Source organism: Engystomops pustulosus, chromosome 2, assembly GCF_040894005.1.
Source record: "Engystomops pustulosus chromosome 2, aEngPut4.maternal, whole genome shotgun sequence".
In the NCBI taxonomy this organism is placed as follows: Eukaryota; Metazoa; Chordata; class Amphibia; order Anura; family Leptodactylidae; genus Engystomops; species Engystomops pustulosus.
This window is the reverse complement of record NC_092412.1, coordinates 93,594,683-93,738,861: the sequence shown is the minus strand read 5'-3', so window position 1 is coordinate 93,738,861 and position 144,179 is coordinate 93,594,683. Positions and strand designations below refer to the sequence as shown.

The 144,179-nt window shown below is 40.1% G+C and overlaps 1 long non-coding RNA gene across 1 annotated transcript; it reads right to left on the bottom strand.

Annotated features, from left to right (window-relative positions):
• Nucleotides 1–48,480: 48,480 nt before the first annotated feature.
• Nucleotides 48,481–140,760, bottom strand: LOC140116562 (uncharacterized). The gene is made up of 3 exons (XR_011852819.1): nucleotides 140,519–140,760; nucleotides 136,651–136,689; nucleotides 48,481–48,807 (listed from the first exon to the last, which is right to left on the bottom strand). It is a non-coding gene; the product is annotated as an uncharacterized lncRNA (long non-coding RNA).
• Between the last annotated feature and the right edge of the window lie 3,419 nt (nucleotides 140,761–144,179).

Below are 144,179 nucleotides of genomic sequence, written 5' to 3'. Positions count from 1 at the left end.
CCTAGAAATCCATTTCAAGCTGAGGACAAATGGGGGGCATTTCTCAAACTTTTTTTCTATCCTTTTTTTGCAACTTTTAATGTAATTGCGCAAAAAATTAAACTTTTTAACTCATTTTTCAAAGTTTCCTCATAAAAAACAGATGTGGACGTCTGAAATTTTTTTTGTGCGTTTGCGGTAAAAAGTCACTATTTTTTGCGCACTTAGGGGCAGATTTATAAAGTTGTCTGAAAGTCAGAATATTTCGAGTTGCCCATGGCAACCAATCACAGCTCCCCTTTAAAATATTCATGAGCACTGGTAAAATGAAAGCTGGTAAAATGATTGGTTGCCATGGGCAACTAGAAATATTCTGACTTTCAGCTTGATAAATCTGCCCCATAAACTCCAGTCCAGAGCTGGCATAGGAGAGGGGTTGCTTACATATTTGTAACTTTTGCCAAAAGTCTCAAAAAACCAACAAAACCAATCTTGCCTCATATATCAAACCTTAAAAAAAACCTTTAAAAAACCTAGAGACCAAGAGACAAATCTCCCCCTTGGTGCTATGAAATTGCTTGCTAACCCTAGCAAAATCACTGGTGGATAACTCATAATGATCTACTGTCTCATCTACATGGATCAAAAAAACCAATGAGTTCATAGCATATTAATTATTACTGATGATTTACAGGGAGATTCCTAAGGGTGATGCCAGACATGGCGTTTTTAGTCCGTTTTTAATGCTTGCATTTTTAAAACGCATCAGTTTTTGACCGTTTACCATGAGTTTGGCTGCTTCACAAGTCACTATAGAAACCAGCAGTTTTTTTTTTTACCATGTCCAGATTCACTGTTGAATACCCTAGTCTAAGGGCTCTTTCACATTGGCATTAGTTTTGTCTTTGTTGTGCCTCAGTATTTCTTACGTTGTGTCCCCGTGATGTGTCCTCCGTTTTGTCTTTGTGTACGCAAAAAAAACCTGAAGGTTTAACATAGCTTTGAAAACATCACACCTGGTTTTTCAGCCTCATCAGTGAAAAAAAAGGATGTTTGATCCGTTTGCTTTGCAGATCTATAGATTCCTATTGCCTTCCGTGATTTGTATCAGTGAAAAAAATAGGACATGTTTCGTAATTTTTACCACAGACAACGGATCAGTGAAAGCACAAACCAATGTGAAAACACCCATAGAAATCATGAAAATCACTGAACCACGGACGTAAAAAAATCAATGCCAATGTGAAAGAGCCCTCAGGGTGCGTTCACACGTTGCAGTTAAAACTGCATCGCATTCGGCTTTGAGGTGGTTTTAGGTGCAGTTTTGTCAATTGAACAGGTAAAATACATGAACTAAATGGGTGAATGACATTTGAGGAGCTGGTTTCCCCTTCAATATCAAATTCACCCATTCAGTTCATGTCTTTCTCCTGTTCAATTGACAAAACTGCACCTAAAACCACCTCAAAGCTGATTGCGATGCAGTTTTAACTGCAACATGTGACCGCACCCTCAAAGTCTCCCTGAGAAAAGTTGACAGATGTATACTATATAGGGGATGATTAAATAGATAGCCATAGATAGATAGATAGATAGATAAAAAGGCAGGTGGCTCTTGCTATCATTACATAAAACACCATGATTGCGGTATAAGAACTGTTCAATCATTATGGTAGTAGCTTGTATTATATGAGATTGATTTGGTTGAGGCAGAGCACGCACACACTTTATACATGTCATTAAGAAATTATTAAGTTGTTATCATTGCGTTCATTAAAAAATTAAAGAAGTGGATCTTGAAGGAATGTTAAAAAGTCCTATTGATTGATGGGAGAGAGTTAAGTTATTAATACACATCAAGGCAATCAATGCTATGAAAAAAATCTCATTACATTTGGTAGAATTGCTCAGTCATAAGATTTTCACGAATGAAGTGGAAATATCACAATGTAAGAAAGTGCACCCATTAACAAGGGAAGTGCAAACCAATCATTAAACATTTAAAATGGATAAACATGAGAATTGAGTCTTCTTTAAGTCACAAAAACAAAAAATTAATAGAAATCTAAAAGTGTAAGGGGGAGATTTATCATTGGTTTTGCTGGGCTTTTTTGGCATATGAAAGTCAGAAAAAAGTCGCATAGAGGGTTTCTGTGACTTTTCATTGCTCAAAAGTCACACAGGACTATTCCCACCACTTAACTATACTGGTGTAAACATAGAACTACTGCTAGTGCAACGCCAGATTCATGACTTGGGACTTTTTAATAAAAGAAATGTGATGTCTGGTGCTCCGGGCTGCTAATTATACACACCCCTGCACCTCTCTCTCCCATGCTGAGAGCATGGGGAGGGAGGTGCCGTCACTGAGCGGCGTGAATTCACTCCCCTGTGTGATGTCATGTATACACCTCATGTATTTTTTGCATATGTGCGATCCCAGAGATAGCTAATGTATATAGGCTTTATTGTGTTTTAATAGATTTTAAAGAATTTAACCCCTTAACGACCTGGCCCTTTTTTTGTTCTTCATTTCCATTTTCCAGCCATTTTTACACCTAAAGTGCTCTGTGACAGCTTGTGTTCTGCATAACACTTCACTTCATAGTGATGGTATTTAATATTCCATGCTGTGTACTGGGAAGCGGGAAAAAAAATTTCCAAATGCAGTGAAAATGGTGAAAAAACCCATTTGCGCCGTATTCTTGTGGGTTTGGATTTTATGGCTTTCACTGTGCGCCCCAAATAACATGTCTACTTTATTATTTGGGTTGGTGCTATCATGGGGTTAACAAATTTGTATTGGTTTTACAATGTTTTCATACATTTACAAAAATGAAAACCTCCTGTACAAATTTTTTTTTCTGATTTTGCCATCTTCTGACGCTAATAACAAATTGTAAAATAACATCAGAAAAATGGTTCTAGGTGCTATTCAGCCAAAAGTCTTCTGAAGTGACCTTATCCTAAAACCTTTCACCATGGTTTATTTCCTCAGATAATCACTGCAATGTGACAGTTCTCAACTAATGTCCATATAGCATGAAGGTGATTTTTTTTAATAGAATTCGGGGTATGTTTAACATAAAAGCGTAAATTAAAAAAATATAATAATTTAATAAATTTCCTGAGGGTGCTGTGGGTTTAGTGGTGACAGGTTCCCATTAACAAATCTACAGTACATGCTGCATAAAGAAGCCACCACTTTAGTTATTACTGTAGATCTAGGTGCAGATTTCAACCTTTACAATACGTAGGATTATGTCTTTCTAAGCACATAAGGTATTAGTGTACTACTATGTACCTCTTATGTCAAGAATTTGTAATATGTTGCCTATTTAAAGTACTGTTTGGTGGTTTATGACATGGTCACATGAAATTGAAAATATAGCTACTTTCTACCAAAAACAGCTCCTCTCCTGACCATTGTTAGTGTGTGGTAATGCAACTAAGCTCCATTCCTTTCTATACAGCAAAACTGTAATACCAGCATAAACCAGGGTCCAGTAAGGTGCTGTTTTTGGAAAAAAAACAACATGTTTGTTAGACTTAGATTTAGCAATGTGCAACCTTTTCTTATTCTTACACATTTTCATTCTTTGTTTTTGGAATTGTGTCGAAAAAGGATCCCCTGAACAGGGTCAGGAAATGCAAACTATATTAGTAGGTTAGTATTGATCAGCACCAATATTCGTACGTCTGGTCTGGTGCATAGTGGATGCGTGTTTTTCTCTCTACCTGAAGCCTGATAGTAACAAGGGCAGCATACATGTTATATGAGATGATGGAGATTCCAGCTAACTAAAGGAAACTGTATACACAGGGTCCTCTTGTTAGAAATCTGAGAAATTGAGACTGTCTGATTGTTATCCTGTCTGTGTCTCCCCCACTCCCTCTTCATCTTTCACCAAATGGTCATCATCATCCTCATCTTTCTCTTACTACTCAGAATTAATGTTCAGTTAAAGCAGAAGTCATCATCTGACATATTGAGGAAACGACATGATGTAAAAATAAGTGTTATTCACTCATATGGTAGTTACCACATCCAATGCATATATGACCATATTTGTGTGATGACATAATGCCTCAAGCTACATGTGACAAGACTGGGAACATGACATTTACATCATTGCAATACATTGGGTGAACTGAATGGTGGATTTGTGCATTTTATATGATGGATTAAATTCATTGTAGAGGAAATGTGAGAATAAAGAGTGAAAATGTTGGCATTGTAAAAACTTCCTTCTCACATTGAAGGGGTGGAAAGTCTTTGTGCCACCACACAAAAGGTCAATTTAGGTCAAGTTTAGTATTCACAAGTCATCTTGCGATAACCCTAAATCTTGCAGATTTATTCCCGATATTTTCTTAGCTTTTTTTTTTTTTAGAAAAATATGCAATGGTCTGAGACTTAGTTGCAATAACATAGTCTCAGAAGTCAAATGATTTGGTGATGGGTTAGAAGGAAAAATTGTTTATTAGACGTAAATCTTATTGGTTATATATCGATAGAATAGGCTCAGATTCTCTCGTGCTTTGCATCTTGGGAATAAAGCTAATTCCACCACATAAGTCTATAAAACTATGCAAATCTTCCTATCAAAACTTTATCCATTACGTGTTCATTTTCAATGTTTTTTTTTTTATTGAAAGTATATTTCATACTTTTATCACTAAAAGAATCCATCAATGTAAATGTTAGGTTGAAACCACATTTCAGGATTTTCTATGACATTTATTGTTAATTTAGCACTGACATTTCCATCCACTAAGTGCATATTCGTGATTGCTAAAATAACTCATAACTTCATCTTCATTTTAGTCCAAAAGGTATGGTGTGTAAATTATATGGAAGATGAAGTAGTTTACTAATAATAATAGCAAACATAAATAATACAAAAAATGTCACATTACTGACAAAGCACATTTAGTGACAAAGCACTGATCACACTTAAGTCGACCCCACCTCTGACCTGTTGCTATCAGTAGTATTAATTAAAGAGACTACTTGAACCACTAAATGTCATAGAGTTTTTTAATTACAACTTAATATTTATTCTTCTCACAAGGAGGCCCAAAAAACTTCAAGGTTCAAGGGAAACTCTCAACTCCTAACGTCTAAACATATGGCCTTGTGGGTGAAGTCCCCTGCATTTTAAAAATGCACTTCTCACTGGTATGTGGCATAAATTCAGATAAATCTTTAATTCTATTTATATGCAAGTGAACACTGATGTTCACCATGGGCATAACCCTTAGGTCCGGTACTCCCTCCGTTACCTGGCTTGTGACCAGAGAGCTGATAGGCTCCCTTTAGGTGTTATACCCTCCTTAATGGTTACATTCATGCTGAAAAGGAAACTTAATCTTTCAGAACATTCCAATATCTGAGTCCTCGAGTAAGCTGTGCCTCTTCCAAAGCCTAAGATATATGCATATGCATATTATTTTTACATGTAAGTTATAGCTAACCTCTATTTCACACACTCCTTAACTAGTTCACAGTACTGTCTTCCCCAATGATTAATGATGATTCATTATATAAATTCACTAGAATTAATAGACACGGGATAAAGCATAAAACATAACAATGGGTTGTTGGTTTCTGTATGTCTTACTTTATTCCAGAGAAATCAGTATAGTATTAAAGGGGTTTGCCCATGAAAGAAAATTCTCAAATTTCAATCCCCTAGTGATGTTTACACAATCACTTTACCCCTTACTTTACAATTTTACTCATTTTTATTCCTGTTTTAGCTCGTATCACTTCCTAGGCTGCTCAGTGTAAAATTCCAGAGTGTGGACTCTCTAAGCAGACACATTATTATCCCTGTAGTATAGTGCTAACAAAGTGGATAGATTATTAGGGTACAGGCTTTATATACAATTTCATTTACCTTCTGAGCATTGTACTAGTATTTGACATATTGAAAGAGAGATTAGACAAATCAGAGATGATGAGATCCATGAGATGCAAATAACACACAATTACATTCTCAGCTCTGCTACATATCAGCCACAACAAAATGTCAGATCTGCTGTGCCTCCCTTCCTCTCCCTCAGATAAAGACCTTATCTGTCTGTAGCTTTACTCTCCTCATAATGCTGTTTGCTGTCAGGATGTCTCTGTGTGTGTCTGTGTGGGCTCATCTTGGAATGTAAGGATGGGGGCTGGAGTGCAGAGAGGAGCTCAGTGCAGCATCAGACAGGAGAACAATATGTCTTCCTGATCCTAAAGTCAGAAGATTGATGGTCGAATCCCGGGGCAACCAACATTGTGTACACCAAAGTCAGATTGGAATTATATATGTGAAATGCTGTATTTTGTTCATAACAGTGATTGAGAATGGGTTATTTTGTTATCCTTAACCCTATACAGATGGTCCCCAACTTAAGAACATCTGACTAGTTACAAACGGACCTCTGGATGTTGGTAATTTAATGTACCTTTGCCTTAGGCTACAATAAACAGCTCTAACAGTTATCAAAGGTGTCTGCAATTAAGCTTTATTGTTAGAATAAATCAGAGGAAAGAAAAGTTTCTTTATTAAAGAAGTAGTGAGTGCCAACTTTTCTTTCCTCTGATTTATTCTGTACATGTTGAAGAATTCAGAACTGAGCTTTGTTTCTACAAGTTTGAGCACCACCTTTGTCATTACAAAGCTGCATCATCACTCTCCTAAGAGTAAATATACTCCATTCACCATGCCACTTGCATATAAAGGTCCTCAATAGTGCCCCTCTATACTCTCTCATACTTCTATAAGCATTATTGTTAATCCTGGTTCTTATGACAATCCAACATTTTTAAAAATCCAATTGTCACAGAGGTACAGTTATTAAATATACAGTTCTGACTTGCATACAAATTCAACTTAAGAACAAACCTACAGAACCTATCCTGTACGTAACCCAGGAACTACCAGTAGTATATTTAAGAATGTCTTCATGGGAATACCCCTTTAAAGGAAACTGTCAAGGCAAATTGGGGCACTACATCAGTCAAACATTTTTTCTAGTGTCCCAAACAAAAAAACCCTCAGTCTACAGCTTCTACACCAACACGGTCAGTCAGTGAAGTTGGCGCAGTACACCACAGCTTCACAGTGCTTGTGCCAGGCTGACCTAACACATAAATTAAGCCACAATTCTGGAACAATAAGCATAATATATGTTCACCATGAGGAAAATGCATCTATTTATAAAAAAATATTGTACTTTATGATTAGTTTTATTGTAAATTGGATAGAACAAGTGTACTTCCAATGCTTGCAAAACACATACACAGAACATGGTTGCTATAAGACATTTTTGAGGCACTTATGGTATATTTCTGATAATGTGAAAAAAAAAATCATACAATTCACCCTTTTGTTTAATTTCTAAAAGTTTGTGCGATCCTCTGTGACCTGTTTGCGCACAGCTGTCCAGCACAAGGTGATAAGGAATGTGAGGAATATGATAATGCATCAGCTCTTATTTCAGAAGGCTTTTAGCCTGTGAAATTCTTCAGCATTTCTCTTGTCCTGTGTCAGTAAGTTCTATATCTTGCTGGAATGTTTGGCCATGCATAAAAAAAATAAATAGCCTTTATTTTGAAGACTTAAATGGGCGCATTCTTGACATATCTTCATGCAGTTCTGAATGGAGAGCCATATTTTCTGCTACTGTCGATAGAATTACAGGCTTATAATTTATCCCTTCAGCTAATGCTCACTTAGTGGCTGTATTGTATTATTTGACAATTCTACTATTGAAGTTATTCTGATACATTTTCTTAGTATTTTAACTCAGTTTGGATAATGTGTTGATTTGTAAATTGCTGAAAGATTCTACATTCAAAGGAATCTCACAAGAATAATGTCTATGGGGGTTCAGACAAGTTTCCAATATGTGATGAGTGGTTAAAGGGTTTTTTTGTTTATTACTTATTATTTGGTGACAATTTTTATTTTAAATCAGAGACTTTTAAAGGAAGCAACACTTAACATACATCACTATATTCTGTACGTATGGTGTTGTATAATGTACAGTTGGTATAGTAATACTATATAGCTGACAGTATAGTAATTTTTATATTATTACTATACTTACTTGTATTGTAGTGCAGTCTCAAAATCCCTTTTTTACCAATTTGTCCATTATACAACACCATACTTCCAGAATACAATAATATATCTTGAGGATTGTTTCCTTTAAAAATTTCCGACTCACAATAATCCATGTCCCCCAAGGACAAATGTCCATATAGATTGTACAGGTAAGATACAGGCGGTCCCCTACTTAAGGACACCCGACTTACAGACAACCCATAGTTACAGACGGACCCCTCTTCCCACTGTGACCTCTGGTGAAGCTCTCTGGATGCTTTACTATAGTCCCAGACTGCAATGATCAGCTGTAAGATGTCTGTAATGAAGCTTTATTGATAATTCTTGGTCCAATTACACCAAAAATTTTGAAACTCCAATTGTCACTGGGGCAAAAGAAAAAAAATTGTCTAGAACTTCCATTATAAAATATACAGTTTCGACTTACATACAAATTCAACTTAAGAACAAACCTCCAGACCCTATCTTGTATGTAACCCGGGGACTGCCTGTATAATAGTACAAAGTCTTAAAAAGCTGAGTTTTCACAGTCTCTCTGTCTAAAGTGAAGGGATCATCATGACACAATTACATGTCTCGGTGGGTTTCATTGAAAGAACAAGACAAGTAATTTTAACATTACTATGATGCCTTCTTCAGTTCCGGTGATGTGACAGTGTAATTAAGTCTGGATAGCTGTTCTTTGGTCAATAAAATTATTCTCTTTATTGATGAAGAGAATAATGGATGGCTAACCTCACGGAAATGTCAGAATGCATGCTCTGTCCTTACAATTCACTGTAGACATGTTGTTGTGTTTAGAGGTAGGTCCACCATTAGCACCCAGATATCCCAGGCCTCTAGTAATCAATTGTATGTGCGTCATACCGCTGAATACTGGACACAGGCAGTGTAACATTACTGCCGCTTGCTCCCATTGTATGATGCTGTTAAAGAAGAGTATAATTAAAATTTTGTGCTGTGCTGCATATATACTGGGGTAAGGTGCTAGGTTACCTTTATACTGGGGATATGTTCTGGGCTACCTAAAAAATGGGGGGCATATGCTGGGATATTTATATACTCAGCGCATGTGCTGTGATCCATATATACGGGGATCATGTGGTGATGTGGTGGGCTATATACTCGAGGCAGGTGTTGGTAAATAAACGGGATGGCCCAAAGTTTAAGATTGGATTTTATATTCAGGACTATGATAGAGTTAAAAAATGTATGCATCGTGTAACTGCACGCTTTATCTAACCATGCATGTTTCTATGGAGAATGTCACTTTATCTTCTGATTGTTTCATGCTGCTGACTTACTAAAGGGGTTTTGCCCTACATTTATAATGAGGGATGATGTGCTAACCAAATTTATAATGTTGCAGCTGTTCTAGCTAAATTAATGAGGAGGTGCTGGTGTTAAATTTGAGTTTATAAGAGGGAAACAATTTGGTAGTATATATTATACAGTATATTGAGAGGTCACAGTGTATTATACAGTATGTACACAGGGCACATTGTAGTAATTAGGAGGGGACATTATATTGGCTATGAATTATTATGGACTGCAGGTGGAGATGTTCTCTAGAGGCCAAAGACACCAGGGTAACAAATTTGCAGTGATTCTTTAATGCGTGCGGTCGCACTTCGATGGTGGGTGCTATTCTGGATTAGGGATCCCACCCCAATGGTATTAAAGAGTAAAGTAATCCAAGCACTCCTTAAGGTAATTTTGTATGCCAGAAAGTGATCTTTATTTACAGATTGGTGATCAAATAGTGACGTTTCGGCCTAACATAGGCCTTTGTCAAACACTGTAAGACACAATATGAAAAGGTATATTTACAAAAGAACATGTGAAAAATATAAAGACCATAATGAAACCTGGTACAAATGGAAGTACAGAGATGGGCAATATTGATAATAATCGCAAGCTGGGCTAATAGTAATACAAGATGGGCTAATAGTAATACAAGTCAAACACTATAATGCAAGATGGGCTAATAGTAATGCAAGTCAAACACAATAATGCAAGATGGGCTAATAGTAATACAAGTCAAACACAATAGTGCAAGATGGGCTAATAGTAATGCAAGTCAAACACAATAATGCAAGATGGGCTAATAGTAATACAAGTCAAACACAATAGTGCAAGATGGGCTAATAGTAATGCAAGTCAAACACAATAATGCAAGATGGGCTAATAGTAATACAAGTCAAACACAATAGTGCAAGATGGGCTAATAGTAATGCAAGTCAAACACAATAATGCAAGATGGGCTAATAGTAATACAAGTCAAACACAATAATGCAAGATGGGCTAATAGTAATACAAGTCAAACACAATAATGCAAGATGGGCTAATAGTAATACAAGTCAAACACAATAATGCAAGATGGGCTAATAGTAATACAAGTCAAACACAATAATGCAAGATGGGCTAATAGTAATGCAAGTCAAACACAATAATGCAAGATGGGCTAATAGTAATGCAAGTCAAACACAATAATGCAAGTGCAAAGTTACTAGGATGTATGTCGGAAGTCAAATCACAACTGATGGCTAACACTCGGCGGGCGATGAGCTAAAATGCCTGTAATGTAAAAAAAAAAAAAGGATAGTTACCGATCACAGAGGAGGTTAGTGGAAAAGGCTGGCTGGTACATCAGGCAATAAGTATTGACACTGTGTGTCTGGTAGGAAGTGTGCTGTGTGTCATGGCGGTGCCTGTGTTTAAATGTATCCTGGACCGCCTCCGGATCCTCCCACATCGTGATGTGGCGGTCATGTGACGTGTGATGTCACGATCATGTGACTGCATATGTATTGGGAGGAGATCCTGACGTCATGCAGTGGGCGGAGGGCAACTCCAGTGGGTTTGGCAGGCGGGGTGGACACCGCCCCGTGAGAGATCTGGGCCAATAGCATTGTGCCCCCGTGCTGGCGTGCGTGTAGCTGTTGTCATGGTGACGCATCTGCATCGAGGTAAGCGGTGTGGATGAGTAAAGGTAGTGTATGGGATCTGGTTATAGAGTATGCTTAATCTATGGTTATGTAGCCATAGTGTGTGACTGGAGTGGGGACATGGAGGAAAGATAGGAATATACTAAGGCAGAGAGGAGTATACTGGGAGAAGAGGGAAGGGGGGGGGAAGAGAGAGACACAGGAAGTATCAGGCGGGTGATCTTACCACCAGTGAAATCTGTTGATTTAAGGTCTCTAGGAAAAAAGGGGATAGAAAAACTGTAGTTAAATATTAATAGCAGACAACAAACAAGGTAAATCAACATTATGCTTAGATGAAACTGCAAATCTCGTAATCACGGTTCATTCCTCGTGGTTCTAAACTCTGTAGGGTGTGAATCCAATAGGCTTCACGTTTCTTAAGGAGTTGGATTCGGTTGCCTCCTCTCCTTGGTCTCGGTACGTGTTCCAATACCTGGAGCCGTAACTGGGATACGTTGTGCCGTCTTGAATGGAAGTGAGCTGGTACCGGCAATAGTAGGTTGGCTGTCCTGATTGTTGATTTATGTTGACCTATGCGGTCCCCAACTCTCTGGGTGGTTTCTCCCACGTAGGTTAGTCCGCAAGGGCATTTAATCAGGTATACAACATAGTTTGTGTCGCAAGTAAAGTATCCCTTGATGGGGTATGACTGACCCGTGTGAGGATGGGAAATTGTGCTGCCTTTGAGTACGTTGGTGCACTGAGAGCACGAAAGACATGGGAATGTGCCTTTCTTCGGTGTACGCAAAAATTGTTGGCGGGGGTTACGTGTGTTGGAGCCAATGTCGGCCTTGACAAGAGAATCTCGGAGGTTCTTGGGGCGTTTACGACATGGAAGGGGGGGTTGTTGAAACTCTGGGACATCTGGGAGGGCTCTGGTTAGAATCGACCAATGTCGTCTGAGGATATGGAGTATCTTATTAGAAACTGGATGATAGGTATGTACAAACGGTATTCTGGAATGGGAGGGAGTAGGGGTGTGCGAGGAATTGCGGACTGGTAGGCTGTCTTTGATAACGTGTTCGGGGTACCCCCGTTCTCTAAATCTACCTGCCATTTCGTCAATGCGGGTAGTTTGTGTATTGGGGTCACTGACCAGGCGCCTCACCCGAGTAAACTGAGATCGCGGTATAGCCTGAATTGTGGTCGGAGCGTGGCAGCTGGTGAAGTGTAAGAGGCTGTTACGGTCAGTGTCCTTGCGATAAAGGTCTGTGGAGAGAAGACCGGAGTCGTTGATGGTGACGGTAGTGTCCAGAAAATTAATGGTCTTGGAGTCGTAGTGTAGAGTAAATTGTAACTCAGGATATACCGAGTTCATGTGTTGGTGGAACTCTATGAGTGTCTCTGGTGGGCCATCCCATATACAGAAGATATCATCAATGTATCTTCTGTATGTGGTGGCATGCTGGGTGAATAGGGGGTGGTCGTAGAGGTAATGTTTTTCAAAGTAATCCATGAAGCAATTAGTATATGGGGGTGCTACGTTCGAGCCCATGGCCGTCCCTTGTAGTTGTAGGTAGAATTGGTCCTGGAACATGAAGTGGTTTTTCTCCAGGACTAATGTGAGTAAGTCAATGTACAAGGAAATGTGGGAAGTTTCAAATGCATTTTCTATCAGAAGTTCTCTGACCGCCTGTGTGCCCTTGTCGTGTGGAATGGACGTATAGAGGCTGGTCACGTCCCATGTGACCAGTCTAGCTGTGGGGGGGATGGGGCCAAGTGAATGAATTAGTTGGAGAAATGTGGAGGTGTCTAGGAGAAAGGAACGAGTATTGCGGATGAGGGGAGTAAGTACCTTTTCCAAGAATATAGATAATGGGGATAGGATAGAATCAGTAGAGGCTACAATCGGTCTGCCCGGTGGTTTGTGGAGGCGTTTGTGTATTTTTGGTAGGATATAAAAAACTGGTATAACGGGGTGCGGGTTAGTCAGGAAGCGGGAGGTAGATGTGGAGATCACGCCTAGTTCTGAATATTTATCCAAAGTATTCTGAATTAATGCCCTGATGTGGGGAGTGGGGTCATTGGGTAGTTTTTTATAGATTTGGTCTTCATTTAATTGACGAAGGCATTCCTCCACGTAGTCTTGTTTGTCCATTATAACTAAAGCCCCGCCTTTATCGGCGGGCTTAATTATAATCTCTTTGTTGTCTAGTAATGTGTGGAGAGCCTGTCTCTCAGTGGCAGACATATTACTATGGGTTTTATATTGTCCCTGGTTGAGGTCATGTCGAAAATGTTCAATGTCTCTCGAAACCATGCGGATATAGGTTTCGATGGCAGGGGTGGACTTGGGAGGCATAAATGTGCTCTTATTTCTCAGGCCTAATTGCCTGATGTCAATTGGTTGGTCTGTGTTGTCCATTGCGGGGGGTGGCGGATTAGCCGACTCCTGAAAGTAGCCCTTGAGTCTGATGGAACGGAAGAATCTCTGGAGATCCATGTCCAGTTGAAACGTATCAAATTGATACGTGGGACAGAAGGATAAGCCTTTCTGTAATAGATCTATCTGTGAGGGACTTAGTGACTGGGAGGATATGTTGATGGTAAGGGTTTTGGAGTTGAGGTTCGTCCTACCTGAGAGCGTGTCGTCATCGTGGGTCCTTCTCTGGGTATTCCGCCTGCCACCCCGCCTCGTCTTCTTCCTCTTGGTCGCGAGCGTTGTTCCAAAAAATGGCGTTGATAAGTGGAATTTTCTGGACCAGAGTCCGAAAAGGATGACTCTTTGGACGAGGACCTGTTGTATTGGGATCTTTGTCTGGAAAAGTAATTGTCGTGCCATTTGTAGACTCGTTTCTGTCTGTAGTCCTCGGTGTCACGAAGGAATTTGCGTCTTTTGGTTGCCTCGACAAACTTGCGGTGTTCGTTGAGTTGTTTGGTGAGTTGTTCTTTTTGTTGTGTGAAGTCTTCTGCTGTAAGTGTGTCTGATAGTTGCTGTTCGATAGTAGTGACCTGTTGTTTGATTTCTTCTATTTCTCTGTTGAGATTGGACACAGTCAGTGTCATAAGATCAAATGCACATTTGTTAAGGATAGATTCGAATTGCTTGCAAAATTCGGTGTTGTCACAGAAAATTGTAGGTCGTAGTGGTACCCTTAGGCCCCGTGGTATCCTTTCCACTCTGATGTATTCGGCTAGAGTGGCGCTGTGCAACTTGTAGTTGGTTAGTTTTTTGGAAGCCCGTTCGAGGTCCCGTATTCTGAACTCGGCCGGAGGTGTCTGTAAGAAGTCCCGTGCGATGGTAACCTGTGATAATATTGCTTCTCTTTCTTCCTGGTTAAATGCGAGAAACGAACTGGTCATTTTCTCTTCGAGTGCTGGACCGTAAGGGTCATGTAATTCTTTAATGCGTGCGGTCGCACTTCGATGGTGGGTGCTATTCTGGATTAGGGATCCCACCCCAATGGTATTAAAGAGTAAAGTAATCCAAGCACTCCTTAAGGTAATTTTGTATGCCAGAAAGTGATCTTTATTTACAGATTGGTGATCAAATAGTGACGTTTCGGCCTAACATAGGCCTTTGTCAAACACTGTAAGACACAATATGAAAAGGTATATTTACAAAAGAACATGTGAAAAATATAAAGACCATAATGAAACCTGGTACAAATGGAAGTACAGAGATGGGCAATATTGATAATAATCGCAAGCTGGGCTAATAGTAATACAAGATGGGCTAATAGTAATACAAGTCAAACACTATAATGCATTATTGTGTTTGACTTGCATTACTATTAGCCCATCTTGCACTATTGTGTTTGACTTGTATTACTATTAGCCCATCTTGCATTATTGTGTTTGACTTGCATTACTATTAGCCCATCTTGCATTATAGTGTTTGACTTGTATTACTATTAGCCCATCTTGTATTACTATTAGCCCAGCTTGCGATTATTATCAATATTGCCCATCTCTGTACTTCCATTTGTACCAGGTTTCATTATGGTCTTTATATTTTTCACATGTTCTTTTGTAAATATACCTTTTCATATTGTGTCTTACAGTGTTTGACAAAGGCCTATGTTAGGCCGAAACGTCACTATTTGATCACCAATCTGTAAATAAAGATCACTTTCTGGCATACAAAATTACCTTAAGGAGTGCTTGGATTACTTTACTCTTTAATACCATTGGGGTGGGATCCCTAATCCAGAATAGCACCCACCATCGAAGTGCGACCGCACGCATTAAAGAATTACATGACCCTTACGGTCCAGCACTCGAAGAGAAAATGACCAGTTCGTTTCTCGCATTTAACCAGGAAGAAAGAGAAGCAATATTATCACAGGTTACCATCGCACGGGACTTCTTACAGACACCTCCAGCCGAGTTCAGAATACGGGACCTCGAACGGGCTTCCAAAAAACTAACCAACTACGAGTTGCACAGCGCCACTCTAGCCGAATACATCAGAGTGGAAAGGATACCACGGGGCCTAAGGGTACCACTACGACCTACAATTTTCTGTGACAACACCGAATTTTGCAAGCAATTCGAATCTATCCTTAACAAATGTGCATTTGATCTTATGACACTGACTGTGTCCAATCTCAACAGAGAAATAGAAGAAATCAAACAACAGGTCACTACTATCGAACAGCAACTATCAGACACACTTACAGCAGAAGACTTCACACAACAAAAAGAACAACTCACCAAACAACTCAACGAACACCGCAAGTTTGTCGAGGCAACCAAAAGACGCAAATTCCTTCGTGACACCGAGGACTACAGACAGAAACGAGTCTACAAATGGCACGACAATTACTTTTCCAGACAAAGATCCCAATACAACAGGTCCTCGTCCAAAGAGTCATCCTTTTCGGACTCTGGTCCAGAAAATTCCACTTATCAACGCCATTTTTTGGAACAACGCTCGCGACCAAGAGGAAGAAGACGAGGCGGGGCGGCAGGCGGAATACCCAGAGAAGGACCCACGATGACGACACGCTCTCAGGTAGGACGAACCTCAACTCCAAAACCCTTACCATCAACATATCCTCCCAGTCACTAAGTCCCTCACAGATAGATCTATTACAGAAAGGCTTATCCTTCTGTCCCACGTATCAATTTGATACGTTTCAACTGGACATGGATCTCCAGAGATTCTTCCGTTCCATCAGACTCAAGGGCTACTTTCAGGAGTCGGCTAATCCGCCACCCCCCACAATGGACAACACAGACCAACCAATTGACATCAGGCAATTAGGCCTGAGAAATAAGAGCACATTTATGCCTCCCAAGTCCACCCCTGCCATCGAAACCTATATCCGCATGGTTTCGAGAGACATTGAACATTTTCGACATGACCTCAACCAGGGACAATATAAAACCCATAGTAATATGTCTGCCACTGAGAGACAGGCTCTCCACACATTACTAGACAACAAAGAGATTATAATTAAGCCCGCCGATAAAGGCGGGGCTTTAGTTATAATGGACAAACAAGACTACGTGGAGGAATGCCTTCGTCAATTAAATGAAGACCAAATCTATAAAAAACTACCCAATGACCCCACTCCCCACATCAGGGCATTAATTCAGAATACTTTGGATAAATATTCAGAACTAGGCGTGATCTCCACATCTACCTCCCGCTTCCTGACTAACCCGCACCCCGTTATACCAGTTTTTTATATCCTACCAAAAATACACAAACGCCTCCACAAACCACCGGGCAGACCGATTGTAGCCTCTACTGATTCTATCCTATCCCCATTATCTATATTCTTGGAAAAGGTACTTACTCCCCTCATCCGCAATACTCGTTCCTTTCTCCTAGACACCTCCACATTTCTCCAACTAATTCATTCACTTGGCCCCATCCCCCCCACAGCTAGACTGGTCACATGGGACGTGACCAGCCTCTATACGTCCATTCCACACGACAAGGGCACACAGGCGGTCAGAGAACTTCTGATAGAAAATGCATTTGAAACTTCCCACATTTCCTTGTACATTGACTTACTCACATTAGTCCTGGAGAAAAACCACTTCATGTTCCAGGACCAATTCTACCTACAACTACAAGGGACGGCCATGGGCTCGAACGTAGCACCCCCATATGCTAATTGCTTCATGGATTACTTTGAAAAACATTACCTCTACGACCACCCCCTATTCACCCAGCATGCCACCACATACAGAAGATACATTGATGATATCTTCTGTATATGGGATGGCCCACCAGAGACACTCATAGAGTTCCACCAACACATGAACTCGGTATATCCTGAGTTACAATTTACTCTACACTACGACTCCAAGACCATTAATTTTCTGGACACTACCGTCACCATCAACGACTCCGGTCTTCTCTCCACAGACCTTTATCGCAAGGACACTGACCGTAACAGCCTCTTACACTTCACCAGCTGCCATGCTCCGACCACAATCCAGGCTATACCGCGATTTCAGTTTACTCGGGTGAGGCGCCTGGTCAGTGACCCCAATACACAAACTACCCGCATTGACGAAATGGCAGGTAGATTTAGAGAACGGGGGTACCCCGAACACGTTATCAAAGACAGCCTACCAGTCCGCAATTCCTCGCACACCCCTACTCCCTCCCATTCCAGAATACCGTTTGTACATACCTATCATCCAGTTTCTAATAAGATACTCCATATCCTCAGACGACATTGGTCGATTCTAACCAGAGCCCTCCCAGATGTCCCAGAGTTTCAACAACCCCCCCTTCCTCTCGTCCTACAGGCAGCACTGATGGGTAAGAGTCTGGAGTCCTAATTATGACAGAAGAACACAATAACAATGTTAATTAACAATAAATCAATTAACCGACTGCCCTATAAGTATCCTAGGAGTCAAGGAAGAGGCGTGTTTTTTTCTTCTGTCCTAATTAGGTTTACTGCCAGTATCCTCTTGCTCCCCTGAGGCCTGGGCTGTGGTGCACGTCCAGCAGGGTGGAAGCAAATGTCTTACCAGTGGCAATCCTGGTGAAACTAAATTCTGAGGCTGTCCTTCCCCCCGTGGTGGCGGAAGTCCAGTATTTTCGGAGTTTCTGGATAAACTCCCCTCCTACTGCGTCTCCCATTGGAAGCGGGAACCGCTGTATTCTCAGGTACGGCTTTTGAAAAGGAAGAGAAGTGGAGGTCAGATTTGTGTGGCACTCAATACTTTGGGGTATAGCTGCTGTTTTGCCGCATCTCCCCCTTCCTGAAGCCACCATCTACAATGTACCGTAAGGTGGTTTCTATATTGTTGTGAACAAAGCTCTTGCTAACCTTAGGGCTCAGCGTGTCCCCTGCATCCTTTTCTTATGTTAGAAGGATTTGGTTGTTAGCCCGGGTGTCGCCTCTGACCAGGTGCATTGCATTTCCTGTTGGGAATGTTTTAAGGCTGTACTGTTCAGGTATGCTCTCAGCACCTGCCAGGCAGCAGAGTCAGTCTGAGCTTAAGGTTTGTTCCTTTCATGAGCGCCCTTGTTCCTTCATTTGGCATGTCCTAACACTTGTTGTTTGTGTTACAGATGTCCAGCCTTGGTAAAAGGAAGAGAAAGTCTCATCATAGAGACTGTATTAGCTGTGAGCAGCCTATACCGGATGATTGCCCTGATGATGTTTGTGCCCCTTGTGCAGCTCCTGCTCAGACTTCAGGAGGAGATGTATTTTTTCAGTGGATGAGGGAAAAAATGTCTGCTGTATTTGATGAGATGAGTTCAAAGAAAAAGAAGTCTAAAAGACATCATAAACGTAGAAAACATCATAGGCAATCATCTTCTATATCTTTGCCTTCTAGTAGCTGCTCAGAAGCCCAGATAATTTCTGGGGATAGCCCTGAATCGGAAGGTTCTGGGCCAGATGTATCTGAGGATTTTTTCTGTTTCACAAAGATAAAACCTCTAAATTGATCAAGGCGGTTAAAAGTGTAATGGAGACAGATGAGAGTCATAATGACTCTGTTAACCAAGATGCACTTTTTTATTTTCCCAGAAAAAAAGCCAAAGTATTGCCTAGTCATCCTGATCTTAAAGTCCTCTTTGAACAGGGTTGGTCTAAGCCTGAAAAAAGATTTGATTTGGGGTCTTGTTTTCGAGCAGTATACAAAATCGACCCTAAAGAATCTGAAGAATGGGAATTGCCTCCCATGATTGATATCCCAGTGGCTAAACTATCTAAAAAAATCTATTTTTCCTGCAGATGAATCTTCTTTACTTAAAGACCCTCTTGACAGGAAAGCTGACGCTATGCTCCGCAGAAGCTCTCAGCAGCCATGGCTAAGGCATCTCTTGCTACAGCGCCTGTTGCACGAGCCTTAAGATTATGGCTAAGCCAGATTGGTCGGGACATTTTGGATGGAGTCCCTAGAGAAGAAATTTATGAGAATTTGTCTTCTGTTAAACTTGCAGGCGATTTTCTGTGTGATTTTTCTCTTGACTCTTTAAAACTTGCATCTAAGAACATGCTAACGGCTAACTCTGCACGTCGTGCCCTGTGGATAAAGCCCTGGACAGGGGATGTAGCCTCCAAACATCACTTCTGTTCACTTCCCTTCCACCCATCTTCCTTGTTTGGGAAAGACCTGAAGGAGGTGTTGAAGAATCTTAGTGAAGATAAGGGGAACTCTTTTCCACAAGTAGCCAGTACCTCCAAAAAACCGAGATTTCCACCTAGAAAAGCAAGACCGGAAAGACCTTTTCGTGCATTTCGTAACCGACGTAGAGGAGTTCAGAAGTCTAAAGACAGAACGGTCTTCCACAGTAAAAAAAAACGAGAAGCCCGACTTCTGACGCCATGCCAGGTCTGTCTCCAGTAGGTGCAAAGGTGGCAGACTTCGCTCACTTATGGACAGACATCACATCCGATGCTTGGGTACTGTCCACAGTAAAAAACGGCTACGCTTTGGAATTCGACAAGATTCCGCCAGAAAGATTTTTGAGTACAAAAATCGAGAAATCTCAGATCCTTCCCTTGTTGCACGAATTTATCCAAAAAAGAGCTCTAGAAGAAGTCCCTTTGTCAGAAAGAGGAAAAGGAGTGTACTCCGCCATATTTGCTGTACCAAAGCCAAACAACAGGTGGAGATTAATTATAGACCTCCGCTATCTAAACAGATTCTTGACCAAAATTGCATTCAAGATGGACTCCATAAAATCAGCCACCGCCATTCTACAGCAAAGCAACTACATGGCCAAAATAGACCTGGCCGATGCTTATCTCCACATTCCCATCAGGAGAGGTCACAGAAAATATCTGAGAATAGCAATTGTGACCAATTCAAGAACTCTTCACTACCAGTTCACCTGTCTGCCATTCGGCATTACATCAGCCCCTCGCGTCTTCACCAAGACCACCATAGTTCTGGCGGCTGCACTGAGACTTCGGGGGTACAGATTGTGCCATATTTGGACGACTGGCTGATCATAGCAGAGAATCAATCTCTCTTGAAACTTCATCTTCAGATGACAATCGATCTTCTACAACAACTGGGTTTCCTAATCAATTGGGAAAAATCCCTTCTTATTCCAACAACCAGAATTCAGTTCCTGGGGTTTATTCTCGACTCGTGCAGTATGACTATTCATCTTCCTCAGGAGAGAATCTTGAAAATAAAGCAGTCCGTGCACTACCTTATCAAGACAAGATGCACAACGGTCAGAACAGCCATGAGGGTCCTGGGTCTGATGACTTCAATAATAGAAGCAGTTCCTTGGGAAAAGGCACATTTCAGACAGCTACAACTCAACATTCTGGCTGTTTGGAACAAATCTCCAGCAGGATTCGACAAACCGATTGTACTAACTCCTCAGACCAGAGTCACCCTCGGTTGGTGGTTGAGGAAGAATTTGGCGTCCGGCAGATCTTTACGTTTTGTTCAACCCCAGATCCTGACAACCGATGCCTCATCCTCAGGTTAAGGGGCCCACCTCGGCAATCTCTGGGTTCAGGACAAATGGAATTACACAGACAGAACTCTGTCCTCAAATCAAAGAGAATTGAAAGCCATTTATTTAGCCCTGAAATTCTTTCAGACCCAGCTGAAAAAACAGCATGTGAAGGTACAGACCGACAATCTGTCATGTGTTTATTACATAAAGAAGCAAGGGGGTACCAGGAGCACACCCCTCATCAAACTGTGTCAAAAGATTATCTCCTGGGCCGAGGAAAACCTTCAGAGTCTGTCAGCAGTCCACATTCGAGGGTCTCTGAACACTCAGGCAGACATTTTAAGCTGCTCTCAACTAAGACCAGGGGAATGGTCCCTGAACAGTGTCCACAAATAGACATGATGGCGACCAAACAGAACTCGAAGTTGCCAATGTTTTGCTCTCTTTACAGGTCAGACCAACCCTATGCAGTGGATGCCCTGTCTCTTCCCTGGACCAACCTGTTCATTTACATATTTCCTCCGATAACGCTCATTCAGAGGATACTTTACAAAATCAAAGAAGAGAAACCAAATGCAATTCTGATCCTACCATTTTGGCCACGCAGAGTATGGTTTCCTCTTGTAATGAGGTTGTCCAAGGGCGAATATTGGAAACTTCCTGCAGTTCCACATCTCTTGGAACAGATGGGGTTTTTCCATCCATCACCACAGAAGCTACAGCTTACGGCCTGGAGATTGAGAAGAAGACCCTAACAGGTCTAGGTCTTTCATCCAGAGTTATAAACACATTGTTGTCAGCTAGAAGACCAGCGACCATTAAGTCCTATGGTAGAGTTTGGAAAGTCTTCACATCCTGGTGTTCAGATAATTCTGTATCTGAACCTTCAGTCTCAGATATTCTTACTTTTCTACAGGATGGCCTTGATAAAGGTTTAAAACCTGCTACCTTGAAGCTTCAGTTTGCTGCAATCAATGCTTTAAATAACAATAGATTCTCATCTAATCATTTAGTACGGAGATTCTTCAAGGCTTTAAGGAACATCAAACCTCCTGTTAGACCACCATGTCCACAGTGGGATCTTGCCTTGGTCCTACATCAATTCACAGAACCTCCCTTTGAGCCTATACAGGAAGCTTCTCTCAAATGTTTATCGTGGAAGACCTTCTTTTTAGTTGCCGTTTCCACTGCTAGAAGAATTTCAGAGCTGCAAGCCTTATCCTGCAAAGAGCCATACTTACAGATAAGACCAGACTGCATCATACTAAGAACAGTTCCATCGTTTATTCCTAAAGTGGCCTCAGTTTCTAATTTAAATCAGGAATATTATCTTCCAGCTTTGTGTCCAACTCCTGCTAATGCTCATCAGCAAGTTCTGCATCTTCTGGATGTTAGAAGATCCGTCTTGACTTATCTAGAGAAGACAAAATCTTTTAGAAAATCTGAATCTCTGTTTCTCCAATTTCAAGGTCCAAGAAAAGGGATGAAGGCCTCTGCAGCCTCTCTCTCTCTCGATGGATAAAGCAGAGCATTTCTATGGCTTACAGAGCCTTGGGACAACCTTCACCTTTACAGATTAGGGCTCATTCTACAAGATCTACTGCTACTTCCTGGGCAGAGTATGCAATGCTCTCTATAGATCACATCTGTCAAGCAGCTTCTTGGACTTCTTCTAATACTTTTGCTAAACATTACAGGCTGGATGTCTCCTCAGCTGGCTCAGCCTTTGGCGTATCGGTGCTATCTACAGTGGCTTCGAAAATTTGTCCCCCCCTTTGATTTGCTACCTAAATCCCATCAGTGCTGCCTGTAGGACGAGAGGAAGATCTAAATTTTGCTTACCTGAAAATTTCTTTTCCTCGAAGTCCAAAGGCAGCACTATTATATTCCCTCCCAATAAAATAATTTTTTTGCTGCATAAAACACGCCTCTTCCTTGACTCCTAGGATACTTATAGGGCAGTCGGTTAATTGATTTATTGTTAATTAACATTGTTATTGTGTTCTTCTGTCATAATTAGGACTCCAGACTCTTACCCATCAGTGCTGCCTTTGGACTTCGAGGAAAAGAAATTTTCAGGTAAGCAAAATTTAGATCTTCCATGTCGTAAACGCCCCAAGAACCTCTGAGATTCTCTTGTCAAGGCCGACATTGGCTCCAACACACGTAACCCCCGCCAACAATTTTTGCGTACACCGAAGAAAGGCACATTCCCATGTCTTTCGTGCTCTCAGTGCACCAACGTACTCAAAGGCAGCACAATTTCCCATCCTCACACGGGTCAGTCATACCCCATCAAGGGATACTTTACTTGCGACACAAACTATGTTGTATACCTGATTAAATGCCCTTGCGGACTAACCTACGTGGGAGAAACCACCCAGAGAGTTGGGGACCGCATAGGTCAACATAAATCAACAATCAGGACAGCCAACCTACTATTGCCGGTACCAGCTCACTTCCATTCAAGACGGCACAACGTATCCCAGTTACGGTTCCAGGTATTGGAACACGTACCGAGACCAAGGAGAGGAGGCAACCGAATCCAACTCCTTAAGAAACGTGAAGCCTATTGGATTCACACCCTACAGAGTTTAGAACCACGAGGAATGAACCGTGATTACGAGATTTGCAGTTTCATCTAAGCATAATGTTGATTTACCTTGTTTGTTGTCTGCTATTAATATTTAACTACAGTTTTTCTATCCCCTTTTTTCCTAGAGACCTTAAATCAACAGATTTCACTGGTGGTAAGATCACCCGCCTGATACTTCCTGTGTCTCTCTCTTCCCCCCCCCCTTCCCTCTTCTCCCAGTATACTCCTCTCTGCCTTAGTATATTCCTATCTTTCCTCCATGTCCCCACTCCAGTCACACACTATGGCTACATAACCATAGATTAAGCATACTCTATAACCAGATCCCATACACTACCTTTACTCATCCACACCGCTTACCTCGATGCAGATGCGTCACCATGACAACAGCTACACGCACGCCAGCACGGGGGCACAATGCTATTGGCCCAGATCTCTCACGGGGCGGTGTCCACCCCGCCTGCCAAACCCACTGGAGTTGCCCTCCGCCCACTGCATGACGTCAGGATCTCCTCCCAATACATATGCAGTCACATGATCGTGACATCACACGTCACATGACCGCCACATCACGATGTGGGAGGATCCGGAGGCGGTCCAGGATACATTTAAACACAGGCACCGCCATGACACACAGCACACTTCCTACCAGACACACAGTGTCAATACTTATTGCCTGATGTACCAGCCAGCCTTTTCCACTAACCTCCTCTGTGATCGGTAACTATCCTTTTTTTTTTACATTACAGGCATTTTAGCTCATCGCCCGCCGAGTGTTAGCCATCAGTTGTGATTTGACTTCCGACATACATCCTAGTAACTTTGCACTTGCATTATTGTGTTTGACTTGCATTACTATTAGCCCATCTTGCATTATTGTGTTTGACTTGCATTACTATTAGCCCATCTTGCATTATTGTGTTTGACTTGTATTACTATTAGCCCATCTTGCATTATTGTGTTTGACTTGTATTACTATTAGCCCATCTTGCATTATTGTGTTTGACTTGCATTACTATTAGCCCATCTTGCATTATTGTGTTTGACTTGTATTACTATTAGCCCATCTTGCATTATTGTGTTTGACTTGTATTACTATTAGCCCATCTTGCATTATTGTGTTTGACTTGCATTACTATTAGCCCATCTTGCACTATTGTGTTTGACTTGTATTACTATTAGCCCATCTTGCATTATTGTGTTTGACTTGCATTACTATTAGCCCATCTTGCACTATTGTGTTTGACTTGTATTACTATTAGCCCATCTTGCATTATTGTGTTTGACTTGCATTACTATTAGCCCATCTTGCACTATTGTGTTTGACTTGTATTACTATTAGCCCATCTTGCATTATTGTGTTTGACTTGCATTACTATTAGCCCATCTTGCATTATAGTGTTTGACTTGTATTACTATTAGCCCATCTTGTATTACTATTAGCCCAGCTTGCGATTATTATCAATATTGCCCATCTCTGTACTTCCATTTGTACCAGGTTTCATTATGGTCTTTATATTTTTCACATGTTCTTTTGTAAATATACCTTTTCATATTGTGTCTTACAGTGTTTGACAAAGGCCTATGTTAGGCCGAAACGTCACTATTTGATTAAATTTGCAGTGATGTCATGGCCGGGAGAAGTTGCCATGAGTTCTCTACCTGGTAGATAAGGATTACCAGATATGAAGAGCCTGTAAGGAAGAAGACTGGATTGGACCTGGTCAACATAAACATAGAAGTAGCCAGCTGCATCCTAATTTGAACGGTAAGTGATGTCTGTGTCTCCCTGAAGGCAGTACCGTTGTGGAGGAGATTTAGTGCTGGTATATTTTTATATGTGGTATTTATATTTAATTGGTATATGTTATATATGTATCATATCTATTTTGCTATATTTACTGCTGGTAGGCATAATTGTAGATGATCCCATATCAATTGACCTCTTAGATTTATTTTTTATGATGTTTAATGGGTAATATGGAACCATTTTATTTTTACCCCAGGATTGGTTGTCACTGATTCTGTCATGTTAGATACAAATTTACAGACAAAGGGGTGGGGCTATTGGTGAAATAGTGGCGGGGCACAAATCTACTTATTTGCCTAGGGCACCAAAATGTCTTATCTCAGCCCTGACCAAAATACATCAAAATTATTACCATCTATGTGAAATGCCCCCTAAAACCCTTCTGATGTAACAATGACATCATTCTCTGTCCATAATGATGTAATGATTGGTCAGTGTTTTTTTCTTTATAGAAGTCATTGTGATGTAGGGGAGTAGATAAGCTGTAACATCATCTATTGTCAGTAGTGATGTAATGATGGGTCAGTGGTGTTAACTATATAGAGGTCACCGTGCAGAGGGAGAGGAGATGTGACATCATCTATTGTCAGTAGTGATGTAATGATGGGTCAGTGGTGTTAACTATATAGAGGGCATTGTGCAGGGAGGCGAGGGTGAGAGCTGTGACATAACCTATTTTTATTTAATCCAGTGTATGGATTTTTTAAAATCTTAAAAAATTTTTAAAATGAGAAAACTTATTACCATATTAGTAAACTTAATAAAAGGTATTTTTTGCGTCAACTTACCTTCTAGCGGCAGATTTCTCAATCTATTTATGAAAGAATTCTTTCTTAATTTGTACCAAAAATAATTTGTTTGCGCCACATTTATCAAGGGTCTAAGCCATACAACAAATGGGATGTGGCTTATGAAACGGAGTGTGGGACCACATCAAATGGTCTGTGTGCTAAAAATTATGCTAATGCACAATAATTTTGGCACAGCTTTCTGGCATAATCTATGCTAACTAATAGGAGGTGCAAAGTATGACTCACCAGCCTCCTAATACGCCAGATTTATCATCCAGCATCAGACACAGTGATAAACCTGGTGCAGCATAAAACTGTCTGTATAACTGTTCTTGGTCGAGTCGGACTCTTCTCTGACACTTTTGATAAATCTGCCCATTATGAGTTGGACTGATAGAGGGTTCATTATTTCAGTGGAATAATTTCCCCACTGTATTGTGTAGGGGAGTTCAGAATGGTCAGCAATGGTTGAATTTAATGTTTACCTCTTTAAACATTGAAACATAAATCAATGCATCTTCCAGTTTGGTTCATTGTACTTGGAAAAGATAATAAACTCTAAAAAAGAAAGACTGAAGCCAATGAAAATGTGATGTCATGCCAAGTTTAAGGACATGTCTGAAAAGTATATCAAGGACAATTGTTCGCCGGCAGCCTTATCAGCGCCCATCACATTTTAGCAGAGACCTTTCTCCACAAGTCTTCTTTATTCTGCAGCATGTGCCTTTTGATCATATTGATTTATTCTCTGTTGTGCGTGAGTTCTGTTTATCATCCTTTTGAATATGCTTTACTCTCTCCAAAATGCTGTGGAGCAAATATAGCCCAACCCGCTACCCTCTAGCCAAAATCAATACGGCAAATGGAATGAAGTCGGAATAGAGTGGCTATCATCATAGTAAAATATCCTTGCTGACCATTTTAATGATAATATTGTTAGCAGTGCAGTTCAGTGTCACTTTTATTCATAGCAATACATTTATCAGTGGATGGAATTGCTACTAATTGTGCTCTTAGATGGCTGAGGCAATGACCACCAGTGCACTGAATAGCAAGCAGTAGATTAATCTCTAAGTAAGATCTCAGGTAAATTGGTTTGAGGTGAATTCTTTAACCTTCCTGTCCACATAAGGTTTAATTGGCTAAATATATTTTCTCAGTTGCTACAGGTTAAAGTTAGAATGAGAACTGTCTCTAAATGGTAAGTGAACTTTCATTGTAATTGCTTTCCATACTTAATATTTTATTTGGGAGCAAGGACAGACTATACTGCTGTATTGTGCATCTAAACAATTCAGCAAATGGGAACAGAGATGTGCAGCAACAATATCTCAAGATGGGAAAATAAGATGTCCTTAGATGTCATTGGCTGCCTGGTGGTCCTCCCACTCTCTGAAGCCATGTGACCATCACAACCAATACCTCGTTTTACCCTCACTGTGCCACAATGCCAGCAATATTACAGGTGACTGCTGCCGCCATTCTGGGGGTGCAGAGATCATATTGGCTCATATTTATTAAAGCCCCTGTACCAGATTTTTGTCCGTCTTTGCACTCTCTTTGAAGTGTAAATTGCTTGCACATGTAATTATAATGCTGTTTTTTTAAGGTGGATAACCTATATAATTTACTTTACCAATGTTCCTTTATGTTATCACTCAGAAAGCTCCATCATTGATGTACTTAATAATGTGAAGATATAATCTAAAAGCCTGAACCTTCACGTTACATCTGTAAGGTGTTTTCTCTTATTCCATAGATCCTTTATGAATGCTCATGTGAAATGGAATGCATGGAAAACTAGTCTGTCTTGTAGGTTTGCTATAATTGATTGGCTATATCAATATACATAATTACATACATAGTACGGTTGAAAAAAGACATATGTCCATCAAGTTCATCAAAGGATGGAAAAGGACAGGGTTGAGAGGAAGGGATGTGGTAAGACTATAGTATTACAAAGGCATCACTGTTCCTTCACTGTAATGCAGCACCTAAGCCCTTTTGATGCGTCTTGCATGCCTGCAGTGAGCAGCTTCTGACGCAGGGTATTTTTACTATAAAGAACCTCCGTCGCCTCCATAAATTGAACCCTTTTTTCTAAACAGATATAATTTATGTATAGGCCATTTAGAGAAGTTATTCCTATCCACCTTTAGATTTCTCAATGCTAAATACATTATTTGAAACGTTCTTCTTATATGAGATCCTCCTTGTTACTTATTGGTTTTGTGGCTTTGTAACCTTGAACTTGTAACCTTTACAAATCCAGGGCATTCTTTTTATGAAATGAACCACAAATTTAAAGACAACCTGTCACCAGGAATGTAATTTGCAGCTGGTGACAGGTTCCAATAGCCTGTGCAGAGTTAACCCCTTCCCAACATTTGACGTAATAGTACTGCATGGCGGGAGGTGTGTACCCACATTTTGCAATATTATTACGTCCTGTACAGAGCTGGCACCAGAAGCTGCTGTGCTGGCTGTATATTATAGCCGACACCAGGGATCGCTGCCTCTAATGCTGCGGTCACGCTTGATCACGGGTGAATTAATCCCCCCGCAGTGCTTACCACTGCTCCGATGGCAGCCCCGGGGTCTGCCAGTGCCCCGGGGCTGCGCAATCTTCTTCCCGGAGCAGTATCTGGCTGCATGTGCTGCCTGCTCAGTGTGTTACATAACACAGTGTAATGCATAAGTATTACACTGTGTTATATGTATGGCAGCTTGAACAAGCGATCAGTGCATTGCTTGTTCAAGTCAACCTGTTAGAAAGTAAAAAATAAAAGTTAAAAACACATAATAAAGTGTTTCTGATAAAAAGAATTAATTAAGGTAAAAGTCCCCTAAACACAAACATTCCCTATACACATCTTATAAAGTAATAATAAAATAAAGTACACAAAATCACCAAAACCCCCCACATATTTGGATATTTGGTATTGCGGCGTCCGTAACAATCTGTACAACAGCTCAGAAACATTATTGGACATTTGATCAAAAGAAGGACAACTCAACACGTAAAAAATAAGCCCTAAACCAGCGCTGTCAACCAAAAAATATTAAAGTTATGTCTCAGAAAAGATGGCGATACAAAAACAAATGAGATTTTCTTTATATTAGTTTTTTTCCAGTAAAATTGTAAAAATATATAAAAACTATATAAATGAGGTATCACCTTAATTGTAGTTATCGATAGAATAAAGATAATATAATATTTTAAGTCTACGAAGTACGACCGCCAAAGAATTCAATAAGAAAGGAAACTTGAATATTTTCTTTTCCTCCGTACATTCAAGAGTTAATAAAATCTCACCAATAAGCTACTGACCCACTAAAATGAAGTAAGTGCATCTCATGTTGCAAAAAAATAAGAATTATATGTCCAAATTGCCCCCCAAAAAAAGAATGTATAGCCAATGAAAAGTGACAATGCCCTGGTGTGTGCCCATACAGCAGGTTACCACCACATATGGGGTATTGTTACACTAGGGAGAGATTGGGTATCAAACTTTGTGGAGCGTTTTGGTATTTTATCCACTGAGATTGTGTACATTTTATGAAAAACACATTCATTTAGCCAGAAAAGGGTAATTTCAAAATTGCATCCAAATTTGTTTAAACCCCTGTAAAACAATTAAAGGGTTAACAGACAGAAGTTGTTTTACGTATGTTAAGGGATGTAATTTCTATAATAAGGGTAATTTATGGGGTTTTATTTTTATTTAAAGTGACCTGAAGCCCGAGCAGGCTACTCAAGGTGAAAATTCGCACCTTACGTTCAAAGCCCCATAACCTCCTACAAAAATTAGAGGAATGCGTAAAAAACCATGTCCACATAAATGTCCACATTCGGTAAATGTTAGATATTATGTTTTTTTTTTTTTTGCTGTTATGACTATGTGTGGAAAAAGTAAAACATTTTGAATTTTGAAAATCGCAAATTTTTCCAAATGTTCATCAAATATCTGATTTTCACATAAATAAAGACAAATACCACCAAAATTTTGGAACTAACATGAAGTACAAAGTGTCATGAGAAAACAATTTTAAAATCACTTGGATATGTTAAAGCGTTCTAAAGTTAAAGCCACTTATAGTGACACAGGGCAGATTTGAAAAATTGGGTTGTGTCAGGAAGATGAAACATGTCTTCGGCGTTATGGGGTTAAAAATGCCTTTGTTGGAATTCTAAATCATTTTAGTAGTTTATAAAAGTATATTAGACATTACCTGGCTCCCTACCAGCACTGTCCAGCGAGTCATGGTGCGGACAGTTCCAGCGGCCCGAGTTCCCATCTCCTCAATTCATCCTCCCCTCTGCCTTGCTCATCCCCCTTCATATGCCTTACCCCTGCTCACTACCCCTTGCCTATGTCAGCTGGAGACATGGTCAGAATCAAGGAGGAGGGGACTCAGGTCATTGTACCTGCCTCCTAGACCACCCCATCAAGACTCACTAGATGGTGCTGGGAGGGAGCCAGGTAATGTCTAATATGTTTAGAAAGTACAGAAACAATTTAGAATTACGAAAAGGCATTTTTAAACTCAACATTGTAGAAGATTTTGGAACCTATCACGAGCTAAAATGACATTCCTGGTGACAGATTCACAGTTTTACTCCATCCAGGACATTCCCACAACCTTTATCCACGTGGAAATTGTGCTATTAAGCTAGGAGGTCCTGTATTACTAAGGTGGTCGGTCCTGTTCTGCATTACTGTGGTGGCCCTCTGCTACATTACTAAGGGGGGTCCCATACTACATTACTATGGGTGGATGCTGGACTACATTACATTACTGAGGGGGGAAGTTGTGCTAACTTAAAGAATGAATTATGGATTAATGAGGGTAAAACTATACTTTATGATATTATATCATGCATTGAGGGGTCAAAGTGTATTAAATGTATACAGGGACATTGCTGTCAGTTTAGAGGGGTAAATATTACTATGGAGCACTGTGGGACATAGTTATTATTAAGAGGGCATTATACTGACTATGAATGCTTGGAGATGTCATTTGGAGGCTGAAATCACAAGTTCTGTACGTCACTTGTGAGGAGTCCTCTAGGCAGAAGACTAGGACAGACAAGGCTAGCCCAGAGGGAGTAGAAAACAGCCTCAACCTAATTTGAGCAGAAATCGGTGTTACTGCTGACAGGCCCCAGTTGTAAATTATCCCATTGCAGTTGACCTATTTCTTTTGACATTTATTGGGGGGAGTGCACTATTTTATTTTTTTTCTCAAGATGGACCCCAATTCCCCTTGATTTTACAGTGTGACTGTTGTTGTTGGTGGCATAATTTTGCTTGTCTGCCTAGGTAACCAAGATACCTTATCCCAGCTCGGACACTGAAATTGCCTTTTCCTATGATTTTGACCTAGCTTCATGCGTTTCTCTGATCTCAGTTTTTGAACCTCACCCTAATACCATAATACTAATTAATTATTTAGTTTTTTACACCTCACTTTTTGGTGTTTGTAGAGGGTTTCGTGGCTTGTTATTTGTGGAACTAAGGGACTGAGGCAGCATTTAATATTCAATGTAATGTACTGGGAAACTAGGAAAAAATTCAAATGCAGAACGATTTTCAGTATTTACTTACAGGCTTCATTCATATGGCTTTCACTAGGATAATCTATTTACAATGTAATTTTTGTGGTAGAATTTGTTAGTTTCTAGGAATTTACTAGGTGAAGAACTTTCCTTCTACAAAGAATATTGGGGAGGTAAGTGGACAACTATTATGAACTTAAATAATGAGTGAATCCTATTTCATAAAATTCTAAAAGCTTCAAATTGTATCCTATTCAATATGCAGATCCTTTAATGCACTAGAAATGAAATAAAATGTAATTCTGCTTATGACAGTGTGCCGAGATTTTAACAATTAATCAAACTATCTTTATAATGATTTTATACAAAGAGAAAGTTATTATAAATCAAATTACACTGAGTGACATGCTACATTTGCTACACAGTTGTAAAATAAGAGAAAATCTTGAGCATGTTAAACGAAGTCCCTTCACAGAATATTAATTTGATATCAGTGTTAACAGCAGAATTGCATAGGTCACACTTCATTACTAAAAGACCATAGCAGTCCTTCCTCTCTCACTTTCTCTGTGATGTTATCAAAACCAGCAAGTCAACAGGAACCAGGAGTCTGAATACAAGTAAAAGAACCATGAAAACCTGAACTTAGAGTGAAATATTTCTTTACAGTAACTCAAGATATGTAAAATTCCATATGAGAGGAAACAAAGAACAGGCCCCTGTGAAATAAGTTCTTATGTATGTGTAAGAAATAAAGAAGTGCAATATAATACAGACATGTTGTAACATTGTGGTTTCTAGGCCATCATCTACCCATAAAGTTTGGCAATAGATATGGTGCTGACAATGCTTTTGTGCTTAGTTTCAATTCTGTCATGCACTAGTCTGAACACTGCCTTATTTTACTGCTGCTGTTGATTTCCACCACACAGGTTTATCTCCTGCCGACTTTGTTTTGGGCTGTAGATGGTTAAACAAGCTGGTGGACACACACATTCCTCCCCTGATTTGTCTGGGTGTCAGGGAACAGTCCAATCACCTTTTGGACCAGTACTTATATATTTCATAAGAGGATTGTCTGCACAATCCCAAGTGTTTTCTATAAGTCTTCTGTGGAGCTTTCCAACTGACCTTTCTTCTCACCATTTGTTGATATTGTACTTCATTGTACTCTTGGTTTTGACCCAAATCTGAATGACTAGTGTTCCTTGTTTTGTCTAGTTTTCTTTTTGTCTCAGTTCACTTTGGTGCAGGAAGGGAATGCCAACCAGTTGTCACCTACAGTCTAGAGTAGGCCATGCAAGTAGGAAGGGACTGCTGGGTTGGTCTAGTTAAGGGCTCACTTTCCATGTTTGTTCTTTCCTTTTCCATCTTATTGCTAGTTCCCAAAGAGCAGCATAACATGTATATTTCATTCTATAAAGAAAAAAGAAAAAAAGTTTTTTGTGTGTGTGCTCATCCTTCCAAATGTAAGTCCCATATGATGGTCATGCTGGATACGAGAGACGCTTGGTCTGGGTCCAAGGTGAAAATACTCAAAAAGGAAAAATTAAAAAGTCTGCACTGGCAGCTGCTTAAAAGGTTCTTAGAGCTCTATTAAGTACATATTAAAAAGTGACATCACAAAAAAAGATGCTGGTGGGCAAAAGTGATTAGCAGTCCTTAATCATGCCTGAATATTTCATTCCATGATTTTACTTATGTAAGGATTTTACTATATCATTAATTTTATTCCAAATATGCATGTTTATATTTTTTATGGCTGTTTCTACTACATACTTCTAAACCTTATATTGATAACAATACATTTTTATTTGAATGGGATTATCTAAATGGGAAATCTAAACATTTTTACCTGTTCTATAACATGTCTTCTTGTAGCATCAAACCAAACCTTTGGGGGCTCATGAAAAAGAAGGCCCTTATTTAGATGCACTTGATACCACGAAAAATATTTCAGTATATAAAATAATAGTCTGTGAGAACAAAGATATGAGAAATAATTAAAACATATCAGGTCAGAAAAATTTGATAATCCCCCAAACTCCTGTCTGCTGTCAAAAGTCCAAGGTTGGATGACACCCTGATTCATGTGTCTCTCTTAACTGGGAAGAAATGGTACCAGAATGCATTGTGGGAGAGGGAGTGTGATTCTCAAGACCATATTCAGCTGGAAAACCTGACATGACAGAGAGTCTAATGTGATAAAAAGCCCACCTTGCAAATTACAGGATGTACTATACCGTTAACATCTTTGTGCTAGATACTGTAAAAACCCATGTGTCTTGGGGAATTCATGCCTCAACAGAGTGGTTGGGTAGATAGATATATAGATAGGTACATACTTTATCTACAATACAATATTATATTACCAAGTCATTTGTGATGATAGACTTTCTGTTTCTTATTCATTTGAACATTTTTAGTCACTGTAGCATAGAAGTGAGCTGCAAAACCACAAAGTGGTAATAATCATATTCAGAGAACCAAAAGCTGCATAACTAAATCTTAATATTGCACATTTTAAAATTAATGAACTCTGGAACATATTAGAAGGAGATTAGTATCACTCCATGCTCTTAACCTACAGTCATCATTAAAACCAATTATTTTTTGATACTTGAACAACTCATGGTTTCATTAAGTTGAAACTATACGGCTTATGCAAAATTGTGAAGATTAGCCCTAAAATAGCTTTAATCCTTTTCAGTGGTAAAAGAGGTCTAACCAAGATGCAAACCAGAGCTGGAGAATAAATTGTAGAAGTCAATAATGCTTTTTGTTACCATTGGCTATATAAATAAAGGAATTATTATTATTAATTGGATGCAGTAAGGGATATATTCTGGTATGAGGTTTCTTAATGATATAGATATTTCCCTATACCTGGTAAAATAAGAAGATATATTGTATATTCTTAATAGTTGTGTTATGTTGATGAGAACCTTTTAACATGTTTTTTCCTTTATGCAATTACAACCAAGAGGACTATTGTTAAGTTGTAATATCTAAACACAGAGTAGAAGTGGAGAGAGTGAAATTATAGCTTACCATATATCACACACTATTTCTTACCATATAATCTAACCAGATGTGTAATTATTGTAATGTGTAGATGTGAGATATAAGGTCACAAGAAACACCCATTACTTACTATCATTTCATCACCCGAGATGTCTGAGGAAAACACTATTTATTTATTTTGGCTAGTTGTACTACAAGTCAATAAACTAAAAAATGTATTAACTAAAAATGATCTAATACCTAATGTAACAGTTTCCATCACTGATGTACAATAAACTGTTTTTTAATTCTTACTGTGAGGTTAAATGAAGTTGCAATAATGAAGACAACAATTCATAGAATCACTTAATGCACCTTTAGCAAATGAAATGCTAATACTACTACAACTATACTACTACAAAGAATTATTAAAATATTACTTTGTTAAAGGACCAGATCAATGATTGTAAACCAAACATACAGACATACTGGTGTGCTAGATGTCCTTAAATAATATATTTGACAGAATGTCAGGGACAGAAACATTTGAATTTGGGACTAAAAATAAAAACTAAAGGCGGAATGTATTTAAGGAAGTAATACCATCCCCATCACAGTAATCAATGATGAGGCTTCTATGACTGTGCACTTTAGATCCAAAACCACAGATTTATATCATTGGGTTGTGAGATTTTTTTTCAGTGATGGGACCACTCAAGAAACTTATGACAGTGACCAACTCGCCTATACTCATTGACAGTAGGTGTACACTTGGCCAAGTCTAGTGTGTAAGTAGCCAGCTTCCACAGTTACAATTTTGTGGACATTCACTCTAAACTTGTCTATTATACACATGGCAATACATTCAGATAAAATAGGAAATCTTGCCCCAGGATGTTTTATATAGACCTGTAGCTGCCATCTTGTAAACTAATGGCAAAAAATGGCACCCTGATTGCATTGGAAAGTCCTGTGTAACATCTTCCGTGTCATGTTGTTTTAACTGTTTATATTCATTGTTTTACTAATAATAATGTATCATCTACCATATGGCAGGCCAAAAAAATCCAAGATATTTAGCACATCTCAGGGACTTCAGTGTTACAATGCAAGGACTACTTCTGCTGCCAATGCACTCCTGGGAATAAACTGTTCAGAATGTGAGTAACCCTTTGTTTTCCAGCCACAGTGTAGGAATTCAATGTTAAATCACTCACCCTAAAAAGTCCACTATGATTCTACCACTTGAAAAGCAGTTATAGAACAATAATAACAGTAGACTACAAAGTAATACAAAAAGATCATAGTACCCATTGGAATAACAATAGTGATGCCACAAAAAATATATGGCTCCTTAATGGTGTTCAATTTTCAGAAGCCCTTTAGCCGAAGTGATAAATATTATAACAGCAGGGGTCCGCCCAATGCCACCAACACCAATCACCTGTAAAGGGGCTGCAATGCTCCACTGAGCACTACTTTATTGACCAATTAACTGTCATCCTTTAATCACATGGTCTGTTTGCTGCTCATTTAAGTGAATGCGGCTGAGCTGAGGATTGTACGCTGTGGTTTCTTCATACAGCTAATCCTATCCTAAGTATGGGTGATCATGAAAAAAGCATGGAATACCATTTTAAGTGGAACCCCGCCCATCATGTATTATTTAGCTTGTACGAAGTGTGCTCACCAATTACAGTGGATTTTTCCTGTGGGAATATACATGTGTTACATCTGTGCTTATGTCATCCTCTGTACAGCTGATATGACACTGATATGTCAGTTTGTTCTATTCTCTTAGTCTAAACACTGGTATATTCCTTCTCCTGACAACTTGAATTAAATTGCACCACACTCATCTGTCTCCTGCAAATGCTACTCTGGTTCTTGGATGGCTTGCTGTGATTGACGGAATCCCTCTCCTATATACTGCCGGACTGGGCCTATAGATTCTCATATAAGCTCTTCCTGATCAGTACCCTTTGCCTGCTGTTTTATACTTATTTAGCTTCTGTTCTCACTGCCATTTGTATACTGATATTTCTGACCTTTAGCCCGTATTTTGACTGTTGGTTTGCCTAGTGATTTTGTATCATGTTTGTCCATCTGGATTTGACTTGTGTTTGTTGACCATTCCTCTCTGTTTGTTATATTTTTGTCTCTATATTTTTATTTCGCTGCACGTAGGGATTGTCGTCTAGTTGTCTGCCTACTGCTTAGGGTATGCTGGGCAATAGGCATGGGCAGCTGGGAACAGTGTTTAGTCTCAGGGCCCACTGTTTCTGTCTGTGTCTCCAGTTAATTCCCTGACACTTTCTGAGTGTGCTGAAAATAATGTGAGGCAGTGTTTGTCTGCATGGAAATTTGACATGCATTGCAGATTTCACAATCCATAGAATAGCCATCAATGGGTATCAATGGTAATTTTATTCACTATATACGTGAAATAAATAATAATTCCTATATTTATATAGGACACAGATTATGCATCACTGCACAGATCCTGCCAAATTGGTCCCTGCCCCAATGGGCTCACAAACTAATCAATCCACCAGTATGTTATAGAGTGTGGGAGGAAATCGGAGGACCCGAAGGAAATGCAATGCAAACAATGCAAACAGGGAGAGAACATACAAACTCTTTACAGATGTTGACCCTGGGACTTGAACCCAGGACCCCAACACGGCAAGGCTGTAGTGCTAACCACTAAGCAACCATGCTGCCAAGAGACATCTCTTGCATAAGTTGTGGGCATGTCTACATACTGGTTCATTGGGGGTTTTTAGGCATAATAAGCCAGATAGCCTTATAATCCTTACTTCCTTTTTGGGATGTGCATGTTTAAATGAACATGTAGCTGTGTAATTAATTAGGATTGTATGTCATTCATATCTTTATAAGTGATACAAAGGAAGTAATGTATATTGTTAGAATATCAAGGTTTCATTAGAAACCTACTATAGGTAGATTTAAGAGCCATATGATAACATTCTGTTTTTAAAGAGGACATGCCATGCAAATTAACCCTCCCATAACAAATACTTAATTAAAACTGTGATTAGAAAGCATTGCATTTATCCCTAAATGGTTCCTTTACATGGCTGCAATGTTACAAAAATCAGTTTGTAACTTACATGCAACTCACCTGCTGTAAGTCCATCATCAAGTGAGTCCTGTACATTAGGAGGAAGGGGAGGAGTAGAAGTCATGGAGGCATGCTATGATTTCATGTGATCAGCTATATGCATGATGTGCAGTTTGCTAATGTTAGGATCCTAAATGACCTGTGATGATGTCACCCTGGTCACATGACATCCTGAGAAGAGGCATGGGACATGGAATGGAGTAGATGGGAGGGGCTGACCGAGCAGTTGATTTATGTGGATGTAAGGGGAAAACTTTTTAACTAAAACAAGGGTGTTAGTTAATAGGGCTCTATAGGAACCTAACTGTCACTAGATTTATTTGTGAAAAAGTGGTGACAGGTTTTCTTTAAAGCAATGCAAAGCAAAGCAATGACTAAACATTATTTTGTCCATCTTTGGGCCATCCATCAAATCATACACCAATCTTCACTTTACATTACAAAGCTATGGGTTAAATTGACTGTCATATGAATAATTTATGTTATGCTATTTTCTTCAAAAAGATCTTGGAGACATAGTGAGAGGGGATTAGAACTTTATCCTGATCTTTTGATTGCTTTATAAATTCATGCCAGGATAAGTCCTGTCCTTTCAATTATCAAAACAGGATTTCTACAGGTAGCATAAATAAGAAGATTCCCTTCATAACTTTGGGACATGTACTGCTATAGTTTGTGTTCATGTCTGGGTAATGTCTACCTCAGTCTGACACAGACCACCTTTTTGATTTATAGATCACGATTGTGCGGTGCATCTCCGTGTTAATGCAGCTTTCAATGTCAAAAACTCCTCTGCAGTCTCTAAAGATATGTTAAATGGCATGACTCATGTTCTGTGCATTCGTCTACTCTGTAGAGACTAATAAATAGGGAAAAGCATTTCACAAAATATTGCTTTATGAGCAATTGCCGAGTTATTGTACATTTTACATTAAAGTATTGATTTATAAATTTAATGTTTTTCTTCTTTTATCGTCCATTATAGTCATTTATGAAGCACTTTGTGTCTGTTTGTGTTGCTTCTTTTTACTAATACATTACTCATATACATCATAACAAGGCTGAATTAGTTTACAGTGAGGACACAAGGGGGACACCCATGATATACAACAAAGTCCTGTCCACATGATTTGGTCTTGTGCTCCATTTTTTGAGCCCCTGTTTATGTTAAGCATTTGCTCACTGCCTGATTAATGTCAGGATTGTTATTAACTCTGCAATAACCACAAAATACCATTGGGGAACCTTCAGAGATTGTGCAACTACAGAAGAGATCTCCCCACAGGGCAGACAAAAAGGTACATTATTATTTTTGACTTTTATCCCCACCCCCTACAAAAAATGTTTTGCCCTTAATAAAATATGAAAATATGTTTTTTCCCCTCTTTTTAACTGCTTATAAAAATGAATTGAACAAAGCATTATATATTACCAATATTTAGATGCAAATAATTATATTAATAAGAGATTACAAAACCCCACATTGTTATTTTCACCTATACTAAAAAGAATAACATGGAATATTTGTGGCTCGGTTTGGAACTATTTAAAGGGAACCTACCATCATGAATCTACCTATAAAGGTAGATCGAGTGGTAGGTGGATCAATAGGACATGAGGATAGACCTTTTAAGGGCTAATCCTCATGTCCCCGCACTTTTTGGATAACTTTTATTAGCCAAATATGTAAATTTTGTTAAGCGGCTACTGGGGCGTGGAGAAGCTGGAGCTGAGGCTACAAGGCGTGGCTACTCCATGCTCCAGTGGCCTCTTTGTTTCTCCTACCCCAAATCTTCGGCGCGCAGCTCTTTGTAGCTGTGCGCCCTCATCCGGAGAACCTGCCGTCTGCGCATGCACAGAACAGCAGGCCCACGCCTGTGCAGCTCTGGCTACGAGCTGCGCACCGAAGATTTTGGGTAGGAGGAACAAAGAGGTTACTGGGGCGTGGAGTAGCCACACCGTGTAGCCTCAGCTACGGCTACTCCACGCCCCAGTAGCCGCTTAACAAAATGTACATAAAAAATGTATCCAAGAAGTGCAGGGACGTGAGGATTAGCCCTTAAAAGGTCTATCCTCACGTCCTATTGATCCACCTACCACTCGATCTACCTTTGTAGGTAGATTTGTGGTGGTAGGTTCCCTTTAAGGAGGGAATCCATTCAGCAAGCTTGTTGGCTGAATCAGTAATACCAAAATACATAAAATGTTTCCTGCCCTCACCAAATTGGCCCCATCCTTAGGGTATGGTAGGTGTTTACTTCCATCCACCTAGGTTTTAAGCACTTGCTTAAGTTATTGTGCCTTATACGTAAAGGCTTGAGGATGAACATCATGTGGATTATTGGAAGAAAAGAAACAGCAAGGTAGTCTGAAATAGCCAGCTCAATTCTCTAAAGCTGAAAAAAAATCTGCCTTTAAGTCAGCACCCTTTCAGAGAAAAAAAATCTATTGTTGTCAGTGGCAAGACAACAGGCTTATTTACTAATCAGTTACTGATCAGTTTCTGGCCCAGCTGCGCTGGCTTTCATGCGATATAAATTGGGGGGCGTGCCATTGGACGATCAGACTGATTTGGACTGAGCGGGATTTAGGTTTCAAATTGTGTCATAAGACAATGCACTTATATACACCACTAAAAAGATTGTGAACTCAGTCGGACCTGAGCAGGGAAGCGACACATGCAGGATATTGGGCGCACGATCTAAGTGAATTACGGCAGAGTGCGTGATCTCCTCCAGATGCGTAAGAAAATGTGCCCCAACATCTTCAGCATTTTCTGTGTATTGTGACACTGGGAAGAAAAGATAAGGGGACCAAAACAGTGCCAGAACCGGATAGGTGTTGTTACTGGAGGAACATATTTTTAATTCAAATTTGAACAAATTTGAAGCAAAAATATAAATCCCCTTATAATATAAATGAAATGCATGAGACATCCTAAAACTAATTATTACCCATTCACCCTAATCTCTATAATGAGAGTAGGGCCATTTACAAATCCTTGTAAATATGAAGAACATAGCTGAATACAGATAAGTTATTTCTGCTGTACTATAAGTCTTTCATTTTTACATGACAGCTTTATGTAGTCCCAGTTATTCATTGACCTTACATATCAGCCAGAGACAATAAAGCTGTTTTAAATGACGTGATCTTTGAGTATAGAAGTGATTGCTTCCAGGTTTGAATTCTATAAAATAAAAAAAGAAATCTCTCTATCGCTATTAACTACATTTAGTATGTACAGTTTAAAAAGGCTCCTTGCAGACGAACGTTTGCTCGCCTCGGGCTACACGCGGGTACAGGAGAGAGTAGGGAGGAGTGCCTCTCTCCCCCCTCTCAATTAAAAGCCATGTCCTATATTTTGCGGTACAGCTACCACTAGACCAAGGTGTGGTCTAGTGTGGACAGCATGTGCTCACCATGGGCATAACTTCTGAATGGGCCCCCCTTCCCCAATCAAAAAATATATAAATATTTGTACAGTGACAATCAGACACATTCATACACTCATATAAACACACATTTATATACGTATATGAATACACATACAGAATAAACATACATACAGTATATACTCAATATACATACAGTACCATATACACCCATGCAGCTTACACACATCACATATACACAAATATACATACAATACCATAGAGAAACATACATTTTATACACACATACAGAATATACACAGCAAACACACACATTGAGCATACCCCCCCCCCCGACACTGCACAGCTGCTGTTGGTCATCACACCATGACTGGGGACCATGGACTTCTATCGTAGCCGCAAATTGTGCTACCGTAGCAATGGCTCCCATACTTTCGTCTGCAAAGGGCCTAAATGTCTCTCCATCGAAAGAGGCAGCAAGCAAATTCCATGTAATTTCATATGAATTGGAACAATAAACATAGGGGTGCAGCAAATCTTTGCATAGTGGGTGACTGGGAGATTTATTTCACTATTCTCCAGCACTGTACAGAGAGCATTACCATTTACATTTCATTACTATAGAGAGGAATGTTATAATTATTATCAGTGCTCTTTGAATGTAGAAGCAAATTTTCCTTCTAAATTGGTTTCTTTATTCTGAAACGAAATGGGGGTTCTTGAAGAATATGAAAGGCTGTTTTTAATACAATAACCTGCAGATGATGTGCATACCTATTTTTATGTATTTCTTAATGAGAACCATACTGAATTGATTCTCTTAATGTAATATGCCTGTAATTTGGTGTCAGTTAATTTAGCATAACAATATACTATTAGATCAAATTGAACTAATGAAATAACACACAAGATGATTTCAGTTTTTTACAATAGTATAATGCTGTATTTCCCCAGATCCTCGTTAGCCTGTAAATGATGTCAATCTTCTAACATGTGTTCTAACACCCAATCAGCAGAGCCAACAATGAGTCTATAGTGATTTCCTGCATCAGAGCTGCCTAGGAGAAGTCAGGTGCATGTCTCATTTAGCGCATTATGACAAGACATGCTAAATCTTTATATTTGTTTCTCCATATGTTCCTACAATTAGGCAGCTGCAATAAGAAGCTAATTGCTATCACACAAAACTTTTGTGACAAAGGGATAGTTCGGAGGATACAAGGTAGTTTTGTCGACCTTGACCAAAACCAATAAATATTATTTTTATAACATGATAATAAATATTTGTATGCTTACTATATGAATATTTATGAAATTGTACTACTTCTGTTCCTTTTTTAACCTGAGACAAATGGAATAATTTAATTCCTTAAATTAAGAATTTCATAGTGTACCTGCTGAAGTCAGAGCTTGTGAGCCACACTCAAGACTGCTTTGTTGGGAGCTGATTGAGAGCTGCTTTGTAGTATCTGTTCCCTGGAAAGCATTGGTAGTGCATTCTTAGACTCAGCTGTGGGTTGAATGATGCAGGGTCTAGCCAGTCAGCTGCTAGGTATCAGCCGATATCCAGCCTAAGCTGCTACCCTGAACCCCAGTGTGAACTGTTACCTGTACCTGATTCTGTATTTTGCCTGATCTGGAGTCCTGTTTTCTGCCTTATCTGGAACCCTGTAACCTTGAAGCCTGCCTGAAACCATGAACCCCAACCTGATCTAAAACCCTGCGTCCTACTTGATCCGGAACCCTGAACCTTGTTCATGAACCTTGTATCCTGCATGGACTTGAAATCATGAACTCCAACCTGATCTCCTACCCCAAATCTTGTGTCTTGCCTGTTCTGGAACCCTGAATCTGTACTCTGAAGCTTGTTTCACAGTCTGTACCCTGTTCCCATGCTTGTAGCCAATCATGTGCCTTTTCCCCGATCCTCATATTTCAGCATATTTATCGGAAACTGTTACAGTACTCAATTTTAGGTCAAAATGACAGAGAAATTTTTAGAAGGCTCAAAAACTTACAGTATTATGTTACTCATATATCTTAATAATAGCATAACTAGCATAATCTGCTAAGTGTGTATGTTAGTCCAATACAAATGCCTACTATAACTACTCATCTTACTGTTTGTCAGGACTATTCCTACTAGCACAAAAGAAAAGTGAAGCATACCCGAAACAGGTCATATTCTGAGGGTATCATATGAAGAAACAGCAATTTTCGATGCAAATATACTAGAAACACTAGTAGATTGCATTAGTTTCTGTAAGTACATACTACAGTATATCTGTACATGTTTCAATAAATGCAGTTTTGATATTTTATCACAGAAAAGGATTAAAAGACCATTTGAGGTCTTCCTAACTACATTTGTGAGTTCATTTCAGATGTCAGTAGTACTAAGTACTAAACAAGCCCCAAATTGTTTCAATGTTTGTTCTAACATTTTGGAAAAAAATTCAAATTAGTTTGTTTCACCCCAGGACACAAACCTCAACTCTTTATATGTCATATCATGTAAGAAAAGCAATTTTCGAAATATGTGATAAAATCTTTTCAAAATGAATGTTGTAAAATTAAAGAATGTTTGATCAATACAATATATATTAATGTGAAAATCTTGTGAGAACATCTGGCCCCTGAAAATGAGATCAATCACAATTTCATCATAATAACTTGTATAACGTATACAAATGGCCTGGGGCTTACCTTCAGACCCAGCTGTTTAAGGCAAGTATTCCCCAAGCAATAGCAGTAAATATTGGACAACAATGAAATAATCTTAGAGCAGCTGGAGGGTGACTGAAGGCTCACTTAAAGGATGGTCATAATATACAAAAAATGTACAAACCGTAAAGATTATATTTGGACGTCCCCTTTGGAGGTGACCACATAAAATAAAGAATGGATGAAAATGATAGAAAGTAGTTTATGGATTTGGAAAAGGCGCTGCCAGATTTTTTTTATAATTTGTCTGAAATATTGATAAAAAAACATCAACTGTACCAGTACTTCCATACAAAGGTTACAAACAAAAGTACCACTGTTATATGGAAGTGTTTGCATATGCAAATCTCGGGTTCAGAGTGTAACAAAGTTGTTGAGATTAGTCACGTGGCCAATTATAGCAATGGCTAGTTGCTATGGTCGTTCATTTGCCTGATTGGCATCAATCTGGCAATATGTCCGAGCCAGGTGGTTGCACCCTTACACCGAACATGATTCACCAAACCGAACAGGTCAGCTCATCTCTATCTGTAGGAAATCTACCATCAAAATCAAGCATGACCAACCAGAAACACTTACTCAGGGATCCAGGCTCTGAGACCTTGTTTATATTCCTATATTTGATATCCATGGCCCCCTTCCTTCTAAAATGAACTTTTAATAGTATGCTAATTAGCCAGAAGGGCTCTGGGGGCATTACCAGAGCCCCTATGTGCTGTAATTTCACTAAACAAATTTTTGAATGTGTGTAGCACCTTAAAGGGAACCTGTCACCAGAGCACTGTTTTTAGGTTCTCCCACGTCCCCAGTCAATACCAAGCATATCCAAAAAGCAGTTTTCATCAGATTTCTGACTTGTTTCTTTCCAACAATAACTTTTATAAAACTTTACCTGGCTCCCTGCTTAATTATCCCCTGGGCATGGTCACCCTTGCTCAAAGTAAGTGCCCCCCTCTACAAACAGCTCGTCTTCCTCGATTTTGAATTAAAAAAAACCCTCCCACCACCCTCTGCTACATTGCTTCTTGCCTCCGCCTCCCTGCATTCTCTCATTCAACTTGTTGAGCACAGGGTTGCTGTGGCTGCGCAACTGGCTACAGAGTTTGCGTGCCTGCATCCTCCTCACTGTCTACCAACCCTGTGCTGAAGCTATGCGCAGATAGAGTGTAGACCGCCGGCAGACAGTGGAGAGTGGAGACAGCTCGATCTGTGAGAGTATGCAGGTAGTATATAGCCAGCCTGCCCCCCGGGTAGTATATAGCCAGCCCCCTCGTAGTATGTAGCCAGCCTGTCCCCCTGTAGTATATACCACACCTGCCCCCTGTAGTATATAGCCAACCTGCCCACTCTGTAGTATATAGCCAGCCAGCCCACCCTGTAGTATATAGCCTGCCTGCCCCCTGTAGTATGTAGCCAACCTGCCCACCCTGTAGTATACAGCCAGCCCCTCCTGTAGTATATAGGCAGCCTTCCTCCTGTACTATATAGCCATCCTGTCCCCATGTAGTATATAGCCATCCTGTCCCCATGTAGTATATAGCCAGCCTTCCCCCTGTAGTATATAGCCATCCTTTCCCAGTATATAGCCAGTCTGCCCCCAGTAGTATATAGCCAGCCTGCCCCCCTGTATATAGCCCATCTTTCCCCCAGTAGTATACAGCCTGCTTGCCACTCCCTGTAATATATGGCATGCCCCCCAGTGAATACACCCACACAGCCCCTCCCTGTAGTATATAGCCAGCCTATCCCCTCTGTAGTATATAAGCAGCCAGCCTGCCCCTTCCTGTAGTGTATAGCCAACCTGCCCCTCCCTGTAGTATATGGCCTGCCCCCTATTGTATACAGCCAGCCCCCCTGTAGTATATAGCCTGCCCCCTGTTGTATACAGCCATCCTGCCCTCCCTGTAGTATATAGCCTGCCCCCCATTGTATACAGACAGCCCCTGTAGTGTATAACCTGCCCCCTGTTGTATACACAAAACCTATTGAACCAATTGAACTAAAATTTGCACATTTATAAAGGCAAAATAGTGCTCGAAAATGGCACAGGAGATATGAGGCTAATATGCTCAAAATGACATGCACTACCAATAAAGAAAAAGAGAGTATATAATGCTAAAATATCAAAATTTATTGAGTACACTTAAAAATAGAACATGTCAAAGTCCTTCATGGACGAAACACGTGTCGGGGAGGTGCTGGGCAGTGTCTCACCCCCTGTGCCGTACTACATCTTGCCATCAGGTATACGTTGTCCCTTTACTCTGTACGTGCATTGTGTGTGTTTAATTCATTAATCTGTTTATCAAACAATGTTTGTCTCATTATGTATTGCACTTTTTGGCTATGCACTATGCACTCTATAAACGCCATTTACTTTGTAGCCTCATTTCTGTGCTTGCTGCCCAGCACCTACATGATTCTGCCTTGTAACCACCTCTCTTGTTTACATGTTCTATTTTTAAGTGTACTCAATAAATTTTGAACTTTTAGCAATATATGCTCTCTTTTTCTTTATTGGTAGTCCCCGTTGTATACAGCCAGCCAGTCCCCCTGTAGTATATAGCCTGCCCCCCGTTGTATACAGCCAGCCAGCCCCACTGTAGTATATAGCCATGCACCAAAAAATAATAAAATAAAACACACCTACCTGCACTCCCTTGAACCACATGGTCTATCCCGCGTTGCTGGTGTCCTCTCACTCTAGGACCCAGGTGGCGTCTGAGCAACTACATCAGCGGCAGCCGCGCGATGTGCACAGCAAGAGGGAGCCAGCTGTGCACAGCAACCAAAGATATGTTTATCTTAAAGATACACGTATCGCTGGTTGCTACGGGGGCCAGGACGGTGAGCCACGATAGCAGGATAGGAGGCGAGGGTAGCGCCCTAGGTAAAAGTTGAGAGGTTCCCATACTAACTCCATAGAGTCATGTTGAGTAGCAGCAGGCCACCAGCACTATCATATGGATTGGTGATAATCCATTTCATTTTAGAGATTTCATTTTTCATTTCCCACCTTCAAAAATCCATAACTTTTTTATTTTTCCATGTACAGGGCTTTTTTCATAGTGACAGTATTTAATATTCCATCCCGTGTACTGGGAAGCAGGAAAAAAATTCTGAATGCAGTGAAATTGGTGAAAAAAAGCATTTGTGTGGTCTTCTTGTGGGCTTGTATTTTACAGGTTTCACTATGTCTACTTCTTTCTTTGGGTTGGTGCGATCACAGGGATACCAAATTTATATAGGTTTTTTTTATGTTTTCATACATTTACAAAAATTAAAACCTCCTGTACAAAAAAAATCTTCATTTTGTCGTGTTCATACTTCAGTGTACAGAGCCATTGGTGGTGTCATTGTTTGTGACTTTTGATGATGTTTTAGGGCTACCATTTTAAGGACACTACAGCCTTTTGATTTTTTAATTGAATTTTTATATTTTTTAACATGGCAAAAAAGTGGCCTTTTTTGAATTTGGGCAATATTACGGTGCTAAACACCAGGAAAAAACATTATTTTGATAGATCAGACATTTTGGCATGTGACAAAACATGTTTATGATTTTTACAGTTAATTTATATCCGTTATAGGGAAAGGGGGGTGATTAGAATTTTTGGGGTTTTTAATTTACATTTTCTTGTAACTTTATTTATCATTATTATTTTTTTTCAGACCCCCTAGGGTATTTTAACCCTAGATTGTCTGATTCATCCTACCATATACTGTCATACTACATCATGGTAGTGTATGAGGATTTTACACATCATCTATTACAATGTGCAAATTGCTAATGAGCTAAAATCAGACAACCACAGGTCTTTGTATAATCCAAGGCCATCATAGTAATAAATTGCCGCCCCCCGATGACTTCACAGGGGGCGGCGATTAGATCCAATATGGCGGCGCCCACACGCCACCGGGATTTAAATTTACTGGGTTAATACCTGCAATCGGTGCCAGCACCATCCATGGGTGCTACCGGTGGGTGTTTGCTGCAATATGCAGCAAATACCCACCTTGTATGGAGAGGGCTCAGCCTGTGAGCCCTCTCCATACACCCGGAGCTGACGTGTGACGTACAGATATGTCACAAGTTGCTAAGGGGTTACATAAATAATGACCATGTCTTAGCTGTGGGTTGCTAATCTTTTATCATTATACTCTCTATAGAAAACTTTGTTAAGAGTTGTTTATTGCCTTCCATAACCCAATTGTGTAACCCAACTGTTCTTCCTTAAATGAGATTAATAGTGCCATGACTTGCAGGTTCAGGTTTTTGATATTCTTTGATCCAGATTCTTTAAGCAAACAAATTAGCAGGAGTTATAAACAAGCATAGTTTATTTCTTCTGTACCTAGGGCTGCCAAATAAATTAGACTCCACTTTATGCGCTCTAAGTAGTATATGTCCATGCATATAATTTTATTGTTCTACATCTGTCCATGCTGTGACAGCATCATAGTCAGTGAAATGTCATGATACTGAAGAATACAAGTAATACAGATATTGTATTTGTCAGCGTGAATGTACTTTACAATTGGGCTATTTTTAACCTTTTGGTCAAAACATCAACACATTTTTATATCAACTCTGTAGTGACAAAAACATTTTTCATTTTTTTACTTTATTGTATGTTAAATCTGTTTTGGACATCAGTGTTTTATTTTTGTGATATGACTGTGCTATTTAAATGCTATGATGTTGGCATGGGGAGAAAATGGACGTAGTGCTTGGCATTGCTGTCTTGCAGCACTGGGGTGCTGGGTTTGAAGTTAACTAAGTGCAAAACCTTTATGGAGTTTGTTTGTCCTGTGTTTTCACGGGTTTTCTTCGGGTGCTCTCTCCGATGCTGCAAAAACAAACAGAGAAGGTACACTAAGCATTATGTTGTATCATTAAAGTAAGAGAATTCCATAGAATAATATAATACAGTTTATGTATTGCTTAATATAAATGATAAGTAGAAAGTGAACATTGTATATTGTATGACCATAACCTTGTAATCTTATATCAACAAGTACATACATCTTTACAGTCCTTTACATTAATTTATCATTTTTATATAACTGAAATACTAAAAATATGTTGGACAAGAGCAAAGTGTTTTCTAGCTCAGCATTCTTGATGTATAGTGTACACGCCTCCATAATAATAATAATTATTCAAGTCCTGATCAATATGTCTTATCCCTTCCAGAGAGGGTTCTGTATGTAAACAGGTAACTCTGCATTGGCTATGGTCAGTAGTAGAGAACTAAATATTGCTGGACAATAAAGCAGTCATTTTAATGGTAAAGAAATAAACTTTATTTAAAGGTTTGCCACTAACAACACCAATATTGTACATACCCCAGTAAAGTTTGTCTGTTGTTTGTGGGAGCAGTGAGTCACGTCCCCCATCAGAAACAGATCTGGGTACTTCCTATAACATCCTGTTGCCTGTTACCTGATACACCGCCAGATAAAAGGGGCCATGCACCGCTGTTACTGTATGCATGCACCCTGCCTAAAAACCACTCCGATCTCAGTAGATAAATGCTGGAACTCAGGCAAGATAAACATAATCATGGGAAGATAATGGTATCAAGTTCTACGATTAGAAAATGATAACAGAATAGAAAAAAGTGAAATGTTTTGTTATATGGTTTAATAGGGTCAAAATAAAAATTGTGGACATATCTTACTAAGATCCCCACAGCAACAAGATTCACATAAAGGGACAAATTTACTAAGGGCCGGACGCCAATTTTCTGACGGACTTTGCACATTATTTTTAGTGCAAACTGCTTGTACAGGCATTTAAAAAGTGTCTGCGCCACATTTGTTTGGATGCAACTGTTTTGTGGGGCAGCTGCACTAGGCATAATGTGACAAAAATTAGGGGTGTTCCGATGCTCAGTTGGATAAAAATCTACCATCAAAATGAAGCATAATGAATCAGGGACAATTAATCATAGATCCAGGCACTGTGACTGTGGTAATATCCTTATATTTGATATCCATGGCCTCTTCCCTTTTAAAGTCAACTTTTAAAATTATGCAAATGAGCCTGAATGGCTCTATGGGTCTTACCAGAGCCCCTCAGTATTGCAGATTCACAATCTGTTACAATGAGCAGAACATGTCTCACCCAACCCCTGCTCTCTTCCTCTACCCTTCCTCTACCCTCTTAAGATTAAGAAATCTTAATAAATGTACATTGGTAAATTGTCTAATATTCTGCCCCCACACTTATATACACATTACAAAAACATGAGGTGACAACCCCTGTTCTATATTTGATGTCCTTCACATTAAATCCTATCATTTTCCTCATTTCTTTGTATACATGTATTATCTTTATGCATAAATTGTTATTGTTGAGAATCATGGAGTCATGGAGTCACTTTTGAAAAGCTGATTCCAGCTCTAGAAGTTGAATACATATGTGATATCTCAAAAACAAACCAGCAATACATATTTGTTTTGCATAAAATGGGACCTGCAGCAGTATGCTATTAACCTATTACAGCGATGGCTAACCTATGGCACTGGTGCCAGAGGTGGCACTCAGAGCCCTTTCTGTGGGCACTCAGGCCATCACCAGAGATGACTCCAGGTATCTTCCTGCAGTCCCAGACAGCCCAGGACTTGCTGTGCACAGAGCTATTTTAAAGTGACAGCTCTACCTGGGACTATTTTCTGCTTTATTGGTGTCCTCAGGAGCTGGTATCAATGAAAACCGTGACAGTGAAGGGAGTATAAATCACAAATTAAATTTCTGTCTTGGCACTTTGCGATAAATAAGCGGGTCTTTGTTGTAGTTTGGGCACTCGGTCTCTAAAAGGTTCGCCATCACTGACCTATTATGTGAAATCCCGCTGACAGGTTCCTTTAACTGTGATCCAACCACTTTGTTGCATGTGATGCATCTAATAACTATCAAAGTGATGGGTTTAATCTAGAATGGATACAAATGTCTTACTTGATAATTAATTTACTGTTACCTGTCTTAAAAATGGGGACAACATGAACTGAATACTGACATCTTATGAAGGGCAGCAAATTATATTGTACCACATTAGTAATTCCATGTAATCTTTTCAGTTTGGTAATACAATGTAAGAAGCACAAATCCAACATGTTATATACAATTTGTTCGTGCAGTTCTTACTTCTGTAATCTTAGATGTCATGTCATACAAATTATGTAAAAATGACTTTATTATTTCTAAGTTATGAAGGTAATGGTTAGTGTACAATATATCGTTTATAATGAACCTGTCACAATTACAGTTCGCAGACCTCTAGCCTAGTCACTTCCCAATATAGTATTGTTATTGCTTCCAGCAGGAGACGTTCCCTGTCAGACTAATTGATTAAATTAATGCTGTAGCTAATGAGGGTAGTTAGATGGCACCATACAGGGACAGGTCCTTTAGCAGCATTTTTTCTTATTATGGTAACTACCTCTTAGTTGAAGATACAAATCTATGAAACTGAGGCCCAAGGGGATGTGAAATGCTAATAAAAACAAGTTAATTTATATATGCACACTATATTATTGAAAAACAGCATGATAAAAAAGCAGTGTTACAATGACATCTATGGAGTGTGGAGCATAGCAAATGGGATATTTTGCTTTTTATGCACATTTTCTATTAATCATGTGTACTTATGGGCTACTTCTCTTATACAGCATTTCAGAACTCAATACTATATCCAACTGTACCAACATTTGCAGAAGGAAAGATCTGGTCCGCACATACACACTATATACAATGATCTAGGCAGCATTAACAAAGCAAATTTAAGGTTCCTAGTTATATTTTGATCAAATTGCATGAACCCACTAACTACTTAATGGTGACCTCATTTTAGTGGGTCAATAAAAACAGTTATTATTCACTAATACACATGACATCAGTAGCCATTTACCATCCTAGTAAGAAGGTCACACCTTGAAGTTTCATCGCTCCTATGCTGTACATATGATACACATGTACAGAGTTGAATTGGCCCACCAGTGTGGCAGTGAAAACACCAATGGACTGCCCAGATAGAGTTGAATAACAGGATGGTGCTATTAGCTCTCTACATCATCATTATACCCTTGTAGCTGTGATGGCAGGCGCAGAGTGAAGATGTCATCATCTGTCAGCATCACAGCACAGAGGAAGATAAGAAGAGGAGAGCTGCTGGGGAACAAGAACAGGTGAGTATGTGGTTTTATTTTCTCCTTGGGGACATTGACCAATTTGACAAGCTCTGTGCAGCGCTGCATAATCTGTGTGCACTATATAAATAAAGAATTATTATTATTATTTTAAAATTAATTTGAAATAAGGATAAGAGGTTGAGTGGGGGGGGCACAACATTTTAGGGTATAAGAGGGGCCACAGTTTTGGGGGTTTGAAAGTGGTCCCAAAATATGGGGGGTATAAGAGGGGGCCCACAAAATAGGGGCATATGAGCGGGAGCACACATTATGGCGGGAATATGAGAGGGGGCCCACATTATTTGGGTATGAAAGGGGGGCCCACATTATGAGGGGGCATAAGAGTGGGCCAAAATATGGGAGGGGTTATGAGAGGAGTAAAATATAGGGCATTTGAGAGGGGGCCAAAATATTGAGCGTATGAGAGGGGGCCCACAATTTTGCAAGTAAGAGGGGGGCTACAATATAAGGGAAAGATAAGAGAGGCTACAATATGAGGAGGAGGAAATGAGGGGCCACAATATGAAGAGGAGATAAGAGGGTGATAAGATGCCACAATATTATGGGGAGATGAGAGGTCACAATATGAGTCACAGTATGAGAAGGGACCAACATTTTGGGTTATGAGAGGGGAAAATATGGGGCTCGCAATTTGAGTGGTATGAGAGGGGGCTACAATATGAAGAAGAGATGAGATGGTCCACACTAGGAGGGTGAGATGAGGGGCCACCCTATGAGGGGGAGATGAAAGGCCACAATATGAGAGGGATATGAGAGAAGGCCACAAAATTAGTCACAATATAAGATGGGGCCCATATTATGGGGGGATATAAGAGGGGGCCAAAATATAGGGACAATATGACGGGAAAATATGAGGTATATGAAAGGTGGCCCCCAATTTGGGGGGTATGAGATTGGGTTGAAATATAAGGGACAAATATGAGGGTCCACAATATGAGAAGGAGATGAGAGGATCCACACTATGAGGGGAAGATGAGAGGGGGCCACAATATGAGGGGGAGATGAGAGTGGCCATAATATGAGGAGAAAATGAGATGATACAAAATAAGGGAGGGATGAGAGAGCCACAATGTGAAGGGGAGATGAAAGCAGCCCCAAAATGAGAGGGAGATGAGTGTCCATAATATGAGGCGGTGGGAAGATGAGGGGACACATTATGAGGGGGAAGTGAGAGGTAACAAGATAAGGGAAACGTGAGGTGGTCCACAATTTTTTAAGGGAGATGGCCACAATATGAGGAGGAAATTAGAGGACACAGTATGAGGGGGAGATGAAAGAAGCCACAATATGAGGGGGAGATGAGAGAAGCCACAATATGAGGGGCTACAATATCAGGGGGGGGGGTGAGAGGCCATAATATCAGGGGGGGGGTGAGTGGCCACAATATCAGGAGGAGATGAGGGGCCACAATATGAGGAGGAGGTGAGAGGTCACAATTTGAGGGATAGATGAAAGGTCACAATATGAGAGGGAGATGAGAGGAAGCCATAATATAAGAGACTGATGAGGGGCCACAATAGGAGCTGGCAGAGGCACCCATTGCTTTCAATAGGTCATTCCAATTTCTGGACCTTACACCCATGTTCACAAGATTGAATTACATTTTAGGTGCATCTGGGGAATCAACTCCCTGACGTCTGAATACAGATGTTAGGGGAAGAGATTCTCCAGAAGCACCTAAAATGCATTTTAAAACACAATTCAAGCACATCTTGTGCACATGATCTCAAGCTGCGTTCACATTATAGGTTTGCATTGCATTTTAAAATACATTGCAAACACACTGGCAAAAAGCAACTCAAAATCTGTGTTTTTACTATCATTAATACTGTGTGTTTTTGGGTGCATTTTCTCTGATGCATTTGCTCTCACTTTCAAAACGCAATGAAAGCGCATTCTATATTCGTAGCCTTAGAATATACAGGTAATATTTCCATGCAGCAGTAAATGGGTCCCCAGAATCATTTTTTGACCCTGCACTCGTATGTGTATGTTTGTGTACCAGAGGAAAGTATAGAGTGGAAGATTTTTTGTTTATGTTTTCATTTTCATTTCATTAGTATTAGGCTACATTCACACACATGTTTGGGGGACCTATAGAGCGGCACTGTCCCGCTCCGTAGCCTGGGAAAAGATAGGACATGTCCTATCTTTTCCCGTGATACGGCGCCGTGCGATGTATCTTCCTATGGAGAGGGGAGGGGGTGAGCAGCGCTCATCCCTTTCTCCTCTCCGCAGCACCGATGTATGCCCGCCGTACTACGCTATGGCGGGCATACATCGTGTGAATGTAGCCTTAGGTTAAAATTATTGTTTACTTTGGGGCATGACCTCCACAAATGGGGTGACTTCTCTTGCACAGTGTAACCTCTCTCCTATTCCCCTCAGGGTTTATTCAGACGAATGTAATGGGGAGCGATATCCAGTCACACCATTTGTGGACTGATATCAGTCCCCATTGACACTGTTAGAGATTTTTATCCAGGGCTCCAACAACCCTTCTTCAGTTGTAAGGTGATCTCCAAATTAATTACAGGGGAGGACAAGATGGCTTCCAGTACCTGGATGTAAGAGCATAACAGAAAGACACACACAGATCATAAGCTGCACTCAAATCACACTTTAATCCAAGCTCGCAGTCATGTATATAGAAAACAGAAATGCTTTACAAAGGACCTGTAAAGTTGATAAAACACTGAAATGCTAAAGTTTAGCTTAAATATACTGTAATCACCTCCCCTTAGGCTGTTTTATCCAAAATAGTGTTGCAATGCTTTAGGTTTTGTTTGTTCTAAAAACCTTGTTCTCAAGGTACCGGAATCTCTTTACCACTAAAAGTACTGTGACGGCTCCCCAGTAGTCAAAAGATGACCTTCAGGCAGGACAAGCAGACAGACTTCACAAAATGGTGTCTGAATCATGAGATGGCTGGAGAGAAATATGATATCTCTCACAACGCCTATGGCCCCCACTCTTGGTGTGGTGAACACACATTGGGGCACATTTACTAAGGGTCCCCGACTATTTCCATTTTTCTTTGCGCCCGTGATTGGATTTTGGTGCAATCGCGCTGACTTTCATGCGACACAAATTGGGGGCGTGGCCTTCAGACAACCAGACTGATTCGGACTAAGTGTGGGACTGAAAAATCAAATTGTGCCTCAAGACATGCACTCACATACACCGGGAAGAAGAAGGTGAACACCGGCGGACCTCCGCGGGGAAGTGAGACATGCCGGATATCGGGCGCACAATCTTGGTGAATCACATCGGACTTCATTCTCGTCGGAAACTCCAGAAAGGGGATCGTGAATGGACCTGGTAAGTAAATGTGCCCCATTGTCTCACTGCACAGTGACATGTCCTATATTACGGTGCCGACCCTGCGTTCCTCTATCCAGAGGGGTGAGGTGAGCAGTGCTCATCCCGCCTCACCTCCAGCTCCTACGGCTGGACGGGCGTAGGTTCGTGTGAATGTACCCTTAGTACTATTGTTTGGCTTGTCCACCTGGTAATGCTACCCCACTCTCCTTTCCCTCTTTCATTCCTTTCTTCCCTCTCTCTGCCTCCTCTAGTTGCACTTTTATGACATCCTTTTCTCCTAGTTACACCTTGGCTTTTGTGGCTTGTCAGCTCCATATATTGTTTACTTCAATTATTGCCCTCTCAAAATACTGTACTTTGGGTGCTGTGATGCACCTGGATTGTTATGCATTTGTTCTTGTGTTATTTGTATTTACTTTTCCATTTCATGTGCCTCAATAAATATTATTTTAATGAGTTGGTCCCTCACGCCTCTTGTTCCATATAATGATAATCTTTAATAATAAAATTCTGTGTCACTTTACAGATCATAGGGAAACATATACAAATAAAATAAGACATTACAGTAGAGTAACAACAGTCATATGAAACAATAGGAATGAGGGCCCTGCTCGCTACGGAATATGATGCCGCTATATAAATAAAGATTATTATTATTTGTATAAAAATAACAATTAAGAAAATCTTTTTTTCTGGGGTATTGTGAAAAGGAGCGTACAGCCACTAATAACTCTTCTCTAACATATACTTAGAAGGTTATCTGATTGCAGGATTCATTTATCCTTGGGGATTGCATGTAGTAAGGTTATCTCCCAGGGACACCAAAGAATGTGTGCGAACCTTCCACCTAGGCATTAGCAGTTTGTTTACCTAGGGCATTGTTTACTCTAGATTAACTCTGCCGATCATATACAAAGGAAAGACAACAGACAGTGATAGGCTGATGATAGCTATCAGCTTTACCATATTGTCTGCCTGGAAAAAAATGTGACCTTCTTTTTTTCTCACCAAGAGTCTACACATGTCTTGTGTTTGACCAAATAAAAACACACCATGACCTACAGAAGAAAGGAAAATGGTTTTCAATTAATTATAGACTTATCAAAGGAAACAAGGGATCACATGAAGGATTTTCTTAAAATTAGTATTTAATAATTGAAGAAATTATTATTGTATTTTAATATTTACTGAATGGCACAAAGAAGCTAATAAATGTATCATTCACCATTTTTATGTTTATTATGTGCACTATTTTATAATTTTACTTCACCTTTACTAACTGTTTCTTCTCCTGGTAAAAGATAGTGACACAACGCTATAAGGAATGACTGACCCTATGTTCCATCAATCAGTGGGGACCCTCAAAATCATTCTTATTTCAAGGCAACAGTGTTTATGCTGCTACTGTATACACCTTCATATACATATATCTCTCTCATTTACAGCGTCTTATATCAGTCTTGGTATCTAGAGAGAAAACAAGCTCTCATCTATCTTGTGATGGGATTGCAAGCAGACGTGTCATGCAGAATCTGTCTATTATCAGTGCTGACAGCAGACAGGGAAAAGTGTTAAGAATGCTGAGAGCTCAATGTAGGAGGAGGCTGACATTTTTGCCCACTATGTAAATAAAAGCTAAGCTCCTGTGATTGACCAAAAGTTTTAGCAATCCTTATCATATCAAAGTTCTGCCTTACAGCTGTGCATGGGATACACTGGCAAGTTTGAAACTAGGAATACAAGAAACACAATTACCAAGTAATATTCACATTAAGATAAATCTGTTTTAATCCAAATATCTAGTAAATGCATACCAAATAAATATCTCACAGTGAGATTCCTGTCTATACTTATCAGGCCTGTTGGGGGGGGGGGGGGCAGTATCAAACTAAGGGACAAGTGCAAAATTGCAACAATTATTGGAAGGGCCCAGAAGACAATTGGTTTACTGCTTACCCGTTTTGATGATATCTGGCATGATAGATGTTCCAATATATTTGCCACTATCACAAGTAATAAATCACACCCACTGTTCCCATTCATAGTGAATCAATGAAGCACTTTTAGTGAATGACAACGCCAAATAAACTGCCGTACCCAGAGGTTTCGGAACTCCTTTGTCCCAAAAGCAATTGAAAGGCACAAGAAATCAATTAGCTCCAACAAAACCAGATCTGCCTCCTGCCACCATTAGACCATACTGAGGATGACATCAACCCCTCCCTATCCTTACCCCTGAAACTCTTATTCCCATTGATTATATGCTTGTGTTCTGTCATTTATATGTAGTCCTGGCTCGGACAGTTTGTGTACAACCCAATTTACTGAAAGAGATCCATAAAGTTATATTGTATTATATTGTATTTAAAGGGGTATTCCAGGAATCAGCATAATTCATATACATGTGGGCACTCAAAATATAAGCTAATGTGTAATTAGTTGTAATTTAAAATTTTGCTTCCCTTAGCAGAAAAATGCTGGTGACATAGACTGTAATGAAGAATTAAAATGCTACTGGCCCTTTAATCAGTCCGTAAATTTCCTCCACGCGGTCCGTTGCAGGACAGAAGATGGCTGCTGGTCACATGTCCACATCACATGTCCTGTACCTGCCTAGGCAGGGTCATGTGATCACCACTACATTTGGCTGTAGTCAGTTGGTTGCAGTGCATCCAGTATGGTCAGTGTTGTGGTGATGGCAGTTACACATCATTACTATGGTAACAGAGCAAGAAAGTCTTGTACATCATCACTGGGAGCAGAGCATAAGAGGGAGGAGGAGTTACTGAGAACTAAAGGATCATGGAACTTGTAGTTTCCAGTGGCAGCCATCTTTGTGATAACTCCACCTACTTTAGAGAGGCCATAAATTTTGTAAATCATAAAATCAAATTATTTAAGCTCCGTTTTGTGACTAATGACATTGAGTATTGTTGTATTCATTTATTTATATCATCATGGGTTTTTGTGTCAGACGTTCATATTCCCGGAATACCCCTTTAAGTGCTGGGCAGGGGGTGTGATTGCCCAGGGTTCCAGAGTGGTGGGGTTCCTGCGCTTCCTCTCCTCCTCACTCCTGCAGCGGTCCAGTCAGTGAGAAGAGAAGAGGGCCAGGGCATGACATCACTGTGAGTATATGTGAGAAATATATGTTTGTGAAAATAAATGTTTATAATATTTTTTTAAAGGAAATTTATCATATAAAAACTTTAATTCATCTGCGTCTGTGTGAATGTATCATGCATGTTTTAGCAAGTGTGTGTACTTATGTAGGTCTACATGCATGTGTCCATTCATGCATGTGCCTGAATGAATTTCTATTATGTGCATGCTTCTGCATGTGTGTCTGCATGTATGTTTGCATGTCTTCTGTGCATGATGTCCTGCAGCAGCTGAGGTGTGTATTATGGGGTTCTGCAGCAGATGAGACATTTAGCTGAAATCTTTTTTCATAAAGACAACATGATCTACATGACTTGTTAGGGCATGTGGATACATATGGGTTCTCTATCAGACCTGTATAGTATAGATATCAATATTATATGATAGAATAATGGCATAACATTGCATTACATATATACAATGTTACACAAAGGCACCGCACTAAGCTTTATAACTCATAAACATATGTAGATTCTGTGTTATGCTATGTTCTCCCTGCTATATACAAGGGGCCTTACAGCATAATTTTGTCGTAACAAAACTTTTTATTTAAACATTTATTTGCTGAACCGCAAATTGGAGTTCCAGGTTTCTTTTAGTTCCAGTTAGTTTGGTTTTCCATATTTGATCTGAAAAGGAGAACAAGCCACACAAAATATACCTTCTAGAATGTGTGAGTCATTTTTTGCTTGGGGTAAAAAGACAATAACCATGCAGACACATTACAGCAATTTAGAAAAAGACACTACTATACAATATGACTATTCACATAATGCAAAAAAGGTTTTCCGAAGACATTTTTGCATGGTTCTTAGCTATGGCCCTGTTGCCATAAATTGTGTATGATCATTAAAACATATACAGTGTTCCATTTGTTATGTATTAGGGAGCGTTACGATTCATTATTCATTCTCAACAAGAAGGGAAGTCACAGAACAACTTGCAGGTGATTCTAATTTAGCAAGATAACATAATAGCTGTGTATCCACATTTCTGTTTAACTCCTTAATGGCTAATCCCCCTGTTAAGATCCGGAATATACACATGATTTGTAGGAGGCTGTTCTCCAATAATGATGCAGTAATGTGAAAGTGTAAGGTTATGAGGGAGGTGATCACCTTAATGTGAGCTGTAAAGAATAGACAGACAGCGTTTTGGCAAACTGTATTGATTCACTGTATGTGTCATTTGCTCCCTGAATAGTTTGCATTCCCATGAATTCATCAATTTTTGTCCTGAACTACAACCCAATAGCACAGACTCTAAAGGTATTGTTCACCACATACTTGTATAGTTGATTATATTCCAAGCCTACATTTCCAAACTTTACATGAAACACATTTTACTGTGTGAAAGACTCAAAATAAAAGTATGCACTTAAATCCTTTCACAAATTTCTAGAAGAGAAAAATAAAACAGAAACATCTGGTTAAAAAGTTTGCATTTGTTGAAATATACACTACAGTATATATATATGTGTGTATTTGTCTTGCTTCTGTTTATGTTCAAGTGTAAAACAAAGTATACAGAATGCATTAAATATAAACAATGCATTAAATATATGTATAATGTCTAAGATCTGATAAGTAAATCTTATAAAATCAGTTCAAAGGCTTTAGGCTGGATAAGCGTTTTTTGTATTGTTTTCATTGGCATTGTGCACTTTTTTTTGCAGCCAGATTTACTTTAGTCTGCATACAAAGTATTTTGATATGTTTTTTAAAAAAATATATATTCTTAAACTTTGTAAAGTGCTACAGAATTTGGTGCTGCTACATAGACAAAGATTATTATTATTATAAAGTTAGTGATGTTTACTTTTGTCTGATCAATCATCCTTTTCCATATGCCCTATTTGTATTGCAACATATAAGCTTCATAACAGTGGCTCCCGGCCTGGTCCCTTCTTACCCCCAAGTATTGAACCACTAACAAGCAGGTCATCTCACTTTGGTCACCATAATACATGAAGGGAATTAATTTAAAGGAAATCTACCATCACAATCCAGCGTGATAAACCATTGACACTTTTCCGTAGATCCGGGCACTGTGATTGTGGTAATCTTGTTACATTTGTTATTCATAAACTTTTGTAATTATGCTAATTATCTTCCCTCTGCCTATGTAATCTAGTAGCAGCAGGAAGTGCAGAGGAAAAGGAGACTTTCACCTCCCATTGTAACAGCCCATGAATCTGCAGCACTGATAGGCTCTGGAAACACCCACTAGAGCCCCTCAGGCTCATTAGAATAATTCTATAAGTCTATTTTACAAAAAAAGGAGGTCATGGATACCAGATTTACAAAGATTTCCACAATCACGGTGCCTGGATCTATCAGTATCCCTGGTTTATAATGATAGATTTTGATGGTAGATTTTTCTTAAGTGACAAAATATACCATAACTATACTACCAATATACCTTTACCTATTTTTACAAAGATAGAAAAAGCATAGAAATGGAAAATAGATTCCAATATGTTATAACAACGCCAAGAATCAGGGTAGCTGAAGACCATGGCAGCTCACAGAGAGAAAGTCTTCATAAGGCTGACACCTGCTTTACATGGATTAAAGACCTGGGAGTGATTGTCTGGCCCTCAGGATATCAACCTGGAAATCTTATTGAGGTTGAATGGGAGGGTTAATGGGGTGACAAAGACTGCAGTCAGCTTTAATCATCACCATTGGAACAGATGCCCCATGGTCAGTCACAACTGGAAGCCTAAGGTGGTCACAGTCATATGTCTGCACAATATTCAGCAGGACACAGAACCTGCAGATGATGGACGTGTACAGTCTGGCATTTTGAATTAAGGGGTTAAATTCATGGAAAAATGTAATCTATACGATAGATAAATAGATAACTGCATGAATCAAAATAATCACTGCACGTCTTTGCATTTTATTTACGTGTCTCTCAGTTATAGACGCTATTCATAGAAACGCATCATTTTTATCTCTGGGAAGTGTAATTAGGTTAAAGAGTGACATGAAAAGAAATGTCTTAATTGGAAGTGTTCGTTAAAATGACATCTTCTTCAAGTGGCATCAATGACAAGCGTTATAAAGATACAATTTGTGTAAGATGAGAAGGATCCTTTGTTTATTTAACCCATTCTTTCTAGAAGGAGGACTTAGTAACTTAAGCTTTATCCTTTCTTATAAACACATTTTCTTTGAAAAGAGCTCTCTTTTATTTATGCTGTGGATTGCTGCCTGGGGCGCTTCAGCTTATTCTATTTGCTTGATTTAAATCCCATTTGGTGGAAGTGGTTTCTTAAGTGTTCCTAATCACAGTCACATGCAATGGCCACATCCCCCTTTCATGTCTCACCCTCAGAAAGAAGCCTCCAGCTAGCAGGAAACAGTCTGAGTGTTTCAGTCACGCTGGATAGGGCAAAAGGTGGGACACGCAAGGAACAAAAAAATACAAGTCTTTAAACCATTAACTAATACCACTCTTAGCTGCCAAGCATACCAGTCTACAAAGATATTACAGGAATGCCTCTAGTCTTAATATGGCCATGTATAAACTCATGTCCAATGTAAACCACCAAGCATTAGGGACCGCGCGCCACACAAAGAACGAAGCAAAATCATTGTAATTCATAGCAATTATGAAAATGTAGCACAAAAGCGCAACTATAGAATTGATTTACCACTTGTAGATCTTGGTTTGGAATTTCTTCTATCATAGAATTCAAGCAGGAAGCATAAGTTGCCCATGGAAATATGAAAATTGAGGTTTAGTTGTGACGTTATTGTAATGTGTTTGCTAAAGAATAACTCTTTTGTTGTAGTAATAATTCATAAAGCTGGATGGAAAAAGTTTAAGCAGAGGACTCTTCACATTTAGTTAAATTTTATTTTATCTAGTACCCACCCAATATGATAATTTTATGCCAGCAGTAGCAAGGCCTAATAGGGCCATTGGGCAAGACCACACTGGCAAATGCTCCACTGTTACTCAAGTATGACTGCTGAGTACTGCCCTTCCATGGGCAATAGTCAACTTCCCTGTTTTAATGTTACCTGCTGTGGGGAAATGTCTGCAACTGCTCCTTCACTGTATTTCACATACATTACACTGAGGAGTGACGAAAAGTGTCTATGTAGAGCTAACAGGAAAAGAATGTCAATCACTGTAGTACTTGAGGGCTATATATGGGTGTATGTATTGGATGAACCATACATTCAATACAAATCTGGAATTTTTCAGGCACAGAATTGAATTTGTAAAAATTAATAGCAAAATAGGAACTTTTAATGAAAATTCTGTGTTTCGAGGACTGAAGGGGGTTATATACCAATATTCCAGGACAATTGGAGAAATACTGTTTCAGATCCAGATTTGAATCAAGTCTTATGAAAATTTGGCAAAGCTTCTATTACTTGGATCTTTGATGATTTGCTTATTTCTGATGTGGGGCTATATTAGAGACGCAATGGTGCACTTTCTACCACAGCCCTGCCACTTGGAACGTGCAGACGCCTTGGCTCTGAAACTAAAAGAATTTAACTAATTTTGGAATTTAGACAGTGCTTTCTCTCTAGCAGGCTGCATTTGTTTTAAAATCTCCTTTTTTGGAGGGTTTTGGGAACTGCCAAAATCTTTTGGCATTGAATCACAGTTGGGACTGTTCTTTTGAAATGTACTATATTTATTTACTATAAAATACATTTTTAGCAAGAAAAAATCTTGCTAAAAAGTCCCTGCATCTTATATTCCAAAGGTCAGATGTATCCAGCTCTGCCAGACCCTGTACCACTGTAATAGAGATTGGGTGAAGCGCTAAAAAAGCATTCCATCCGGTCTCCAAGAGAGGAGTGTCTCTGCACCACTCTCTCCCTCTCCTAACTTACTGACAGTAAGCTTACTCATCATGTGTCATCTCAAGTCACATGACCTGGGAAATAGGGCTCTGATGTTATGAGCTGCCTGTGCTCTGCAGCTACAAATTGTAAGTAGCTGGGCAGTTGAAGGAGAAAGGAGGGCAATGTTATAGAGGGGATAAAGAGCAGATAGGGGGCAGTGGAGTTATTAAATATAGGGGCATAAAAGATGATGCTACATGTATGTGTTTTGGGATGTGGGGAGGGGGAGCTTACAGGATGGGGTGCTCAGGGTATGAAGGGGCTGTAGTAATTCTAAGTGGTTGAGAACTAATGGTGTGTGTGTGGAGGGGTAGGTGTAATATAGCTGAGCTGTGTGTGTTTGTGCAGAGATGTAGCAAAGCATGTTACATAGACGTTATAGGAGCTATGTGTGAAATTTAATTTTTCTGATGTTCAAATATGTATCTTACAGTAAGAATCTTATAGTCTGAAAATATGGTCATTTTTTATTCATTGATATTGTATTATTTTAATATATATTTGAGGCAAAACTGTACTGATATATTACCAATATGCTTACATATGACAAAGGGACACTCATTTGGCATACATCTGGCTAATGATAGCCTGTGGGCGCATTAGACTTATATGTCAGGAGAACTGACCCCAAACACAGTGTGACTGTTAAAGCAGGGTTCCGGGGTGTATTTTTGCTCATAAACACCAAGTTGGGAATACTTTACATTAACGTGTTTGTAATGCTATACATGAATGCTAGAAGTGATTAGGTCTATGTTTGGATTCCCCTCCAGGACCAATTACCAGATGTAAATTTATGCATAGACACTGAGAAAAATTATTAGTGTGGATTGATTACTAGAAACCCAGCTCATATGTGAAACATATGTAACAGGACTTTATTTGTAAGCTCCCCATACGTTATTTTCCCATAACTTTTCAATTTACTCAAACACTTCCATACTACTGCAAGACACAGACTGGTTAATAAATATCAGCATCATTTACATTTCACATATCTCACAGGTTAATAGAATACTCCTGGATAGAGACATGGTTACTTTTCATTTTAACAAGGCCTGACTGTTTTTATAGTCCCTGAAACAGCTGTATCTACTGAATCAACATGCTCTGGTGTATTGCTTGGATTCTTTCCAGTTGCATTCTGGGATTTGTGGTCTTCATCTACGAGCTTGTAAAAGTAATTACTCATAAATATTTTTTACATAGCACTGAAAAGGCAGAATATGGCAAATATAATTTACATATCCCATTCTCATCTCCATGTGTGCACCAATATGGACAGGAAATAGTTAAAGGATGGCTAAACAAATTTTTATTTTAGGACATTGTTATACAATTTGGCAACAAATAATTATGGTTTGTAATACAAATGTACTTTCTTATATACATTTCAAATAAAATCCTCACTATGTCCGCAGCTTTCTTCAGTGAATACAAACATTCCTGTTTATACATTGCAAAAAATAATTTGAGAACTGTTGGTTATAATAGAGATACACTGGGGCTTATTTACTAAGGGTCCCGCGGCCGCATTTCCGTCAGGTTTTCCCGGGGTTCCCTGGGTTTTCGGGGATCGCTCTGCTGGGACAGGTATTTAGAAGGCGATTGTGTTGCACACAATCGAATTGTGTCGCAATCACGCCGACTTTCATGTGTCACAAATCGGGGGGTGGGCCGTCGGACAATTCGCCGAATTCAGACAAACCGCGGGATTTAACTTCAAAATTGTGTTGCAAGCCAAGCACTTACGCACAGGGAGGAAGATGGTGAACTCCGGGGGACCTGAGCGGGGGAGCGACACATGCAGGATATCAGGCACACGATCTTAGTAGATCGCGCCAGACTGCCTGATCGTCGGACACTCTGGACCTCGTAAACTCAAGCTGCGGGGTAAGTAATTGTGCCCCACTGTTTTATTGTACCTACTAATGTGAACCTTTAGAGGTAAAACTACAATATCCAGACCAAGAATTTATGCACAACATTACATGAAAAAATGGTATAGATTCATTGTTGTGTGTTACATCTTTTGATGGACATGGGAACTTTAGAGTACAGTAGCCACATAAAGATACCCATTGAAGAAAATTTGTTCAAAATTATGCCCATTTTAAATACGGAAAAGTTCAGATTTCATGATGGATGTATAAAGTCAGAATTGAATTTTGTAAAATTTGATATTCATTTATAGATTTTTAACATATTCACAAACCAACAAACAATAAGGAAAAAAAGTATAAAGCATCTGCACAGGATACCTGCTCTATAGACGAGATGAGGTCTTTATCTAGCACAGCTGAGTGTATTTTATTGGTTAGGTGAGATAGCAGAGCTCAGTATGTCATTGTCTTAAATCCATATCATGACTCTGATCTGTCTCATCTCTATTTTTCTATGTGTTAGATATTTGTAGAAACACCAGAAGCTAAATCAGTGGGGCATATTTAGTTACCCGTCTGACGGAGTTCAGTGCTGCGATTCACTAAGATCGTGCATGTGTCTCTTCCCCTCTCAGGTCCAACAGAGTTCACCATCTTGTTCCTGGTGCATGTAAGTGCATTGTATTGTGACACATTTTGAAAGTTAAATTCCGCGCTCAGTCCGAATCAGCTGGATCATCCTACGGCACGGCCCACAATTTGTGTCGCATGGAAGCAATCCCAGTGCAGACACCTGTTAAAAATACCTGTCCAAGCCGTGCAATCCCTGAAAACGGTGCAAAGTCTAACCAAAGTGTGATCTGCAAACCCTTAGTAAATGATCCCCAATGTGTAGCTAAACCCTGTCCCCTAAACACATTATCAGCACACAGCATCTCAGGCAGAAACATAGCACAGAGGAATCGGCAAGTGTCTGCTCAGCTATTGCTCACCCACACTGCTGAATCCCACACCGAGCAGCTAATGCTCTGATAGGACCAAAAGCAGCAATGAAACTATGTAATGTAATAAAGATATGAGAACTTTTTGTCATGGACAACCCCCCCCCCTCCCAAATATCGCCATTTCATAGAATAGAAGCCTCAGTATGTCTTCACTATAACATAACAGTGAACAGTAATTTTCTGATTGCATTACATGTGGTTGGATCACAACTTGTGTCACCGATTATTCACTAGTGACTGAACATTGACTATTATAGTATTCAATGCACCCTGAAGCTGAAAGTCTAATGATGCCCAACTTTTTAACAGTTTTAACTCATAGATGAAAGATCTCAGTTTACATTGCAAACTTGTTAAAGGAGTATTCCCACAAAAGCAAAATGCTTGGAAATACTCATAATAACTAAATAAAAATATTCCACAATTTGATGTCATTAACAAAAATGCAGCCTTTTACAGATATTTTTTTAACTGATGTTGTACATTTTGGTTGCACCTAGATCTGACCACATATTCAGTCCTGACTATGGTCTTGCAGGTCCTTCTCTCTTTTCGGACTCCCATGTGAACGTGCACAGTGTGTTCCCTCTTCCTCTCTATGCCGGCTCATACAGCTGATGTACCTGCGGATCAGCACTGGTCACCTCACTGCCCCTCAGGGCGCGTTCACATGATGCGTTGCATCATGTTTTTTTTATGTGTTTTTGACGAATTCCAAAGGCACTGTCCTTTTCTGCCTTGTGCCTCCTCTGTTTCTCACTCACGGTATCCATCTCTGTCTAGGCTTTGGTCCACCCCTGGGCCCTTGTGTTGTGTTAGTAAATGCAGCACAAGCTCCGTGTGACCACATCCTTATGCCCTACTCTACTTCCTGTGCACTGAGGATGAGACAGCAGTCATCTAGCAATGTGCAGGTAAGATGCACCGCAATGTGTATTGTGGTGGTGATGTATGGGTACGGTGTTCTGCAGTGTCCATGCTACGACTGGTGATGATGTGTGGGTGAGATGCTCTGCAGTGTGCATGCTGAGACTGGTGGTGATGTGTGGGTGAGATGCTCTGCAAAGAGTATAAAAAAGAAAAACGAGAGATGCAGGGGGGAACTATTAAAGGTCTTTGTGCAACAAATATGGAGCGGGCGAAATGCATAAGCCCTTAGGAGACATAAAACATATTTGGGCAGATTTATCAAGTGTCTGAAAGTCAGAATATTTCCAGTTGCCCATGGCAACCAATCACAGCTCAGCTTTCATTTTACCAGTGCTCATGAATATTTTAAAGGGGAGCTGTCATTGGTTGCCATGGGCAACTGGAAATATTCTGACTTTCAGACACTTGATAAATCTGCCCCATTGTTTACAGTCTTCAGTGTGGTGCTCAAACTTATGACAGAAAGTTCATATGCAACATCTTCGAGACGTATAGAAGGAAAAAGTTGGCACTCACCACCTCTCGTAAAAATTCTTTCTTTATTAATCCATTAAAAACTTGGCATACACAACGGGGAGGGTAACTGGAAGGGATGCGTACAGGGACGAATCGTTTCATGCTTAACCTAGCGATTCATCTTGCCTGTATACTGCAATAAAATGTATATTCTTCTATAAGCCTGCATGACACATACTTTTCTTGTATTCTATGGTTATCTATTTAATGGGGCACATTTACTTACTACAGTCCTGCTGGAGTTCACCGAAAGTGCATTGTCCGATGGTAATGCACTGTGCCGCGATTCACTAAGATTGTGCGCCCAATATCATGCGCCCAGTATCCCCCCTCCGGTTCAACTGAGTTTACCATCTTTTTAGTGGTGCAACTAAGTGGATGGGTTTGCGACACAATTTTAAAGTTCAATCAGTCCGACCATCCAACGGCACCCCCCCTAATTTGTGTTGCTGCACAAAAAAAGGATTGCGTGCGCCACAATCATCGCACACACTTTTTAAATACGTGTGCAAGCCGTGTAATCCCCGAAAAAGGTGGTCCGACGAAAATGAGCAGCGCTACCCTTAGTAATTGAGCCCCAATGTGTCTGGCGTTTTGACTATATATTAGTTTTATTTGGTGAACCAGCCCTATCATTCTTTGTCTTCAAGAACTGACGTAATGTTGTTGTGTAAGACAATCTCCATGAGGACTGTAGACCTTATCTGTGACACTTTAAAATATTTATCCTACTAATGGACGAGATTCACTAATCTCTGCTACATCAGAACAACAAAGAAACTAAACGATGCTAGAAAGCAAATTTTCCTTGAAGCACAAGAGTTTAGTATATAGTTCTTGTTTAATTCTCCAGCTGTAAATGTCAAATAATCAGATGGTTTCTCCAAATATTGTATCCTGATATTCGCTGTTTCTATTATGTTGTCCAGGACTTGTAGGAACCTTTGAGGATGAATGCAATTGGCAAATGGGTCATGGAAGGCATGTCCTGGGTATCACATGGTAACACCCTGATCGTGGGTGACTCTGATCTTAATATGGGTTCCCTCTTTCCTTTTAACATATATCAGTTATATTCTAAAAATTATTACCGTGGGGCTTTCTTAATGGAACATATAAGAAAGAAAACTGTCTAGTTATACATTTGTTATACATTATTACGTTATGAATGTTAAATAAAGAAATGCGTTACTAATATTTTCCTAAATGTTATTTTTTCAGTCACGGCTGATATTCTATAAAGTATCTTTTAGTCTAGTGATGTGCTGGGAACCTGCTGCTTCATTTCATTTGTGTTTGGAGGACAAATGTCTTATCCTACAGTGAAACTCTGAAAGACAAAAGCTTTTTAGTAACTGGCTTTTACAGGCCACTTTTATATGTATGTTTATCATGATGTCCCTATTTGTTTTAATTTTGTGTATAAGGCCCATTTCAGATATTAGTTATTCCATTATTTTTTGCTTCTGTTATTGTGAGCCAAAACAAACTGTGGTGACTCTTCTCTGTGCTCAACCACTCCTGGTTTTGGCTCTATAGTACTGGTATATAACTGAGGAAAAGTGAACTGGCCCTTATAGAAACAGGTAAGAATAGTACTCAAAGTAGTCATAGTAATCTAACTTTCAGCAACCATTGGCAGTAATTTAAAATATTACTGTATTTTTTCGGACTATAAGGCTCACAAAAAATCCTTTGATTTTTCTCAGAAATCAAAGGAGCGCCTTATAGTCCAGTGCGCCTTATATATGAACTGTACTTATAGACAACAGCTGCCTTGAACTGTGCTCAGGTCTGCCACCTGCTGGTCATTCAGCCTTATAAACAGGTGCCCCTTATAATCCGGTGTGCCTTATATATGAACCTAGACGTTTTAGCAGGCATTTATTGATGGTGCGCCTTATAGTCCGGAAAATACAGTATTTAAGAGGCTAATATGAACACATTAATGTCTATAATCTATGGGATTTAGCGGACTCTGCAACGCAAGGATAAAAAACCTCATAAAAAACCTAAAAAACCTAATCAAAACCACATCATGCACACTCTAGGGCAGTGATGGCGAACCTTTTGGAGACAGAGTGCCCAAACTACAAACAAAATCTACTTATTTACCGTGAAGTGCCAACATGGCATTTTAAGCAGTAACTTATTGCTACCTGTTCTTCCACATCTTTCAATCGTATCAGCACCTGAGGCCATCAATATAATTGAAAGAAGGAGGGCAAATTCAGACTCTCGTTGTACCTTCTCTCCATGGCCTCTCTGTAGAGGAGGAATGGTGGGTCCAGAATGAGGACCTCAAAAGGTATTGCAGTTCTGTCAACACCTTCTCACTTTTCTTGCAGTTCCAAACAGCCAATAAAGTGTCACTTTAAAATAGCGCTGAGAGCAGCATCTCTTAAGTTGCATGTGACTGCAGGAAGATTTGGTGGATTTGGTCCTATTTGGGGAACTCTGTCCTGGGGTGATGGCCTGAGTGCCCACAGAAATGGCTCAGAGTGCCACCTCTGGCACCCGTGCCATAGGTTCGCCATCACTGCTCTAGGGTTTTGGAGGAGTTTTTGAAGCAGAAGAAACTACTCTGAAATCTAGGTGTGTGAACATGCACTTATTTCTCTCTTGCTGTTTTTTTTTTTTTGAACAGTGTAGATACCCTCTGAACTAAGAGCGAAAATTCTTGATAGAGTTTTACATGAAGTCAGTATTATGGAAAAAGGAAGCACCGTTAATACTATGTAGATTACCTGCAGAAAATTTTTAAAAAGATGACTGCAGAACTCCAATTATTGTGTAAGCCTATAATGTAAAATGTACTATTCTTAGAATAAATTTTGAGTTTTGTCATCATTCACAGTACAGCTAGGTGTAGTACCCTATGTGTAGTATAGTGGGGCACAAAGACAGAGCTCAACAAATGTTACGGCTTATGTTGATATTTGTGCATTTAAGATTAATAAAGAATAGGAATCTATCAACAAAATGCACATTATTAAAACATTTCTCAGCTGATGATCAGTGCAAATTGTAAGAGTGACACTAGAATTCCCTATGAGAGTTAATGAAATTGTGTAACTTTCCTTTTACAATATGATTTTCATGTAAGATTCAAACCTTTTAAATACAGAAATCTGTACATGTACATAGTAACACAACTGAGATGCCCTTCTTATTGTCTCCTCTGCATTTATATTGTATTCGGTTAGAGCTAATTTACACACAGTATTTTCAGTGTTCCGCATACCGGTTTTAGAAAAACTATGTTTATTGTCATAATGTTGGAATCCAATATGGACATCAGGATCCAGGTCTGAAAATCAGTTGAAGCAATAAAACCATAATACAAATGGGAAGAAAGCTAAATTTAGAATCCGGATTTGTAGATATATAACTTTATTGAATTTTTCATTCTACAGCTCCTTTTTTACCCATAGGTAATTGCAATTTCTTTGTAAATTAGCTGTAAATCACAAGTGTAACATGAATTATTGGATTCCTAATGTTTATTACAGTAATTTCGCCAACATCTGTGACCCATCAGCATTATGTCTTAAAGACAATTACTGACAGTACTACTAATAAGAATACATTTCTTTAGCTATTTAAATAAATGAAATGAGCTGTAACTAAAATGCTACTGTTACTTTGTATTATCATATTAGATGTAAACATATTGTTTTGCTACCCACAGGCATAGCAGATGCAACTTCCTTAAATCAATTTACACATCCATTAGTGAAGAAGGATAGGACAGGATGATGATCATCTATAAGTACATCAACCATATGGCAGGTACTAAAGTTATGCAGTGAATGTGCAGTGACAGTGGATCTCATGTTTATGTCCAAATAGACTAGAATTTAGTCTGTCAGTTTTAATTCATATAAGTAAATAATGAAATAAGTATTTAAATATAACTTGACATCTTAATAAACATAATAGAATGTAGTCATTAAATTGGGACATTTTTACTCACTGCAGAGCCAATAAATAAATGAAGTATCCCACATGAATGGACAATATTGTGTAAAGCAATTTAGAACATTTTAAGACATAGGGGCTTTTTTACTATGCGTCCGTGGACGCACTTTGACATTTTTTTCTGGCGTTTTTGGGATTGGAAAACTGGCAAAGAAGGTATACTGAATCTCAACCAATGTATTCAAAAATATCACAGTTTGTCAATGCAAAATATGGCAAGTGAAGCCCCCTGGTACCAGAGTAAAGCATTTATAACCTCCAATTGCAATGTAGAGGTATGATGACAACTGACTGAGTTCCCTCCATCTGCCAAGTTTATAAATGCCAAAGTTACACAAGGTTCACATGTACATCAATGACTTCATTAGGAGCCTCTGTTGCAGATTCTGTCAAAAAAAAAGCACTTAAGTAAAATGGAGGTAAATAATGCCATTTTTTTGTATTATGAGCTGGTGACTAGAGATGAGCGAATATACTCGTCCGAGCTTGATGATCGTTCGAGCATTAGCGTACTCGAAACTGCTCGTTGCTCGGACGAATACTTCGCCCGCTCGAGAAAATGGCATCTCCCGCCGTTTTGCTTTTTGGCGGCCAGAAACAGAGCCAATCACAAGCCAAGAGACTCTGCACTCCACCCAGCATGACGTGGTACCCTTACACGTCGATAGCAGTGGTTGGCTGGCCAGATCAGGTGACCCTGGAATAGACTAGCCCCTGCTTGCGCTGCTCGGATCATTCTGTGTCTGGATGCTGCTAGGGAGAGAGCTGCTGCTGGTCAGGGAAAGCGTTAGGCTGTTCTATTAGAATAGTGTTAGGCAGGAGTGATTCTACAAGAACCCAACAGCCCTTCTTAGGGCTACAATAACGTTATACTTTTTTTTTTTTATTTGCTTGTGGCTGGGCTTGCTGGCACTAGTAGTGCAGCTAGTACCATACTGTGAGGAATTTGCTGGGAGACCTGCGACCGTTGTGTTTAGCTCTTAGTGACACGCATATCCACCTCAAACACCGAAGTGGGACAATTTATTAGGGGTTTGAGTAGAATTAGGCAGAGTCTGCTGATTTTTTTTTTTTTTTTTTTACCTTTATTTCATTTTATAGCTCAAACTCATCTTGCAAAGCACAAAATCCAGTTGTGTGCTGTCAGTGTAGGTTAGAAACTAGCCATAGCAATAGGATAGCATTGTTTTGTTAAAAAAAATAAAAAACTAAAAAAAAAATAAACACAAATTTTTTTTTTTTCAAGTTTACACTTTAATTTGGAAAATGTTTAACCCGAGGGCTAGGGGTAGAGGACGAGGGCGTGGACGTGGGCGTCCAACTACTGCATGGGTCAGAGGCCGTGGTCCTGGGCGGGGTGAGACACCACCTGCTGATGGGGGAGCAGGGGAACGCCGCAGAGGTACACTCCCTAGGTTCATCATGTCTCAAGTGACTGGGACTCGTGGTAGAGCACTGTTGAGGCCAGAACAGTGCGAAGAGGTGATGTCGTGGATTGCGGACAATGCTTCTAGCCATTTGTCCACCAGTCAGTCTTCCACGCAGTCCACCCATGTCACCGAAATCGGCACTCCTCCAGCTCCTCCACCTCAGCCTCCTTCCCCCCAGTCTGCCCCCTCCCACCAAAATTTGGCATTTGAACCGGCATACTCTGAGGAACTGTTTTCTGGACCCTTCCCACAGTCACAAACCACTTGTCCTGCTGCTGCTGAGCTATTTTCCGATGCCCAGGTTTTCCACCAGTCGCAGTCTGTGGGTGATGATGACATTATTCACGTAGTGGAAGAAGTGTGTAAAGAGGTGTCGGACGATGAGGAGACACGGTTCTCAGACAGTGGTGAAGTTGTTGTCAGGGCAGGAAGTCCGAGGGGGGAGCAGACTGAGGGATCGGAGGATGATGAGGTGACAGACCCAAGCTGGGTTGATAGCCCGGGTGAGGCGAGTCCTATAGCAGAACAGGTTGGAAGAGGCAGTGGTGGGGCCAGACGGAGAGGCAGGGCCAGAGCTGGTGCATCAGTGCCAAATGTTGCCCGTAGTCAAGCTCCCGTGGCGAGGGCTAGATTTTCAGAAGTCTGGAGGTTCTTTATAGAAACACCGGATGACCGACGGACTGTGGTGTGCAACCTTTGCCAAACCAGGATCAGCAGGGGTTCCACCACTACTAGCTTAACTACCACCAGTATGCGCAGGCATCTGAATGCTAAACACCTAACTCAATGGCACCAAGCCCGTTCACCTCCGGCCGGGCACACCACTGCTCCTTCCCCTGTGTCATCTGCTAGTCAGCCCCCTGCCCAGGACCCCGGCCCAAACACCTCCCGTGCGAAAACCCCATCTTCGCCGACGTGCCCACGAGGTGGAATTAAACACTAACCATTTTATCCAGAGTTTACCAGCAGTGCAGAGCGATTGTAGACTGCCAGATGTCAACTTCCACCAGAACTGGTAGTCAGGTCAGTCAGCTTCCTCAAGTCTACAATGAGGAGTGGACGTGGATGTCTCATATCTGTCAGGTGCTGAGTAACTTTGAGGAGTCAACACAGATGGTCAGTGGTGATGCCGCCATCATCAACCTCACCATCCCGCTGCTTGGCCTGTTGAAAAACTCTCTGGTCAGCATGAAGTCGGAAGCTTTGCGCTCATCACAAGAGACGGGGGAAAAAGATTCCCTTGTTGATAGCCAAAGCACCCTTAGGTCTGTTTCTCAGCGCATATCGGAGGAGGTGGAGGAGGATGAGGAGGAAGAGGAGGAGAATGTTGGCGAGACAGAAGAGGGGACCATTGTTCAGTCCTTCACTGTTCAGCGTGTATGGGCAGAAGAAGAGGAGTTGGAGGAGTTGGAGGAGGAGGAAATGGACAGTCAGGCACAAGGGGACACAAGGGGACTCCTCTGTTGGAGACTATGAAGTCTAGTTCTGTACTTTAGCCACTGAGCTGGATTGGAATGAGGTGTCCTTGCTTGCAACTTTTAAAGAGATACATTCTGGTCAGATCAAAAACGCCCTGTTAGCACGGGACCTCCCGGCTAAGATGAGTGATCTAATCTCTCTGGCCACTCAGATTGACATCTGGTTTACTGAGTTCTCTGAGGACCAACGTCTGCAACAACCACAAGTCAGGACCCAACATTTTCCTCCGTCTGGCTCCAGTTTTCGGAAAACCACCTCAGCCATATTCCGTGCCTGCTGCAGAGAAGCCAATATAGGTGGAGAGAGCTTGTTTGTCTTCCCAAGAATGTTTATGACGAAGACAGTAGAACCTCTGCCTCTATTGTGCCAGCCTGGAGCACTTTTCTTATGTCTTGTCCAGTCCGTCCACAGCGTCCGGGAAACGCCGGTACCTAGGGTACTTGGGAGAAACGTCCCTAGGAGAGAGCAAAGCCTCTCCTCGTCTGAAGGAGGACTCTGGCTCTGCAGGGAATTTTGTTCTTTTGTTATGTTTTCCTGTGGCTCGTCTAGAGAAGCCGCCGGTTATCTCTTCCGTCAGTGGACAGATAGTCCATGACCCGGTCCAGTATCGTACTGAGCCTTTGTCGCCGCAAATTGGGGTGATGCACAAGGAGAGACTGTAATTTTATGTGCTCTCCCTCCCTACATCCCCACTGCTTTTGGGCCTTCTGTGGTTGCAGAAACACTTTGGTGCTCGACTGGCAGACTGGGGAAATCCTTTGCTGGGGACCGGAGTGCCATTATTGCTGTCTCATGGCTATCCATCCAGTGTCCATAATGTCTTCTGTGGACTCCTTCAAGCAGCTGGTAGGTCATCCTGCTACTTATAAGGATTATGCAGATGTTTTCTCTGAGAAGCAAGCAGAGATTCTGCCACCACACCATCCCTGCGACTGCCCCATTGACCTTCTGCCAGCTACATTTCCTCCATGAGGTCGGGTATACCCATTATCTGTGCCCGTAACTGCGGCTATGTCGGCCTACATCAAGGAGAATTTGCAGAAGGGATTTCTTTCGCAGGTCGTCTTCCCCTGCTGGTGCTAGATTCTTTTTTGTGGCCAAGAAGGATGGTGCATCGATTACCGCGGTCTCAATAAAGTTGCAGTGAAAGACCGCTACCCTTTTCCTCTTATCACTGAACTTATTGATCGTCTACGGCGTGCCAAGGTTTTCAACAAACTAGATCTGGGGCAGGGGGGGGTGGGGGTGGGGTGGCATATAACCTTATCCGCATTCCATTAAGGCGATGAATTGAAGACAGCCTTCAATACTCGTGATGGGCATTTTGAGTATCTGGTAAGGCCCTTTGGACTCTGCAATGCTCCAGCAGTATTCCAGGAATTCATCGATATCTTCAGAGACTTGCTCTACACTTGCATCGTTGTTTACTTGGACAATCAATATTCTGGTGTTTTCTTCTGACCTACAGTTGCATCAGATCCATGTCCAGCAAGTTCTTAGGCGCCTAAGAGCCAATTGCTTACTGTATATGCCAAATTTGAGAAATGCCAATTTCTTCAGAGTAGTCTTCTGTTCCGGGGATACATTCTTTCTGACAAAGGACTACAGATGGATCCTGCCAAGTTGTCTGCCGTGCTTCAGTGGCAGTAGTTCAGTGGGACTACGTGCCATACAGAGATTTCTGGCCTTTGCAAATTATTACCGGCAATTTATTCCACATTTCTCCTCTCTTGTATTTCCTATTGTGGCGCTGACCAAGAACAATGCTGATCCTAAACTCTGGCCTCTGGCGGCTGAAGAAGCTTTCTCTAAGCTGAAGTCTGCCTTTGTCTCTGTCCCAGTTCTGATACGGCCTGATACGAAGAAGCCATTCCAGCTGGAGGTTGACGCCTCATCTGTTGGTGCTGGAGCCGTTCTCACCCAGAAAGGGCTCAAAGGTCAAACCCTCACCTGCAGCTTCTTCTCTAAGACCTTCTCTGCTGCATAGAGGAATTATTCCATTGCTGTTTGGGAACTTCTGGCCATAAAGCTAGCTTTGGAGGAATGGTGCTATCTTCTGGAAGGAGCTCATCATTTGGTCTATATCTACACTGACCACAAGAATCTCCTGTATCTCCAGACTACTCAGCGTTCCAACCCTAGTCAGGCTTGCTGTTCCGTCTTCTTTTCTCGATTCAAGTTCCTGATTCACTTCCATCCAGTGGAGAACAACGTCAAAACCGATGCCGTCTCTGGTGCCTCTGATGTTGTTGGGGAAGAATCGGCTCCTCGTCATATTGTTCCTCTGGGATGACTGTTGTTGCTGCTCCTGTGGACCTACGGCAGCTGATTTTGACAATGAGCAGACAAATGTAGTATGGCAGTATGATAAAAAGGCAACTAATTATTTTTCATTACATTAATTTTAACATTTAAATATATGTCACATGTGTCAGTTGTTCAGACAACAGACAGTTAAGTTATATTTTTTCTTGTTTTGTGTCACCTAAAAACACCATCAGCAAAAGGCAAATGCAGAATAACGACAGCTTGCGTATGGAACTCTCCATCATCATATTTGACATCTTTACTTTTTCTATAGATGATCAATATCGTCAATAATACTCATAATACTCATTGGGAATGAATAAACAATGACATTTTGCATTGTAAATATAAGGGATGTGCACAACTAAGGCCAGCCTTTTCTCAATCGCACACTATTCTCATGACTGTTTCATTCTGTAGGGATGTGAAAACATTTTACACTATCATATAAGTGATATATGTGACGGAGGCTTCAAAATCAATAAGCATTACAAAAATACAGAGAATGAGAAACTAGCCGTCATTGAGACTAGCTACTCTGTAATACATTATTTTTAATCTATTGACTGCAGCACATTTAAACTTATAGTTTTTAAGCATTTTGTACTGAATAAAAGTATAGCGGTGTTTCAGCCGAGGTTTATTGATATTGGTGTCAATGAAAATGCTACATAATTATTTCCACTTGGAAACAAAACAACTTAGTAATTGCCTTTTGTATTATTCAGGCATGAAATCCTTTATATTGTTGGAAAACTAATTCTCCCGAGTTGTCCATGTTGTGTCTCAGTAATCCCTAGATCATAGACAATGACAATCTAAATCCCCTTCAACAGAATTTGATCAAATGTCCCAGAAGGCACGACTTTTGTCAAATTCTCAAACTCATTTCCACACATCTGAAAGCTTTTACCATTCTCCGTATTTAGCAAAATCCCAAGAACTTTTATATGTCACCAGGGTAACATAACCAAACTCTATCCTGCTATTCTTCTGAGAATCCATTGTTTTATTACTGGCGGCAACAATACATGATATAAATCAATAGTCTAAAGACTTACTAGAGATATAAGAGCATAACACCAAGAGGAGAAGGTGCACATAATAGAAAGATTAATGAAGCTTTACACAAAACCTTCCAAACAGATTGAGGAAAAGATATGGCTCAAGAAAGGTTTCTGATGTTACAGTACTACAATAAATATATAGGCTGGGTTGCAGGTTATAAGCTTTTCAATAACGGAGTTCATATAATTCAAGGACATTTTATTTAATTTATCCCTTCCATTAATTAAAGTAAAATGTATTTGTTTATTATACAGTTAAGGACGATGATAGAAAATGTATTTGCATATATCCTACCTAGAATCACCAACGGAGTAGGCATGGCCTTTTAATCACCATACGACTGTAATGGTGGCCTACACAGTTAAAATCTTCATAAAGAGTTCAGTTTCTTCTCTGACCTACATCTATGGCCATGATGAGATGCAAAAACATTGAAATACAATTGCTCACAGTTGGAAGTCCTGTTGGAAAAGATATACTGCTTTAGCTATGTGGACCCCACATATTATTGCTAGGTTTCTTGTAAGTCATGTTTGATCAATAGGATGTTACCTTTTAAGGTAGCACCAAGGCAAAGTTTTCCTTTACCCACCCTAGAAAACATATTTCTGTAACTTCCTTCCTTAAATATATTTGAATATTACTTGCTACATAAAGGGTTGTCTGGTTTAGAGGAGAACATTTTAAGCTCTCTGAAATGAATAGTAGCTGATCTCTTGTTTGCAGCCATTATCTCTTACCAAGAATGGAGAGCAAATGCAAAGCACCTAGCACTCTGATACATTGTCGAGATATGGTTTAATACACCTCCGGTGGGTTTTTAAGGGGGGGGGGGGGCTGTACTCAAGGTTCTCAAGGGAATTTTATGGGTACCATGAGTTTATGTGATGTGCTTTTTAATATGAAATTTATGTGAGTATAATAAACATTCACTACTCACTATTCACTATTGTATTTTATATCAATCTGCCACAAAATTTGTTGACTACGGCTTGATTGGATTATTAACTGTTTAATAAGAAATGTGGGAGAACTATTGTCATTATCTTTGTATTTAGAAACCCATCCCATTTGGACCCATCTTGTCTCTAAAAATAGGCGCAGGTCCCTTAAGACTTGAATTCGACCATCATGTGACCCACCCCTTTTCTGTATATAATTCTGTTGTTAATTCCATATGGTTGTTCCATATTGTTCTAATTCAAATATAATTGTACTTGAAATTAATTTTTATGTGTATTGGTGTCTATACAACACCAAGTGATACATATATTTACAATACTGTGTGTAATTACTTTTTTATGACCATTGTGTTATATTAATTTCTTGAAACAGAGAGAAAAATCTGTGATCTACATACATCTGATCCATACAGACATCAGTGGGATTACATTCCGCTATAACTTCACATGTTCTGATTCTAAAGTACGCATGTTACTTAGCCAAGACAAATACAAAAATGGTTATATTTATTTTAGTTAATCATAGATTAATTCTACGAGAACAATAAATCTGTCAGCAGGCTGGAACCGGCTTTGTACAAATTTCCCAGAGCTGCTATTATAATGAACTGAAAGTTTTAATTAATTATCTGCTATACCATCTGACTATCACTCACTGGTATCAGATTAATTGAGGAAGATCAATCTTATGCTGGCTTATTAACACTCACCCAAAAATGAATAACCTTGCTTGAAGCCAGACTCAACAAAATTAGAAAGCAGAACCAAGCCTGATTTAGTTACGAAGGTCCATTTTTTATCAATGGCAGAACACAAGCCTTAAACTGGGTAATAACCATAAAAAGATAATACAGTTATAAAATGTACAGAGTAATATCCACATGATTATAGAGCACTGAAGGCAGTTTAGGTTTATTTTCACAGAGTAGAACACTGCTGAAAATATTTATAGAAGTGGAGTGGATTTTGAACTTGTCTATGGAGTTAAGAACCATGAACACATTAGTATTAGTAAAATAAGACATACTGGCCCAAATATATGAAAACAGTTTGCCTCACGAATGTGCACTTCGCGCCATATTATCCAATTGTGGCACAGGCTGTTCAATTATACGGCGCAAAAGGATTTGAAAACTGTCCACACAGTGGCAACTTTTTTTCTTGGTGCACTTTCAATCTTCTTCATTGGATACCATTGTGTCTGGTTCTAGACATAAATGTCTCAAACTACAAATGCACATTAATACGCTCCTTTAAGTGCACAGCTTTCTAAAATGTCAGATACAATGCAACTGCAACACAATTGTGGCTCAAACACATAATAAATACATGTGCAGCTCCAAAGACACTTTTGCATGCAAACTTAGACAAAAAACTGATGCAGACACAATGGGGCAGATTTATCAAGCAGTCTGAAAGTCAGAATATTTCCAGTTGCCCATGGCAACCAATCACAGCTCAGCTTTCATTTCACCAGTGCTCATGAATATTTTAAAGGGGAGCTGTGATTGGTTGCCATGGGCAATTGGAAATATTCTGACTTTCAGACTGCTTGATAAATCTGCCCCAATAATGTATCTGGGCATTATATATCAATTTCAATGCGAGCAGGAAAATAGGACATTTATGTAGGGATAAGGGGACTTTTTTAAAGGGGTATTCCAGGAATAAGCATAAATTGTATACAAATGGGTCCTTAAAATATAAGCTAATATGTAATTAATTATTATTAAAATTTTTCTCCACTTTGCAGAAAAGTGCTGTGACATACACTGTAATGAAGAATTAAAATGCAACTGGCCCTTTAATCAGTCCATTGATTTTCTCCACGCAGAGACAGGACGACAGACTGGAGATGGTCGCTGGTCACATGTCCACACCAGATGTCCTGCACCAGCTTGGGTAGATCATGTGATTATCACTATGTTTGGCTGTAATTGATTGGTTGCAGTGCATCCAGTATGGCCGGTGTTGTGGTGAGACGTCATCTCAGTGAGGTAATGTGCAGTGATGGCAGTTACACATCATTACTATGGTAACAGAGCAGGGCAGTCTGTTACATCATCACTGTGAGTAAAGTACAAGATGGAGTTGCGGTTACTGAGAGCTAAAGGATCATGGGTAGAGATGGGCGAATTTGTTGAAATTCGGTTCGCCCCGATTCGCCGAATTTTAATAAAAAATTTGATTTGACCCGAATCAAATCATGACGAATCATGTTAAAAAAACAGGCATTTCCTGGCTGCTGGGAGCCTGTAGGGTGTTGTAGAACATTGTGCCATGCTTAAATATGAGCGTGGTTTGGTCTTCAAACAATGCTGTGCTTTAGTATTACACGCACATCACAGCCGCTGCTCTTAGAATCGCTTCACTCAATTCCATAGGCACTTAAAGAGCTCAACTTGGTAGGCCACAGAGTGGCACAATGACAGTGTGGAGGTGGTAGAAACATAGTAGGCCACAGAGTGGCACAATGACAGTGTGGAGGTGGCGGCAACATGGTAGGCCACAGAGTGGCAGAATGACAGAGTGTGGAGGTGGCTGCAACATGGAAAGCCACAGAGTGGCACAATGACTGATTGTGTAGGTGGCAGTCAATTCCATTCCCTGGTAAAGATGGTAGGAGGCAGATGGCGCAACTGGCAGCAGATGTGTGGCATCAGGCGGGTGGCAGCATAAGAATAATGGCTGAGGAAGGTAGCTAGAATCCAGACTCATTTCTCAACGTTTGGGGGAGGCATCATGGCTGATCTAATCTGATGCATAAGGCATTGATGAGTTGAAATCCTGGCCGATCCAAGCCTGATTCATCTTGACAAAGGTCAGTCTCTCCACATTACGGGTGGACAAGCGGGTTCAAATTGGGGTAATGATGGCCCCCTGCCGCACTGAACACCCACTCTGATGCTACACTACTGGCCGGGCAGGACAGCTTCTCTACTGCAAACTCTGCAAGTTGCAGCCACGCATCAAGTTTGGCTGCCCAGTAGTCCAGGGGATCCTCTACCTTGAGTGGTAAAGTGCCGTCCAAGTAGGCCACCACCTGCTGGCGCTCCATGTCCTGCTGCTGCTGCTGGTGGCTGCTACCCTCCTCACTATGCGGGTGAAGGAAGTTGCTCATTAAGGACTCCAGACTTAAGCTGCTGCTGACAGAGGATGGACAATGTCGCACATAGGCAGCGGTCAACTGTCTTTTCAGTATTTCTCTACAGTACGCCAGTTGTTCTTCTCTCTCGGCAGCTGGAAAAAATTCACCCATTTTTGACAGGTAGCGAGGGTCCAAGAGGGTGGAGAGCCAAAAGTCATCCCTATGCCAGATGTTGACTATTCGGCTGTCACTAGTTAGGCAAAGCAACATGCTGTGGGCCATTTGCGCAAGTGACTCTGAGGGACTCCCGGCCTCCATCTCCACTGTATACTGCCACTATGCTTCTGGATCATCTGCCTCATCTTCTACCTCTTCTGAATGCTCCTGCTTGTCCTCTTTTGTCACCTGAGTGGAAAAACCACTGATTTCACCAGACTCTGCTTGTGCTCCAATGTCCTCCTCCTTCTCCAGTTCAGCCCCGGCGGACTCTTGTGGCCATGAGATGTAGTCTCCACTTCTCCAGTGCCCTGACCAGACAGATTTTGCAGCATGAGTTCCAGGACATGAAGCAGTGGAATGACGTTACTCATCCCGCAGTCCTGGTAACTGACAAATAACGTGGCTTCTTCAAAGGGCCTGAGCAAATGGCAGGTGTCACGCATGAGCTGCCAGTTGCTGACATCAAAGTTACACAGGGGAATACTATGGTCCGCTTGTATCATCAAAAAATCATTAATGGCTTTTCTCTGTTCATACAGGCGGTCTTACATCTGGAGGCTGGAATTCCAACGGGTGGAAACATTGCATATCAGACTATGCTGGGGCACATTTACTTACCTGTCCGACAAAGTTCACAGAAAGTGCATTGTCCGGCGATAATGCACTCTGCTGCGATTCACTAAGATCGTGAGCCCAATATCCTGCATGTGTCGCTTCGCCGCTCAGGTTGGACAAAGTTCACCTTCTTCGTAGTGCATGGAAGTGCATTGTCTTGCAGCAAAATTTGAAAGTTAAATCCTGCACTCAGTCCGATTCAGTCGGATTGTCCGATGGTGGCGCTCCGATTTGTGTCACTTGGAAGCAAGCGCAGCTGTGCCAAAAACTGATCGCGTGTGACACAATCCCAGCACAGACACCTATTAAATATTTGTCAAAGCCGCGCAAATACTGAAAATGGTTCAATCTCTGACAAAAGTGCAATTCGCGACACTTAATAAATAAGCCCCATTGTCTCTTGCGGTTTTGTGGTAGGGAGTGAATTGGCGCCCATATACCTTCAAAATATCACAGAATTGTCTGACTGTACTGTGAAGTGCATGTGAGATTTAGCATTTCACTATTATACATAAGTAAATAATTATTATTATTATATAATGCTACATAAGCATATTGACTGATGCACAATGAAAGTCCAAATTATAGAAGGTAGGGTATTTTATTTTCTGATATATAGTGCTTCAAACAAATTATCCTATATAGAGAGGATCATCACATACATTACATTGGCCAGTACTTAATTTTAAACAAATGTTGAGAAATCTTTGGTATTTTCCCACATTGTGATAGGTGTACTCAGTGAACCCAATGTGAGATAATCCCAAACAAAGCTGCTTCAACAAAGGTTAGAAATGTTCCAAATGGTGTGGGCTTTGAAGGAGCGCATCTTTGATGTTCAGATTACAACATACACGCCCTAAGCTGATTTTTGTTGCAGCGTATAATGCCTAAGTATTTCTCTGTAGCTCACTTAATATTTTCAGCATGTCATAAAGAACTCACACGCAGAATGGAAACCATCAAAAAGGTTAAGCAGTAAAGTGACTGCTGTGAGCTAAAATATCATATTAAGATATGTTCTCATACATAGTAAAATTGTGCTTGTAGTGTGATATCCAAGGGTATGCAGTATATATACATGAGGGCGGTTCAGTAAGAACCCGTGTTTGACGACCAAGGGCGTTCCTGAGGGAAGTTGGTGTTATCATCGGGTGCTGCCATCTATCAAACGACGGCAAAACAAATTGCAGACTGATTGATAGGTTAGTTTGGCTTTTTGCAGCCATTTGAGTAAGACCTGTTTCGTAATTTTCGCTAAGATGTAAAAAAGAGCAGTATTGTTCAGTAATTCGCTTTTTATTTTTGGATGGGAAAAAATGCGAGGAGATAAAAGCAAAGTTGGATGCTGTTTATGGGGACACTTCGCCATCTATGACCACAGTTAGATATTGGTTCAATGAATTTAAAAGTGGGCGAACATCCGTTTTTGATGAGGATTGACCAGGACGCCCGGCAAACTTGGTTACCGAGGAAATCATTCAAAAAGTCCACGACGTGATACTCGCTGATTGACGAACAAAAGTGTGTGAAGTAGCAGAGGCCGTAGGTGTGTCGACTGGAATGGCAATTAATATTTTACAAGAAAAGGAAGAACGATGACTGGAAAATACTACAGTGAGTTATTGGACTGCTTCGACAAAAAATTGAAGGAGACACGGCCACATTTGGTGAAAAAGAATGTGCTGTTTCACCACGATAACGCTCCAGCACATTCATCTGGAGTTGTCGCCAACATGAATTGCATTATGAATTGCTGCCGCACCCCCTGTATTCACCCGATCTGGCTCCCTTTGACTTTTTCTTGCGGGAAAAAAATGGCTTGCGGGAAAAAAATTTTGCTCAAACGAGGAAATCATTACCGAGACAGAGGCGTATTTTGGATTTTGGAGAGTTTGACAAACCCTACTTTTTGGAGGGGTTAAAAAATTGCCAGGAACATTGGGAAAGGTGTGTCTTTCTAAAAGGGGATTATGTTGAAAAATAAAAAAAAAATTATTTGAAAAATGCTGTCTTCATTTCTAACAAAGGTACTTATTGAAACATTCTCATACCATAGAATTAGACATATATTACTTATCTTAACACAGATAAGAATATGTTCAGAAATCTCCTTTTAATAAGCTCTACAGCAAAAGGAGGTGTAAATATAACCTGAAGTTCATGGAAAGACAAACAAGTACCAAGAAAGGGATTTTATACAGCAGAAAACATACCATAACAAGGTCAAATGTGCAATCACATTACAGAAGCTTTAGATGATAAGAAACTTCAGGAAGGCCCAATCTTCTCTGTGGAAGGTCTTACAAGCATCATCTTCACAAGAATAGAGCTTAGCTAAAGGGATCATGAACACCTTCTATTCAACAATCAATGGGAAGAGGGGACCAATGAGTGCTGGGCAGGGTTGTCCCATAATTGATGATTCTAGTAACGTGAACCAGCGTCAGAAAGGGGTCTTATATTGATTTCAGCTCTAATATACTCCCCAATACCTCCTTTAAGAAATAAGTGTCATACTGTATATGACAATTTTATTCACTGATCCTCTACAACCCATATGCTAAATACATGCCTGCAGGTTAACAGCTATTAATTGGAATTCTGAGTTGGTTTGCATTGGTGCATGTATATTGGCAGCCAGATAATAATTTTTCAGTCACTGAAAGATTAATAATAATTATGAATCACAATGTGTGTATAGAGATGGGGATATGTGTGTTCTATTTAAAACACTATTATTATTTTTTTTTTATTATTGTTGTTTTTACTCCTGTTTAAAAGTAGTTTGATGTTAGATGTGCTATTAATTCACTACACCATAGTGTATGGTAGTAATTGAGTCTCAGAACTGCAGATGATAGTTGGCAGTCAGTGAGACATGAGTTGGTGGTCCCAGGCCAGTGTCTTGTGTCTATGTTAGAACAAGATGTAATTGCTTCTGATGTTCCAATTGGCAATCTCTGAACAGATTCAACAAAAGTGATGAATAATCCTATTTACTCTAACAGGCAAGCACTTCCTAATTTTTAATGGCTAGTGTGGGAGGTGAGCAAGTGTGTGCCACATATATATTTTTGGCAAACACGAAAGACTGCGAGTAGGCAGTATCCTAATGATACAAGATAAAAACGAATAACACAATGTGTGAACATTTAAAAACAAGGTATGTATTGTTTGATAATTGTATTGTTAATTGCCCCAGTTAATTATAGCTAAAAATATTTCTCCTGTTTTATGTGACAGACAAAAAGCCAAGTCAAGCTCAATATTGGCACATCAATTGTAAAATAAAAACTGAAAATAATATAGTTCTGTGAGCTCTCATTTATTCTCTGAAATAATTAGTTCTTCCATCTTTAGCTGGCACTTGGTTAACTTATGCGGCAACATAGGCTGGAGTGTAATAAATTTCTTGCCTCCTGATTAATTGAGTACTTTATACCACCGTTATGTCCAGTAATCCATGTTATATTCAAAATTATTGATCTAAAAGGAAACATCTAATGGAAATGACTCAAATCAATCTCAAAAAACCATGATAGTAAGTCTTCTGCACATTATTCTATCAGAATTTATTTCCTCAGCTCTATTCTTGATTCTTCTCTGTCTTAACAACTAGTTATTAAAAGCAGTTGTTTTCCTACAATATACCTCCTTTAGAGTTGATTCACATTAGTGATTCCGCACTAAAGCCATTCTGGCCTATAGACACAAACAGATTGGTTTTCTCTTCCTGGTTCCATGATTTTTCACTGATGTCTTACTGAACCATTCTTTTCAATGGGCTTTTTGACACTTCAGTTTTGTGCCACTGATCTAATGTTGCCAGTACAGGCAGTTACCTATAAGATAGGGTCTGTAGGTTTGTTCTTAAGTTGAGTTTGTTTGTAAGTTGGAACCATATACTTTATTACTGTAACCGCAGTCAAAATTGGTCTCTGTGACAACTGGATTTTAAAAATGTTGGATAGTCATAAGAACCAGGATTAACAATAAATGTCAGATACAGGCATCATTGATAACTGTTATAGCTGTTTATTGTAGCCTAGGACTAACGTACAGTAAATTACCAATATCCAGAGGTCCATTTGTAACTAGGGGTCATATGTAAGTCAGGTGTTCTTAAGTAGGGGACCGCCTGTAAACACAAATAGGACAGAGTTCTACATTTTTTTACCACTGAACACGGATCAGTGGAAAAAAAACTGAAGTGTGAAAAAATCCATTGAAAATAATGGGTCAGTAAGGCATCAGTGAAAACCACTAAAGCCAGGAAGAGAAAACCAATCTGTATGTGTCCATAAGCCAAACTGGCTTCAGTGAGAAATCTCTGATGGGTCAAAAACGCCAATGTTAAATAGCCCTTTCTTTAGGGTGACTCAACTATAGAAAGCAGACTGTGTTGTGTCCATACTTCTGCAATGAACAGTCATAGGAAAAGAAAGTACTGTTGACCATCTATAAATTCTCTGGTTTTAAAAAAAATGTGCTCATTTTGTCAAATTTGGTCAGGTAGTTCCCAGGTATCAATACCTTAAGAAGCAATAGGTTGAAGTGATCCTTAAATCCTCCTGTATGAGTTTATCATCCTCTAAGATCGTTCTTAAAGGAGACCTACCACCACGGACCTACCTATAGAGGTAGATCCGGTGGTAGGTGCCTCTAATGTATGTAAGGAGAGGGCTAATCCTTTAGTCCACTTTATCTTTTTTAATCTTTAATTGTGGTAATATGCTAATTTACTAAAGAAACTGCTGGGTGTGCAGTAGACATAGCTGAGGCTACATGGCACAGCAACTCCATGCCCCAGTAGCTTCCTTGATCCTCCTACCCAGATGCGTCCTCGTCCACGAAGCCGGAGTTCTGCGGATGCACAGAACACAGGCCGGCAGCTGCGTGGTCTTGGCTCTGAGGCCGGGCTACTGCACACGAAGATGAGGGTGGGCAGCTCCCCGTAGCTGTGTGCTGAAGATATCTGGGTAGGAGGATCAAGCAGGGTATCTGCATCACCTTTATTTTACATATACCACTGATTCTGATATCTGTTTGCAGCAATGTGTGCATAAAACATACCCAGGAGAAATGTGAACCGAAGGATAACAACGTGGAAAACTGTGTATAAGGGGATCTGAAAAATAATGAATGAAAATGGCAGCTTTAAACTTTTTCAGCTTGAGGCAACCAATAATATATGTTAAAACCATATTTTCCATGTCAAAGGTGAGCATAGCTCTAAAGAAAAATCCCTTGATTGAGATCAATAAGAGCGATTAAGTAGAACTGCTTCCATTTCAAATAAAAGTATAGCCTACAAGTCATTTGTATTGAGTGATATACCTTAATATTAGCAGCGATAGGGCTATTGTGTCTTTTGGTTTTAGAAGAGTTCACATCTGCTCTAAAATTCAATTCAATATTAATGGTAGTGAAACATGAATCATAGAAGTGATATTATCTAGAGGAAGTGGTCAGTCGCTAGACAAAAACCTCCCCTTCTTGATGAAACAATCTTTCAGGTGCTGACGAGTATCTCATCTGAGACAAAGGAAGAATGTTGAGCATTGTTAAAAGATTCAAGCAGTTTATCTGCAATAAGATCTCCCCTATGAAACTGATCTTTTGCCTTTGTGAATGTACCTGAGTGTCTGTAGAGAAAAAAAGTGATGAAATGCAGTAAGCAGGCGCACCATGTTTTTTAGTGTAATCTTCACTCGGCTATTTTAGTATATTATCATGAATTTGATTTTGTCTGGCTAATCCTATGTAATCCCTTCACCTAGCACCTTTTAAGGGAAAGAAAAGATGTAAGAAGATTAAAGTTCACTTTCACTGTTATACATATAGCCTTTTTTGTAGCGATGTACTGAGGTGCTTACATGTAGTGAGGGAAAATTGCATGAGAAGTTATTCATGCCATTTTCTGGCATCAATGTATTGAAAATATTGGACTGAAAAAAATATCATTCAGAAAAAATACAAACGATTCGAACATATTGGGGAGGTCCATGGCCAATGTGTAACATGTGAACACCTGTATTCCCATAATGTAACAATTGTGAAGCATCTCCTGGTTTCTTAATTGTACTTTCATTTCTCCTAGAAATGTATGCAAAAATATATCACAAAGGAGATGCAAAGTGATCCAGCTGCCAATAGAAATCCATGTATATGAGGATTCAGCGTTGGCTAAGGCATTCATAATAATTTCCTGTTTATATCCCGGGCAGGGCACGACTAGTAATTATAGGGTCCCATAACAAAACCCTATAATGGGCCCAAACTACAACATGACACTTTAGATTGTGATGTCATAGTACACAGACTATCATTACAGTGATGTTACACTACAGGGCTAATGCACACATTGATGTCACCGTGCAGGGAATACACACAGTAATGTCACAGTACAGGGATTATACACACAATGATGTCAAAGTACAGAGGTAATATACCAAGTGATGTTACAGTACACACAGTGACATCACAATACAGGGAAATACATACAGTGATGTCACAGTACATATATAATACTTCAGTGATTTCAAAGTACATGGATAATAAACACAGTGATGTCACAGTACAGAATAATACACACAGTGATGCCACAGTGCAGGGTAAATACACACACTGACATAATATTGCAGAGATCATTCTCACAGTGATGTCACATTACAGAGATAGTTCTCACTATCTCACAGTATGGTTATAGTATAGCTTGTTAAAGACATCACAAAAAGTATCCTTCCGGTCCCAACATCCATGTCTCAGTTCATTGCGAGGCCCTTTGCAGATATTCCCCTTGCAAGTAATCCATGAGGCAGCTCTGACTCTTCACCACCGTGTTTTCGCCCTGGTAGGCAGACATGCTGGTCACATGTAAATATGTGGGATAGCATGAGAGACCAGAATGTGTATTCTAAACCTTCAGATGGTCTGATCAGATACTTATCAGTAGACCAAATATTTTTGGTAGCAGCTTAGCTAAAAGTGCTGCTAAAATATTTGGGTTTAGAGTCCTAAGTGTCCTTAAAGGTAATAACTGCAAAACTGCTAAAGTCCTGTAACATTTCTGAGCACATGAGGCTTCAGGTTCAGATAACCATTGCAGTGATATCACAGTACAGGGATAATCATTGTTGTGATGTCACAGTACATAAAACCGTTGAGATGATTTTCACAACACAGATATAATACTCACAGTGATGTTAAAGTGCAGGGACGATACACACAGTGATGTCACAGTACAGGAGTACAGGGATAGTACACACAGTGATGTCACAATACAGAGATAATATACAATGATGCCACAGTATAGAGATAATGCTCACATTAATGTCACAGTACAGAGATTACACTCACAGTAATGCCATAGTGCAGGAGTAATGCAGCAACTTGGACTGGAGAATGAACAGTGACAAAGTGTACAAGAAGGCCAGGTGTAGGTTGTACCTCCTGTGTAAACTAAAATCATTCCATATATGCAACAAAATACTAAAAAAAAATTACGAAACAACAATAGTGAGCATAATATACTTTGCTGCTGTTTGCTGGGGAGAAGCCACCAAAGAGAGAAAGAAATAGACTTGAGAAGATAATTTGAAGAGCCAAATGCACCGTAGGAGAGCTGCTATGTGCATTCAAGAAGGTATGGCAGGATAGATTTAACAACATATTGGGGCAAATTTACTTATCCAGTCCGGAAGCGATTCCCGATCCGGACGGTCCGATGAAGATGAAGTCCGGCGAGATTCACGATGCTCTTGTGCCCGATTTCCTGCATCTGTCGCTTCCCCGCCGAGGTCCGCTGGAGTTCACCTTCTTCTTCCCGTACTTGCTTGTAAGTACGTGTCTTGTGACACAATTTCCGATGTTAAATCCTGTGTGTTGTCCGAATACATCGGATCGTCCGCGGGCCCACCCCCCGATTTGTGTTGCGTGAAAGCCGGTGCCAATGCGCCAAAATCCGATTGCGTGTACCAAAATCCTCTGTTAAATGCTGCGCAACTCAGAAATCCTCGGGAAACCCGGCGAAAATGCGCTCCGCAGACCCTTAGTAAATGAGCCCCATTATGCCCCAACTGCTATCAGAAATTGGGATGCCGGATACTAAGATTTTGTTCATCCACAAAATTATTCAATGTTACAAGTTCTATTCTATAATACATACAGTAATATTACAGTGCAGAGGTTATACACACAGTAATATCACAGTGCAGGGATAATGCATACAATAATGGCATAGTTCATAAATAATATTCCACCCTGGAATCTCAGTGGAGCAGGCATGGCCTTTATGCTTCCACATGCCGTCAAAGGTGGCCTTTAATGGCAAATTCTCCTTAAGGAGTATGTTATAGATGGAAATGACAGCCCAGATACTGAAATATACTGGTGGCTTCATATTAGGTAACTCCTTGTGTCTAGCATTTGTTATCATATGCAGACAATGGGGCTCATTTACTAAGGGTCCGAACGCTGCACTTTCATCGGGTTTCCCGAATATTTCTGTTTTGCGATGACTTGCCCCGGGATTTTTGCGCACGCAATCAGATTGTAGCGCATCGGCGCCGGCTTTCACTTGACAGAAATCAGGGGACGTGGAGGACGGATAACCTGACGGATTCGGAAAAACCGCGGAATTTAAAAAATGATGCACCAGAAAGAAGCAGGTGAACTCCGGCGGACCTCAGCGCAGCAGTGACACCTGCTGGATATCGGGCGCACGATCTTAGTGAATCCCGGTGGACCCGAATCCTTGGCAGACAAGGCTCTGCGGGATTGCGACAGGACCGGGTAAGTAAATGTGCCCCAATTATTTGTAGAATATGCCACTACTTATAATCAGGATTATTTCCTACTAGATATTTATTCTTCTTCTGATAAATTCTGGTCAGACCCAGACTATATATTACTTGTTATCTATATGCAGTAGTTAATTCCAAATCTGTCACAACTGTATCAACAAGCCATCTTATCAATAACAACGAATCTGAAGAATATTGGCTGCTACTTCCAGCAAGACCTGGGAGAGCATCACTACATAAATCCCATGTATCTCAACCCACCCTCTCTGCAAACCGTATTAGAAGCCAAGCTTTTCTAAGTATATCTGAGAGGAGTCTTATTGAGTGGAGAGTGAAAAGCTTGAATGAGTCTTTCAGTCAATAATAAGGTGTACAAGATTTCACTTCTGAAAAGAGGACTACATAGAGTGAAACCTGATCATGTAGCCAGTGGAAAGGCAAGGGTAATGCTCAGCTATGGATCCATCTTCCCCAGGCTTTCCTACATTCATAAGGACTTGACCTCCTGCTTCATTACTAGCGACAGGAAATCTAATCTCATAGTTTGAGTTTGTTACTAATATGTGATAGTGGACATGTCCAATTTTCTGGGTTGTAAAAAAGAAAACATTAAAATAATATTTGTCAAGATTGTAAAGACAGAAGGGCTGTAATAAACTGAAAAGTCACATCAGTGTTACCACCATTTATTTTAGTTTGAGGACAGACATGTTTTCACTTATTGAATTCGGTGAGATATCTGATTTCATGTGACAAGGTGTCAGACTGACAAAGTGAATGTCTTTCTTTTGAAAGGTGTTTATACAGAAAATAATTTCCATGGATCGTATGTAGCATTAATGTTATCTGCAACAATTCACTGACGAGATTCAGTTTCATCATAAAAGAGGCAGGTTGGAATATTTCTGTACTACAAACAACATTAACCCCGTCATTTACAGCAGGCAAATCCCAAAACACTGTGCAAAACTTTTTCAGATAAGTTTTGTCTCTTGATTTGCGTAAGAGAATGTTGACTTCTGCCTAATGTAATAATCCTCAGCACACCATAAACTATAGCTGCTTGTAGAGATAAGGTGGTAATACAAACAGTTGTATAATCCCATAAAATAAAAGACTTTATTTGTTTTTTGTTCTTGTGTTGGAACTCTTCAATATAGATATCTAATGTTTTGGGTGCAGATTTATTTTCTCATTCTTAGCAGATAATCAGATAGCAGATCATGTAAATCTAAGGCTACATTCACATCAAGTCTTTTGTATACGCTCCGTGTATATGCCAGGAAAGCTTCTGGCGTATACAATGAGTGTATAAATAGACATATACTGGTAGACAGAAGCATGCTTTTTCAACATCCCCCACCGGGTCCTAGCCTTTTTGGGCTTGGGGGCAGATGGATTCCATTTGGTACCTGAGTTGCTGGGTATCGGGAGAACAGGCCTTGACCAAGCCAGGCAAGTAATAAATTATTGCAACCATGCAATAAAAGTCCTCTTTGGATGGGGATGCCGGGAATCGCTCTGATGTATTCTTGCAATGGAGGCAAAAAAGTTAAACTACCATAAATAGGTGGATGAACTGCATGAACAGAGGATATGATACAGATCCTATGATCGTGTGATCATATGTGATGCAGCACAGGATAGGTATATCAGACCTTGCAGTCTGTCTGCCTGCAAGGCAGACTTAATTGGCAAAGTCTCCATAAGGAAAACTCCTACTTCCTCATATGTTTTGCAAGCATTCCACCATACCACCTTTTGCTGCAGGTGCATCGTAGCTATCATAGTGTATCTTTCTTACATTGGTTGGCCATAGACATGCCCCACTCCACTAATAGACCTGACTGAAGAGCTGAATAAAGCCAAAGAGACATTTAGAATCGAGCATTTTAAAATAATGTCAAATTATTATTTCTCAAAGAATTTGCTATGTGAAAAAAAATTAGGTTAGCCTGTACATATTTAATAAACAGCGTGGAGAATTTGGTAGGTTTCGCCAACATGCATCAATGCTGTTCCAGTGGCTAGTAATAAATATGCAGGCAGGCAGATATGCAGGCAATCCCCAGGTTACATACAAGCAGGGTCACCTCGTGGGATTTTGTTCAAGGGCCCCCTGTTTTCCAATCAAATTACCCACTAAATCCCCCATACCCAAGACTATATGATCTGCCATCAGTCTGACAAAATAAATAAAAATCTATACTCACCTTTCAGCTTCTTCTTCTGGCCCTGCTGCTCTGTCTCCTCTTTTTCTGGCCCGGGCTCATACACTATGACGGGTCATAGTGATGCACCCGGGCAGAGGAGGAGAGGAGAAGAGGAGAAGATAGGGTCGGAGAGAAGCAGCCGAAGGTGAGTATAGATTAATGTAATTCCCTGCTGTAGACATTACATTAATGATGGGGGGGGGGGGTTGTAAAGAGGGCATCTGAAGTTGACACTTCATTAAAGGGGGGTTTCTTGGGTGGACATTACATTAAAAGGGGGCATATAGGGTGGATATTTCATTAAAGGGGGGCATCTGGAGTGGACATTTCATTAAAAGGGGGCATCTGGGGTGGACATTTCATTAAAGGGGGGCATCTGCTGTGAGCTGGGGGGCTGACTGTGGACTGGGGGGTGACTATGGACTAGGGATGATGACTGTGTACTGGTGGGGAGCTGACTATGGTCTGGGGGGAGCTGCCTATGGACTGGGGGCGGGGCTGACTGTGGACTGCGGGGGCTGACTGTAGGGCTGTCTATGGACTGATGGGGCATGTGCTGGGGTGCTATCTATATACTAAATGGGCATGTGCAGGGGCTATCTATATACTGAGTGGGCATGTGCTGGGACTATCTATATACTGAGGCGGCACATATACTGAGTGGGAACGTGCTGGGGCTATGTATACACTAAATGGGCACATGCAGGGGCTATCTATATACTGAGTGGGCACGTGCAGTAGAGTAGGGTCCTGTCAAAAGAGTCTTGCTTGTCATGGCTTAAAAATGTTTTGGTCAAAAAAAAAAAAAAAAAGTTGTATAATGTTACGTATCAATGTGGGAATAGACGCTGCATGGGGGGGCTATAAATATCTTCTTGTCAGGGGCCCCAAAATTCCTAGTGGCGGTGTACAAGAAAGGTTCTGTAGGTTTGTTCGAATGTTTATATAGAAAAAGAAGAATCACAACACTCACCAGCTTCTTTGTGGAAATGTTTGTTATTTAGAAAGGTGACAAGTACAGAGAGGGTGCACGCCGTGGCAACGGGCCGCTTTGCACTGAATAGTGCTTTCTTATTGGCTAGATCCTCCGGGATTTAAATGCCTACCAAAAGCTTTGCTGGTGTCATTTACATGGTTAACACCTGCAATCGGTGCCAGACCTTGTGTGGAGAGAGCTCAGCCCATGAGCCGTTGTGTGAAGCACTATTACATCACACGTTGGTAATGGGTTAGGGATTGTCTGTATTCTACTTTTTATTGTCTGTGAATAGTAATAGAGTAATAAAAAAACACAATAAAATTTAAATTATTTATAAAAAAAAACCTGCTTTAGATAATCTTTTTCTGCTCAAAATAATAGGAACATTGTGCAATAAAAAAATAATACAAGGGAAAAAATACAGCAAAAAAAGACATTCAAAGGCAATTATGAAATGTACTTTTTGTTTTGATCTTGAAGCTGCATATCACGAGCACGCTGCTTAGTTTACTATGAACAGATTTTCAGGGTTTTAACATGATAGTTTTTGTACCCGATGTATAGTACAGAACTCAATACAGTCATTGAAAATAAAGCTAAATCGTACAGGGAGGAGGCGGGGGAGAAGGGTAACACAATAAAACCTGCTTTTAGTTCATCATATCGCACATCTGAGCGTACAAAAAGAGAACATAGTCAATACATTGACATTGCCCTCTACTGCTGGTTCTGAACATAAACCCTGCTGTGTTACCGAGCATTACTATTCAGTATCAGCATTAATAATACACATTCATTTCTTCTCTTCCCTGTGGGACGTCTGTATAAAGTGGTCAGTCTCAATGGAAGGTATATCCTGTGGATGCATGAAATTAATCATTGCCGATGGATGTCAGAAAAGCCCATTAGGTATTAAAGATTGTCTTCCTTATTTTAAATCAGAGATCTTAGCTTACTAAGAAACTGAGGGATTATTTCTACCAGTTCTTTGTGGACAAATACAATTTTACTGTACTTCAAGGGCAAATCTTTGTTGCATGGACTTTTCATTACTGTACAGTATTGCATGCTCAGTATAAAAGTGCAAAGCAATGTAAAGAGATAGGGATTCTTTAAAATTAGAAATGGTAAAAATAATGTTACGTTAAAATGAAGTAGTAAGTGTTCTGGAAAAAAAAAATGATATTGAGCTGTTATTGGGAACAGACATGATTAGGCTACTGTCTGCATTGGGTCCTAGGAAGGAAGTCTCCCGAGGTTGGATAAACGAGAACTCTTTCATAGATTACAAAGCGCTCAGGAGTAGGCAGGCCGTAAACGCTGTGAGAATCAATCTAAGGAAGCCAAACGCCATAGAACGGCTTCCTGTGTACTGCGTGGGAAAAACAACCAAGTGCAAACTCAAGGCAACAATGAGACAATTAAAAATGATAAACAGGAAAATAGCATGAGATCACAAAATCAATAGAGTGAGCCTGCAACAAATGGATAGGGCTGGCTGAAGGAATTAAACTGCACATAACATGTGATCCAAGTCCCTACATGCTGCTAATGGTAATTACTGCTCATTCCCATACTGCACTCTACCAGGTTACTGGGTATAGAATTCAATGGCCGGGTGCCGGATGCCAGTAATAACAGCAATTGTAGTCCGGGGCTATAAAGAATGGATAAGGCTATTTCTTGCTTATAAGGCATTGAGTGTATCAACACAGCTATCCTTCATTCCTTATCATTCTGCTTTACAAAATATAACACAGGTGATTGAGTCAAAGAGAATTGGAACACAAGTAGATGTAGCAGAGCTGAACAAGCCTATGGACAACCTCAAATCAATGTTAACTTAAATGCTGCACCACAGTTTGTATGATGCAAATAGAGGCTGGAGATATGCAGTATTAAAGTCGTACTGTATCACATTGTGATGCCCTATTGGTGCTTATCATCTAACATACAACTTTTTGTAGTCCGATGATATCATTGAGAAGTTACTTAGCAATTAGTAGATACAGTATGTATTACTGAGATTGCATTTATGCTGCTGCAGCGTAATATTGTATTAATATGTGGTTGCAGTCTGGCATCCATTGACTGCATGCCTCCAATTAGAGATTTTTTATTTCCAGGATTAATTGTTGGACAATAAAAAAAACTGATGGAATAATTCCTCTATCAGAAAAACTATTAACCTCTAGAAGCTCAAAATACTGTGGCAACAGTGGCACTCAACATGCTGCACATCTGTACACCAGTACAATGGGCACTTAGTGTGCAGTTGTATGGGCTCCATCTTCTATGATGATAGTTACTCACTCTCTCTGTCAATCTGTGTCACCAATTTGGAAGTATGAGTGTTATGCACGCGGCGGCACACAGGAGAGGAGGAGGGAGTGAGCACTGCTTGCCCCTCTCTATAGAGATAAATGGCACACGGCGCCGTATTACGGAGAAAGATAGGACATGTCCTATCATTTCCCTGGGTACGGCCACGTGCGCCCATTGCTGGCCAATGTGGGATGTATATACGAAATATATAAGTCAACCATATATATGTCCCCCAACGACCATGTGAATATACCCTAAAGCTTAATTACAGAAACCTTTGGTAACTGTTACAGCTAGGGCTAAGGTACAGTAAATTACTAACATGCAGAGGGCTGTTTGTAACTAGTGGTCTTCTGTAAGTCGGGTTTTCTCTATAGGGGACTGCCTGTACTTCAGTGGTCAAGGCCCTGTGTTGTCATTCTTCATAATATGTATCTACCTAACATGGAAACCGGTTTGTGACTCCAATGAAGGAATGAACATTTTTCATTTTCTGTAAATTCAGTACGTAAGTAGCTACATCATATGTAGCTGTTTGTGGGGCTCCTTGATGTAAAGTCTAAACTATGTGAAAGTAACATAGTGTTGTACAGTATTTACTGATGATTATCACTGTATTCCCATAAAAGTGCTGTGCACTCTGCTTTTGTATATAGAATAATGCATGTCTATGTAACCTAGCAGCATCCGTTTCAGATCCAGTGATACTGAAGGGCACGCATTGCTTACATTATCTGTGCTCTCTGCCCTGCTCAGAAAATCTCCATCTCCGCAGATAAAAATATGCAGCAAACTGCAAACTCATGTCCTGTTCCTGAAAGTGTTAACACAAATAATTTCTGACATTTTATGTGAAGTGGTTATTTCATCAGGAGCTGAATATGCAATAATTTCTCATTGAGAACAGTCCCAGCCGCAATCTGAACAGAGCTCGGAGTAGAAGACTGACCTGAGGATCCTGAAGGGATAATGTTTCTTTTCTTGGCTCACTAGGGATTAGATGGAGCAATGAATTATGGCCGATATATTTAGAGAAGCCTGACACAAAGAGATAAGATGAAGGTGATAATGAACATACATAAATGTTATCAGAAATGTTGATAAATTACCTTTCCCTGTGATAAAAAATAATATGCAGACAGACACAACAAAGGCCTGAGAACACTGAGGCCATAAAACACACAGATAAACAAGCAGCAAAGTTCAGATGTTATTGTTCAGCTGTATTATTTGTTTTTTGTTGATTTTGTTCATTGTTTAGACTATATTCGGGTTATAAAGCTACTCTGAAAATAGTACAATATAGAAAAGTACATAGAAACCACATATAAATGGAACTATAAGTGACCATGTGGACCAAAGGCCATGCCCAATTTGCCCAAAAAAGAAATTGGTTTTAAAAGTTTACTAGAGTACATACAAGACCCTAATAGGGTCACCCATATTCTACTTATCCAGCTAAAATTTCTTTGTACTCGACAGGAGCAGGATTCAGGACATCAGGACTGTGACGTCCAGTGTCCTGATGACTTCAAGCAGGTTAAGAGGGTATGTGATCATTACTGACAAGGAAGTAGTGATCATGGAGGGGGCTACATACAGTAATAAGTGCACGGTCCCCGTGATCCACCAGAAGCCAACAGGACATGGGTTATCAAAGGAGATGACTGCAGTCTACAGAACCAGGGTATGTATAATATGGTTAAACATTTGTATGTTTGATCAACCCCTTTAAGACCTAAACCTGTAAATACAGACCCCAAATATGACACCTCAAAACATCCTAGAAAATTATATGCACTTTGCCCTGTTGGTTAAAGGGAACCTGTCATGAGGAGACCTTTTTTCTGGCTCCCCATGTACCTATAGAGAAGAGTTTTTCCAAAAAAAAAAAAAAAAAGTTAGATGAAAGTTTACCTTTCTGTATGCAGCGCAGTGTCCCTAGTCCCATAGGAGTGGCCAATGAGGAATGGGACATACATGTATGACGACTTGAGGAGTGAAGAGATGGGGGGAGGAAATATGGGGGACATGGGAGTTTTTTTAAATTTTAATTTTATGCACTACTAGGTACTAACTTATCCATTTTTTTTTGGAAGCCAGTTTTACTATAAAACATGACATGGCAATGTGTAAATTATTCTCTATAGGGACATGGGGGAGCGAGAAAAAGGGCTCCTGATGACTTTTACTTTCAGTAAAAGAGCTAACATTTTACAAGGACTATAACTCCTCCAGATTTCAGTTTCAGGAATGTCACAACTAAAGTACGTGGATCTGTATAAATGGGGTGTTGTAATAGGGCTACGTTCTGCTGCACCATACTTGTGTAACAGGGCACTTCCACAGGTAGTTGCCTAACTAATCAGGGTGCTAAATAAAGGGTTAAAGCAGAAATGTTGCACCTATTGGCTAGACTGCTGAACTAGAATGCATAGAATGTTCTATTTTACAACTGGCATATTTATAGCAAATCCATTACAAGCCTTTCAGATCCATCAATGTAACCGCATTTTATTGAGTTAAGCCATTATCTTGATACCAGTTAGAAATCATTACACACATAAAATACTTTGATTTGCCATTGTTTTCATTGTGCTTGAATCATTGCAACGGTTTATACTAGAAGATTCGATGATTTACTCCAAGATTTAAATACAGCTTTTTTGTGGAAATAAATTGAATTGAGCAGTAAATGACAGATGTTCATGATGCAAAAAAGGCGCATTTGTCTTTTTTATGGTACACACCCGCAGTAAGGAGCTGAAAGGCAAGTTATAGAATGATTCAGCTGACAGTTCCTAATACAGATTTCAGAATATGAAAGCAGCTGCAAATAAAATGTATTGTATATTGTGCCACTTTTTATATGCAGACATTGGGCAACAGATTTTGTAAATTTTCTGTTTTGGACAAAATGAGATCACATTTTTATTTAGAAATTTAGGGATTATGTAATAAAAATCTGGATTTTTATTTTTGTGTGTCACTCAGAAATCAGATAAAAGTGACCTTTAGTTTTCAGAATTAAATGGGTTATGCACATCTCAGCCTTTCACGTCTCAGATGACATAAGCCTTGTCTCCGCCTACCTGAGGTGTTGTGAGTTACGGATTTTCTGCAAATTGGTGTTTACGGAATGAGCACAACAGAGCAAGATCTGCTTTTTGTGTAACTTCCAAAGTTATAGAAACAGGAGACACATATTCTCTACTTGGCCAAACATGCCTGTAGATTGTAAGCTCTGGTGAACAGGGTCCTCACTGCTATTGTATCATATGACTATGTTATTACTCTGTAATGTCTTATTCTGTTTGCATATACATATCCCATGAAAGCTAAAGCGCTGGAGGATATAATGGCTCTATATAAAGATTTATTATTATTGTGACCTGAAATCACATTTTTAGATTTCATTAATGATTTGTTTTACAGTAGTAAAATTGTAGTTATTATTTTTATATTAAAGTCCACCATTGGTCATGCACAATATATTCTTTATATCCTTAATAAGGTCACAATGTAATTTCTATGAATTAAACGGAACTATAGAAGCCAGAGCAATTGTGAAAATGTCCCTCACCAATATACTAAATCAGAAACTGGAAAACCCTCAAACGACATCTGTACCAGACCTGACAACAATAATATATTCTTTGTAGGTGTAAAACATGTGGCTGCAACCTCTATACCCCATCAAGCTACATCCATTATCTGAAAGAAGAAAAAACATATTTTTGGTTTTTCCACATGTCTGTCCTATGCATGAAAATAAAAAGTTTGAGTTGCCACATTGAAGAGTCTTGGGTGTATATGAGCACCACTGCATAGGGAATATGTGCAAAGAAGCCTAAGAATACTTATATCTTTATTGTGCTGATTGTGTGTTCTCAATGGGGGGAGAAATAAGCCACTATTAGGCCCCCTCCACACTAGCGTTGCATTTCACGTCAGAGTGCAATGCGTGAAAAACTGACGTTTTTGGCTGCGTTTTTGTTCCATTTTTCCTTGGAGTAATTAGCGTTTTTGCGTTTTTCATGCGCGTGTTGTTAGCGTTTTTTTTGCGTTTTTGGCGCGTTTTTCACGCGCGAGTCAATGGGAGACTCGAGCATTTTTCAAAGGGACCATGGTTTGGGATTAAAATGTGTTATTTAATTGAAAAATAATGTCTTCTGATAAGTTGCAAACATCTGCGATCTATTCTTCACTGTTCCCCGTTCCCCGCGCGGAACGGTGCGCCCAAAATAGCATGTGAAGAACAATATATATGTGTGTGAAGAACAAATTGCAGATGTTTAAATACATCTGCAATGTGTTCTTCACACATATATATTGTTCTTCACATGCTATTTTGGGCGCACCGTTCCGCGCGTATCTCCCGACAAGTAAGCAGATGTGCCGAACATCTGTAATCTATTCTGCACTGTGTTCTGCACTGTGTTTTTCTCTTAAATGATCCTGTGTTCACTGTGTTCACTGTTTTTATTCTATTCTTCACTGTTCTTCATTGTGTTTTTTAAATTAAATGATCGTTCTCGAGCAGGGGAAATACTGTTATTCTGGTCACCTAGCAACCCTTACGTTTAAAACGCATTGCACTCGCATTGCACTTGCAATGATTGCGAGTGCAATGCGTTCTTGATGCATCTCCATAGACTTGAATGGGGCGTGAAAAACGCGCAAATAAGGAAAGACCCATTGAATACAATGGGACAGAGTGCAATGCAAGTTCTGCGCGTCAAATGCACGCGCAGAACTTGCGCGTGAAAAACGCCAGTGTGGAAGGGGCCTTAGTGATCATCTAGAGAGCCGTTATGGGGGCAGGGATCTGATAGACCTCCATAGACCTCTATGTTTTCTGATCGCTATGTGGTAAGGACACGGTGTGTCACAGCATTGTGACCCGGTTGGGTGACATGTTCTATATTTTGGCAGGTTTTTGGCGCGGCCGCTCGTCTTTCTATGGAGGGAGGAGGAGTGAGGATCTCTCCGCACCTCTTCTTCCAGGCCCTGTTGCTCATCAGGGATCCGGTCCAGGCAAGCACACGGGCGCCTCAATGAGTCCTTAGACACTGTTTGACAGAGGAAGGCACAATTACTGCAACAATTCTGTCAATTGTATTAGTGGCAAGTAGATGGGTTTCTACTAGCCATATTCAGATGTCCTAGCAGTCAGAGTCAGATATTCAGCAGTCATAGAGAATTCCAATAATAAGGTAAACATGCATTGTGTGAATCTCGAATAATATACATAGCACTATCAAAATTCTATACTTCTACTATACATTTACAACAACTGTTTCACATTATTCCTCCATTGTGGGAAAAACAAAGACGAGTACCGGACACTACTCACAGGAGAACAACTCATTTCCCTTTCCCTACTCTGGACGTGATTGTTCTTACTTTCATTGATCTGTGAAGATTACAACAATATGAGCTGAGGGTCTCCTTCATATCTTATGTTTCCTGTTACTGTTATATTTCTATACATTTTTATTTGGGGGCAAAATGTAATTGTTAATAGAAGAATTGAATTCAATTAAATGAAACACTATTATAATCATTTTCTAGCAACTGTTTTTCATATGTAATTCTTTTGGCCACTGGGGGCAGTATTGCATTATTGTCTGTGAGATATCGTCATATAATTACTAAGTTCTTACAATTGCTATTAAATTATTTTGAATATACGTTGACTAAATATAAAATACCCATATTTTATTAAATAACTGTTGCTACATTAAAAGTAATGCATTTCATATTTACATACATTTTTAAAAATACTTTTGGTGTGTCTTCACTAAAATAAATGGATTTAACTAGATAATGTAAACTGTGTTTGGAGTTTTTTTTACTATTACTTATTTTACATTGCTTATGAATGCTTTCACACTCTGCAAAGCAGTACACAAACATATCTTATGTCTCCCATCAGGCCCTGTCACAATGTAATTGTAATGTAATGTGAATGTCTTATGAAGTAATAGAGACGATTTACAGAAATAAAAAGGCGTTTTCCACAATTTTTAGATTTAGTTGCTGAATGCTAACATTTCCCACTAAATAGATACATTCTGATGAACAATGTTCTTTGGGTCAAAGTGTTTTTAAGTGCTATTACTCACCACCAGATGGCAGCATGGCACAGAAAACCAAAAAGTTCGGGAGAAGTCCTGAAAAGCACTGGCCCATTTGCAGTGATTATTGCTCAGGCCGAAAAGTATCACTAAGTGTTTATATTGCTCTATGTGAATAAGCCAATTAATCAATGTACAATGAAATATTGCATATTGTGAACTAAATTCTTCATACATACTTATTTGAGCCCCTTCTGATTCATACAGGATAAGTTATGACTCCATTTGTGCAGGCCTCTTTACATGTAACAAATACCCAAATGGCTCAAAGCGATTTTAACACCAATAGGCGTTGTTACAATAAATACATAAACAATACAAACAATGCTGTCCTGCAAAGAGTATTGATCATCTATTCACATATCCCTACATAACACCATTACAGTTTTACAGACTGTAATATTTCAGTAGAAACTGAAATGCATTCTATTGTTTCCTGTACAAAGGTTTCATGTACTCATTTCAATCTAACAAAATAACACAACAAAGGGAGAGATAGATAAAATTATGTTCTTGTTCTTAGATCCTTCCATTCTCAAGTTATTTGCCAAACACATAGCATTTGTTTGAAATGCAAAATTTGAAGGAAATCTACATAATATTAACAATAATAAAGTTTTATTCACACTATGCAACCTCTATAACAGGTAATGTTGTACATTTTCTGACATTTTCTGGCTGGCCTAGAATTAGTATGGATGGGGATCCTTTCTGATCACTAGAAAGAGGTTTTACTTCAAAGGTTTTACAGAGATTTTGACACCTTCATTTTCTGCTGAGGACATCTATAGAGTCAGTTGTGAAAAAAATAACATTTGTGGCGATGCAAGCAAAGAGGTTGAAAGGTGATGATCCTTGAGACATCACAAATTCAACATTATTGACCGATTTGGCAAGCACTATGCAGCGCTGCGTAATCTGTGTGCGCTATATAAATAATGGAATTATTACTATTATTATTAGAGAATGACTTTATTTGTTCTAGGTTAGGAAGGAATTGATTCACCTGATGGAGACTTTTCCATTTTTACATGTGTACAGGGTTTAGACGCCATAAAGACTCCGCTGGGGTTTCTGGGTAAGGAATATGCAAATACTCTAAGTTTTATAGTGTTTGGAAAATGAAAACTGTGTGGTCATTTATTATGATTGACTTTCAAACGGAAAACTGTGGGCCTTTTTTTCTGTTGCTGCGCCTGTTGCTGCGCCCGAATTGGTTGTTTTTTGGGCACAAAATTTTGCCGCCGCTTTTGAATCTGACACTTTTCTGGTGCATCTAGTTTTCCGACATATTTTTTGGTGGCAAAGCATTAATCCATTGTGCAACAAACTTACATCTCACTGAAAATTATAGTACACTTCGTGTACCACCCTGTACCCAACTTGATATATGCCCCCCCCATGACTCTACTGCTACCATAATAAAGCATCTTCCTCTACATCAATGTTTGACTTGTGATATGACATGAGATAATATCCAAGCCCGTATATCTTTTTGGAAATGGATAGGCTCTTAACTCGATACAGCTCTGTTTCAATCTTTTTCAATCTTATGGAAAGGTTAGCTTGGTGAGAGGCCATGGACATGGGTCAGGAAGGAATTCACTCTCCTACCGTGGAAAACGTATTTGTATATTTTACAGTAAGTATTTATATTGGTTATTATTAGTTTGTATCAAAATGGCTGTACAGGATTACAAAGACATACTTGCCTCCTTCAAGAAACAACTCATCTTCTAATATTTCTATTAATGTGACTAATATTGCAGCTAACTCCATTACTTGATAAGTATAAAGCTGAGCTACAATGCCAGACACAACTGACAAGCCAATGCTGGACATTCTGTGGATGGAAGCAGCCATGATTTGCTAGTTCTGAATACCTCCTAGCATTGCACATATTCTTTTTGTGCCAGTTCCATTTTTTTTATATCCATTTTGTGACTTTGACAATGAAAACGACAACTACAACTGCCAAGAAAGGGTGGTATGAAGAGTGGACTCATTTCTAAGTATGTAATGAAATCTATCTTACAAGAACTCAGGGGGTGGTTAGAATTTGAAAAGGCAGATTTGTGAGACTAAACCAACAGCGCATAAGGATGTATTAGTGCATACTGTCCCAAAACTTGCTGAAAGTTTTTCTGTAAGGGGGGAATCCCCTCATTTTCGGAGGACAGCAGAGAGAAAAAAACTATAAGGGAATAATTTGATGTAAATATTACTTTTGTATCTACATTTAGGTACTTATATTTTGGCTGGGACTGTTTAGCTCCAGAGCTCCAGAGCTTAATCCACTATTGTGGGAATGAACAGTGACAAACATTTTTGCTTGTGAAGAAACATTTCCATGTCTAGGTGGCTGTCAGCTTTCTGATTAATGAGAATACAGAAATGTTTAATAGCTACAGAGGCCTGGAAATAGGGAGAGAGAAACAATACCCAAAATGTAATACAAAACACATCTCCTAGGGACAGGCCTGTTCTTAATGAAGTAGCCTGCTTAAGACACAATAAGAATTCATTTAGAATCACAAAATTTCACAGCAACAATGTAACTTTATTATTTCTGGATAGTTATGCTATTGGCATTCCTCTTCTCACATAGTTCCAGCCGTATACTAATGTTTTACTCATGCTATAGACATAAACATCAAAACAAAAAAATCCATCTATTTATCATATGCAGTGATTGTTATTTATAGTGTATTCCTTTTGCAAAGCACAAACAAATATATCCCAAAGAGAAAAAAAGTGACAAATTCCCACATGGTGTTTACCAAATGCATTACATTATGTTAGCAAAGTATTTCAGTGCTTTCAACGATGTGAACAATGAGGTGACAGCACAGCCAGAGAACACAGAGGACATTTGCTGTTATGTGGCGTCCTAGGCTTAAGAATGGAAGATTGTCTTGACACCACTTTCTAGTTGTGGATGACTGAGGAAAAACAATAATAGAATATGTGGCTGTGTTCATAGCATGCAATTTGCTAGAATTGTCGCCATTTGAGTGAGGGACAATATTCTACTGAGCAGGTGCTCTGAATCCTGTCACCCTGAGTGCAGACCCTATTTACTTACTGTAATTCTTTTTCAGTATCATTTTAATTATTTTGCATCATGTTTGTAAGCCAAAACCAGGACTGATGCCAAAACACAGATGAGGTATAAATCTTATGCTAGTTTTTACTAGGTATACTCCTGGTTGGGGATTACAAATTCAGAAAGTAAAACAACACAGCTTTGTTAAAGTGGCCTAAGGTCATGTACATATGAGGAATCGTCGTAGTGGGATAGGTGCTGTGAACTCAACAACACTACATTCAAGAGCAGCAACAGTATATGATGCAAAAAATCAATTTTGCCCATAGGAAAATGATCAGTGCATGAACAATGGTAAGAAATACCCTTATTTTCTTCACAGAAGCAAGTGGCGCAGATGATAATAATAACCTTTGCAATATACTTTATTAAATATTCCTTTGTCCTTGATTATCCCTGCCTGGGAATGTCATCTTTAGCTGGGGACAGGTTCCAATAGCCTATGCTATGATGATTTTCAAAATGTCTTTGTCAACATTCTGAATCAGGGGTTTATTAAACTTTATTTCATATTACTTGCTTCCCAGCCAGAAGCATGTGGTAAATCCCCAGGGGGAGGACTGTGTGCCTGTGTATCCTTATGCATTCATCCTCTACTCCACACCATCCCCATCCCTCCCCTGCCTGCTCAATGCACATTGCAGGAAGTGGGGAGCTGCATGAGTGTGGAGGAGAGGAGACTGAGACACAGCATCACAGCTGCCAGCCCCCTCTCCCTCTGGAATTCACCACACGCTGCTGGTAATGTTGGTAATGCTGGAAATAAAGTTTTATACAGAAGTGAAATGAATCAGAAATTGAATGTTGAATCACTTAAAATCAGTATAGTATAGGCTATTGGAACCTGTCACCAGGTAAAAATAACAATCCTGGTGACAGGTTTGCTTCAAGCTGTTTGTTTAAATGAGCTTCCTTTTACTCATCTGACAGATTATAGATAAAGGAAGCTTATAATGTGTATAATAATTTATCTCTTTAGAAACAGTACAGGGACAGTTTTTCCTACTAAGAGCATTAAGTGAAATATTCTTTAGGAGTTAAGGCTCTTTTCATTATTTCTATGCTGTGTATTTCTATGCAACGAGAAGTACATTACAGTTTACTGTTCTTACCTACATCATTCCTTGACTGAATCAAAGCTTTAGTTACACTTTAAATGTTAACTAGTAATATGTCCATAGATGCCCAAAATAAAGAATTAATGTTATTTTTCATAGCGAAGATGTGGCTAAAAGAAAAGATCAAATGTAATTGCAGTCACATTGGAATATATAGACTATCTACAATTCCATTTGGACAGAGGTCAGGGACACCCATGGACAGCATCCAGGGATCTTTGTATGGATCCTATTCATACTGTATAATGGAGTGTGTGTAAATAAGCCCTCCCTGTAGCCATTATCTACAAGATCATTGCTTAGAGACTGAACCTCTCTTCAGTATAACTTATTAGTTTAGCTACATTAATTAGATACTTTACAAGGAAAATGTCACCAAGAAAAGGACTTATTACAAAGTAGCCCAGCTATAATCTGTGAGTGACCAAGTGACTGGCTTCCATATTATAATCAATGTTCATTCATTGTTCAATTAAACATGGTTTGTGAACTCTTTTCCTAATTTTATCCAGCGGATATACCATCTGATAACCAAACACTTGCAGGGTGCATGCAGCTTTTACCATTTCGGGAAAATAGCTGCATGATAAATAAAGCTTAATATGAAATTTGTGATTGCAAGAAAAAGACATCACTAGTGACTGCAAAGTCAGTTTCATTTGGGGCTTTCCTCCGCTGCACATTTGGGGTACTTTAGTGTTTAAGAACAAGACTAATCCTCTAGCACTGTCCAAGTGTGGAAATAAAGTGTAGATAAACAGTTCATGTTTTTAAACAGAAAATTGATAAGGGAAATTCTTCTTCTTCATATTTACTTAGGAAACTATGTATTATATCAACCTGACCGGTGTCTGCAGAAGTTACCGCCACCATTATGTGTATTTCCCTTTGCAGATATTAAAAACGGTAAATCTGTAAAACGCATGTATGCCAATATATACAAATAAAAGTTTTTTGCCGGGCCTAATAAACTCCTCCCCTCTAGTTTGTGTTCTTGAGACAATGACAGTTATATTCAGGCAGCGAGAATCCAAAATTAAAAGATAAGTCAACCAGACAGTAACGTCTTTGAGGCAAGGAGAAGCATTTTACTTATTTAAATGCACCCAGCTACGATTTTGCTCTTTTTATTTTCCAGAGCATTTAAAGTGCTGCACATTCCCGATGTTATCTGAATAAGATACAAGTGAAGCTATTGAATCCACAACCTGGAAAACGTGTAAAAGCAATGTCACAACTCCAGGTCAACTGCTTAACATAAGTTTTATATCTGCAGCGTGCGGGAGAGAGTGCGCCGTGCCCTTCTCAGCATGTCGTGGTGCCTGACAGCAGCTCATATGAACTCTTTTATACAGATTGGAAGCACTAGTTGTCATTTACTTCACAGGCCCTGGCAGGGGAGGATAGAGCTGTCACTTTCTCCCACCGTGCAGTAATTTTAACTGCTGATCTTTCCACTCACTGTCACACCTGAGATTAAGGCGCTAGGAGGGAGACTGCAAGACACAGATGGGAGTAGTATTCTACAGGCGGGGTGACTTACTGTGATAAATGAATACAAAGCTAAGACACACACACAATTTCTCAATGTAGGGTTCTTAGTTCAATACATCTGTAGGTCACGTACATGTTTCAGTTTGAAAGAACAGACCTTTGTATAGTGATACAATGTTTAATATAAGACCAAGATATGAAATCATGTGACCTTAGATCAAAAATTAGTTGAGGGGCAATTATTTATCAAAATATTGTGTGCAAAAGATATTTTATATAAATAAGGTGTTTCCCATATTACACTGGATCCTTGGTCAAAGGTATATGACTAAAGACCCAAAGAGTAGGATTAGAAATGGGTCAGAGCCTACCCACAACAGCACCTGTGAATTTGTTGGTTTTAAAAGGACATTTTTTTTTACTATGTTCACAATGGATATTTTACATTGGAGTATTAGGGTCAGCGGTCATTTGATAGGGTAAAATAGAGTAGCCTTACAGTTCCCTCCTGCTTTTTGGATTGATGAAACAAGCCTGAAGGACCGGAACATCTATGCATGCTGTACCGTGACCTGTACCTGGCACCACTGACTGGGTGAGAAAACTCCTGTTTTTCCTTTGCTATACTTGCGTTGGTTACTTAAATTGTAAGTTCAGTGCCCTGCTGACCCTACTTTTCAGACACTACAGTATAAGAGAGACTGTTTCCAAATATTGTTGGGAAGCGGTCCCACTATACGGTGTTGTCTAGAAGCCAACTATTGGTTTGCACACTTACCTTATGGTGCACATGTTGACACCATATTTTAGGTATATTGAAGTAAAAATTATGTTTTAATATGTATTTTTTCACTTATGCTTATTGATACATTGGAGTATTGGAAGTGCTGCCTGCTCTTTTCCTTATGTTGTAACTATTGATTTGGGGCTGAGCACCCTTGGAGGTGAACAGTCTACTGGCTTTTGAAGCATGACAAAACTCTTTTAATATGACTGGAATAATTGTTTATTGTTTGATTTTCCTGATGGTTGAAATCGGCCTTTTTCATCAACTTTAGACTTATTTGAGTAGATGTTTCTGCTTTAAAATAAGCAATTTGCTTGTGTTAAACTTCTTAAATGTCTACCCCATCTTCCAAAAAGCTTATATAACCAAATATATAACTGAAAAGCTGTGTGGGTCCATAAAAGTGCCAGTGTTGTGCCTGCTAAATATGACACTGTTGTACACAGCTCCAACTACAATTACTTATAGTGTTTTGGATTGCACACTATAACCTTGTGCCACTGCCACTCGATCTCTGCCCCAAATTTTGCAGCGCTTTAATATATATAAGTATATATATCATATAATCACACACAGACACCCAAGTTCTCTAAAAAGGTATAAGGTTCTCTAATTTATTACTGAACTACAGGGCATCTATCTAGCTTAGGAGGGAGTAGCCCTTATACTTACCTTCTACATCGCACCTGATGTCCCGCGCTGCCGCCCATCAATGATGTGCCACTGTTTGTTTACAGAGGCAGGTGCCCCTATAAACCTATAAACATACAGTGACACGGCACTGACAAAGGTAAGCATAAGTATTTTTTTTTGCATCCACAGCTCCCCCCCCCAGCCAAATATATTGGGGCTCATTTACTAAGGGTCGTGGATTGCACTTTCATCGGACTGTTTGCCGTTTTCTGGGATTGCACAGCTTGCACAGGTATTTAACAGTTGTCTGTGCTGGCATTGTTTCGCACGTGATCTGTTTCTGGCGCAGCTGCGCTGGCTTTCATGTGACACAAATTGGGGGGCATGCCGTCGGACGATCTGACTGATTCCAACTGAGCACAGGATTTAACTTTCAAATTTACAAAGTTAACTCCTTCTTGAATAACTTCACTAGAGAATAAAGTCATAGCTTTAATACTACTATAACAGTAGTTTCTTACAATATTCATGTAGTAAAATACAATCAAAATACCATTCAGAGGTTCGCATCTTAGTCTCATTCTTTAGTAACAAACCAGAATTTACATACTTTTGGGACACCAAAGAATCAGTTATAGAAATGGCTGAAGGGGTCATGGGGGTATTACCAGAGTCCCTCCATGCTGCAGCTCCATATTGTATGCTGGAACATCCTGTGCTGCTGTGAAATTACGACAGACAGGCCAGAAGTGCTGAGGGAACAGACGGGGAAAGGGAGACAATTAAATGGCCCGTGGAGCTACAGCACAGAGGGGTTCTGGTATTGCCCCCCTCCCAGATCACTTTTGTTCCATTAACAAAATTATAAAAATTGAATATATAGATGGATAACAAATATAAGAAGATTACCACAGTCACGGGCCTGCATCTATGAGTAACTGTCCCTGCTTCATGATGCTTGATTCTGATGTTTGATTTTCTTTATTGTTTGATCGTTTCTTTTGTAGCTTAATTATTTGATACTGAGAAGTGACTGTAATTGTGATGGCAGGAACGTCTAAGTGTAAGTCTCCGGCTTGACGTGAGTTGCTTTTGTGATCTGCATATTAGTGCGGCCTATTTGACCTATTGCCTCTGTCAGAGGGTATTGCAGTGTGAGGAGATTTTACTACGAAGACATTTTACCTTGAGTATATCTGAAATCAGTTTTATAGAAAGGATTCTGAAGGGCATATTTGCCTCTGGTCATAAGTAAAATCACATTTAATGATTTTTGTCATACCGCTGTCACTTTGTCTCTAAGTATCTAATCTTCATCTTATCCTGAATGGTAGTTCGGGGTGAAGAGATCACCAAGACATTATAACTTTGAAATGTCAGGTTACTGTGATTGTCTAACAGATTAAAATACATCTCAGCCAAGCTTATAGATAGAAAGTGTAGCTCACTGATGGCATAATATTGTCTCTTTGTAGAAAACGCAATTTTTGATATTTCATGCATTTTATACATTTATAACCATACAAGAGCGAGCATCAAAATGGCGCTTCCTATTGGTGTCACAACTCTAGAATTTATGTGATCTCCCTTTGTTCTCAATCAACTTGACATCACCATGCCCCATTTTCAGACCGGGAGAGTGCCATTTGGCAGTAAACTTATGAACAAGTGCTTGGCTTTGTATCAGCAAAGTAACTACGGTGCCACTTATAATCTTGCATCTTTTCGGCGAAATAAAAGATACATGTGGCCAGGTTGACACATACATTTTAGCTCTTTGTTGATGGATCAGCAGCACAATTTAATGGACCAATTTTCAAATTCCAGCATATAGATTAACCAGGGGTGGATTAAGACTATCATGGGCCCTGGTCTGTATAAATATTACAACCCCTACAAGTCTGCAATTCACTTCCAACATATGGTACTAGAATCAAGCTTCTTAGAGAATAGAGGATGTGTCCCTTCTGACTGCTTTCAATCTGCAGTTTCAGGACCTTCAGAGGAGCTTCAAAAGTCCTTACATGGCTTTTGTGTACATGTGTATTGAGAGCAAGAAAAGATGTACAAAGATTTCATGGGCAAAGATCCTTCTCGGTATCAAATTTGGAGGGGGAGAAGTTGAGTGGCCATGGGCCCCCTTGAAGGCTTGGGCAAACTGCCTATATTATAATCCTCTACTGGGATTACCAGAAAACCCGTCAACTAGCACTTGTTTGCATGAGCCTGTTACTCTGGGAGATTCAAAGTATTTAGAGTGATACTGATAAATTTGCACAATTTGAATTGTAAAACTGGACAATATATTGTTTTTCTCAACAGGAGCTTATGTATGTGCAAATATTCGTGGTGAGTTAGTCACTCTCTTTAGGTATGTATTTCTTAATCATAAATTGAAACTGCCTGTATAGTTGAATGCTGTCATCAGTTTGACTTTTAAGCTGGTCTGCCCCACCCATCCTTAGGCCCGGTGCACATGGCGGTGTGATCACCTGGGAGTAGCACGCGTTGAGTTGGAGAAGGGAGGTGGAGTGAATGCTCTTCATCCCTGCCCTCTCCATAGGAAGATGAGCAGTCGCACTATAAATCGGTCCAAAGACAAAACATGTAATATCTTTTGTGGTGCACTACCCCATTAACATCGATGGAGACACGTGCTAATTGTATAAAAACGTTACGGTACGAGGGGTTTACAGTTATATTTGGCATGTGCCTCATATACTGCTCAGTGGTATTACTTTTTTTTTGCTGTAGAAGAAGATGAAAGAAAGCACAGTCATATGCACATTTCTATACATTTGTGCAGCTAATAACATGGTATCCTTGGGGAAATAATCAATTGGAACTGTGACCCCCCATGTCCATGAGACTAGTCCTACTTTTACAGCTATAATACAGCCTTGTAGTGTATTTGTACACAAAAGTAGCAGTATATTTTTTATTACACATGTGGTACCTATACACAGTTACACATGGTGGGGAGGACCTGGTGATTGATGACAAACACACAGCTCCACTTTTATGCAGCAGTAGAAGTTATATGCATAATTATTTTTATGTTAAGTGGTGGTAATGAGATGCTAAAATTGATTTATTACTTGATTTACTAGAAAAGTGCCTGGAACTAAGTATTTTCATTTGCATTGCATTTACATTAATAAGTTATTTTAAACATTCCCCAAGAAGGCAGTGAGATTTCATATGGTTATTTTAATCTATAAGTTGTGTTAGGGGTTTCACAATGTGGCAAACTGGCAAAGCGCTATCCCCTGCCCCGTATCTAATTATTTGCTAATTAAGTTTATTATGAGATTTAGCACAAGTATTCATAGTGTTTACCTCGGGTACAGTAGGCTACATTATACAGTACATTATAGTGTTCCTTGCTAATACTTATGCTAGCTTATAGACACAATTAAGAGAGGTTTAAAGGAATAATTTATGCAACTTTTTTTTATATAATTTCATTTTCAATCCTCACAACTGTTAAAATATCTGCCCTCAGATGGTGTGACCACAGAGCAGAACCCCACGGGAACTGTTGCATATTGGTGAGCTTATTTCTCTCTAATATATTAATTAATTTGAGTTAGACAACCCCTTCCTAAAATAACATACCAAGTTAAACTTTTATCACAAATACCATATTTTTCCATTTTAAAATAAATTTTCCCATGACATTGCTTATCTGTACACATGTAACCAAAAAATTCATTACCAGGTTGCTTACTCATAAACAAATTATCAATCATCATGCTTTTATGATACTACTTGGGGACATCGATAAATGATAGTTTTTCATAGGCCATGCTGCTAACAGTCCCACTTATTACCATAGAAAAACACTTACTACTTGATGTCATAGAGAAGACTCCCAGGGATTTTGAGGCCTCATACAGGCAAATTTTATGAATTAACACCCTTAATAATTTAAATACAGAACATTTCAAAAGTAATAAAACACTTACCCAGGCCTCTGTAGACCTACACAGATGGTATGATGATATCATTGTGCTGCATGTAAAAATATTAAACTAAATGTGGATGGGCAACATGAAGTACAACAACAAACATGAAGAAATGGAAGAATAAAGATCTTTATTATACAAAATAAGACAAAAAACAGTGTAGTGGACTGTTACCAGATATGCAACAAATAACAATATACAAAAAGTCACAAGATGTTATGTATCTTGCTAATAAATAATATGCCACATATCAGCAAGATGAAGCCTTACTTTTAACAGTAACTGAAGGAGGATAAAGAATCCCTGGAGGGGACAAATTGTTACAAGCCAATAAGCAAAGACAATAGCAATATTGACATTTCCAAGACAGACCACAAATCGGTGGCTGGTGTGGTGCTCGGTCCCCTTATTCTCATTATTCACTATTACTACACCTATGTGAGGTCTGCCTTGTTTGTACCAGCATTGATATTCCCTTTGCTTATTGCCTTGTAATAACTTGCCCTCCAAAGGGGCTTGGTAGATCATTTTAATCTATACATATTGTATTATCTTTGTATATACCTTTTAAAATCTACCTTCGGCAAACAGCAAAAAATTATGGGCAATTTGGGACACTTTACTACCAAGTGGTTGACATGTTTTATTTAAAGTGATTATGGCATGATTATGTATTTCTGATATTTCCACTGTGGATCATGGCTCTCAGATTACACCCATACTGGAACATGTCTAAAGGTTCTGAACTTCAAAAGTACAATGCAAATGCTGAAATCATTGTTGGTGGTTCTAGCATCAAGTCCTTAAAGTTCTTTATTATCATTCCTATTTTTTAAAGCTTCAAATGGCAAAAATTATTAATCATATCCAACAAATTCTAAACCGAACATTGGAGACTCATCTATGTCTTGCACATGCAAAAAATTTGCATTAAATTATCCTCCCAAGTAAAATGAATGCCGCCTGCTTTTCCTTAGAACCAGGCTGCTCTGTAATGATGCTGTAAATGTTCATTTAGATACAACATGATGTACAATTACATTACAGCTGTTCTAATGGTCTTTGATGTGAAGCACTGTGTTTAACAAATGCTAAAATGTTTCCTCCTGTAGAAGATCTGTCAGTTCTACTGACAATACTAATGGCAATGTCTTAAGGTGCCCATACACATTAGATGAAAGTCTACTGGAAAGATGTTAAACCAAAAAACCCTTGAGTGGAATTTGGCCACAACGTATGTTTTCTAAAGAATTGCAAACAGTAGATTGGACATTGAAATAGACATCTTTGAGATTTTCTACTGTTTCCTAGAAGCAGTGGGCCATGTATTTAGTTAACGGCAAATATTGCGCAGATTGGGGAAAATTTTACATCTCTAAACTATTCTTTCAAATAAATGTAACCTCTACAATGGCCAAATGAAGCGTATACTGCTGCTGATCTGTCAGTCTAAATATAAGTTTTAAAAAAACTCTGTTTGTAGTTAACAAATGAAAATTACCCATTGGCAACTATTGGAGTAATTTCCTCTGTGATATGTGCAGATATTGCACATATTGGGGCTCATTTACTAAGGCTGCGGTTTTGCACCTTTTTCGGGATTGGGATTGTGTCGCATGCATATGTTTTCTGTCATAGCTGCGCTGTTGGACCAGAGCAGGGAAGCGACACATGCAGGATATCAGGCGCAAGATTATAGAGAATCGGGGCACAGTGCATTATCAGCGGACAATGCACTTTCGGTGAACTTCTTAGGACAGGTAAGTAAATGTGCCCCTTTGGCTATGTTGGTGTTCATCAAATATTTGACCCATACAGGAATACTATTCTACTATTTGGGTTCTCATAAAATGGAATGGATGCTGCAAATGTCAATTGAGCCTTAACCATACATAAATTACAGTTGCTGTTTAGCCATGTTGTCCATGTCAGCAAATCATAAAAAAAGCTAATGAAATATCCTATTATAGCCAATGGTAACAGTGACCAGTAATCAATTTGAATGTGAACAGGCCTATATGTACCCTATTAGTAAACTCCTGTTTGCAATAAACCAGGACATTGCATTCATTTAAATAAAGATCACATTACAATAACTTTGAATCCATTTTTTAAGTTTGTTGCCTATACTAAATGTAAATATCACAACTCCATTTTTGTGATTTGTGTTAAGGGGGGTTAATGAGTATCAAATTTTACCAGACTTTAATAAATATTGTTCATTATATTAATGAGGTAACGATGCAAGATGACCAGGGCAGAGTACATTTGAATAAGAATTGAAGATGATATTTATACAGGCGGTCCGCTACTTAAGACCACCTGACTTACATACGACCCGTAGTTACAAACGAACCTCTGGATGTTGGTAATTTATTGTACTTTAGTCCTAGGCTACAATAAACAGCTATAACAGTTATCACAGGTGTTTATAATTAAGCTTTATTATTAATCCTGGTTCTTATGAACATCTAACATTTTTAAAATCCAATTGTCACAGAGAACAGAAAAATTTTGACTGGGGTTACAGAACCTACAGAACCTATCTTGTACGTAACCCGGGGACTGCCTGTATATATATATGCATATTCATTTATATATTCATCAGGCATATATTGTATTTCCTTATCAGTATAATATAATCAGTACTGTTTATATGCAGGGACACAGTATATTATTAGCATATATGTGGTTGGGAGAGGGTACAATATAGTCAGGTGTGAGGTGTATATATGATGTTTGTGGTGGGCAGTGTGGTCATTTGTGTAGTAAGGGTTAATATTTTTTTTATTATGAGCACAGTGTTGGCCATAGTTTACAATACTGTATAGGGGCGCAGTGTGGTGATGTTCTGCAAAAAGCCTGAATGGGGAATTTTTTAGCAATAAGCCAGGAATCATGAAGTTCTGGACTGTGATGAAGAGTTATTTTACCCATAAGTTGCTAGATGTAGAAATAGGTCAAACAGTGTTAGCCTTTGTTATCAATGTGTCAGTATTTTAGGGGGGATGGGTGTTTTTTATTTCCCTAGGATTTTTAATAACTTACAACATGCACCTCAATTTTTTGGAGAAAGTGCAACTTTAAATAAGGATGGATGTGTTGATATACATCTTGGCATTTTGCTCTTTTAATTATAATGGAAGTAAATAAGGTGTTTGTAAAACAATTGTTCTGCAGCGATTGAACTAGAACTATTCTCACAAGTCACAGTGTTGGCCATAGTTTACAATACTGTATAGGGCCTGCGCAGTGTGGTGATGTTCTGCAAATAAGCCTGAATGCAGAATTTTGTAGCAATAAGCCAGGAATCATGAAGTTCTGGACTGTGATGAAGAGTTATTTTACCTATAAGTTGCTAGATGTAGAAATAGATGTTGCTAGAAATAGGTCAAACAGTGTTAGCCTTTTTTTATCAATGTGTCAGTATTTTAGGGGGGATGGGTGTTTTTTTTTCCCTAGGATTTTTAATAACTTACAACATGCACCTAAATTTTTTGGAGAAAGTGCAACTTTAAATAAGGATGGATGTGTTGATTTACATCTTGGCATTTTGCTCTTTTAATTATAATGGAAGTAAATAAGGTGTTTGTAAGACAATTGTTCTGCAGCGATTGAACTAGAACTATTCCCACAAGTCACACTGATAATTAACACTGTTAACAAGTCCAAATGACTCCAGCTTGTCCTGCTGAAGTTCAATGTAAGGGCCTAAGGCTTGTGTAATAGGAACATAACACCTACCAAAATATGGGAGATATAGGGTTTCATGGAAGCAGACACAAGGCACCTGGTAAATATAATGCTAAAGTTTTCATGGACTACTGCCTGTTAGAAAAGACTCGCTGTATTTAACCCTTGCAATACTGCTTTGTTTACTGGAGACCTTAAAAGGATATTCCCAAAAGACAAGATTCTTAAATATACTCCGGATAAAAATAAATATATAAAAATAAAACAACACATTATCTAATTCAATGTTATTAATAAAATACAGCATTTCACAGATATAATTCCAACATGTCCTGGTGTTTACAATCTGGTTGTCTCTGGATATAACTACAGTATAAATCTTCTGACTATGGTCGGACAATTCCCTCTAGCTTATCTAGCCTTTCAGCAGGAGGAAGAGAGGTAGGAGGCAGACCGCACTACATACACTGGCACATCCTGGTTCAGCCATGCTTCTAGTAGTGTGGATAGGAGAAAGCAGCATCTCTACAAACAAGATAAGCTCTGGATCACAGGGGGGGGGGAGGTGGGCACTTAGCAGTGCTGACTCTGTTTTATTGATTATGTGAGGCAGCAGAACTGAGGTGTTATTATGTCTGATATCCATCTCATGACTGGTCTGTCTCATCCCATTTTTCCATGTGTAAGATTTTACTAGACTGTCCAGAAGCTAAATGAAAGTGTAGCTACACCCTGGACCATAATAATCTAAGCACATTTTAGCTCACAGCATTTCATAGCACAGAGGAATCATGAAGTGTCCCCTCAGAGAGTCATCGCCCACGCTCTGCAACTTTAAATTGACCATCACTGAGTTATAGGTGCTAAAACAGCAAAAACTAAGTAAAATTGCAAAGTAAGGGGGTTAGAGATCTTTATTGTGTAAACATGTTTAGGGATTCAAATTTGAGAACTGTCTTTCATTTGCAAACCCCCTTACGTACTTAGTAGAAATGACTTTGTAGATGGAGGCACAATCATTGTTACTGTTGTCCTCGGGTACACTGTGATATCCTTTGTCAACTAATGTACTGTTTTTCAGAGGCTATAGTTTTCTTTGTATCCAATTAGAATACTTTGATAACAGACATGGATGTACGACAATTGGAGGAGGAGCATGACGCGGGCGGCACGCGAACGCGTGCAGCTGCAACGCTGGGGGGAGAGCGATCCACGGGCCGGAACACCGCCTCCCTCTGCTATCAGCGGTCACCCGGATCGCATGTGGAGATGGTGTAACCTGCTGATGCCTGCTGATGCCGGAGATACGTGAGCCGCCTCGCACACAGCCCATGATAGTTGGCGTGGGTTTATGCTGCTGCCAGCCCACAGTAAGGAGGTCAGTCTGAGGATACCGCAACCTGTTCATTGGAGACTACGGTTGGATGCTGCTGCTGGAAATCAGTCCAGGGTCATAACTGGATTCGTGGGCTGGGCGGGTGGGTGCCGTGTATGTGTATATGCAGGGTGCCCCTCACTCAGCTGAATCGCCGAGGACAAGCCAGCGTGCCACAGTGCCACAATGTGTGAACACAGCTACCTGTTGATTGGCCCAAACTCCTGAACCGTGCCAGGGATGATTGTTTCCTTCAAATACAACCAGGACTGGATGCCTTGTCTGGTGTGGGGCTGGTAAGATCTTGACTAGAGATGAGCGAGCACTAAAATGCTCGGGTACTCGTTATTCGAGACGAACTTTTCCCGATGCTCGAGTGCTCGTTTCGAGTAACGAGCCCCATTGAAGTCAATGGGAGACTCGAGCATTTTTCAAGGGGACCAAGGCTCTGCACAGGGAAGCTTGGCCAAACACCTGGGAACCTCAGAAAAGGATGGAAACACCACGGAAATGGACAGGAAACAGCAGGGGCAGCATGCATGGATGCCTCTGAGGCTGCTTAATCGCACCATTATGCCAAAATTATGGGCAACAGCATGGCCATGACAGAGTGACAGAATGAAGCTAGATAGCATCTAAAACATCCAATAATTGACCCTGACACTATAGGGGACGGCATGCAGAGGCAGCGGCAGCAGCGGAAGGCTAGAGAGTGGCATGGCGACATACCCTAAATGGACTCAGGCTTCAAACCAATGGGTAGCAGAGAGGAACCAAAGAAGGTGAGCAAGAAGCGCTCAAATAATATTGGTACATGATAAAAGTTTGCCAGTATATTTTGTGGATTACACAGCAGGGTGGCGACAAAGTTAACATGGAAGCCATGAAAACAATCCAAAATTCTGCCTGACACAGCTCGTTTGATAAGGGGACGATGTATGGAGGCAGTGAACTAGTAGTAGATTAAAGGTACTGCAGTTAAAACTATGTTAGTTGGTTCTTGGCATGGAGCTGGCGCTCCGCTGCCAGGCGAGCTTTCGCCAATCCAAGCCCCTGTCTCTAGGCTACTCCCCAAACAGCACTTCTAAGAACCTTTCGGATAAGATCAAGTGTAGTAGCGTTCTTATAAGTTTGGGATATGGCGGGTGAGGGGAATGTAAACATCTGCGCAAGAAGCGCTGAAATAATATCCGTAAATGAAAAAAGTTTTCCAGTATATTTTGTGGCTTACACAGCAGGGTGGCGACAAAGTTAACAAGTTTGATGTGGAATGCCCTGCAATAGCTCTTGGGCGGTGTGCCTTTTATCACCTAGGCTCAGCAGTTTGAGCACCGCCTGCTGTCGCTTAGCAACGGCACTGCTGCTGTGCCTAGAGCTACCGACTGATGGCGCCATGCCCACGGATGGTAATTCGGAGGAGGAGGAGGTGGAGGAGGGGTGGGAGGATTTGGAGGTATAGTAGGCCTTTGAGACCTGGACCGAGGTAGGCCCCGCAATCCTCTGCGTCGGCAGTATATGACCAGCCCCAGGGTCAGACTCGGTCCCAGCCTGCACCAAGTTAAGTGTAGTAGCGTTCTTATAAGTTTGGGATATGGCGGGTGAGGGGAATGTAAACAGATGCGCAAGAAGCGCATGATGCGCATGGAGCTGGCGCTCCACTGCTAGGCGAGCTTTCGCCAATCCAAGCCCCTGTCTCTAGGCTACTCCCCAAACAGCACTTCTAAGAACCTTTTGTATAAGATCAAGTGTAGTAGCGTTCTTATAAGTTTAGGATATGGCGGGTGAGGGGAATGTAAACAGATGCGCAAGAAGCGCATGATGCGCATGGAGCTGGCGCTCCGCTGCTAGGCGAGCTTTCGCCAATCCAAGCCCCTGTCTCTAGGCTACTCCCCAAACAGCACTTCTAAGAACCTTTTGTATAAGATCAAGTGTAGTAGCGTTCTTATAAGTTTAGGATATGGCGGGTGAGGGGAATGTAAACAGATGCGCAAGAAGCGCTGAAATAATATCCGTAAATGGTAAAAGTTTGCCAGTGTATTTTGTGGATAACACAGCAGGGTGGCGACAAAGTTAACAACTTTGATGTGGAATCCATGAAAACAACCCAAATTTCGGCCTGACAAACCTCGTTTGATAAAGGGACGATGTATGGAGGCAGCTATATGGACGACTTTTGGAGGTAGCAATGGAGACAACGTGTGGAGGCTGCTATGGAGACAATTCAATTTGGATAGTGCCTGTATGTGGCAGTCCAAAAAATTTTTCAAACCAGAGGAGCAGGTAGGTGGCCCTCCAGAAAAATGGAATAGATTGAGTGCCTGTATGTGGCAGTCCAAAAAATTTTTCAAACCAGAGGAGCAGGTAGGTGGCCCTCCAGAAAAATGGAATAGATTGAGTGCCTGTATGTGGCAGTCCAAAAAAGTTTTTAAACCAGAGGAGCAGGTAGGTGGCCCTCCAGAAAAATGGAATAGATTGAGTGCCTGTATGTGGCAGTCCAAAAAATTTTTCAAACCAGAGGAGCAGGTAGGTCGCCCTCCAGAAAAATGGAATAGATTGAGTGCCTGTATGTGGCAGTCCCAAAAAATTGTTTAAAACAGAGGACCGGAAAGGTGGCCCTCCAGAAAAATTGAATAGATTGAGTGCCTGTATGTGGCACTCCCAAAAATTGTTTAAAACAGAGGACCGTGTCGGTGGCCCTCCAGAAAAATTAAATGCATAAAGTACTATACCTAGAGCCAGTGGGCCCTGTCAAAAAACAGCCAGTTTCCTCTGCTTTACTGTAGAAAGAGGAGGAGAAGGAGGAAAATGAGGAGGAGGAGGAGTGGATAAATTATTCAGGTTGAGCTTCCTTCACCTGCTGGAGATTTGAAATTAGGAGAAATCCATGCTTTATTCATCTTGATAAGCGTCAGCCTGTCAGCGCTGTCAGTCGACAGGCGTGTACGCTTATCGGTGATGATGCCACCAGCTGCACTGAAAACCCGCTCTGACAAGACGCTAGCGGCAGGGCAGGCAAGAACCTCCAAGGCGTAGAGCGCCAGTTCGTGCCACATGTCCAGCTTTGAAACCCAGTAGTTGTAGGGAGCTGTGTGATCATTTAGGACGATGGTATGGTCAGCTACGTACTCCCTCACCATCTTTCTGTAAAGATCAGCCCTACTCTGCCGAGACTGGGGACAGGTGACAGTGTCTTGCTGGGGTGACATAAAGCTGGCAAAAGCCTTGTAAAGCGTACCCTTGCCAGTGCTGGACAAGCTGCCTGCTCGCCTACTCTCCCTCGCTACTTGTCCCGCAGAACTACGCACTCTGCCGCTAGCGCTGTCAGAAGGGAAATACTGTTTCAGCTTGTGCACCAGGGCCTGCTGGTATTCATGCATTCTCACACTCCTTTCCTCTCCAGGGATGAGAGTGGAAAGATTTTGCTTGTACCGTGGGTCCAGGAGAGTGAACACCCAGTAATCGGTGCTGGAATAAATTCTTTGAACGCGAGGGTCACGGGATAGGCAGCCTAGCATGAAATCTGCCATATGCGCCAGAGTACCAACGCGTAAGAATTCACTCCCCTCACTGGCCTGACTGTCCATTTCCTCCTCCTCCAACTCCTCTTCTTCTGCCCATACACGCTCAACAGTGTAGGACTCAACAATGGTCCCCTCTTGTGTCTCGCCAACATTCTCCTCCTCTTCCTCCTCATCCTCCTCCACCTCCACCTCCTCCGATATGCGCTGAGAAACAGACCTAAGGGTGCTTTGGCTATCAACAAGGGAATCTTCTTCCCCTGTCTCTTGTGAGGAGCGCAAAGCTTCCGACTTCATGCTGACCAGAGAGTTTTTCAACAGGCCAAGCAGCGGGATGGTGAGGCTGATGATGGCGGCATCGCCACTGACCATCTGTGTTGACTCCTCAAAGTTACTCAGCACCTGACAGATATCAGACATCCACGTCCACTCCTCATTGTAGACTTGAGGAAGCTGACTGACCTGACTACCAGTTCTGGTGGAAGTTGACATCTGGCAGTCTACAATCGCTCGGCGCTGCTGGTAAACTCTGGATAACATGGTCAGTGTTGAATTCCACCTCGTGGGCACGTCGCACAACAGTCGGTGAGCGGGCAGTTGGAGGCGGCGCTGCGCTGCCCTGAGAGTGGCAGCATCTGTGCTGGACTTCCTGAAATGCGCACAGATGCGGCGCACCTTCGTGAGCAAATCAGACAGATTGGGGTATGTCTTGAGGAAACGCTGAACTATCAGATTTAACACATGGGCCAGGCATGGCACATGTGTCAGTCTGCCGAGTTGCAGAGCCGCCACCAGGTTACGGCCGTTGTCACACACAACCATGCCTGGCTTCAGGTTCAGCGGTGCCAGCCACAGATCAGTCTGCGCCGTGATGCCCTGTAATAGTTCTTGGGCGGTGTGCCTTTTATCGCCTAGGCTCAGCAGTTTGAGCACCGCCTGCTGTCGCTTAGCGACGGCACTGCTGCTGTGCCTAGAGCTACCGACTGATGGCGCCATGCCCACGGATGGTCGTTCGGAGGAGGAGGTGGAGGAGGGGTGGGAGGAGGAGGAGGCATAGTAGGCCTCAAACACCTGGACCGAGGTAGGCCCCGCAATCCTCGGCGTCGGCAGTATATGACCAGCCGCAGGGTCACACTCGGTCCCAGCCTCCACCAAGTTAACCCAATGTGCCGTCAGAGATATATAGTGGCCCTGCCCGGCAGCACTCGTCCACGTGTCCGTGGTCAGGTGGACCTTGTCAGAAACGGCGTTGGTCAGGGCACGGATTATGTTGTCTGACACGTGCTGGTGCAGGGCTGGGACGGCACATCGGGAAAAGTAGTGGCGGCTGGGGACCGAATACCGAGGGGCGGCCGCCGCCATGAGGCTGCGAAAGGCCTCGGTCTCTACTAGCCTATAGGGCAGCATCTCCAGGCTTAGCAATCTGGAGATGTGCACATTAAGGGCTTGGGCGTGCGGGTGGGTTGCACTATATTTGCGTTTCCGCTCCAGCGTCTGGGGTATGGAGAGCTGAACGCTGGTGGATGCTGTGGAGGATCGTGGAGGTGACGATGGGGTTTTTGTGGCAGGGTCCTGGGCAGGGGGCTGACTATCAGGTGACACAGGGGAAGGAGCAGTGGTGTGCACGGCCGGAGGTGAACGCGCTTGTTGCCACTGAGTGGGGTGTTTAGCATTCATATGCCTGCGCATACTGGTGGTAGTTAAGCTAGTAGTGGTGGAACCCCTGCTGATCCTGGTTTGGCAAATGTGGCACACCACAGTCCGTCGGTCATCCGGTGTTTCCTTAAAGAACCTCCAGACTTCTGAAAATCTAGCCCTCGCCGCAGGAGCCCTCGCCACGGGAGCTTCACTAGTTGACACATTTGGCGCTGATGCACCAGCTCTGGCCCTGCCTCTCCGTCTGGCCCCACCACTGCCTCTTCCAACCTGTTCTGGTCGAGGACTCTCCTCCGTCTCAGAAGCACTGTGTTCACCCGGCCTCTCAACCCAGCTTGGGTCTGTCACCTCATCATCCTCCGATCCCTCAGTCTGCTCCCCCCTCGGACTTCCTGCCCTGACAACAACTTCCCCACTGTCTGACAACCGTGTCTCCTCATCGTCGGACACCTCTTTACACACTTCTTCCACTACGTCAACAAGGTCATCATCACCCACAGACTGCGACTGGTGGAAAACCTGGGCATCGGAAAATTGCTCATCAGCAACCGGACAAGTGGTTTGTGACTGTGGGAAGGGTCCAGAAAACAGTTCCTCAGAGTATGCCGGTTCAAATGGCAAATTTTGCTGGGAGGGGGCAGACTGGGGGGGAGGAGGCTGAGGTGCAGGAGCTGGAGGAGTGCCGATTTCGGTGACATGGGTGGACTGCGTGGAAGACTGACTGGTGGACAAATTGCTCGAAGCATTGTCGGCAATCCACGACATCACCTGTTCGCACTGTTCTGGCCTCAACAGTGCTCTACCACGATTCCCAGTAACTTCAGACATGAACCTAGGGAGTGTAGCTCTGCGGCGTTCCCCTGCTCCCTCATAAGCAGGTGGTGTCTCACCCCGCCCAGGACCACGGCCTCTGACCCCTGCAGTAGTTGGACACCCACGTCCCGCCCTCGTCCTCTACCCCTAGCCCTCGGGTTAAACATTTTGAAAATGAGAGTTATAACTTGTATTTTTTTTTTAACTTTTTTTTTTTTTTGTGTTTTTTTTTTTGTGTTTTTTAGTTTTTAAAACCAAACGATGCTATCCTATTGCTATGGCTATTTTCTAGCCAAGTATTACAGCACACTACTATGCCAGATGAGATGACGCTGAGTTATGAAAAAAATAAACGTAAAATAAAAAAGGAAATGGCAGACTGTGCCTAATTGAAATACAACCCCGGGCCCTAATAAATTTTCCCACTTCGGTCTTTGCGATGGATATGTGCGTCACTAAAACACAGTGGTCGCAAGTCTGACTCCAAATTGCTCCCAATTTGATAGTAGATGCACTGCAGCAAGTACAGCCACCAGCAGATCAACCAGAAATCAAATATATATAACGCTACTGTAGGCGTAATTAAGACGTTTGTATTCTCCTATGGCTATTTTCTAGCCAAGTATTACAGCACACTACTATGCCAGATGAGATGACGCTGAGTTATGAAAAAAATAAACGTAAAATAAAAAGAAACTGGCAGACTGTGCCTAATTGAAATACAACCCCGGGCCCTAATAAATTTTCCCACTTCGGTCTTTGCGATGGATATGTGCGTCACTAAAACACAGTGGTCGCAAGTCTGACTCCAAATTGCTCCCAATTTGATAGTAGATGCACTGCAGCAAGTACAGCCACCAGCAGATCAACCAGAAATCAAATATATATAACGCTACTGTAGGCGTAATTAAGACGTTTGTATTCTCCTATGGCTATTTTCTAGCCAAGTATTACAGCACACTACTATGCCAGATGAGATGACGCTGAGTTATGAAAAATATAAACGTAAAATAAAAAGAAACTGGCAGACTGTGCCTAATTGAAATACAACCCCGGGCCCTAATAAATTTTCCCACTTCTGTCTTTGCGATGGATATGTGCGTCACTAAAACACAGTGGTCGCAAGTCTGACTCCAAATTGCTCCCAATTTGATAGTAGATGCACTGCAGCAAGTACAGCCACCAGCAGATCAACCAGAAATCAAATATATATAACGCTACTGTAGGCGTAATTAAGACGTTTGTATTCTCCTATGGCTATTTTCTAGCCAAGTATTACAGCACACTACTATGCCAGATGAGATGACGCTGAGTTATGAAAAAAATAAACGTAAAATAAAAAGAAACTGGCAGACTGTGCCTAATTGAAATACAACCCCGGGCCCTAATAAATTTTCCCACTTCGGTCTTTGCGATGGATATGTGCGTCACTAAAACACAGTGGTCGCAAGTCTGACTCCAAATTGCTCCCAATTTGATAGTAGATGCACTGCAGCAAGTACAGCCACCAGCAGATCAACCAGAAATCAAATATATATAACGCTACTGTAGGCGTAAGTAAGCCGTTTGTATTCTCCTATGGCTATTTTCTAGCCAAGTATTACAGCACACTACTATGCCAGATGAGATGACGCTGAGTTATGAAAAAAATAAACGTAAAATAAAAAGAAACTGGCAGACTGTGCCTAATTGAAATACAACCCCGGGCCCTAATAAATTTTCCCACTTCGGTCTTTGCGATGGATATGTGCGTCACTAAAACACAGTGGTCGCAAGTCTGACTCCAAATTGCTCCCAATTTGATAGTAGATGCACTGCAGCAAGTACAGCCACCAGCAGATCAACCAGAAATCAAATATATATAACGCTACTGTAGGCGTAATTAAGACGTTTGTATTCTCCTATGGCTATTTTCTAGCCAAGTATTACAGCACACTACTATGCCAGATGAGATGACGCTGAGTTATGAAAAAAATAAACGTAAAATAAAAAGAAACTGGCAGACTGTGCCTAATTCTACTCAAACCCCTAATAAATTTTCCCACTTTGGTGTTTGAGGTGGATATGTGTGTCACTAAGAGCTAAACACAACGGTAGCAAGTCCCCCTGCTAATTCCTCACAATATGGTACTAGCTGCAAATAAAAAAAAAATATAACGTTATTGTAGCCCTAAGAAGGGCTGTTGGGTTCTTTTAGAATCACTCCTGCCTAACAGTAAGCTAATAGAACACCCTAACGCTTTCCCTGAGCAGCAGCAGCTCTCTCCCTAGCGGCATCCAGACAGAGAATGATCCGAGCAGCGCGGGCAGCGGCTAGTCTATCCCAGGGTCACCTGATCTGGCCAGCCAACCACTGCTATCTACGTGTAAGGGTACCACGTCATGCTGGGTGGAGTGCAGAGTCTCCTGGCTTGTGATTGGCTCTGTTTCTGACCGCCAAAAAGCAAAACGGCGGGAGCTGCCATTTTCTCGAGTACGCTAATGCTCGATCGAGCATCAAGCTCGGACGAGTATGTTCGCTCATCTCTAATCTTGACCTATTTTTCGTTTATCATCCAAAAGCCTGATCTGCTGCCTCCTGCGGTGCCAATTTGTCTAACTCTATTAATATGTGTATGGACTGGTTCCTTTGACTTCTGGCTCTATACTTAAGTGAACTAACCTTGGCAAGATCTTAATCTACCTTTTCATCTTTCATCTATTATCCAGAAGTCTGACCTGTTGCTTGCTGGTGGTGCTATCTGCTAACTTGACTAACTCTATCAGTATGTGTATGGTCTGGCTCCTATAACCCCGGGCCTTATATCTAAATCAACCAACTTTGAGGCTCTTTGTATGGATGCGTCTTTTTGATCAGAACTGTGTATCTAACTAAGCAACTAACCATCTGACTTTGCTTTTCTCTGTACTCGCACTGATGTATCATTGCTCAAGAATGCTTGGACTTTGTAACTAACGCAATTAAGCAATATCTTGCCTCGCCTAATCTGAACTGTCGCATGTCTGTGCTGGGACGACTCGGTTCTTATAATTGATTACGTATATAATTAATTCGCAAAAATCGGTGTTTTCTGAACTGGGACAGTTGCCCGTTCATAGGTCTTGCGGCAGCTCCAGACCAGCGGTGTCCTGTGCTGGTGATGTCCTATATTGTTGGGGTATAAATCGGAGCACCCCTACGCTGGCGAAGTTGGACTGAGTGAGCCGTTTGTGTCTATTCTGTGGTTGCGTTTTTTTTTTTTGTTTGTTTGTTTCCTTTTTCTTCTCTTGTTGTTTTTGCAGTTTAAAAGAACCGCGCGGTATTACCCGTCAACTATATATGTAAGGGGTCGGTTTGAGAGCTGGTAAAGAAGGGCTAAAACAACTAACTGATGGTATACCGCCCATATTATATGGTCATATGTAAATTGTAGGTGGAGGGAGTACTGGGCATACCAGCTTTTGTTACCTCCCCAGAAGGGGGGAAGGAGAAAGGGAGGGAAGAAGAATGGGTAGTAAGAGGCAGAACAAAACGGGGATGAAGAGCAGATTATCAGAAGGGGGGCTCTCCCCAGGTGCGAAGTCAAAAGAGGGGAAGCTAGATAAATTCTTGCACTCCCCTGGATCAGTAAAGGAAAAGGGAAAGAAGTCAGAAGAAAAAGGCAAAGGTGACGGGTCTCCTGAGTTAGAGACAGAACAGGAAATTGTTGCAGGGGGGGCGGGAGAGTTGCCAATGAGTGGAGAAAGTTTATCTCTTAAGGATATTTCTGCACAGATTATGCAGTGTACATTGGCAGTAGGAGAAGTGCTGAAGGTAATAGGAAATATGAAAAGTAAAATAGATGCCATCGGGGCTGAAATAAATACTCTCAGTGGAAGAGTGGAAGAAACTGAAAGTAGAATAAATAAAATCGAAGATTCAGCAGTTAATATACAAAAAAGGGTGAAAGAACTAGAAAAAGCAGAAAAACTGGTTCAACAAAAACTTCTAGACCTTGAAAATAGGTCGAGACGAAATAACTTAAGAATAGTAGGGTTTCCGGAAGGGGCTGAAGGGGAAGATATGACAAGTTTCATATCTAATTGGTTAGAGAAGACATTCTCGGACGAAATTCGCACCAAGGTATTTTTTGTAGATAGAGCACACAGGGTTCCCTTTAAGACACGTGCAGTTGGTGCTCCTCCCAGGAGTATACTGGTGTGTCTTCTCTCACCAAGGGACCGGGACAACATACTTAAAAGCCTGAGAAAAATGGGGAAGTTGGAATACAACTCCGCCCCAATTATGATCTTCCCAGATTATCCCCAAGAAGTTCAAAAAAAGAGGGCTAGTTATGTGGATCTTAAAAAGAGGCTGAGGGGAAAAGGTATTTTGTACTCCCTGATATACCCGGCAAAACTTAAAATTATTTACGAAGAGAAATCCTTGTTCTTTGAAAACCCTACAGAAGCAAACGAATGGGCAGAGAGGGTCTTAAAGATCTAAGAGGCACGGCCCGAAGGTAGCTCAACCTTAGCAGAGGTATATGCAATGAGCTCAGGGATAGTATGGCCTGGGCATTCGAAGGGGGAAGGGGGGAGGGAGGGTGGGAATCGACTGGTGACCTCTAAACCCGATAGGGAAAATGACTGCATGTTATGATTAAAATTTTTTCATGGAACGTACGTGGATTGAATAATAGGTTAAAAAATAAAGCAGTGTTTGACTTTTGTTCCTCGTACCAACCAGATGTTGTATGTCTACAGGAGAATCATCTTTTGAAAGAATCCGCTCAAAAAATTAAGAAGGCTTGGTTAAGTCATTATTACCACTCTACATTTTCATCATATGCACGGGGAGTCTGTATAATGATTAATAAACGCACTGGTTTCCGAGAACTTATGTTGAGAGTGGACCCCCAGGGCAGATATATTATACTACACTGTCTATTGGATGAACGTGAGGTAGTGTTGGTAGGGGTTTATCTCCCTCCTACTGCTCCAGGGGATCTACTCTTGGACATCTGGAACCAGATCAATAGATACAATAATATCCCAATATATTGGATGGGCGACTTTAATAAAGTTGTGGATGAGAATATTGATAGAAACAGGAAAGGCTCAACCCGCTTAGGCAGTCAATTAACTTCATTTGGCAGAACCCTAAAGGAGATAGGTCTTCGGGATGTCTGGAGAGAGAGGTTCCCTTCTAAACGTAGCTACACATGCTACTCCAAGACACATAGCACCCTGTCTAGAATTGATTTAATACTGACAAATGAGAGAGGGTATTGTGGCATTGAAAAAATCAGTATTGGGGCAAGGGGACTTTCAGATCATTCCCCGGTGTGGTTCACACTGGTGAACAGTGATACCACAGGGATTATATTTTACAAAATTAAGCCCTTTCTTTTTGAACTGGTCAAGGGTGAAAGAAAAATTGAGGAGGATATAAAAACCTTTTTGGGAAATTGGAAGTGCATTGCAGGATGAGGGTGTAAGCTGGGATGCACTGAAGGCATACATAAGGGGGTCGATTAGAGGTTGTATCACGAGGTTTAGAAAGAATAGGGATATAAATTTTCAGCAGGCTAAATCCAGGGTAATGGAACTCGAAAAAAGATTTTTGGCAGATCCAACTGAAGATAACAATAATCAATGGGCACAGGCTCAGGACTGTTTGAGGCTGTTATGCATGGAAAGAGCGAGCCGGGTAGCGAGGGGACAGACGCGGAGGGCCATAGGGGGCTATTATACCTCAATGGAAAGAGTGGCATCAATAATCAAGAATCAGACACCAAGGGAAATAATAAGTGTAATAAGAGCAAGGGATGGGAAATTGCTAACATCCCAAATAGATATAAGGAAAGAATTTATGGAATATTTTAGCGAGGTATATACCTCCGAGCTTAGGGTCGACTCAAGAAAAATAGGGGAAGTGCTTGCTGATATTTCTATACCAAAAATCTCTAGTGAAGATGCTGCAATGTTAGACAGCCCAATTACCCTTAATGAGATGCGGGAAGCATTGCAAAACTTACCTAAAGGGAAGGCGGTAGGGTCTGATGGGATTCCCCCGGAGGTATATCTGGAATTCTCTGAACTCCTTCTGCCAGTACTTTTGGATGTCTACAACTATTCCATGGATAAAGGGGTATTACCGGAGTCCATGAGGGAGGCCCTCATTGTCCTGTTGCGTAAAGAAGGGAAGAACCCACAAGAACTGGAGGTGTATAGACCGATCTCCCTGCTGAATACTGACTACAAGGTGTTGGCAAAAATATTATCAAGAAGACTTCAGAGGGTCAGTTCTACTGTGATACATGAAAATCAGTCGGGATTCATGGCAGGGAGATCGGTCCGCAACAATATTTTGAACACGTGGTGGAACCTACAGACGCCTTGTGAAGCCGGGGGTAGGAGAACGTTGGTCTCTCTGGACGCGGTCAAAGCCTTTGACCTCGTCGAGCGGGACTACATTTGGGCTGTGCTCGGTAGGATGGGCTTTGGTTCCTATTTTACAAGACTGGTAAAAATCTTGTATGGGGGAGCATCAGCTAGGGTGTGCATTAATGGTAGGGCCTCGGAATCATTGAGCCTATACAGAGGGACAAGGCAGGGGTGCCAATTATCGCCCTTGCTATTTGCACTGGCGTTGGAACCCCTGGCTTGTTATCTGCGAGAGAACAACCTGATAAGGGGATTCGTCAGAGGCATAGAAGAGGACAGGTTGCAGCTCTACGCAGACGACATGCTCCTATTTTTAGATCAGTCGGGTACAATGCTCCAATCGGTCATTAGCCTGATAGAAGAGCATGGGAGCATGTCGGGTATAAGGATTAACTGGGGTAAGTCCTCTTATCTTCCATTAAGCCCCCTGACTGAGGAAATTCAAAACCCAGGTCAATTATTAGAGGTGTCAGAAATGAGATATTTGGGTATTGTAATCAGCAAGGATTTAAACGATTACATGAAATTAAACGTTAAGCCTATGTTAACTAAAGTTAGACATAAGGTGAATATATGGAAAAAAATGAATTTACCAATGGCTGCAAGGCTAGTTTTGTGTAAAATGGTAATACTGCCACAGGTCCTCTTTGTTCTGCAAAACAGCCCAGTATTGATATCCAAAAAAGGGTTTAGGGCACTAGAAATAATGATAAGGGATCTAATATGGGGGGGTAAGCAGCCACGAATAAGCTTAAAAAAATTATATGCACCGTGTGAAAAAGGAGGCTTGGGGGTCCCTGATTTTGGTAGATATTTTGTTGCAGCGCAACTACAGAATATTTTTGATTGTGATATGGGGAAAATCATATATACACTTGGGCAAAATTATGATTATCTTAAGGGTTTGAATATATGGAGTTTATTGGAAACGAGAGTTTTTGGGAAAAGAGAGCTAAGGGAACACTATCCCCTATTCAACTTAATGCAAGGTATATGGGATAAAATAAAAGTAGATTTAGGATGGGATAGTTTTCTGCACGAAACACCACTTTGGGGAGAAGGGATTTGGACTTTAGCCCCGATGGAAGGGGTTAAATTTTGGAATGAAAAAGGGTTGAGATTTGTACACCAAATAATAGAGAATAATAGGTTTAAAACACTAGAGGAATTGTCACTGCAATATGGGATTGGAGAAGGGAATTGGTTGTGGTGGGCCCAGCTGGTGCGTGCCTTCGGAGCGTCATTAGCTAGGGTGGAGTTTAAGGATGTACAACACCCCCTTCTCAATGTAATAAGAGCGCCCAATAGGCCAAAGGGTATGCTGTCAAAACTATCCAAAGTATTGGATAGTAATATATTAATAGGGAATGCCCAATACTGCTATGAAAAATGGAAAAAAGATATTCCGGATTTATTGGAAGAAGAATGGGAAGATTCTCTAAATATGATTAAAAAGACCACACGGAATTTATCATATATTGTGTCTCAAATATTTTTAGTACATAGAGTCCATTACACCCCAAAAATGTTGAATAGATTTGGACGCCAAAAAAAGGAAAGATGTCCCAGGTGTGATCTTGTGGACGTAGGCATAATACATATGATGTGGAGGTGCCCAAAATTGAAACGATATTGGGAAGGAGTAATAGAAGCTATAAAAGAACGAAGTGGATGCATAGTTCCATATGAGGTAAAAAATTGCATTCTTGGAACTAAGATAGGTGTAATTGGCACAAAAATTGGTATAAGAAATGCTATGAAAGGTCTATTAATGGCACGTAAGATGATATTAAATAACTGGAAAAACAAAGATCCACCGGGGATTCAAGAGTGGGAAAAAAAAGTGGATTACATGTTAAGGAATGAGTCTCCTGTGGACACAGATGACTGCTGATGTAAAAGAATAGAGTCTCGTAATTTAAGGTAAACATGAAAAGTCATATATGATATTTAAAAAAGAGTGAAAATGTTGGTTACTGTGGGAGCGGGGGTCACCAGTCTTAGGGGGCGTGGGTAGGGGATAGGGGAGAAAATTATATAATAAAAATGTGATTTTAATATTGTGTGTTATAATAAGCGCTGTATTATCTAGCTGCCTATGGTCACAATGTACTGGGGTGCTACTGATGTGTTGGGACTAATAAAACTACTACTCAATTAAAAAAAAAAAAAAACAAACAAAAAAAAACCCTTATTTATCACATTGTACGGCAAATTGTCGCTAATTTTTCTAACTGTGCTAAGGCCTCACTAGTTTTTTGTTTTATTGTTAATGATGATAGGCAACAATATCAATGTAACCGTGGTTTTCTGGGTACTGCGCTTGAGCAGCACAGAAGACTCGGATAAAAGAAACACTGTAAAATTAGTTATGTTTATATGTTAAAAAAAGAAGAAGCGCATGACACGCAATATATTGTAATGGATCTTAATTGTGTCTCAATAAAAAAAAAATTTCTTAAAAAAAAAAAAAACATACATGGATGTACGTGGAGTAGCAGTAATACCATCTTTTATGTGGTCAACATCTTGGAGGGCTCATCCCTATAAGGTGTGGTTAGCAATATTCCTATACTGTGTGCATTACACCTCTACTGCACCTTATTGTGTTATTCATATGTTGCATTATTATCTGAGTACTGTTTCACCATTGTGTGTAGTATTACTAAAGGTGACAGATGTATCAACTCTTTTAAGGTAATCTTACCGTAATGCCTTGTGGAATGTTTATGTATGCAATATCATCATGTGCATTTACACAATATAAACATATGGGAACTTCTGCGACAGAACACTGATGTAAAAGCCCAGAAATAATTGCAAATGCTAGTGTATGACTAGAATTTGCGGTTATTTTCACAGCGAAGAGGGTGAGGCCAGCGTGGGGTTTTCCTTTCCCTCACCAGTGTACTCGCTGAAACAAATGTATAATTGATAACCCCAATGGTGTCTTGGTATTGGAACGGAATATAACATTGACCAAATGATACTTTATTATGTACATTTTACCAAGTAGTTCTAAAAAGAAAAGACAATTCCAGGAGTCAAAGCAATCAAGGGCAAGAACTTACAGACTTAAAGGTGTTTGCCCATGAAAGAAAATTGTCACATTTCAATCCCCTAGTTATGTTTACACAATAAAGATCATTTTTAGCCCCTTACTTTACAATTTTACTCTGTTTTTTTGCTGTTTTAGCTCTCTAAGCAGACAATTCATGATTCCTCTAGTTCTGTGTGCTAAAAATGTGGTTAGATTATCAGTGTACAGGTTTATGTACTAGTATCTCAGACGTAAAAAAAGAGATGAGACGTATCAGAGATGAGAGATGATGAGATCCATGACATGTGTATTACACATGACTGCTCACAGCCATAACATGCAGAGTTCTGCTATATCTCACATACTGTCAGATCTGCTGTGCCTCCCCCAGATAAAGATCTTATCTAAGCTGTAGCTTTACTCTCCTCAAGAGCTGGCTGGCTGGCAAGAAGTGAGTGTGTGTATATGTGTGAGCTCATCCTGGAATGCAGGGTGGGGCCTAGAGGCAAAGAGCAACCTCAGACACAAAAGCAAGATGTCCGTCCGACCCTGGGTCAATATTGTGATACTTTATTTCCATTTTTCTTTTTAAGGCTATTACCTTTAAGTGTTTATATGTAAATACTTTTGTTCAGTCTGTTTTGGGAGTTTAAGTTTGTGGTCAAACTTAAAATATGAAGTTTTCCAGAACATTTTTCAAACATTCTAGAAAAGAACAGGGCAATTCATCACAGTCAAGAAATCTCTAAACTATAATTTTAAATCTGACTATAGACATGAGACAAATGTCTTCATAAACCAACGATTTTGATTAGTTCTGGGTCCATTGTGTCTTGTGAGTAATGACAATTTCTGTAATCCAATGTTAAATATCTGAGGATAAAGTCAACTGACTGTCATCTGGGAATGGCTAATGTTATTTTATCCCAAAGACCTATTAGCTGAAAGCTTAACCAGTTTGATTCTTTAGAAAAAGAAATCTGACATTTACAGCATATTACCATGGAATTGTAGACTTCATGCTGTAACGCAGAATATGCAGCAACAATGACATTTTGTGCATATTAGAATCTGCCTTACATATATCATTGTTACTTGTATTGGCTTTAAAACTGATCTTGATACAGTGAAAGAAGCCACTTCAAAGAATACATTGGGAAACATCCAACACACACTGTTTAACCCCTTAACGAACCTTTTTGGTTTTTTTCACTTCCATTTATTACACCCCACCTTCAAAAATCTACTTTTTTTACTTTTCCCCGTAAAGAGCTTCCACAAATGGTGCGCCCACATACATTGGTTCCTGTTACGCTCATGTGAATGAGAACTAACACAGACAACAAGATGATAGATCATATTTCAAAATGGCGGCATACTCATATTCAAAAGCAATATGTTGATTTTATAAATGAATCTATATTTTTTAGAGTAATAATCTGGCCACAACACTAGCTATTTTATTGAACATATCTATTTATAAAATGTTGTTCTTAAGAGTTATGGCTGTTACTCCAAAAATATATGAAAAGTTTACATTTGAATTAAGATGCTTTACCTTTTAGATGCAGATACATATTTGCTTCTATAGCACATCCTGTGGAATAAAGATAAATACATGTAGCTAAGATCAGGAGGAATTTAAGTGACTCACTCAGGAAATGAACCTGCAAGCAAATTTATTCAAGCTTGACACTTTAACCACTAATACAAGGCCCCTTGTGTGCCAATGTTTTCCTCAAAATAGATGGCTTTGGCATGCCGCTGACTCATAGAGGTGAACACTGTTGATGGAAAAAAAAGAGAAAAAACTTGACTTCTCTAATTACATAATTGATAGTATATAGTCAGGATTATGGCTAGGCAATATTTATTTAATTATCAATGTTTTAAAAAAATTTTGTTAAGCTTTTTAGAATTTTGTATGAATGTAAAGAGCGATATATAAAAATGACAAACTGTATGTGCTTATAGCCACAAATATTGTCAGCCCAGTCCAACCCAGAACTATTTATACAACTAGAAAATAATCACATTAAATATTATATGTGATTTTCTTAATAACTTTATTGCCCGTTAATTCATACATAGAACCTTTAAATATTTGGACTGTGGAGTAGCTCAATGCAAAGATCTCATTGGAGGATATGCCCCCAATGCACCAGGTCCAGGCACAGCCCTAAAAAATAACTTTATTTTCACAGTTCTTCTGCTACTAACAACACTGCCAGTAAAGGTATGATTACACAGATCTTTAGGACTACTACCTTAGACTCCATTTTAATGGGTTTACCAATGAGCTAAAATTAATTAATTAATTTCATCAGTGGGTTGCCAACCTACCTAAAATTGTTTATTTGCACTCATTAAATGGGTTGTCCACTTTCAGCAAATAATTGTTGTCTAAGGAAAAGTTATACAATTTTCCAATATACTTTCTGTATCAATTCCTTATGGTTTTTTAGAACTCTGCTTGCTTTCATGTATATGAAGCTTCTGTGTTTACTTCTTGTGGATAGAAATCTGTCCATAGTCATGTAATGTCACACAGGTGCATGAGCCGTTATAATCGCATATCTGATTACCCTCTGTGATAATAATGGCTCATGCACCTGTGTGACATCACATGACCATGATTTCTATCCACTGTAATTAACTTAGAAGCTTTTATAGCAGGACAGCAAGCAGAGGTATACAAATCCACGAGAAATTGATACAAAAACTATTTTGGAAAATTGCATAACTTTGCCTTACACAAACCATATAAATAATTTGCTGGAAGTGGACAACCCCTTTAACTTTAACTTTACATGTTGTAATTACTGGAAGAGTTTTGTACAATTGATGGTTCTTGTGGTAATAATGTCCATATCCCATTAAGTTTCAGTGAGAGTCACTCTTTGTAAGCTCCTGAGGAGTGAGGGGTGGGGAGGGGGGAACTCTTCTTTGACTCAGAAAAGGGAGTCTAGTAAGGGTTCCCTCTAAATGATGTACATATGTCAAAATAGATCATGTGGGAACCATGCCAAAACTGGTCATGTTTTGTTGCCATCAGGAGTTTACATCAATAGAAAAAAAATTAAATAATGATTTTTTTTTCCCTGGATTATCGCTCAAATAAGAAAAAAACAACAAGTTTTATCCTTCTGTTGCTGAATATTTAAGCTCATATTTTATCTGTGGGATTCCCGCTAGCCACAATAGATTGTTCTTTTGTCTACTATTCCAAGATAAATTGTCATAGAAAAAAAGCCTATCATCAGCTTTTATAAAACTGTAAATTGATGAGATTCATTGATTTGTCCTCAATCTTGGCGCTAAATGAGTATATGATTGCTATAAGAGCAATTCGGAACCATTTTTCTAGTCTAATCAGAATCATTCATGGGCGTTCTACATCATAATGGGTTTGAACTATGATTTTTTTTCCTTCATTCCATCTGCACAAAAAAAAAAGAACCGGAGCAGACACACATTTAACTCTACTAAACAAGTAAGATAATTGTCAGCATGAAACAGGGACTGCTATTTATTCAAATTGCCATCTGATGGGAGGACGGGCAGTTTAGAATAACAAGCATTATTGCATTACAGTTTAAGAAAGGAGATTTAGATGACTTTGCACAGTATGGTGTGAATTGCTACCAATAGTTAGTCCTTTTGATCTCACTAAAGACCAAAGGCATGTTATTTGTAACCTGAGTAGATCTCAGGCAGCTCTCAATAGGTGAAATACTAGTATGTTTGCCTAGGGGAGCACCTGGTCCTTAGACAGTCAATTTCTGAAAAAAAAACACCTTTAAAAATATTGTGGTGAGGCAAAGCAATGTTTGTGGACTTAGCATTAGTGAGCTAATTCTTGGCATCTGTCATCTGAATCATTGTGACTCATTCATTACCCCTCTCCATAGCTAAACAACTTACCTTACTCTATGTATAAATACTTTCCTTTATGGGAAAAAATCCACATCACTACTTGCTGCTTACAAATAAACACACCCAAAACTTTACTTCAATTTGGATTTATTTTTCAGGTATTTTGGCAACATATAACAGGTAGTATTTAGGTACAAGCAGGACAGAATTTCCAGGATGTAGCCCTAGGGGTGGTATAATTAGGGAAGCACTGGAGGCTTGTAATGTTGCCTTAACAGTGGGATTAGCCACCAATGTTTGTCATTGTCTGGGAAGTGATTGGGTAACAAAGTAGATATATGATAGGGGGGATTTATCAAAAGCTTTTATGTCTGATTTAGTCGCAATTCCTGACCCAGTGCTGGGAATTGCGACTACTTTGCCCCCAGGCCAGTTGGGCAGGGAATGGGTTGGTGCTGGGCTGTGTAGTGGGCCAGCATGGAGTGTTCTTGTCCCGCACTTATGCACTACCTACAGCCTGAACCCCATTTAGGTGCAAATTAATATTTCCTTTCCCTACACAGATTATTCTTGGGCAATGGATAGTGATAGCTAATTTAAGGCCACATATAGTCTACACAGTATTTGATCAAATTAAAAGCAACTTGGCCTGAGTAAAGACAACAACGCACATAAATCTTGCATAAACGAAATCAACTAATAAGAGATGCAGATTTATACTAGATGGTCTTGGACTATGACAATTTATTATTAAGACACTTATCTTATTTATCAGGGTGTCTGCGCACTTGCGATTATTTAGCCTAATTCACCACCTTCAGGCTAGTGGGGCATGAAGGCGTGTGAAGGGGGGTGTGGCTGGCCTTGCGGAGGACGCAACCGGCCGGGAGTAGGGTGTTACATCCCTCCACCTGTGCACTTGCTGCAGCCGGCGACTTTTCACACATGTTGGTACCTCTGCAGGGACAATGCACCAGTCTTTATAAATACCCCAATGTATAGATGCTGTGAAAAATTATTTAAAAAATTGCTGTGTACCCTGTGTAAAATCAGGATTGCAGTATGCACTCATTGGAGGTTATTTATAATTAGGCAGGTTTCTTGCAACAGTTCTATGTCTGTCTTCGGAGCTTCGCTGCCCTTCAGATTTTTAAGGTAACATTGGCCCTGTAAAATCTCTCAGCAGGGCCTGGGATGTTTTTTTTTTTAAATAATTGCTAAATATTCACAAGAAGAGTAAAATAATCGCAGGTGGACATACACCAGGAGGGGAGTGGAGTGACCTTGTAATTTTTTTGCAATTATTTAAATAAAATGCAAGTCATATATCTAGCGTTACACAGCGTTTCACTAGCAGGGGTTCTCTGAGTGGCGGAAAAAGGACACTCCAAAAAAATTGCAATAAAACCCCTTTGCTATTTTTTCTGCAGTTTTTTAGACCAAAAAGTCAATGAAAAATACTCCCATTGTATTTTATGCGTAATGCTTTACAAACTCATACACCAATAATAAGGAAACTAAATAATCTAATAATAATGTTGTACACCTACTGTCATTCTGATCATACTGGAAATTGTTCCTTGTAATCTCAGATTAGAATCCAAGAAACAAGAGGTCTCTTTCTCTTTTCTCTCTCCTTCTGAAACAAAACTCCTTCAGCAATTTACATTTCTTTACAGCCTTGTTTTGTTATGTAGATTTTCAGATGTTTTCAATGTGTAGCTAGAAGATTTGCAACTGAATGTCACTTCAAATGAAAACATACAGTACTTCTCAGCATCCCTTTAAGGAAATGTTCAGGTTGGGTGATTAGAAACTTAACTACCTCCTTCATCTTAGCACGGTAAAGAAGAAAGAGAGATGCACACTTCCTGTTTAATTGACAGTGGTCACACAGCCTTGGGTGATATCATCAATTAGAGCTGACTGCACATGATGGGAGCGCAGTGTCCTTTAAACATGTATTATCTTATATTCTGTATCAAGTGGAGACAATTTCATTGAAGTTTATTGCAGTTCAGCAAGGACAGAAAATTACAGGAGAAAATAGACTACAGAAGTAAGCTATTATATGGGAATGAAAAACGCAACTTTCTGCAAAATGTACCTATTTGACTTTACTTGGCAATGATGCTGATAAAAACATTATAGTTATATTATTTCTACAAGCTTTTAGACATAAACAAGATAAGAAATTCACAAAGTTGTCAAACTGCAGTGATAAGGAGGTATAGGAGTGTAAGAGTAAGACTACATTCACGTTGTATTATGTATGTGCTCAGCGTACACAACAGATACACTGAGCATATACATAGACATATACTGGCAGATGGAGGTATCTGTTTTGCTTATACCTGCACAGTATACACAGTATACAGGCATTGGGGCATACTTATTATACGCTGGAGCTCGTGATGGAGTTTGCAGCGGCATGCATCAGGAGGCAGCAGAGGCGAGTGCGCCGACGCGGTGATAATAACGTCCTGATAAATATGCCCCATTGTATATGATAGAAAACACAGGACGGAAAGATGCAGCAAGCTACATTTTCTCATCCTGCTCTTTTTTGCTGATCGATGTATATGATCTGTGGAAGCAATGGGGGAAGGATGCAAAGTACTGCATCACCCCTGGCCTCCACTGAGCTTACATTTTGGGAGGTGCAGTCAGTGCACCTCACAGTGCAGTCAGTGCCCACATAAAGAAAATAACATTACTGGGGGACACACCGTGAATATCAGCAGAAGACAATCTTTGGCTAATCACTGCCAATGCCACTTGCAGGGGGGTTGGAGAGGAAGAGGACAATGTATCCTAAAGTATTTGCACACAGTGGGATACATCTTTGCCCATTGTTGTAAGAACACCCAGTGTACCCTTACAGCATAGGAGAAAAATAGGATGTGAACCCAGATTCTGCATGAAGGGACCACACAAGAGTATGCCGATATTATACATGACATATAATAGTTCTGTTAGGGGTGGAGATTTCAGCTAAGAACAATTTATTATATATACATTGGGGAATATTAATCTGTTTTAAACTAAATCGGTTTTAATTTGCATCAACAAAACAATGCCTAGTGCCACATTTTTAAAGGAACCTGTCAGGAGAAATTGACCAGTCAACCACTACCTGAATGTTGTGAGGCCGATGTGAGGGTACTCTGGAGTTTAAGAGATCTTGACTCCAGTACTAAAAGCTTTATGATCCTACCACACTCATACCATAATAATGAAGAAAACATGATCTGGAAGGTGTTAATCTGCTTGACAACTTTCTCGTAGTGGTTTATTACTTCAATTTCTACTGACAGATTCTGTTTAAGGGTTTGAAACTTGCTGTGGCCATGTGAATAGAAAATTTGGCAAGTGAAAATTTTAACACATATTTTTGGGGTGGCGCTCAGAGCCTTCTCTGTGTGCACCAAGGTCCCAGCACAAAGACCACGATTCTTCATGTTCAGAGCTGGAGAGAGGCTACCATCATAATCCAAATTTTACAATCACCATCCAACCTTTATTAAACCTAATACAGAGCCAGTGGATTATCTCTATCACTCACTTAATGTGGAGATAGCAGAACATTCTTAAGAGAGACAATTGAGCCAGGCGCCTAAAAAAGTGTACACAGAGGTGTTGTCAAATGGTTATGGGTGAGAGGTTGTTGCAGTGTCTAGCCCCAATCTGGGTGAGTACCCAGTAGAATTGATACACTTAGTGAGAGAAAAATGGGGTAAATAAATAGACGTGTTACATCCATAATGGAGACAGAATTGGATTCATATTTTATTCTATTAAATATTTGATTAAAGATAGCACGTGTTTCAATGCCTGATTGGCTTCTTTGTCAGATCAAAAACCACATAGTGGCCATGTATGTAAAAAAAAAAAAAAAAAAAAACCAAAACACAAAACAGAACACAATCAATAAAAAAATGAGTTGGTGTGAATGAACCAACTGTAGTGAAGTACAATACATTACGAATGTAGTGCAATGATTTACTTACCCCATTTTTCTCTCAACGAATTGTATCAACTCACAGAATGTGAACACATTTAAATTTTAATTGATAATTATTAAATTATTGCTTTATATGCAAATATATTTCTTCATACAACAAGCAAAATAATAAATAAAAGCATAGCTCCTAACAGTAATGTATAAAACTACACAAGACAATTAGGAGTATTCATTTGATGTTCATATAAAGTAGTTACCAAACCTTTTATAATCTTATCCTTCCGCTTCTCCAGATGTTTAGCAGTTCAATTTCCCAAATTCATATGGAATTTGGGACCTTAGACCTCAAACTGCACCATCTTGATTCATAACCCCTGCAGAGTTTCTATTTGTGGAAGTTCAATCAAGAAAGTGATTGAAGGATGTAAGGACAACATGCAATTGTCAGCCATCTATCATCCATCCACTTTAAAAGTGAACAGGAAGGTTACCCCTAGAGCTAAGGCATGTCAAAGTGAAAGACACCACAAGATCTATGGGCCCTGCTATTATTAGCATGACAGAATCATGGCAAGAAAATACAAAAGCTGAAGATGGATGTATTAAGTCATATTCCAGAATTAATGGGGATGTAAATACCTAATCAATAACAATTAGACCATCTTAGTACTTTCTATAACAGACGTAACAGGGCACCTGTCAATTAGGCATCACTGAAATTAGCGCAATCTTAATGGGGTTCTGTAATAATTCAATAACTTGACCTCATTCAGTGATAATAAGGTCACTGGTCAACATGTCACCGGAAGCCTTACTCTGAAGTGTCTTTATCAACTAAATAAGTATATATATATATATATATATATATATATATATATATATATATATATATATATGTTATATAATGATAATGGTGCATGGGGACATCATTGCTACACAACCTCAGGTAAATCAGCAAAGTTGCATCTCTTTGATAGATGTTAATTTCTTAAATACTTGTACCAGTCATCTTTCTACCATAATTGTTCAGTTGTAAAGTGCTAGTAGCCTGCTCACCACTAAAGAAAAATTACAAGTGAAATTTTAAATTGTAGGAGGAGGGTTATCTAACGTGTACTAACACTTCTATAGTCAGGAACTAAATATTGATTTATTTTCTTATTTTCTTTTTGGCAATTTAATGGGATTTGATAGATGGAACATTAATCTTTAGAAATAAAGAAATAGGTTTGTGAACATAAAATAGC